At 40.9% G+C, this 144,179-nt stretch overlaps 3 protein-coding genes across 7 annotated transcripts in view; 2 read left to right on the top strand and 1 right to left on the bottom strand.

Annotated features, from left to right (window-relative positions):
* The first annotated feature begins 62,413 nt into the window (after nt 1-62,413).
* On the top strand, nt 62,414-76,303 carry LSM6 (LSM6 homolog, U6 small nuclear RNA and mRNA degradation associated). 2 transcript variants are annotated; one of them, XM_012454012.3, is made up of 5 exons: nt 62,421-62,518; nt 63,790-63,890; nt 69,504-69,607; nt 73,634-73,747; nt 75,989-76,303. In XM_012454012.3, exons 3-5 carry the CDS (start codon nt 69,514-69,516, stop codon nt 76,021-76,023), a joined length of 243 nt encoding a protein of 80 aa, XP_012309435.1. In that variant the 5' UTR covers nt 62,421-62,518; nt 63,790-63,890; nt 69,504-69,513; the 3' UTR covers nt 76,024-76,303. The 2 variants fall into 2 exon arrangements, with proteins under 2 accessions (XP_012309434.1, XP_012309435.1); XM_012454011.2 differs by lacking the exon at nt 63,790-63,890 and having other exon boundaries at nt 62,414-62,518.
* A 5,641-nt stretch (nt 76,304-81,944) lies between these two features.
* Nucleotides 81,945-116,661, top strand: REELD1 (reeler domain containing 1). Its single transcript, XM_012454024.3, has 10 exons — nt 81,945-82,080; nt 95,164-95,287; nt 95,995-96,126; nt 99,858-99,961; nt 102,639-102,857; nt 106,438-106,660; nt 108,508-108,671; nt 112,589-112,901; nt 113,404-113,467; nt 114,284-116,661. The coding sequence occupies exons 4-10, from the start codon at nt 99,952-99,954 to the stop codon at nt 114,890-114,892; spliced, it is 1,602 nt and encodes a 533-aa protein (XP_012309447.2). The 5' UTR covers nt 81,945-82,080; nt 95,164-95,287; nt 95,995-96,126; nt 99,858-99,951; the 3' UTR covers nt 114,893-116,661.
* Nucleotides 116,662-137,010: 20,349 nt separating this feature from the next.
* SLC10A7 (solute carrier family 10 member 7) overlaps nt 137,011-144,179 on the bottom strand; it is a 276,385-nt gene continuing 269,216 nt past the window's right edge. For 2 of the 4 annotated variants that reach the window (XM_012454016.3, XM_021666719.2), the window contains 2 exons: nt 141,709-141,854; nt 137,011-139,563 (listed from right to left, as the gene is read on the bottom strand). In XM_012454016.3, the coding sequence (XP_012309439.1) occupies nt 139,534-139,563; nt 141,709-141,854 (176 nt within the window). In that variant the 3' untranslated portion in view covers nt 137,011-139,533. Of the gene's footprint in view, nt 139,564-139,854; nt 139,966-141,708; nt 141,855-144,179 lie in introns of all 4 variants that reach the window. The other 2 variants (XM_012454014.3, XM_012454015.3) reach the window with 2 other exon arrangements.

The raw sequence follows: 144,179 nt of genomic DNA, 5'->3' as shown, positions 1-144,179 counted from the left end.
AAAGGGAAAGGTGAGAAGAAGGACCCGAGCCCAGGCTTCAGGAGGAATAGGAGCAGGAAGAGGGGCGTGGGCCCGACCCTGAGAGCAGACCAGGGCCATGGCCAGAGGAGGATGCCTGGGCAGCCGGCCTGCGCCTGAGCAGAGGTGGCTGAGGTCCAGGAGCCAGAGGAGGAGAAACAGAGCCTCACACTGCTGCTCCTGGCTTGCCCAGAGGAACAAGGGTGATGGGGCTGTTCCTGTGCACATGGGACCACAGTTCTTGAACTTTCTGTGTCCAGAAGGAGGCAAGGGCTGAACTGGAGAGCCGGGCCCTTCATTTAGTGCCAGCATCTCAGGAAATGCTCTCTTCCCTCTGCAGAAGCCTCCACCTGCGACTGTGATGATCTTGGACCAGAAGGGCAAACTCCAAACACTTAAAACCCCACCTGCAGCACGCCTGGCCACCTACGCTGTGAGGTATCTGCAAAATAAAATGCTGCACAGTCCTGCAACTGTCAGTCAGAGCCAGAAGTCCTGAGTGCCTAGGGGCCACTGGTGTCAGTCCTGGAGTTTGAAGGTCGTAGAGCCTGGAGTCCAAGGGCAGGAGGAGAAGAGTGTCACTGCTCCAGGAGACAGAGAGAGAAAAAAAATCGCTTTATGTGTGTGTTGTTGCCTTTTTTATTCTTATCTGTGCCCCCACACTGAGGACAGGTCTTCCCCACTCAGTTTACTGACACACACTCCAGTCTCCTCTGGAAATCATCTCATGGACACACCCAGAAAGAATGCTTTACCACTTCTCTAAGTATTCCTTAATCTAGTCAAGTTGGCACCTAAAATACACCATCTTAGGGACACTGCTATTTTTAAATCTACCTAGAATTTGCACCTCTTATTCTAGAGATCGAAACAGAATACATTTTCAGGGAGACTATCCTTTTGATTGGAAAAACACTGATATAAGCTCTTTAGTTAAACAAAGATAGGGCCATGCTTCTATTCTGGAAGAAACAGATTAAGACAGAGCAAAGCTAAGCTGCTCATCAGAGACTTTTTTTTCTCTAATAGATTTTATGGCTTTCTCAGGAAAGAAGCAGGCCAGGGAAGAGTGGAGATGGGCAGAGTGGTAATAAAACAGGGGGCTCACGGAGAAGAGGAGAAATGGATTTTAGCACCACAGTGGCAGGCAGGAGGTTAAGAGCAGAGTTTAATTGCAAGGGATTCCTTCGATTATGACCAATCTGCTCTAGGAACAATGATACAGAATTTTCTATTTCCCTTTTGGTGGTGGTTTGGTTTGGATATTTGTCCCCCCAAAAAACTGACGTTGAAATTTGATCCCGGTGTTGGAGGTGGGACTTTATGAGAGGTGTTTGGGTCATGGGGGAAGATCTCCTATGAATTGATTAGTACTCTCAGAGGTGAGTGAGTTCCCATCTCATTAGTTCCTGGTCAGCTGGTTGTTACAAAGAATCCTGCACCCTCACTGCTCTCTGGCTTCCTCTCTTTCCATGTGATCTCTGCACACACCAGCTTTCTTCCCCTCATGCCGTGAGTGGAAGCAGCCGGAGGCCCTGATGGCAGATGCCTAATCTTGAACCTTCCAGCCCATCAGAAGAGTAAGCCAAATCTTTTTTCTTTATAGGTTACCAGCCTCAGGTAATTTTTCATAGCAACACGAAATGAACTAAGGCATGTGATATGACTCCTCATGTTATCCTCAAACCCTCAGCAGTTTTGTCAGCCTCTATGGCTGGTGTCAGTCACGTTGTTGGAATAAAGGGAGGAGCTGGTGTCCACATGGGGCAAACGGGTAACAGGGAGATAAGTTCAGGAGATGACAAGAAGCAGCACGAAGCTGTGTAAGCATTCCCTGACAAATCCTCAGAAGTTTTTGCGAAAGAAGACTAGATGTCTCTTGGTCACATGGGATGGGGTTCACATTATTTGAGGGAGGGATATTGTCTAGACATTTGGGGTACCTGGCAGCACATGAACCCACTTTTTATGTTTAGGGATGTCCTGGCTGTGTGAGACTCCATGAGGGTTAGAGATCTCCGCTATGGAGGTCAAATAGGCAAAAGGCTTGTTTTTCCAGCCTCCTGACCGGGAGAGGGGGCGTGTGACCCAGGATTGGCCAATCAGGCACCTCCCCAGGACTTTGCGTTGGAAGCTAGTGAACCAATGGAGAGGAGTGGTGGAGAGTCTACTCCGAAGTGTGGGGTGGTGTGGTGGAAGGCAGCTAAAGCCTCCGGTTTCCTGGGGCAGGAGAGAGAGTAGGGTTGGTACCATTATTTAGTTTAGAATGTTCGGGAATTCAAGGTTTATTAGGGCAATAAATTCATTGGGGAAAATGGCTCTGAAGGATAAAGAGGAAGGGAGTAGGACTCAGTGGAGAGAGCCATCAGATTGGGAGACAGGTCTAACAACTGTAGAAGGAGAAAGAGAAGCAAAGAATGGTGGAAAGAGCTTCAGACTGCTGCAGAATTCTGAGAAAATCTTGGCTTGGCCAATGGAGAGTCTCCAGGCAAAAGCTGCTGTGTTCATTTTCTATTGCTGCTGTCACAGATTACCTGACACTTTGAAGCTGAAAACAACACGATGATCACGCTGTATTACTTATCTGTAATTTGCTAAGAGGGTAGATCCCGAGTGTCTTCACCACACCAAAAAATAAAAAGAAGAAAGAAGAAAGAATGGTAACTAGGTGAGGTGAGGGAAACGTTGATTAGCTTGATTGTGGTGAGTAACACCAATCTATTCTCCTACAATTCTGGAGGTCAGAAGTCTGAAATGAGTCTTAGTGCTAAAATCAAGGAACTGACAGGATTGGTTCCTCCTGAGAGCTTAGCAGAGCTGGGCCCTGCCCTTTTCAGCTTCTAGTGACTGCCGGCATTCCTTGGCCTGGGGTTGCATCACTTCAATCTCTGCTTCTGTCATCACCTCTCCTACTTCCCCCTCTGATCTCCTGCCTCCCTCTTATAAGGAATCTTGTGATTACACCAAGCCCTAAGTAAGTTGGGATACTCTTCCAAGATTGCATGTGCAAAGTTCCGTTTGCCCTATGAAGTGACATTCACTGGTTTCCTGTGCTGGTGGCAAATGTAGGCTCTGATGTCCAGTGTCTACTGCTATCAGCAGCAATGCCTATTGCTCATGTTCTTGTGGCATGATTTGTACTTGGTTCTGGATACCTAGATTCTCTCTTCTTCTATCTGTTTTCTGAGCCTTCTCAAATCTTCCTGGTATTTCTGTGAGTTCCTTGGTCATATTTTAATAAATTTCTTTTCTGCTTAACTCAATCAGAGTCAGTGTGGCTGATCGTTGTTAGGTTTCGTGAAAACAGGAGGCTCTGTTACTAAAAGGAAAAGGGGAAATAATAGTTTTAAATTTAGTGACTATATTTTCCAACCTTCCTTGTGGCCAGGCATGGCCATGAGACTAAATTCTCACCAGGGAAATGTGAGCAGGAGTGATGTGTCTAACCTCCACGTCAGTTCTTGCACACTCCTTCCTCCTTTTTTCCCATCTTCTGGGCTCAGTATATACATGGTATTGGGGAGTCAGCTTGCTTCAGTGAGTAAGAGCAACATTTAAGGAGATGACAGGGCACCAAGAAAGATGGAACCAGGCTCTCTGGATGATTTTATGGAGCAGAACCACCTTCCCATGTTTGTGGGCGTGTGTTCTTGTGGGTTGTTATGTGAGAGAGAAATAAGCCTATATATTGGTTGTGCCATTGTATTGGGGATCTCTTTTGAAAGCCACGAGCCTATTCTAGGTTTATTATAACCTAATGAAAACAGCCAATTTGTGCCTAATATTCCTGACTAGTTCGGAAATAAGAACCAGGAGTGATTCCAGCATCTCAGGGAAGGGGAAGAAGGACGGATTCTGGGAGTAATTGTTGGGAGTAATTGTTGGGCATCAGGGCAGTAAAATTTCAATAGTAGTATTCAAGAATGAGAATTTGTTAGTCTATGACATGCAGGGGTAAGGCAACGACATTTAAGGGGCCCGAGTAGCCACTGCCACTGAATAGCATAGGTAGAAAGAGTCACACAAGGAGACTATGGGGTGAAGTAATTAATACTAACAGTCAGGAGTAGCTTAAATAAAAAAAATAACAAACTCAAATCACTAAATTCTCAGCCCAAGGCACAGTTAGAAAAAAAGGGAATCATATATAACTATGCTAAAATAATCTCTTGCAGCAGGGCCAAAATAGCTGCAAACCAAATGCAATGGTTAATTCTGAATTTTGCTTTGATCTGTTGAATTCTCAGGCTTGTCAGTAGAACATTGAACATAAAAATGTGGAACCCTGATCATTGAAATGCGGATATATGGAAGGATTCAGAGGCCTTGGAAGGTTTTGATCCTCCAATGGCTGCTGCCCCTCTGGGGGTCACAGAGGAACATATGTCCATAGGTCACAGTTCATGAGTCCCTACAAAGAAGCCAGCCTTTGCAAATTCTAGTGAATTTTAACAGTGTAAAGTGGAAAAAGTCTGCCTATGTCCTGATGTGCATCAACTGTGAAGAGGCTGTTTCTTTCTTATTTGAAAACCCTGTAAGAACCTCTCTGAGGACTTACTCTACAAGGACATGTCAATTCTTTATTTCCACATTCCCAACATCCTTCAATTCCACAGCACCATAATTAAAATGCCAGCATGCCTGTGTGTGTGGTGGTGGGGGGGCAGTTACAAAGTCAAATATCAAAAGAAAAGGCTTCCTAAGAAAAAAGAATCATTTTTCCTACTTTATGTTGGCAAAAATATTTGTGGAATATGACTGGGTAATGGATTATGGGGTGCTAGGTCAAGGAAGGTGAGAACATACATTTAAATGGGGAGGAGAATTTATCTCAATCTTGGGGTGGGGAGGGTAACATTCCAGGGCTTTCAATGGGTTCTTCTCAACCTAGTGAGTTAATCAAACCAAAGAGTTAATCAAACCAATCTAAAATCCATGAGGAAACTGCAAAGATTAGTGATAAGTTAAGTATTGGAAGCATATAGTAGCTTTGTATCCCCCCATGTAGCTTTCTGATTTGACGAAGGATGATTTGAGGATGGGTGGGTCTTAGCAGAGTGGATTACTGTAAATTTAATCAGTTGATGAGTGTAACTTCAGCTTCTACCCCTGATGAAGTCTCCTTACTAAAGAAAATTATTAGGGCCTATATGTGCAGTCACTGTTTTTGTTTATTGTTTTTTCTCTATCCCAAGAATTCTAAAGCTTTTTTTAAAATTTTGTATGAGGCCAGATGTATAATGACAGCCTCCGCAGACCATAAGGCATCTGTCACATCTAACCAACTCTGTCATTGCAATATGAGAGCAGCCATAGACCGTGCATAAACAAACGGGTGTGGCTGTGTTCTAATTAAATTTTATTTACAAAATAGGCAGTAAGCGCCCTAGTAGTAATAAACACATCCAGTGCTCAGATCCTGGTTTTTAATATCATTCTCCAATAAAAGGCACTAGGGATTGCTGATTCTAGAACTGGGGTGAGAAATACACCACATGGGCCCGAAGCATCTGGTTATACCAAAAAGTAAGGATCTGCTCACAAATAACAAAAAGCAAAACAAAACAAAAAACTAAGAAAAAGCCACCAACAAAAAACCAAACACTCATTGATGGGGGTATATCAAAGGGGCACAGGAGCCGACCAAAAGAGCTCCTAATGGCCAAAGTTGAGACAATTTGAGCAAGAAAATAAAGTAGCTCAAAGTATACAGTAATTCCATACTGATACAAATAAATGATTTAATCAATTAACAAGTGGGAAGAAGAGACAATCTCTCATGCAGAAGAATTCCAAATATATCACACAGATACTCTGTCTTAAAGGAGGGAGAACATAACTCCCCACTCAAGTGTGGGCTGTGCATAGTGACTTCTCTCCCAAGAATACAGTAAGGAGTGGCATAAAGAAGTCACTTTACAGTGGAGAAACCTGACATGCACTATTTCAGCCAGGTGATTGAGGTCATTATCAATAGTCATACATGATGTTGGTAATATGTACCCTTGATATAATGTGATGAAAAGGGCACTTTACATTTGTGATCTTTTCCCAAAAATCCATAACACCATCCCAATTGTGAGAAAATTGTCAAAAAAACTTCAGTAGAGGAAGATTGTGCAATATATCCGACCACTACTCAAAACTGCCAAGGTGAACTTGGTGCAGTGGTGAGCTCATATATTCCCAGCTACTTGGGGGCCTGAGGCAGGGGGAGCACTTGAGCCCAGGAGTTCAAGACCACTCTAGGCAACACAGTGAAACCCTGTCTCCAAAACTAAAAGAAAAAGAAAACTGCCAAGTTCGTCAAAAACAAGGAAAATCTGAGAAAATGTCCAGTCAAGTAGCCTAAGGAAATGTGACAAACGAATGTAGTATAGTATCCTGGATGGCATCCTGGAACAGAAAAAGGACATTCGGTCAAAATTAAGGAAGTCTGAACAGAATGGATGCAAAGGGTCACACAAGGACTGTGGGGTGGTTTGGTTAATATGAACAATCAGGAGAGGCTTAAACAGAGAAAATAACAAACTCAAATCACTAAATTCTCAGCCCAAGGCACAGTTATGAAAAAAAAAAAAAGGAATCATATATAACTATTCTAAAATAATCTCTTGCAGCAGGGCCAAAATAGCTGCAAACCAAATGCAATGGTTAATTCTGAATTTTGCTTTGATCTGTTGAATTCTTAGCCTTGCCAGTAGAACATTGAATATAAAAAGGATTATTTAGTAATAGTATATCAGTATATGTTAATTGTAACAAATGTACCATACTAATATAAGATGTTAATAACAGGGGAAATTGTGGGCATACTGGGAACTCGCCGTGCTCTCTGCTCAATTTTTATGTAAATATAAAACTGCTTTAAAAAATACGTCTATTAATAAAAATTTTAAAAGGCAGCAAGGCAGATTTTACCTTCAAACTCTACTTTGCTGACCCCTGCTATATCCCACTAAGCAGAGAAAACAGTCAAGTTTGCTTTCACCTGGTAGGAACAGTAGAATACCTTTATTATTTTGTCTCAGAGTTATATCAAATCTCAGGCTTTATACCACAATACAGGGGATAAGTGATTGAACATCTCATCATCCCATAAAACATCACTGAATCATAGGTGCACTAAATTGATGACATCATGCTGACAGGAGTTGAAGAGAAGAAATTAAGCAGTACTCTCCATGCCATGGTAACATACATGTTATAAGAGGGAAGGAGATATATCCCATAAAATGCAAGAAGGAGCCTACCCCTTCAATAAAGTTTCCAGGAATCTGATAGTCCCAGGATATTGGATTATCTTCTTCAAAGGGAATGCCGGATTGGTACGTGTTGTAGCCCCTGCCTCTTAAAATGGTACACCCTGGGGATCTTTGAATTTTGTAGACAGTATTTTACATTCAAATGTGTTACTCTGACCCATTTACAAGGTGACCTGAGAAGTTGCTTAGACTCTTACAGGATGTGAAGAATAAAGAATAATCCATTATCTCAGTTAACAGAGCTCATTGTAAGATTACCCAGGACAGTAAGAAAACTAAGAAAAAATAACTCAAGCTAAACTACCAGAGAATTGAGTATTATGGCTATTTGGGATGCAGTGAAAGGTCTTGTAGTAACGTCTGCTGACTCTAGCAGCTGGCTGTGCTCCTGATTCCAGTCTTCCATTCTGCTTATCTCCACTAGTTTTTTCTTTGCTAGGACTGATTCTCTACCCTCTCTTGGCTTCTGTTTCTGCTCCTGTTACTACTACAATGGAATAACTATTTTTAATCTCTTCTATTTATCTCCAGATTTCTGTTTACTCATAGCTTCTCCTACCCCCCAGTTTTTGCTTGCTGTCTTCTTTGTGTGTGTCCTGGCCTTTCCAGCCTGCTGACTCTCTGAATGCTTTGCATTCAGTCTCTCAAAAAGAGTTTCTGATTGGACTCTTCACTCCTTTCCAACGTCCTTTTATGGCAGAGCTCTTGTGCTGGCCTCCCTCAGGCTCCCCCCACCACAACTTCTAGATAGCTAACAAACACCCATCACTGGTCTCATCAGCACTGACCGTGGTTGTGACATCACACAATGCCAACACACTGACCTATACAAAGGATCTTTTGGAAGAGGCAGTTGTTGTGGCAAACACCCTAAAGCTCTGCCACATGGAGACAGTACAGCCAGGAGACACGTTTGCTGGCCTGTCCAAACAATCGAATTGGTCATTTTTTTTTTTTTTTTTTTTTTTGAGATGGAGTTTCGCTCTTGATACCCAGGCTGGAGCGCAATGGCGCGATCTCGGCTCACCGCAATCTCCGCTTCCTGGGTTCAGGCAATTCTCCTGCCTCAGCCTCCTGAGTAGCTGGGATTACAGGCACGCGCCACTGTGCCCAGCTAATTTTTTGTATTAGTAGAGACGGGATTTCACCATGTTGACCAGGATGGTCTCGATCTCTTGACCTCGTGATCCACCCGCCTCGGCCTCCCAAAGTGCTGGGATTACAGGCTTGAGCCACCGCGCCCGGCCGAATTGGTCATTTTGACTAAGGAGGATGACAACCTTTAACACCTTAGAGTGTTAAGGGAAATAAATGAAACTCCTGATGATTTCAGCTTGGAAGATGAGTTATTAGGGTGGTGCAAAAGTAATTGCTTTTGCAGCAACCTAATAGAAAGCTTTGACCTAGAGGAAGGTACCTTAGGAGACTGCCAGTCATCAGCATACTTTATGTTTCATTTTCTCTCTTGTCTAGGTAAGGTTTTATTCACAGTGGGTACTCCTGGTTTATGGTGGGAATATGAGTAAGGCTGTGGAGAAAAGGATACAGAGGCTCCTAACCCCACGTGTAAGCCTGCCACCAGTGGTCGCCATTCAGTGAGAATACTATAGAATTAAAGTCCAGCAGGGAGCTTCGTTAGTCCCTGCCTTGGCTGGGTCATGTGTACAATGATCAACTTCTTGCTGCTTTTTTCTTTAGAAAAGCTAATCTGAACTTGGAAACTATGTTTTTGTTCATGGAAACCTGGTTATCCAGCCCCTTGGCACAGCTGGTTTGGGTTTGGATTCCCAGAACTGTCTGTAGGCCTTCCCAGCCTCCCTCTGTCACAGATTGCAGCGCTCTGCAAGGTTCGAGTCCTGAAAACACATCATATGGATGTCCTCTATCTGGTTACCTGTCACAGCCAGCTCCTCTCAATCCCTGCATTTATTTCCTCTTGAATTCTGTGAAATGTACTCCTTAATCATTCAATGTGAAAAGAAAAACAACTTTTTCCTGGTCTTTTTTTTTTTTTTTAAATGGGAGAGGCTTTACTGATTTTCTTTTCAATTTGACCAATAATTCCCTCATGCCCACAGATACTCCTTAACAGTTGTTTTCTTGCTGTTGTCATTTTATATTAATGTTCAGAGAATACTTAATGGAATCTTCCTTCAGTAACTACTTACATTGGCTCTTATTTTGTTTGCAATTTTGAAACCAAAGATCTATGGAATTTAAAGCATACACTCTTCAGTCAAGAGGTTATTAACAATCATTGGTGACTGTATTTAGTGATGAACTTATAATTCAGAAAGAGGTAGACCGGGCGAATTGAAAGAAACCTCAGAGACTCAGAAATTAGGTCTCCAAAAAGCAATCATCTGCATCTTTTTTCAAATGAAAATAGTATCATATCAAGATTAATTCAAGTTAATAGCTAAGAAAATATCAGTCTAGGTACTGTACATAGCTTCAATGCCCAGTTCATTTTGCTGCAGGAAACTATATATTTTATTGGACATGCACACAAAAAGCTTGTCACATTATTCATCACCCCTAGAAGCAGGTCATAGAGCAGCAAAGTAATGTGGCTAACAAGGAGCAGTTTTCTATAGTAGACAGCAATTCTTACCCTGGCGTGGATTTATCTTATTATTGACAGCAAATTTGGCTGGCCCCATATCAGAGCTGGAACATGAAGTAGGCTTATACCACACTTAATGTCACTCCCATATTTCCTCTGTTCAAAGTCACATCCCTTTTCTGATCTGAATGATGAAGGAGGACGTTTAAAACATAGACATTTCTATGCTTTATTATAGAGTGGTTTGTAACTACTGTTTTATAATGCCAACACTTATATGAGGAGGCAGCAGCAACTACTTTAATATGATTAAAGGTAGCAGTATTCGCTACAACAAATGAGTTCTGACACTGGCCACCAGAGTTGTGTGTGTGTCTGCTTTTTTTTTTTTTTTTCCTTGGTGTCTGGCTTACTTTCTACTTAATTTGTTCAGAAAAACACCAGGTCAATTTGTATTATAAGAATAGGCCGAACTCACAGATGATCCCATAAGGAGTGGGCATTCTATTTTGTTCTATTTCTGTTGTTTGTGTCATCATTTTAAGATATATTGTATCATAAAGCTTAATGTGTGTCTCATGTTTTTAAAGTTGCTTGAGGGATGAGCTATCAATGAGAATCTGGAGATGTATATAGAGGCAGTAACCAGTAAAGGTTGTGTGAGTAACTGGGTTCAGGGTATGCAAATAAGCAAGGAGTGGGATGTGCCCCTCAGTGAGCAAGTGCGTGGTCCTCTGAAGCTACTGTGACGGGGAGCCTCTTGGGGGTCAGTGGAGGAGCTGAGGAAGCAGAGACAATTCCAGAAAAGTTGATGCCTGCCACTGAGGCCATTGGGATGATGGTGGGAGGAGGCACAGAGTCCACCTTAGAACAGAGGAGGAAGAAGAAAAAGTCTTTCTAGCTGACCATTGACTACGACTTGGAAAAAGGCACAGGACCAAAAAAAGTGAGTCAATGCTCTTCTCTCTGGCTAGAATATATCACCATCCCTTTACCTAGTTAACTCCTACTCCCACTTCAGTTCCCACTTTAAACGTCACTTCCTGTATGGCTGTTAATGTTGTCCTTTTTTTTAGTACTTTTCCTTCACAGCACTTTTCACAGGTTACAGTGATATATTATTTGAGTGTTGATTTGATGAGTGGTGCTGATTTAAATGATTTATTAATCATTCAGTAAGTGGTTATTATACACTTACTTTGTGTTGAGTACATGAGGTGTTAGAGATATTTGCTGAATGAATGAAAGAATGAATGAGTGAATAACGCAAGAGTTTGATTTCCAGGGAGCCAGGGCTGTTGAAATCTCCAGAAGTAAAACGAAGTAACTAGTTTTGCAAGATGGCTTGATGTCCCTGGGGAGGAATTTTGTGTATCAAATAAAGAAGGGCTGGGTGTGGTGACCTCATGCCTGTAATACCAGTACTTTGGGAGGCCAAGGTGAGAGGATCACTTGAACCCAGCAGTTCAAGTCCAGACTGAGCAACATAGGGAGACTCAGTCTCTACAAAAAATTTTTAAAAATTAGCCAGGCTTGGTGGTGCATGCCTGTGGTCCCAGCTACTTGGGAGACTGAGGTAGGAGGAACACTTGAGCCTGGGAGGTTGAGGCTATAGTAAGCTGCACTCCGGCCCATGCGACAGAGCAAGATCTTGTCTCAAAAATTAAATTAAAATAAAAACAATCTAGGAAACCTAGGAAAATTGTAGAAATCTTATAAACTGTGGAATGGGAAAGGCTGGATTGGCACGTGTGCCTGGAGGTTGTATTGGGGAAGAGCTTCTGGGAAGGCTTTGACAATTCCACCAGGCCCAAGGCATACGAAGACAACTTAAGTTCTTATTAGACAAGAAACCAAAGCCTTTCTATTTTAAAAGTAGTTTTCTCTGTAAACTGGGCTAGACAATCCATTTTTGTCTTCTGTTATTATCCAGAAGTATGAAAAGCTTGAGATTTTACCCTACTTGTAAGATAACACATTGGCTTATCACAGCATAATTGCTGGCAGAAGACATGAGACTCCTAGATCAGAGACACAGGACTTTATTACTCATAGAAAGTAAGAAGCATGAACGTCAGCATATTTGTGTCAGTTATCCCTGTTTCCAGCTCCTATGAGAGAGATTCAGATAGGCCCAGATAGATGCCTGTACACACAGTAGGTTGCATTACAGGAAAGAAACCCTGAGCTTAGGGAACTTGAATCTTTTCTATTCGGCAATAAGCATGTGTGAGCTTTTCTCCAGAAGGCAACATTGCCCTTATCATCCAAGGCTATAAGCAAACCTATGTTTTTCTCTGGAGGGAGACATATCTTTAAGTTCCAAGACTGTTGTACAGATATCCTTGAAAAGATTCAAGGGCAGTCAATATTTGTTTTCAAGATAGTCAGAAATGCAACAAATCAATAGAGAGTTGTCCCCCAACAATATCCACCCCATCTATACCATATTGACTTCTGGAGAATTTTCCCCATCAGCATGTCACTTCATTGGTTAATCTGAGTAATGTGACTGACAGAGGCTGGGAGCAAATTCATTCTGTATAATCTCATACAGCATTTACGAAGTTACTGTGAGGCTATCACAGTTAACAGGATGAGGACAACCGGTACTGACCTCAGCGATGCTCCCCAGAGTTAACAGGCCAGATAGCTAAGCGCATCTTATAAACTGTCCACATCTACCTTAGAAGCCAGGTAGCTTTCTCTTTAAGTTTCCACATTGATGGCCAGAGTTATTCATTACTCAGGGTACAGCAGGACGCATTACTGATTGCACAGATTCCTCCTTGGCTCATAAGGAGGAAACCTCGGGCAATTTTGTCACCCATAACAACTCTGGCCAGTGAATTGAGGCTGATCTGACTGCCAGATGGTATCATTGATTACTTCAGCTTAAATCAAGAACACGTTTTTTACTAACTTTTCTAATTGGAAGACTCCTGATAATTGATTTCGAAGTGTGCATAAATAACAAGTTATTTATTTCTCCAAGAAGAATCCCCAAGTAACTAAGGGTGGCCTCATTTTGGAGAAACCTCTGCATCATATGGAGGCTACATAATCTACTGACGGTGTTTCCTTAAACACTTGAAGGTCTCTTGTGACCATCCCTCCAATCCCTACGTGCAAATTACCATATTTTGGGGAGGGATGAAAGTTAATGCCTGGCTTCCAACAAAAACTACAGTACTGGTGGTGCACCTGGTACCACGGAAAGAATTTTTTTACAATTGTCAGGGTCGCCCAAGTGGGACCCATATCAGTTGGGAGCCACAGGTTGATAATGCCTCAAGTGTGGTTCCTAGCCAATTGGTAAATCTCAGCATTCACAGTCCGGTTCAAATTGAGTCTAGTTCTTGTTTTGGGAGAAAAGATTATCTATCTATCTTTCTATCTATCTATCTATCTATCTATCTATCTATCTATCTTTACATAAATACAGCCATGTGCTGTATAATATTTCTGTCAACAACAGACTGCATGTTATAATAAACATGTATAATAAATAAATCTTATGGGGCACAATAGTGGCCTCATAAGATTATGATACTGTATTTGTACTATGTTTAGATATGTCCAGATACATAAATCCTTAGCATGTTACAACTGACTATAGTATTCAGTACAGTTACATGCTGTACAGGCTTATAGCCTAGGAGCAATAGGCTACATCCTATTATATAGGTGTGTAGAAGGCTATACCCTCTTGGTTTGTGTAAGTTTACTGTATGATGTTCACACAACGATGAAATTACTTAATGACGCACTTCTCAGAATGTTTCCCTGTTGTTAAGTGACGCACGACTATATATAGATTGAAAAATCATGTTGAAGAAATATCCTTCTAGCCTTGTTTTCTTAAGAATTTGGTCTAGAATATCTTTGAATTTTACCAAATGCTTTTGAGCATCTGTGAAGATAATCATATGGTTTTTATCCTTATATGTAGTAATATGGAAAATCACATGAATGATTTCTAAATATCGAAATTTTCTTACATTCTTAAAACGAACCTTAGTCATAGTATATTATTATTTCAAGATACTGTTGAACTCTGTTTACTAATATTCTATTTATGATATATTTATGGATAGTCATAAGTGAATTCAGTATGTAGTCTTCTTTTAGGTGCAATTTTTGTCAGCTTTTGCTGTGTTGTACTCATTTCAGTTAAAGAAAATGGATGCTTTTCTTCTTCTCCTCTACTTTGTGAACAGTCTCAAGAGCATTGGAATCATCTTTCTGTAGAAATTCACATAAATTGCTATGTGAAACTGTCTAGAAACATTTTTAGAGGATCTTGAGTTAGATTTTTCACAACTTCGTCTATTTTTTTTTTTTAACTTTAAATGCTATGTTTACCAGGTCCTGTATGGGAGTTAACTTCATCTATTTTTAAAATAATAAATTAAACTGGCAGATATCTTTTCTGAAATTGGTTTCAGAAAATATAGTTTTTTATGTAATTATCCATTAATATTATCTTTGTAATGAGTTACACCCTTTAGCATTATAAGATGCCTTTCTTTGTTTTGTTTAATCCTTTATGATCCAAGTTCTCCTTGTCTGATAGTAAAATCAGGACCCCTGACTTCTTTCTGTTTATATTTTTATGGTATAACTTTACTCATCTTTTTATTTTTAACCTTTACTAAATGTCTATCTTTTAAGCATTCTTCAAATATATAACACAGAGTTTAATTTTCTTTGCGATCCAATTTTACAAACTTTTTCTTTAATAAGTGGATTTAACTTATTTACATTTCTGTCATTTTTTAATAGTATGCTTTCTATTTTTATGGCTTTAAAAATGTTTCTTCACTATTTGGACTCTTTGTTGTTTTGTGTGTGGTTCTGCTAATAATTTGGAGGATTTGTATTTTCAATGTAGAGGTTACTTTTATAAACAATAGATTATAAAATGCCCTTCATCTTATTTTTTTTAGGTAGAAGAAAAATTCAAACAGTATAAAAAGAATGTGGTCTGTATATAGTATTTAGAATTTATTAACATTCTTCATGGCCTGGTATATGATAAACTTTAAAAATATCCAATAGGGATTTGGAAAGAATGTGTAGTTTGTACACTGAGTAGCTTGTTAATTGCATAAGATTTAAGTTCTCTATAGTGTTTCTCTCCCTACCTCTGACCCTTATCCTTTCTCTTAAGATAGCCAATGTCAACAGTTTTCTTGTGCATTCTTCCAGGAAAGTTATTTATGTATTTATGTGTTTAATTTTATATGTGAAAATTATTTTAAATATATAAAAATTAGATTATTTTATAAACTGTTTTATCACCTGCTGGTTTTAATTTAATATAATTTGGAGATACAGTCATAGCCACACATGTAGTTGTACTTCATTCTGAATAGTTCTTTTATAAAAAAAAGAATTATTAAAATAATCTTTCTCCCATGTAGTTAAATTTATTTTTGATATATTTTGTTCTTAACATCTAGTTTTTTTGCATAATGATCAGAGAATGTGGCTATATATAATATTTGGAGTTTATGGAAATTTTTTTCATGGTCTGATACATAATAAAATTTATAAATGTTCAATGGGGATTTGGAAAGCATATGCAGTTTCTGTGTCTTGGCTAGCTTGTTAATTATTTGTGATTCAAATTCATTATAATGTTATAGATTTTTGGTTACTTGACTTGCTGAGGTTTGAGCAGTATGAGTCTCCCGTTATGACTGTGGTTTTGACGATTCTCCTTGCATTTCCAACTTTTTGGTTTTTACATATGTTTTGATCACTGTTATTCAGTTATAAAATGGTTTTGGCTGTTTTATCTTCTTTATGTGTTGTATTTTGAAATCAACATGAAAGATCTCCTATTGCACTATCTAATGATTTCTCCATTAAAATATACATATAAGACTTTTTTACATGTTGTTTAGTTTACTTTTGGCTGATATATCTTTGCCTACTTTTTATGCTCAACCAGTGACAGTTTGCTTTCAGTGTTTCATGGAACCAGCACATCGCTGGATCTAACAGCATTAAGTCTTCAGGGTGTATAATGGGATTTTTTTGAGTCTCCTAGACTTAGAGCTAAATCTTGGCTCCACCACTTACTGGCCATGTGACCTCATGCAAATAAATGATTACTTCTCCAAGACTCAGTTTCCTTACTTGTGAAATGGGACAATAATAGTCTCATGTTAACTGGAATTCTGAATTGTGATAAAAATGAGGTTACAAAACAAAAGGAAATTTCTGTGCATAGGAAGCAATAAAAACCAAACCCTGAAAAAAGGAAGGACTAATCCTGCCTTTTATTTACCCCTCCCACAGCCCAGCTTTTCCTTGGCTCTTACCTCAAATTGTCCGTCAGGGCCTGCTTCATGCTCCCTCTTAAACTCTAAAATCTTAGGAAAGAATTCTTCATCTCCCTGGGGCTCATTTGAACCCCATCATTCAAGTTGGGGAAGAAGCATTTCCTAAGGAGAGGGGAGAGGCTGCTGGGAGACAAAGCAGTCCACCCTGCAAGATGAAGTGAGGGCCACAGGTGATAGATGGAAATGCCTCTCCACAAGGTCGGTGCTCAATAAATGCTAGACCTCACTGCTAGAGATCTCTGCTCTTCATAATCATCGTTTCATTTAAAAACGGAGTCTGCTTCAGTGAAGAGGACTGTTTTTCCCTAACCTAGTCATGAAGAGGGAAACACTTTATAGCATTTGCTTTCATGTTGGATGGCTACCATTTATCTGAGACGATTCTTTCAAGAAACAAATCTCTCAGCTTCACTGATCTTTAAAAACTGGACTCCCAAATTAGTACTGAACATCCAGTTGGACAAAACCCCACTCTCACTCCCTGGGCCAGCTTCTAAGATCTAGGTTATGCCAGAGATATCATATACAAAATCCTTCCATCCTTCTCAGCCTATCTTCCCATACACATAGGCCAGGCCTGATTCTAAGAGGCAGCAAGTCCATGTGGTGGAAGCCCCACATATACAGACAAACAGGCTGTTCGTGAGGCTCCCTCTCAGCTCTGCTTAGGTTTATAGCACAAGTCCTAATCAATTTCTTAAAAGGAGTGACACTTGATCTCTGCTGAGCATCACACAAATTTGTTCAATAGAAGTCAGACCTCACCTTCTCATTATCTTTTGCAATGAATATGGCTGTCAGCCTGGGTGGTGCTGTGACAAAGAACAATTCATCAGAGTTTTGGGGTCATAAACATGGTTGGAGGCTTTAGCTAAAAGGGTAAGCAGGAACGCAGAGAAATCTGAGGCTAAATGTAGTCAGGGCTGGGGGGAATTAAGCCTAAATATAAAAACTAATTCTCAAAGGTCCTGTGTCCCTTAAAGGTGGGAGACAGGCCCATGGTGCAGGCAAAGCCCAGACTTCACACTTGCAGATGGCAGCTGCTGGGACCTCGCCAACCAAGGCCCTCACGGTGTGGGTTCTGGCTGGCGACCATGGAATTCATGGTGGGGCCTGGTAAGTGACGAGCAGGGGGCAGAATGGCAGGCCAGCAGGTAGGCGCTCCACACAGGTCTGTCCAGCAGAAGCCTAGAGGGCTGAATGGGGAAACCAGGCAATTTCTAGCCACACAAAACGTCTCCCAGTCTCCCTATGATCATGCTCCCATCCCATTGGCAGGCCCTGTAAGTTATCTTCCAAAAAAACCCAGAGTCAGTTTTCTCTTATGCCTTCTGACTGCTGCCCCCAGCCTCATCTAAGCCACCTGGACTGGCCTTCACCTGGGCAATACTGAAACCACTCTGACAGTCTCCCTGGCTTCACTGCTGCCCTGTTCTGATTCATTCTCCATACCAGATGGAATGGTGTCATGAAAAACGTAAATCAGATTATGTCTGCCTAATCTCCTTGTACCAAAAATCACATCCTCAGAACTTCCCTCAGCCTGGAAGGCCCTGCCGGCTCCACCACTGGCTCTGTCTCCAGCCACATCTGTGCCGTGCCCCCATGGCTGCCTTTGCACAGCATCCAGGACACGTTCTTTCCCGCCTCCCAGGGCTCTCACTGTCCATTTCCTCTGCCTGGAACACTGTTCTGCCTCTTCTTCCCATGGCAGCTTCACCCTCCCTTTGCATCTTATCACCACATTGATGAGCCCTTCCTTAACCTCCCTTCTACAGCAGCCTCTGTGCATGCCTCCACCCTTCCCCATCAGAGCCCCTGTTTAGTTTCTTCATAGACTTTATCCCACATCACGCTGTATTGATTTGTTTATTGTCTGCCTTTGCCACGACAGGGTATGCTTTGTGAGAGCAAGGACCATATTTTTCTTCACTGCTCCACTTCTTGTGTCTCACCAGCGTGTGGCACATAGTCGGTGCTCAACTAAACATGTTTGTGGAATAAAGACAGATGAACTAGGTCAGCATAGTGGTGGGTCGACAGGGAGTACTTTGGGATGAATTGTGTGTCCACCCTTAAAAGATAATGTTGAAGTTCTAAACTCCAGTATCTCAGAATGCGACCTATTTGGTAATAGGGTATTTGCAGATGTAGCAAAGTTAAAATGAGGTTACTGGGGTGAGCCCTAACCCAGTATGACTGGTGTACCTATAAAAAGGGAAAATTTGAACCCAAACACAGATATGCTGGGAGGAAGAACCATGTGAGGAGACATAGGGAGCAGTCCACAGGAAGATCAGAGTGATGCGGCCACAAGCCAAGCAATGCCTGAGGCTACCAGAGCTGGAAGAGGCAAAGAAGGATTCTTCCCATGAAGGTTCCAGAGGGAGCAGAGTCTTACCATCACCTTACCTTGGCACTTCTGGCTCACAGGACTGTGCAGCAATAAATTTCTGTTGTTCTAAGCTACCCAGTTTGTGACTGTGGTCCTTTGCTACAGCAGCCCTGGGAAATGGATACAGGGAGGGGACCACTCAGGGGACCTCAGGTCCCAAGGCCTCACCTCAAGTATTCTAGATGGTACATGGTCACAAGGGTAACTACAAACTGCACCTGCTGCTGGCCTGGGCTGCTCTTCCACTGAGTCAAGTCAGGGTCAGGATGTGCCTGAGTGAAACTGTGAGTAACAAACACTGGGCAGTTCCATGGGGTGGGTCTGACAAACACTGGGCTGGCTACTGAGAACTCTGAGTGCAGCACAGTGTTGATTGGTGCCTTTGGAGAGAGATAAATCATTTCTTCTTCTTTTTTTTTTTTTTTTTTGAGACAGAGTCTCGCTCTGTCACCCAGGCTGGAGTGCAATGGTGCAATCTCAGCTCACGGCAGCCTCTGCTTCCGGGTTCAAGCGATTCTCCTGCCTCAGCCTCCTGAGTAGCTAGGACTACAGGCACGTGCCACCACGCCTGGCTAATTTTGTGTATTTTTAGTAGAGACAGAATTTCACCATGTTAGCCAGGATGCTCTCGAACTCCTGACCTCGTAATCTGCCCACCTTGGCCTCCCAAAGTGCTGGGATTACAGGCATGAGCCACTCCGCCCAGCTGAGAGAAATCATTTCTTACCCTGCAAAGAACCGGTTGTTGAGTGTGTAAGAAGTCAGAATCGTGGAGGAAAACACTCAAAATGGAAAGAGTCACCCATCATATAGCATCCAGGTTTCAGAAGCCGAAATCACAAAGGGAAACGCTGGGCAGTACACTATTTCTGAGCAGCTTGGGGGATGTCAGAAGGAATTGTGAATTCGAGGTTTAAAGATTATGCGGCAGGGCAAGTTAACCAATGACATGAGGAAAACTGAGGAGGAAAATGACCTGCTTCCATCCTCTGACCTCTAATCATCCATGAAGAGAAAGTGCTTGAAAAATTTTCACGTGACTCCCACCGACCTGGAACTCCTCAAAACTCCCCGTGAATAGGGCTGTTTGTGTAGAGAATGACAGTCAGTTTAGAAAGTGGATTTGATTCATCAACATGTATGTGATTCCAATCCAAGATAAGAAAATGTCCACAGGCCTGAGTCATTCTAATGAGCACAACTGGGAACTATGGACACACGTTTTTATGTAAGAAGCTTAGAATACATCCCAAATTCCAAGACATTAGAAGTAGAACCATTAAACCCAAATGATTTTGCTTACCTTTCACTGAATGAGATCCAACGAACGCACTTCCTCCTGTTTTCTCAGTATCATCTCCAGGTACAACACAGAAGCTTTCCTTGTGGCTTTTGTGCTTAAGTTCAATGCTTTCCATTGGTTTCAAGTGAATAATCGGGGTTTTACGGTAAAAGCAAAACAGACTTATTTCCAATTTTTTAAATTTAGCTGAAACGAAGAGGCTTTTTGTTTGACTCCCACTATCTCTCCTTGATTCTATTCCTTTTAAGTTGACTTTTTAAAAATTTCACACCAAAAAAAAAAAAATTTTTTTTAAATAGGGAGAAACTAAAAGTGAGTTAAACATGATCACATTTACTTTGGCCACTGTGTACATAGTTCTTCATCTTGACTTCATGACTTAAATACTAGAAAACTATGAAGCAGTTTTACAATCGGGAAGGGAGAAATTATGTAAAATTGGGGTCAGAGCAATGGCTTCTTCTAATTCTACTCTGTGCAGAATTCAATTGATAATAAAATGGATCTGGTTCAAAAGCTGAGGGAGGCTAAACAGATCAGTCCATATTCCCCATATTGTCAATCGATTCAAATAATGATGGGACAATTCAAAGAGTGAGTTTTTCAAGTCTTCAAATAGACACTTTCTTGAAGTCCAGCCAAAGGTTTTTGTATTTGAGCCCTGTGTGTTATGCTGTAACATGTGGCTATATTGAGGTACAGATTTCATCTCCACCAGCATCAGTGTAATTGTCATTTACCTCGTTCTGTATCTTGAAGACCCTGTTGTTGTCTCTGTTATTAAGTGCCACAGTCCTTCAATGTCATTTTCTCCTGGGCTGTTTATCATTTGATGGTTGGAAGAAGGTCACTGCCAGCTATAGAGGGAAATACAGGGTAGTCTGTGCTAACATACATTCAGAACTCTGATGTCTTCCTCATTTTAATATTGAAAAATTTCTCTCTTCTGCACCAAACTTGGATTGTTACCCAGCTATTCTTCCAATGGAGGGACAATTGTATTTCAAAAGATGGAACTGACAAAAGGACACGGGTTGATGGCTGTGCTTCTGGGGGAGGGGCTGGCCTGCTGGATGCACTTGATGAGTGGTTGATCTTATGGGGTAGCTGAGGCATCATGGACAAGGAGGGAGAGACGTTCCCCAGGTCGGGAGCAGCCGTCTGCATCCAACCTTGGCAGTCTCCACCGTGACTTACCTGGGAAGTCCCATCAGGAGGTGGCTCTGATTTCTGTATCTGCCCAAAACACTCAGCTCAAAAGTTACTGTAATCATGGTATAGCTTGGATGAAAAACCTTCTTGTATCCCAGTTGGCAGACACTAGTTATTTCTTTTGAAAGTTAATAACCTTGTCTCTTTCTTCTCCTTCTCAGATCCATACCTTCCCTGTTTTTTCAGCTATTTGGGGCTTTTAAAAATAAATCCAGCTCTGAGCTGCAGCAGAGCATCGATACCATCTTCTTCTAGGCCCTGGCACACAAACTCAGCACAATTGACTATTTTGATATTTCTGGGCTGAAACTCTTCTCCTCCCCAGATCTGATGTGCATCCTGGTTTTCTAGCATGTCTGCACTCATACCCATCAATTAGTATGGCAGGATGCCCACTTAAACAAGGTGTGGAGCCAATTTCAACAAGGCAATGTGCCAGTCCAATCCTGGCTTAGATAGGGACTGAAGCAAGTGACACAGCATGTCCACGAAGAGCCTTCCTGGTGGACGGTGCTGCCAAAGTAGGGCCTCGTGTTTCACTCCAGGGAGCTGTCGCCGTGGAAATCTTTAATCACCATGCATTGTTTTCATTCTATTCTTTTTCCTGCTAGAAAAGAAATTAGTATTACAGGATTTTGTGGATTCAGGATGCTTCTTTTAAAATGAAAATTTCTTTTGTCCAAGCAAAAGATACAAATGGGGCATTGCAAAGCGCAGAAAGGCTCAATAAGAAGTACAGGGCGTCTTTCTTCCCCAGAGCCATACACTGCCCCGGCAGCCAGAAAAGCGCGATTGCAGACAGACAGCACATTTCTCTTTGTGTAGTGGTGAGGACATGGAAAAAGTGGCTCTGATGGTTATGGAGAGGCAAGAAGCACTAATGCAAAATTACCAGAGAGCTGCCCTTTTCCAAGAAGCTTCCCCCTCTAGCTCATGGATAAAGGCCTCACATCAGTTAAGAGGCTAAAAAAGGAATAGGAAGGTTATAGGAGTGTGATAGGGAAAGCAAATCTCCTCTGAGTTTAAATAATTTATGAATGAAAAGGAGCTGTGAACCTTTGCCCTGAACAAAAAAAAAAAAAAAAAAAAAAAAAAAGTCATAAAAAAAGCCTACCCTTTTAAAAACTACCCTCAAGGTAGAATGAACTTTTTCAATTGTAAGACAAGTTCAGGTAAGCACCATGGAGCCAGGCATAGGCAGACAAGGACAATAATGTTATTAATCGTAGTGTTTTTTCTTTACATGGATAGGTTTGTTTTATATCATTTTAATTTAACTATGTTTTGCCACTTTTCCTCCTGAAACAAAGGTATGATTGCTTTTTTAATGAGAAAAAAATACGAAAATTTCATTTTAGAAAAATAAGATAGCATGCTCTAAAAATGAAGCCAACTACAGCCAAAGGAATTTGGGAGTCTTGAACATAGTTCTCTGGGCATGTTTTGGCAAGGAAAGGCATTAAAATAAAAAGAAAGATTGGCAAGGAGGAAGAATCACTGATGAAATGCAAGAAGACTTCCTAGAGCCTGCTCTGTTGTTGCATTCTGTCATGAACTAGAGATGATGAAGCTTTCATGCACAGAAATGAATGAACATTGCAGACTTGTTGCAGCTGTCCTTGCTAAGTTAAACTCAGTTGGTTTTCAGTTAAACTCAGTAAGCATTAGCCACAGCAAATTTGTGCATTGAGCCTTGTCACTGCCACGGCCGTAGGTGCTGTGGAAACACCAGGCCCCTGATGCCCCAAGTGTGCTATGCTCTGAAGCCCGGAATCAATGGTGTGCTGGAGCCTGTGCAGACAGGCTGACCACAGCCAATTGTTACATGTTTAGAAATTTTGCCTGTGATTGTTAAACATGGACATTATTAAAAACTAAATTATATAAACTAGCAGTGAAATAAATTTTATCAAAAACAAAAGCAATAAATCCTCAAAACTCATCACTTCTAAATTATTTTACTATAATCTATATTCTTAAAGTTATTTACATCTGTTGTATTTTTATAGTGAAAATATTACAGAAAGATGTGCTACTGTCCTCTCTGTAAAACTTGCTGATTTTCTTGGTGTGAGCTTTCCCACCATGGTTAATTTCAAGCTGCTGACGTGATGTGATTAAACTCAGAGCTCGGAAGAGAGGACAGCTTATGGCTTCTATCTATTTATTTTTTCCAGAGAGCTGGTTGTTAAACATTTCCCAGCACACCACTGTCTGAAATCCACAAAAGCCAAGCTTTTATGTACTGTAATAAAGTGGACAGAATCCTTCTCATCCCCTACTATATTACTCTGCTACATTTTCCCAAGGCTGAGAGCTGCCTTGAATTTCCAGAGTCTCAGAAAGATTGTGAAGACTGTGGGAAAGGCCCTTTCTGTCCTCCTGTCTCTCCCGAGGACTCAGACATAAGCTGAAGCTGGAGTGGGCTGCAGCATGGGCGAATGACACCAACGCTGCACTAGGAACTCCCTCCCTCTGAGTGGAGCTACACCACATGTCTTTTCTTCTCTTAGAACCAATTCTTCCCAGGAGGCTCCTCAATCCCTCTTGGTCATGTTCTGCCACTACCAATCCTGTAGTCTTGCTTAGCCTCAAAGCCCCTGAGAGTAGAGAGGAAGTGAAGGTCTGGGCTACAGTGATACTGACAGGAACAGAAAAGGAAAAAGCAAAACAGGACAGGATGGGTGCAGGGCTCATGCCTGTAATCCCCACACTTTGGGAGGCCAAGGTGGGAGGATTGCTGGAGCCCAGGAGTTGGAGACCAGCCTATGTAACATAGTGAGAACCCTGTCTCTATCTAAAAAATTAAAATCAGCCAGGCATGGTGGTGCACACCTGTACTCCCAGCTACTCAGGAAGCTGAGGCAGGAGGATTGCTTGAGCCTAGGGGATCAAGGGACCCTTGTCTCAACAACAACAACAAACAGGACAGATTTAAGCAAAAAAGAGGGAATGATTACACTATGTATCTCATTAATTACAGGTGATGAAAGAGAAGATAATTCAGGTTAACATTCTTTGATCCCACTGGATTCAGTACTAGGAACTGTCAGGATTACAAAAGGAGAATAAATTCTGGCAGGAACTCGTAACCCATTTCAGCTTACAACAAGGGGTGACCGTGATCAAAGTAGGAAGGTGGTTACCTTGGTTTGAAATGCTTCTCAAAAATTGAAGCCAAGCATGGTGGTACATGCCTGCAGTCCCAGCTACTCAGGAGTCTGAGGTGGGAGGATCAAGGCATGGAGGCTGCAGTGCACTACGATCGTGCCTGTGAATAGCCACTGTACTCCAGCCTAGGCAACATGCAAGAAACCGTCTCAAAAAAAAAAAATTTAAATAGTCAAAAAAGTTAGTAGTATAGGGAGACTTCAAAACTCCATTATATTTGATGGTGTTTCTTTTTTTCATCTTACTTGACCCTCTAAGGCATTGAACAGTGCTGATCGTCGTCTTCTCTTTGAAATACTCTCCTCATTCAGCTTCTGTATCCAGTCAGGCAGAGAGAGAGAGAGAGAGGGGGAGGGAGTTATTTTAAGGAATGGGCTCACGGGATTGTGGGGGCTGGCAAATCTGAAATCTGTAAGACAGGCCAGCAGGCTGGAAACGCAGGCAGGGTTTCTATGTGTTGTCTTGAGACAGAATTCCTTCTACTTGAGGAAATCTCAGTCTTTGCTCTGAGGGCCTTCAACTCGTCACATGAAACCCACACCCATTATCAAGGGTAATGTCTCTTACTTGCAGTCAACTAATTGTAACTTAATCACATCTACACAATATCTTTATGGCAACATCTAGACTAGCTGTTTTAGGCACCAGAACCTGGTCAAGTTGACACACAATTATCCACCACATCTTCTAAGCAGGGCCTCCTTCCTGGCTGTGCCAATCCTTCCCCCTTGTCTCTTTCCAGCCTCTTCTTCTATTGCATATCTCTTAAATGCTGGTATTCACCAGCATGTATGTGAGTTTGGGGATACAGTTTTTCAGAGTTAAAAGAAGTTTTATAAATATACGAATGGAGATGGAATTGTCAAAATCACCTAATACACCTAAGTAAATTGCAAAACTGAAGACATAATTTTATTTGTTCTGCGGCAGTATAACAATAGTAAAATTTTCATCAGGATAGGAAATTCAGATAAGGGGAAATCAAAGGCACTGTCTGGGCCTTAAACTCTTTAGGCATGACATATTTAGATTCCCCAAAGTTTCATCCTCAGCACTTTCTCTTCCCACTCAAAATTATTTCTTTAGGGATCTCATCAGTGTCAGGCATCTAATGACACCAACACTCCAATGCCTGCAAAATGATGTCCCAAAGAGCACTAGGTGCCATGTCCACATAAGTCCTCTTAGAGAAGTGCCAGTGATACACTCTCATTCTTAGGGATTTACAGTGTACGTTACCAAACCAAAGGCTTTGTGAAGTCTTGCCGTAACAGTAGTCTGCAGAACATCTTTGGGAAACATTGCCCTAAATCTATATTCTGAGCCCAAGCACCTCTCTTAAGTTGCAGAATGGTGTTTCCAGCTGTTTACTGTATATCACATTTAGATGTCCCATGGCCATTACAATTTAACGTGATCAAAACTGACATCATTTTGCCTGACTCAAAGCTTCTCCTCATACGTTCCTTTTCTCCTACAATCCTTATCTCTTTCCCTAGTTGGTACTTTAGTTGTCCAAGTAAAAGACCTGGGTGATTTTTGAAACATCCTTTAAAAATCTTGGCAACATAGTAGACATTGTCCAAGATGACCTCAATTTACATAGACTCTTTCTCTCCCCTCATGACTCCACATTTACCACTTTACTTGACTCGATTCAATTAATCTTCTTTTTCAGAATATGTCTAATCTGCCCCCTGTCCCTGGGCACGCTGCCTGCCTCAGTCCTGCCCTGCCATTTGTCCTTTATCTGCAACCATAACCTCCCCATGGCTTGCATTGCCTCCAGCTACCTCCTTGCCTCCAGATGGATGATCCTAAATCACTAAATGATATTACTCTCATGCTTAACACCAGTGAGTTCTTACAGACAAAATCACCACTCTCATTTTGGAGGGTATTCTATGTTTAATTTATGATTAGAAGCTAAAGTTTTCTTAGTTCCTCCTGAGTGATTTAAGGAAAAAGTCCTCTACCTTCCTTTGGAGATACAAATGGGTCCCTTTTGGATTTGAAAATGCACTGAAACAATTTAAGTGAGGTTTGGGGAACGTTAATGTAGGGGGGCATTTGTTGATGTTTAAATTTTTTGGGGGTCATTTATTTCTGACCACAAAAGATAATGAGAGCTGACTGTTTTCGGTCTCACCAGAACACATAGTTTGAACCAGGCTCTTTATTAAATTAAGAAAACGGAATATTTAACACAATAACTATAGTGAACTTCCCTACATATCAGGAAATTGGGAACAATTCTGGCAGCTCTTTAAAAAATAGATGTTTCTAAAATTTCTAGTAATATAGGAAGTTGTGATCTGGGAAAAAATACAGTTTTCAGAACCATATTTAAAATAGTTCAACAACTTAAAACTTTCACCTTTACACCCTCAAGTGGTGGAACTAATATATTTTTCTGAACAAGGAAACAAAAATCCTGGAAGAATATATCCCAAACTACTAGTGGGGTTTATCACTAGGGAGGGTGAATTACCATTTTCATATTCTTCTACCTCATTAATTGTGTTTGCTAACATGTCTAAAATGAGTATGAATTATTTCTGTAATAAGGAAAAAAAGGTGATTGTTTTAAAAATCCTTTAAAAATCTTAGCCTATTAGACTAACCAATCTTAGTCGACTTTGTCCAAGATGACCTCAATTTACCTCTTTTCCATCGCCCTCAGTTTTGTTTTACTGCCAGAAAAACAGCACGTCAATTTTAAAGTGTCAATAGTGTACTTTCAGTGCCCACCCATGTGGTCTGGCATTAAACATATTTTCCAGGAGAAGGTCGTATTGATGACAGCCCTTCTAAGAAAACCCTGGCTCCTCCGTTCAGAGTTTAAAAGTAAAAATTGCATACTGGTTTGATTTCAAAATATATAAAGGATGCATCCTGAGATACATACAAAAGTAATATCAAAACCTTGCATTTAAGCTCAGCTTATTATTTGTTTTTATACTGACTCATTAACATATCCTAGATATTTTATCAACTTGGTATACATTTTTTCTTTTTTTAAGATAAATGATTTTTTTATGGTTGGAATTCTTAATAACTAACTTTCCCATTGTTTTCAAATAGATTTCAAGTTGAAGTACCTAACCATTTTCTTTATCTTAATTGTTGCACTTGGGTGATATATGTTTACTTTTTGGCTTTCATGCTTTTATATAAAAGGCATTCCCTTTCAACATGCTAGAACAAAAGTAATTTTGAATATATTATATGGCTTTTCAAATTCTATCTTCAGTTCAAAAATTAATTTCAAAACCAATTAAGTGCCTCTAATACTGATTCTAATGTCTGAGAAAAAAGCACACATATTGAATTCAATTAGGTTGACTATCTCTTGTTTTATTATTTTGTTTAATAACTTTAACAAATTTTAAAATGAATACTTTAAAAGGTTTTGAAATCAGTCATAAAGTCTTTTCTAAAGAATCACAGAACTCTTTTACTTGTCCACTTAATATAATGCATTTCCACTTAATATAGCTCTCTGGTATCTGATAACTTAGCATCCTAAAATTTCAATAAACTTGCTAGTTAAAAAAAAATACAACCTAGAGAAATGGGGGTGAACTTTCTTTCACAGGAGCAGTGCTGTCTCACAGAATGTTCTGCGGTGATGAAAATGTTCTACATCTTTGATGCCCAGTACTGTGGCCACAAGCCACATATGGCTATGGGTCATTTATGATGTGGCTGGTGTGACTCAGGAGCTGAATTTTTAATTTTATTTGATTTTAATTAATTCAAATTTAAATAGCTACATTTCGTTGGTAGCTACCCTATTGGAAAGCCCAGCTCTAGAGTTAAGATCGTTGAATTACACTCATATAAAAGTGTTCATGGATCCTTGCCACTTAGTAATGTTCCTTTTGCCTTAATAAAATCAATGTTGGGACTTGCCTAATTTCCCAAAAAGAGTAAATTAGCTGTTTTCATTACCTCTTTACTTTCAATTCTTCCCTGGCATATGGTAGGAAATGAGAGCTCCATTTATTTCCCCTGAGAATATTGTTGGCATTTCACGATATCCCTGAAATTGTCTAGTTGAGCCCCAGGGGCTCTCCTTATGAGTCTCAAACTGATTAAAAAATGAAGTCCTTTTCTTTCTACTTTTAGGAGAACAATTAGCAACAATATAACTTTTACTTTTACATGACTAAAGAGAGTTTACTAGTAATCTACTAACAATTATTAGGGCTTACTTTGGGGGATCTAAGAGTGACAATTATATTCTTGTCCCCACTTGTATTAGGGTCCCAACAGGAAACAGAAGGCACCCTTAAACTTGTAATTAAGGAGAGGTTTCAAATGACTCTTCACAGACTGTAGGCTGTGTTAAGGAAACCTGCAAGGAGTGGTGCAGTATCCCAGGGCTTGCAACACAGGTGAGCTGTCTCACTACTAGAAATGACAGGACAAGCCAAGTAGGCAGTTTCTGGAACCATTAGAGAGTTGCTGTAGAAGACTGCTTGATAGGAGCCATGGTCTTTGTTAAAGGGACACAGCTGACTCTGACAACCATCCTCTGATCTCCTTTCAGTGCATCCCATTGGCTAACTCAACTGGAAGCCAGAAAACAGGGGAGCCTATAGATACAGTCTGTTAAGGCAGCCTTCTAGAGCACACGCAGGGTAGATAAACATGAGTGTAAAACCTCGTGAGGCAACTGAACTTATCTAATCACCCCCTCCCAAATTTGGAACCAATTGAGAAAGACACAGATCATTCTAAATCAACCAAGCAAGACCTCAGATGAATTTTAAAAATATCTGTTTTATTACTCATGATAGGTTGAATGACAAGATTCAGATGTGTGTATTGGATCCAACTTATGCATCTTTCCAGATTCACTTGTCCACACCTGCTCTCAGTAGAGAGCACCACTGTCTTCCCAAGGCTACTGTCACCTAAGTTAATCAACACCCATTATTAACATCATTACACATCTTAACCTCCCCCAGGGTAAGGGCTAGCTCTAGCATAATTCAACATGCCTACCACTGCAAGAGCTACAGGAGCTTTGCTACCAGGCGTGGAGGCTCTGGATCCTCCCACCTACTTCTGGACTCAGAGGAAGGGCCATGAAGTGGATCATGGAACGTGGCTTCCCTGGCAGCTTCCTGGGAGGAAAGGGAACTAAGTGACAGCCCAGAAATGTAGGGGAATTACCACCTTATATGGTGAACTTTGATCAGGGAAAGACAAAAGATAACATAGGGGTGAAAAAGTATCAGATAAATTCTTCTTTCCTCTTTCTCCAAATTGAATCTCCTGAGATGGTTTTTCCAAACATCCTATTTGGGGACTGTAATGTTTAAATCACTGGCTATGTTTTCTTGTGAAACTCTGGCCAGTTCAATAATTCACCACCTTGAATTTACTGTCACTTTCTCTGCCTGTGGACTGTATGTACTAGATTAAGGATGACTGCAGATTCTTTGCTATTTCTTCCACTGAGAAGTAGAGTCTAATCCCCTCTCTCCTTAAATCTACATTGGCCTTAGAGATTTGCTTGACTTATAGAATGCAGTGGAAGTAATGTTCTTGGATTTAAGAGGCTAAGTCATAAGAAGCTTTGCAACTTCTGCCTGTTGTCTCTGAAATATTTTTTTTTTTTTGAGACACTATCACTTGGTACTGAACCACCATGCTAAGAGAAACCCAAGCTACATGGAGCGTTCACATGTCAAATAGCCCAAGTTGAATTTCCAGCCATAAGCCAGCATCAACTACCAGCCTTCCTAGACCAGATGCCACAGGTGAGTGAAGAAGCCGTCTTGATAGTGATCCTGTAGCTTGCCCACCATAACTGATGGCAAATGGATCAGAGAGATGAACCACCCAGCCAAGCCCTTCCTGGATTCCTGACTCATAAAATCAAGGCCAAGAGAAAATGGTCATGTTAAACCACTACATTATCTGGTAGTTTATTACGTAGCAATAAAAATTTGGAACTCCTCAATGCACTATTAGTGTTTCATAACAGTCTATAGAAATTCTTCTCATATGATCAAGCAACTGGCTGTGTTTTCCTATGAAGCTATGGCTGGCTCACTAATGGACCACCCTGTATTTGCTATATCTCCTTCCCTGCCTCACTTCCCCTTTTCCTTGACTCAGGCTAGCCTGGGATTATACTACCAAAAAATAAAGCATTAGCAACCAAGCTTAGTAAACTTTCTTGTTTACTAAGAAAGTTAGTACGAGAAGTGTCCTAGAAAGGAGGACCTTGGAGTGTGACTTTGAGTTTGATGCCAATCTGTCTGAAAACAATCATATAATTGGGACAGCAATAGCCCTTAGAAGTGGCTGCACAGTTGCTAATTCTTTCACCTGAGGTTAACTGGGATTAAGTACAGTTGGAGAGCAAGCCTGGAAAATCATGGAGCTACCACCTTTGGTCAGTAGTGTAGGTGAGGCTGTTTTTGAGGTATTTTGAGGCCTTGCTAAAAGAAAATGATAGGTTCAGGGCATCTTATTATCAACTGAAGTTATGCTCTGAAGGCCAGAGGCTTTGTTTAAATGAGACACTCATCTCCTGAAGCTGCACTTAAAATTGGTTTAGGATGTGATTCTAAGGGTGGCAGAGCTATAAAAAAACTAAATGTGCAGTCTCAATAGGGTCTTGATATTAAAGTTAGGGTCTTGATAGGGAAGAGTGGAAAACTGAGACCTGGAATGGAGATATTTGTAGACAAGCCTGGATCTTTCTGACTGGTAAAAGAGACTGTTTCCCCTTGTCAGTGGTAAAGCATCACCCCTTGCCTGGAAAGCATGCAATGATCATGCTAATGAAGCAGGTGCCCCCAAAATCATGCTGACTCTCAAGTTTTCCTCAACACCCACTCTCACCTCCTCTCACTACCTCCAGGCAAATTTTCTTCCTGCTGGGGAATACATGGCCTCTGTGCCAAAGAAAATGTTGATCTTGATGAAATATGCTGGCAGAAATTGTGGGAACACTCGTGGGAGTGGATCTTGAGGGCATTAGACTGTAGGAGGCACATGGGCTGGATAGGTGGGAATGGATTGACATGAGCCACTCCAGTGTGACTGAGGATTTGGTGTTCTGATGACATCTGGAGCTGGTTCTTACATGCTGCTGCAATGGTGCCTTCATGCCCAATCACCACGATGGCCTAAAGTGAATGAAGTGGAAATACGAGAACTTCCTTGACATCATTTTGAGAAAAAGGTCAGAAGTCTAAAGGAGGTATGCATGTGAGAACAGATTCCCTTTGTAAGACCTACCACCTGACTATGTTTCCCGTAAGGCTGCCTTCACAAGGCGATAAGGAATGCCATGGAGAAATGGTGGTAGAGTAAGGGGTGGGACAGCAGCATCTTTGAGAAACTCAGTGGTGGCTGTCCTCTACAGGCCAGGTTCATGGTGGGAGATGCTGCTTTGGAATTGGGCCCCCTTTTATTCATGATGGTAAAAGGAATACAGATGATCAAAGACCAGGTGGCAGCCCTTAACCGTCAAGGAAAAGATAGATCTAATAAGCCTTACAAACAGCAAGGCCCTAGCTGAGTGAGGGTGCCTACTGTCAAGGATGCATTGGAATGGGAAACTGACTAGGGGGATGCTTGATTTGGAAAACTTAACATCAAGAGCTGTTGAGTAGAAGGCTATCATTGCCTTCCACAATAGAAAATTACACTCTATCATTGAGTTTCCAGGTCTAAGTCAGTTAAGACTCAGAGCCCGTTGATTGAAGGAGATTCTGGATCCCCTAGAGGAAGGACCCTATAATGCCACTGCAAGTGTATACAGTAAATAGTCCTCTGATCCTTCCCCAGAGAGAACCAAAGCAATTTGCCAGGGTAACTGGACACTAGGGAAAGAGCAAAACTAAGACTTTTCAAGGACTATTAGCTACAGTGTATGAGATGATACTGATATAAGGAGACGTGAAACACCATCATATTAGAACATAGGCTTGATTAGAAAAGAGGCTTTTGGAGATCAAGTCTGTCTGCTGAAGGGTTAAGTGGTTTTGGATACCCACCTTGCAATTATTTCTCTGGTTCCCAAAAGTATGATGGAGAAGATATACTTAGCTTCTGGCTGGACCCTCAAATCAATTGCCTGTCCTGTGGAATAAGGGTCATTGTGGTAGGAAGGGCTAAGTGTAGGGTCTCTCAACCTCAGCATTATTGACATTTTGAAGCAGACAATTATCTGCTGTGGGGTCTATTCTGGGCATTGTAGGATATTCAATAGCATCCCTGGCTACCCACTAGATGCCAATAACAACTTCTGTTATGATAACCAAAAATGTTTCTAGACATTGCCAAATGTCCCTAACAGGGCAAAATCACCCCTGATTGAAAACCACTGGCCATGTGTAAGCTCCTGAAACAGGCTCATCTCTTGTCAATTACAGGAATAATACCACAATCCTTGAAGAATTACGGAGATTAACACCATCACCAAAGATAAAGGGATTAATTCCCCTAATATTCTCTTGATTCAATTCTCTGGCTTCTGTAAAAATCAGATGGACCCTAGGAGATAAAGGTGATGTAACCAGAAAATATACCTAATCAAAGCTACAGTGCCAGATGAGATCTCTTTACTATGGCTACCAAGCCTCTAACACTGGAGGTATAGCTATTGATTTGGCAAGGATTTTTTTCTCAATAGCTATTAGCAAAAGAAGCAGCTTGCCTTTATGTCACTGTCAAGAACTACGTAAGATCTGAGGTTTCACCCTATTTACAAGCTAACAAGTAGCCCTCCTACAATTCCATGAATGTTTGCAGAAGACATAATAAGATCCTGGGTTAGTCACAAAGAGCTTTATCACTCACCGAAAAAGCAGTAGCCAGAGCTTCATGTTCATTTGTATTTGTTCCTTGTATCCCCTAAATCCCAAAGAGGGGAGAGAGGGTGATGACTAAGGGGAGCCAAGAAGATGCCTACTCACCTAGTGCATTGCCTTACGGCAGAGGAATGCTGAGCTCGGGAATTTATTGCTTTTGCTGTTAACCTTTTCTTTGCCTGGGAGATTATGCTACTCATTTTTCAAGGTTGCTCACCGCGAACACAATCCTGAGAAATGACCTGGGTAAAGAGTGGTCAGAGTCTTGCATTCTGGCACATCCAGCAACAATACACAGGGACACTCAGGGCTCATAGAACGTTCCCACTTTTAGCAGTGGTGCTATGGACTGAATCTTTGTGTTCCCCCCAAAATTCATGTGTTGAAGCTGAAATCCCCAATGTGATGGTATTTGGAAGTGGGGTCTTTAGGAGGTAATTAAGTCATGGGGGTGGAGCCCCCATGAATGTGATTAATGCTATTAAAAGAAGAGACACTAGAGCTAATCTCTCTGTCTACCATGTGAGGATAAAGCAAGGCATCCATCTGCAAACTGGAAAGAAGGCTCTCACCAAGAACTGAATATGTGGCACCTTGGTCTTGGACTTCCCAGCCTCACTTTCACCTTCTTGCCTCAGTGCTGTGTCAGCTCTTGTCTCTGTCATAATATACTTCACAGGAACCATGGCAACTTTGACATTCCATAGCACTTCATTGCTGGTCCACGGTAACCAGAAGATCATGCTAATTGGACGTGATCAGTAGGAGATTTCAAGAACCCTGTATCTGGCTAGTTACATGCATGCCAGAGGTAGGAGATTAATTTCACAGTTCAGGGTCTTTTACGTTGGTGAAGTTTTTAGGAGTCAAGTCACCTGTCAAGTTGCCTAAAGCACATCAGAACAACCCCTTATAAAATAAAGAAAAAAATGGCTGCCCTTTGCATCTCTCATCACCAAGAAAGAGGCACAGTGCATTTTGGCCCTCTTTGGATTTTAGAGGCAGCTGATATTTCACTTGAGAATATTTCTGTATGGTGAGCTCCATATGATCAGATTCATAAGTCATAAAGTTGGGTGAAAACATTATTTGATGGAAACAGTATATTCAGGACTTGGTTCAAGTTAATCCAGAAGATACCACGAATCATTTATACAGGTGACTCAAATCTCATGCCACCTACCTCTTTTGCATCAATGGCTCTCCCTTAATTCACATTTATGGCCTCATGGGGAGGGGACTACAACCAGTTGACGGAAGAAGAAAGGATTTGGGCTTTGTTCAGAGTTCGGCCCTCATGGTCTGGTTGTTCACTGTTTTCGAGTGTAACTTCATGGGGCCCTGCATGGAGTGTGGTGTCCTTCCCCAGGCCGTGAGTATAGCATATGTGACTAATGAACTGCTCACAGTTTTATCTGTCCAGTGTTGGATGTAGTTTTGGCCACTCCATATACTTGTAGGGGGAATTCCTCTCTCTCCAACAGGGTGAAGAAAAAGCGATCAAAATAGGAGGATCACTTCTCACACCTCACACTCTTCGAACCTAGGTTTTCCTGATTCCAGGAAAGGGAGGTCTTGATTCAGACAAAACAGTGAACGTTCCACTAACCTAGAAGCTTCAGCTACCTCCTGGACACTTTGAGCTTCTTATACTAGTAGAGCAGCAGGCAAAAATAATAAATAAATAAATACAAAGAAAAGAAAAAAAGAAAGGCAGAGGGAGGGAGGGTAACTGTATGGGTTGGTAAAACCCGCTCTGATTACTATGAGAAGTCACTCTTTCAGTTACACCCTGGAAGCATCCTTTGAGTTTGTCTGGAATGGGCCCATAGCTACCTGTCTTGGGGACAACCTTGGGCACCCTTTATTTAACATCCCCAGGAGTTGGGTTTTCCCAGGTCTAGGTTCAGGCACTACTGTCATCATGCATGCCATGGTGAAAGTCACAGCAGCTTTGGTGTCTAGGACCAAACTGATGCGACCCACTGAAGACCTAGCTCTTCCCACCCAGAAGATGTGGGATCTGACTTCCCCCGTCAGTCCCTGAAAAGGCAGGTCTTGCAACCCATAAGCGTAAGGGAGTAAATGTCCTATGGGGCAAGTTTTGATCCAGGAGAGACAGCATACAGAAATAAGGGGGAGGTGAACTAGTGACTAATTCTTCTCCCCTCCACACACCAAAGGACTTTTCTGAGATGGTGGTTCCACGTAGTTGTGTGGATATATCACATGTGACAAGGTAACCTGCTGTGGTTTTCTCTTCCTTTGTTTTATCTTTTGCAAAGCTGTGGCCAGCCTCGTAATATATGACTTTATATTTATTCTCCTTCATTTCCCACCTCATTTATGTTTTCCCTCTCTCCATTGTCCTAAGATTTCACTCCTTCCCAATAAAGTTTAGCATGTAAGCTTCATCTTCAGGTTCTGTTTACTGTCTTAACTTGTGCTAAATCAACGTGCAGCAACAATGGGTTTCTGCATATTTCTAACAGAATAAAATGTACCCACACAGTAAAAGGCAGAAGTGGAAAAATTTAGTATTTCCAACTGAGACAGGGCACTTTTTGCATAGTGGGTGAGAAGCGTAAAATAGAAAAACATGGTACTGTCGAGATACTTACATCCTTCTTCCAAACTCACCAATCAAATAAGTTATTTCTCTTCTGACTGGGAAAAGTGAGTGAGGGGCAAGGATAGCCCGTGGGCTATTCCATTACCTGTAGCCCCAAGAATACATGACCTCAGGAAATTAGTTCTCCTTCTTTCATGGTGACCAGTGTTTGGCATTTATTCCTTTTGCAACTGTCCCACAGTTTTTGGATATTCTGCTCCATCTTTTAAATTATTTTTTCTTTTTGTATTTCAGATTTGGAAACTTCTTTTGGCATATATTCAAGTGTATTGAGTCTTTCCTTGGCTGTGTCCAGTCTATTGCTAAGCCTTCCAAAGACATTCTTCACTACTGTTAGAGTGATTTCGATTTGCAGCATTTCCTTTTAATTCTTTCTCAGAATTTCTCTCTCTGCTTACATTTCTATCTCTCTGTTTGTTCTTGCATGTTGTCCACTTTTTCCATTATAGCCCTTAGCATGTTAATCATAATTGGTTTAAATGCCTGATCTGATAATTTTACAATCTCTGTCGCATTTACGTATGGCCTTAATTCTGCTTTATTGCTTCAAATTGTTTTTTGTCTTTTAGTATGCCTTGTAATTCTTTTTTTGTTGAAAGCAGGATATGATGGAGTGAGTAAAATAAAACGAAGAGAATAAATCTTTAGTGCAAGGTTTTACATTTATATGACCAGGGTTAGACTTTGTTTACTGTTTGCTGTAGCTGTAGGTATCAGAGGCTAACTTTTTTCTGGTGGCCTTGTTTTAATCTCTCCTGTTATCTTTGGGTTTCTTTAGAGATTTTTTTTTTTTTTTTTTTTTTCTGAGGCAAAATCTCGCTCTCTCGCCCAGGCTAGAGTGCAGTGGTGCGATCTTGGCTTACTGCAACCACTGCCTTCCAGGTTTAAGCAATTCTCCCATCTCAGCCTCCTGAGTAGCTGAGATTACAGGCAAGCACCACAGTGCCCAGCTAATTTCTGTATTTTTAGTAGATACGGGGTGTCACCATATTGGTCAGGCTGGTCTCGAACTCCTGACCTCAGGTGATCCACCCACCTCAGCCTCCCAAAGTGCTGGGATTATAGGCATGAGCCACCACAACTGGCCTAGAGACTTCTTAAATAAAGTCTGGGAAGTGCAGTTATTTCAGTTGTAATCTCCTGTTATTGTATAGGAGCCTTATCGATGCGTTGATATGATGTGGGGAAAGGAGAAGCATTCTTTGGTCCTATAATTAGGTCACAGTATTTCAGTGAGCCTGTGCCCCTGAACCATGGCCTTCACACATGCTTTTCCATTTTTGTCTCGCTCTTAGATGAGACAGGAAGTCTACAGAGGGCTAGAGTTGGGTATTTTTCTTCCCCCAGGTAAGTTAGGCTCTGGTAGACCCTACTTTGGTTAGGCTCTTGTAAACTGGTTTTCCTTGAAGGTAGGTCTTGCTAGGAGGAATAGAGCTCTGGTATATTTCAAAATGACTATAGACTTGTCAGACTGACAATGGTTTGACTTACAATTTTTCACCTTTAGAGTGGTATAAAAACTATACACATTCAGTAGAAACCATACTTCAAGTACCATACAAACATTCTATTTTTCACTTTCCGTACAGTATTCAGTAAGTTACATGAGATATTCAACATTTTTTTACAAAATAGGCTTTATGTTAGGTAATTTTTCTCAACTCTAGGCTAATGTAAGTGTTCTGAGCATGTTTACAGTAGGCTAGGCTAAGCTATGATGTTTGGTAGGTTAGGTGTATTAAATGCATTTATGAAATTTTCAACTTATGATGAGTTTATTATAAATCAAGGAGTATCTGTACACGTCCCCTCCTGCTGACGGACGCACAGGGGACTTTTTTGTAACCTTCACTGTGACAACTCAGTAAGGCTCCTGGAGGTAAAACCCTTGGAAGTGTGGAGGCCCCCTAAGACTGGGTTCCCCTGGCATTTTTAACTCTCAAGCTTTCCATACGGGGCCTCTAGCAATTCATCAGTTATAGTTTAGGTTGTCTGGCTCTGGTACTGGTTCCTGTGGAGGTTTCTGCTCCTTTCCAGGTTTCTCTGAATCCACCTGTATTTCTAACTTTTAGGGCAGCAGTTTGCCTTATGACCTCAATTCTTAGATGGATCTAAAAACAGCTGTTGATTTTCAGTTTGTTCAGCTTTTTTCTTGTACAGATGGGACAAATGACTTCCAAGCTCCTTACATGTCAGACTGGAAACAAGAGGGTGAGACTTTTCTTTTGCCTGCCATATATAAACTAAAATTTTAGGGAAGGTTTTGCTTTAGTATTATACTAATAAGGCTGCCTACCATGCCCTGCAATATTGTACAATTCTTACTCTACGTGTATAAATATATGCAACTGATAAAAAACAAAACCCTGTAAGATAAGAACTGGTATGAAATGCAGGCCATGAGGTCTTGTGCTTAGCCTAAGTGGGCCATGGCCAAAGTTTGAGAGCCACTACAGCATATTGTGACCTTGCCACCTAGCCACCTATGTCCCAAGTATACTATTTCATTCCCTTTCCTCCACTGAATCTGAAATCTCTCTGACTACCTATCGTCACTCTTACTGAACCCAAGAGGCAACTATAAAACATGCCCTAGCCACATAGCTGTGTGTGCAGTCCTGAATATTGTCCCAAGTTTCTAGTCAAGCCCTTGTGTCCTCTCCTACTCCAGCAAAATGTTAAGAAATCTTCCATCTCTTTCCTTTAGAACCCATGAAACAGATGACCTAAGAAATCTGCCTTGTTCTTTTCTCTTGGTCCTAACTTGGCCCACTTCAATATTCCAGATTTGAGAGTAGCTCTTAACCAGAAGGCAATCCAAGTCTTACCAAGAAAGAAGAAGGAAACTATATATCCTTCCAAAGTACATCCTGTCATCCTTGACAAATGGAAGGCAGGCATTGTTAGGGTTCTAGTGGGGTTAGGGTTCTAGGGTCTACATGTACCATGTGCATCAGAATCAACTGAGACATCTATTAAAATCACAACTGCCTGGGAGCCCGTCTAAATTCACCAAATCAGAAGTTTGAAGTTATGATAAGCTCCCCTGATTTTCTTGTGTGCATCAAAATTAGAGAGACACTGAGTGAAAGTAGCACGGAGGGTGGGAGGGCAGACATGAGGAGTAGTAGTCATCATTAAGATTTGAATACATTCTTAAGTCAAAATCATCAGGCAAGGCTTACTAGCTCATGGTGCTGGGGCCATGTGCTTGTTAGAGCTTGAAATATGATCCTTTGAGCAACCATGAAATGAAAATGTTTTCTATTACAAACAGTATACCTATTATGAATAAGGTAATTTTGTATATTTTGAAGTATTGCAAATGAAATTATAATGTAAGACACATGACTAATGTAGGTAATTATCTGTTTTTGATAATAACACTAGGAGTAATGTAACATTTATTGAGTGCTTCACCATGCTTAGACTGGGTAGTAAGTGGTTTTTATTTACTAGCTCAATTAATTCTTACAGAAATTGTGTCAGGTAGGTAAAGTGATTGTTCCCATTTTATATATAAAGAAACTGAGTCCTAAAAAATTAGGCAACTATTCTAAGTCATATAATTAGCAAGTGGCAGGGATAGACCATAGCCCAGAACTGCCTGCCCAAGCTCATAACCACTATCTCACTGCATTAAAATTAATTGGATAATAACGTATTAAAAATTATCGTCCTTTGTGATATTGGTCAATTCTGACCCTTGCCTTGGCTGTTTGGCTCCCTTACACAATAAATCTGAGACTTAATTTTGAATGTGTGGAAGACTGCATGTGCCGACATTTAATTAAAGAGAAGTGCATTTAATTGTGCTGGCAAATTTTAAGTGCTTGGCTATCCTGAGTTGGCAAAACGTTTTAAGTTCTTAAGTTAACCCTCATACTTCCAGAAGTTTTGCTTAACAAGTGAAAGTTTACTTGCATACTGAGAACCTACCCAGTTTTTGAGTATGAGGGTTTTCGCTGAGAACCATGCACTAGCTGCATTATCTGATGTAGTGGAAAGCACTCCTGAGACTTCATGGGAAATGGCCTTCAGAAGGCTCTTTCCAGCCTTTCCCAGGTACAAGGGATTTAGCTGCATAGCAGTTCTCAGATTACTTGATAAAAATCCTTTTCTGCTTGGTCAGAAGTGAGTAGCAGTTTTAATTAAGGGCTTAGGACAAGGACATTTGAATACCAGCCTCTGAGAATGTAAAGCTCTTTTCAAAACCAGAACCAATATTTTCTACACAAAATGCTAAACCTTCAAGTCCTCATTTGCAAATAAAAGACGGCAAGTTTCTGGCATTTGCTTACTGTCATTTCTCCTGGCACAATAATCAAGCACCCTGCTAATGATGGTGTGACTGTCAATATCACTTTCAAGTTATGAGACCTATTCAGGGTAGGATAAACGGGAGAAAGAAGATGGTCAACAGGCAGTCCGGCTTTCATTTTAACACTCCCTGGAGGATTTCCATTACCCTTTCAGTGTCATGCCTTACCTTTTTCCCTTCTCAAGGTCAGCTCTGTCTAGACAGTTTCTAGCTTCAACTTCCTGCAGCTAATGCATATCCACAATAGGCTTGTGACCATAACCTCACACTGTGCCCTTCCACCTGAATCAGGAGAGTCCCTTCTTTTCCATATTATTGGTAACCTTTCTCTAGGTTAAAAGGTCTCTTCTGCAGCAGGCAGGTCTGACTTGTTATGGTGATTGCACTGCAGAAAGCTGCTTCCACCTTGTTAGAAGTGACATCACTGTACATTAAAGACATCATATCTCCTTTCATATTAAAATGCCTGTCAGTTCTCCAGCTCAAAAGTTGTAAATCTGCCAGAGTAGCCTGAGCTTGGGGAGTTTTCATTATGAAAATATGAAGATAAGCACTCTGTTTTACTGTCAAAGGGAAAGAGGTAGACTTCTAGTAATGACATTACTTTAGAAAATAAATATACATTTTCTTAACTGAGTGTTATATAAGCAAATTTTGAAAAGATAGCTCTCTTCTCTTTTTTTAAAAAAAGTTTTTACAATTCAGGCTTAGAAAGCTGGCTGCCATAGCTCAGATAGGAAATATAGCTGGAGTATGATTTATTAATGCATGTATTTCACACTTGCTCTTACAGTAAATCATTAGACATTTTCAATGATTTTAGCCCTTCATTTTTAGTTGTCCAGTCTAAGAAGTGGCAAAGGAATACTTAACCCGCAATTCACCTTTAGTTCACAAATGAAGCAGTCTTTGTGTTTGGATTTAAGCTTTCTCTTAACATTTTTTTAAGACTATCACCAAATCATCAATTGCTGGAAGAACTTGTTTGACCTGCCGGTCTCATACATGTGTAAACCTAAGACGAGTATAATGAGTCTTATTCAATGGAAGATTCAGTGGAAGATGGGAGTCAATTCTACCTGACTACATAAAAACACAGAAAAAATATTAAGGAGCCTATAATTTTCCCCGTATCCAATTGCCTTTGTGCATTTTCAGGCTTTCAAATTAACCCTTTATAGGCATGGAGACATTTAGTTTCTGGCAGATCTTACAATGAAAGATCCAAATTAAATTCTGAAACACCACTGGATTCAGGGAGTATGAGTGAACATCCATCTGTGAAGCAAACTGGTGATTTTCAAGTCAGTCTTTAGGTTCATCCAGAAGCTTAATCTTACTTCATAGTTTGTGAAGGGGAACTAAGACTCATGTACTATTATTTCTCTTTGCAGAAGTGACTACCAAAATCAATGTGGGGTCACTCAGGGCATCTCATTAAGAGAAAAAAGTAGCAGAGCTGTATTTAGCAGTCAATGTACTCTATAGATTCTTAAAGATTCAGATAATTCAGCTTCTCAAAGCTGACAGATCAAGAACTTTCCATAGAATGGAATTAACTTTTTTCATTTTTTTAAAAAGGCTAAAATATGCATATTTCTCTGTGTATGTCACTAAATGAACACAAATGACACATTGCTTCCTCTCTTGCTTTAACACCATGCTGTGTAGACTGTACATGATAACATTCTAGGGTAAACTGTGCAATAATCTTATGTATGGTGTTTATCTGTAATTCAGCAAGTCCAGTTCCATATGACTTGTAGCTAGAAAGCCACAATGGATTAATGGATTAATTCAAATGAGAATAGCCATAATCACACAAGCTCTGAAAGGCTTAGATATTTGAGGAAATATCCAATTACCATGAGCAAAAAAAAAAAAAAAAAAAAAAGACAAACCTCTCAGGAGGAAACTGAAGCTCAGATATTTCTTTGTAATGCTAGGTGCTCTGTGCTATATAATGACTCCAGCCTTACTTTCTGGAACCTGTCCTCTGGCTGTCTCAGTAGAGGAGGAAGTCCAGCTGAGATTAGTCAACATTTGGAAATACAGTTGACCCTTGAACGACATGGGTTTGAAGTGTGCAGGTCCACTCATATACATACAAACTTTGTTTTCAATAAATATATTGGAAAATTTTTTGGAGATTTGCAACAATTTGAAAAAACTCACGGACAAATCATGTGGCCTAGAAATATTGAAAAAATTAACAAAAAGATACATCATGAGTGCATAAAATATATGTACATAGATACTAGTCTATCATTTACTGATGTATAAATTTATCAAAACTTACACACTTAACACCATACGTGGTGCCATTTGCAATCAAGAGAAATCTAAAAAATGTAAAGATGCAGTTTTAAATGATAAGTGCATAAAATTAACTGTAGTGCATACCGTACTACCGTAGTAATTTCCTAGCTACCTCCCGTTGCTATTTAAGTGAGCTCCAGTGTTGCCAGTATCTGCTAAAAATGCTGTGTGACACTAATCATCTCTACATAAGCAGTTCATCCCTCCAATAAATCTGGTGTCATAAAAAGTGATCTCTCACAGTTCCTTGTGTATTTTTTTTTTTTTTTTGAGACAGAGTCTTGCTCTGTTGCCCAGCCTGGAGTGCAATGGCACAATCTCAACTTACTGTAACCTCTGCCTCCTGGGTTCAAGCAATTCTCCTGCCTCAGCTTCCCGGGTAGCTGGGATTACAAGCACATGCCACCATGCCTGGCTAATTTTTGTGTTTTTGGTAGAGCTGGGGTTTCACCATGTTGGTCAGGCTGGTCTTGAACTCCTGATCTCATGGTTCACCCGCCTCAGCCTCCCAAAGTGCTGGGATTACAGGCATGATCCACCACGCCCGGACTCTGGGTACTTTTTATCATGTTTAGTGCAATACCATAAATCTTGAATAATATCATGGGACCCATACCAAGTACCACCAGTGATGCTGAGCATGCTTCCAAGAAGCAGAGAAAAGTCATGACATGAAAATCATGACATTAAAAGAGAAAGTTGAATTGCTTAAGATGTAATGCAGATTGAGGTCTGAAGCTATGGTAGTCCATTTCAAGATAAATGAATCCAGCATAAGGACCATTATTTAAAAAAAAAAAAGGATTTCAAGAGGCCATCAGTATAACCACACAAGCAGAAGCAAAAATCTTGCACTTTTTGTAAAATACCTTTTTATCTTGTATTGAAAATGTAGCTTTCATGTGGGTGCATGATTGCTATAGGAAAGGATAACTCACAGACTCTACTATTGTTTGAGAAAAAGAGAAATCATTAGATGATAACTTAAAGCAAAAAAAAGGTGAAGAATCTAAAGCTGAAGAATTTAACGTCAGCAAAAGATGGTTTGATAGTTTTAGAAAGTTTGACTTAAAAAACATCAACATTACAGGATAAGCAGCTTCTACCAATCAAGAGGCAGCAGATGAGTTCCTAGATGCCATTAAGAAAATTACTTGAGGAGAAAGGATATCTTCCTGAACAGGTTTTAAATGCAAACAAAAGTGTCCTGTCCTTGGGAAAAAATAAATGCCAAAAAGGACATTTATTAGTAAGGCACAGAAGCAAGCACTAGGATTTAATGAAAAAAGGGATAGTCCAACTCTATTGTTTTGTGCAAATGCATTCAGGTTTATGATCTAAATTGCCCTCATTTATAAAACTGCTAACCCCCCAGCTTGAAGGGAAAAGATAAATACCAGCTACCAGTCTTTCGGTTGTACAACAAGAAGGTTTGCCAACAAAAACCTCCTTCCTGGGTTGATTCCACTGATGCTTTGTCCTTGAAGTCAGGAAGTACCTTGCCAGTAAGAAACTGTTTCCTTAAAAAATTATTTTTATTTTATATATTTATTTATTTATAAGAGATGGGGGTCTTGTTATGTTGCCTAGGCTGGTCTTGAACTCCTGGCCTTAACCAATCTTCCTGCCTCAGCCTCCCAAGTTTCTAGGATTACAAGTGTGAGCCACCACCAGTGGAACTGCCTTTTAAAGTTGTCTTGATATTACACAATACCCTGGGCCACTCAGAACTTCATGAGCTCAACACTAAAGGTGTCAAAGTGGTCTACTTGTCCCCAAACACAATGTCTCTAATCCAACCTCTAGATAAGGAGATCATAAGGACCATTAAGACTCATTACAGGATACTCCATGGAAAGGATTGTCAACACTACAGAAGAGAATTCCAACAGAGAGAATGTCATGAAAGTCTGGAAGGATTACACCATTTAAGATGTCGTTGTTATAGAAAAAGCTGTGAAGGCTATCAACCCCAAAACAATAAATTCCTGCTGGAGAAAACTCTGTCCAGATGTTGTGTGTAAGTCACACGATTTACAACAGAACCAATTAAGAAAATGATGAAAGAGACTGTGGCTATGGCAAAAAAGATTTTTTTTTTAAGTAAAGGGTGCAGGATTTCAAGAAATAGATCTTGGAAAAATTCAAGAGCTAATAGACACCGCACCAGAGGAATTAACAGGACAACTTGATGGAGATGAGTGCTTTTAAATCAGTGCCAGACAGTATGAAAGAAGATACAGAAGAAGCTGTCCCAGGAAACAAATTGACATTAGACAATCTGGCAGAAGGGTTCTGATTATTCAAGACTGCTTTTGACTTCCTTTATGGCACGGACCGTTCTATGACACAGGCAGTGAAACTGAAGCAAACAGTGGAAGAAGAACTGGTACCATATAGAAACATTTTGTAGAGAAATAAAAAAGCAAAAAAAGATAGAAATTACAATGTAATTCCGTAAAGTTACACTAGCTTGCCTACCTCTCTTGCCTCCACTTCCCCCTCCTCCAACTCTTCCACCTCTACCACCCTGAGCAAGACCAACCCCTCCTCTTCCTTTTCCTCATCAGCATACTCGACCTGAAGACTATGAGGTTGAAGCTCTTTACCATGATCCATTTCCACTTGGTGAATATGTATATATATATATTTTTTCTTCTTCGTTTTTCTTTGTTGGTGAATATGTTTTTTTTAAAACATTTTCTTTTCTCTTTACTTCCGTTAATTCTTTTGGAGTGGTATAAATTAGCTTCTGAATTTTCCCAAGATCCTTATCTTGAAACCCTAAATTGGCCCTAAATATATTTTCCCTTCTTTATGATTTATTAAATAACATTTTCTTTTCTTTAGCTTGCTTTATTGTAAGAATGCAGCATATAATTCATATAATATAAAAAACATATGTTAATTGGCTATTTATGTTATTGGTAAAGCTTCTGGTCCACAGTAGGCTACTAGTAGTTAAGTTTTAGATGTCAAAGTTATATACAGATTTTCAATTGCTCAGGGTGTTGGTATCACTAACCCCTGCATTGTTGGAGGGTCAGCTCTACCTAGAAATAAAATTAAAACAGAGAACAAAGTTCTGTTGTCTTTTATGGCAAAGAATCCTCTTTGGCAATGTTTCACATCAGGACCTTGGGATAATCAGCTATCTACTGAGGCAATGCCATGTTACAGGTTATCAACAGAAAATTCTCAAGGGGTTGTTTAGTTCCCCTCTTCTCCCCTTAGAAATTTTAGACCATGTTACAAAAGTTAACAACTTAAAACTAATGACAATGTGTAGAAGCTGATGGCAAGTGCTCTCAAGAACAGAACGGTAGTTCAGACTCTATCACCCGGAAAATTACCTGAGTGGAGTCTAGACCTGGGGAAATCACAATTCAAAATGAAACCAAATCTTCATACTAAGCATCAAATCCAGTCAGCATTTAAGGAAATCCCTGACTTAATGATTCTTCTTTTGAGGAAGGGGAGAATAATCTTTGTATTTTTGGGGTTTCACAGAATTTGGCCTGGAGCTATCTAGCTTTTCTTTCTAGCCATGCTATGAGCATTCTGGTCTGACAGCAGGAGAGGTTATTGTTGGTTGATGTTTCCTTTTGAATGAACAGTCATGCTTTCACATAAAATGGGCCAGAGCTCGAGCCATTCCGTGACCCTGAACATAGTAAGTTAGATGCTAGGGTTGTTGCTGACTCCTCCAGGCTACATGGGACCATTTAGCACAGAGAAGCTGTGGTGACTTGTCAACCAGAGTTGCCAACCTATCTAGAAATGCAGTGTTTACAGACTCCACTAGTTTGAAATCAATGACAAGCTTTATGAAGCAAACAAACAGTAAGAAACCCAACATCCTCACAGCAATGAAGGAGTGACTTAATCACTCCAAGCTGGTTTCCTTTCTGGGGAGCTTTACCTCTTTTTATCTACAGCCAAGAAGTAAATAGGATTGAAACCTCCAGCACTCACTATTTGGCCCTGCAAATGCCTTCCTAAATTGGTCTTGTTTAGAACACGGAATCACAGCTGAAAGGGGACAGGCCACTGCAGTGGGCATGACTGCATGAAGAGGAGGTCAGTTTGCCTTTGCCCTTCTGCTCCCAGACCTTTATTGCTGGCCTGCTGCCAGAAGCAAACACTTGACTGGATATCAGTGACCCCACAGAGAATTCACAGTCAGCAATGTTGAGTCTAATTCATGCAACAAAAAAACAGTTTTGCAATAAGGATAATTTTTTAGAAGCAGAAAAAGTGTTGAAATGCTGCAGACAATTAGAAAATTTCTAACACTGGAGCCAGGGTCCTAGGCTCAATTTACATACAGGCTAGTCAGTTAATTTTATTCCAGAGCCATAAACTGTACCACCATCCTGTAAATATACACTGCCAATATGCCATTTTATAAGCATATTCTATCAATCAGAAGAGTGGTGTGATGGTTAATACTTAGTGTCAACTTGATTGGATTGAGGGATAAAAAGTATTAATCCTGGGTGTGTCTGTGTGGGTGTTGCCAAAATTGATTAACATTTGAGTCAGTGGGCTGGGGAAGGCAGATCCAGCCTTAATCTGGTGGGCACAAGCTAATCAGCTTCCAGTGAATATAAAACAGGCAGAAAAATGTGAAAAAAAGAGATGGGCCTAGCCTCCCAGCCTATATCTTTCTCCCATGCTGGATGCTTCCTGCCCTTGAATATCAGACTCCAAGTTCTTCAGTTTGGGACTTGGACTGACTCTTCTTGCTCCTCAGCTTGCCGGCAGCCTATTGTGGGACCTTGTGACTGTGTAAGTTAATACTTTACATATATATATACACACACACACACTTTATATACACATATATGTGATTGTGTAAATTAATACTTTATATATATAAAGTATATATATAAAGTATCATATATATCACAATCACATATATATGTATATACACATATATACGTGTATATATGTGTATATACACATATATATGCATATATATATACACACACACACATAGGGGACTTTAATATAGATAGATAGATAGATAAATAGATAGATAGATATATAGATAGATAGATAGAATGATAGATAGAATGACAGATATCCTATTAGTTTTGTTCCTCTAAGAGAACCCTGACTAATACAAGTGGGTTGCTGACAAATATGAATGAATCAGTGAACACATTATCAGCTCTGTGCAAAGTACAGCTTTTAAAGCATGTTTTATAGGCTGAAGAAATTTTAGTTATGTGGCAGATTTTATTTTTCAAAGAGGGCATCAACAAGATCTTCCAATCCACATGTTATACTACAATATGTTTTTGATGTTTCTCCTATCTAGAGGTGGGGGTCAATGGCTTCCTTGAAACTGGAGGTGTTTTGTGACTGCTTTGATTAATAGAATATGGCAGAAGTGACTTCTATATGACTTCTGAGGCTGGATTATAAAGATTTCTGCCTTGTTTGTTCACTCAAAATGTCTTCAACCACCATGTAAATGGTCTGACTGCTGAGGTGACCATGTTGTGAGGGAGCACAACTAGCCCATAAAGAAAGACCATATTGAGGGATCTCACATCCATACAAATAGAGATGCTCAGCTGGCCCCCATCTACATAAGTCTGCTGTAGTGCTAGCTCTAGCTACCATCTATCTGTTCCAAATTCTAACTTGCAGACACTGAAAGATAGTAAAATGATTGTTATTTTACCTAATTGTAAAATCACTAAGTTGTGTGATATTTTTTACATGTGCAAAGAAATTAGCTATTTGACCCATGACTGCTGCAATCCACAGATTGGCATCTGTGCAATTTAAAACAAATCAAAGTGGTTAAAGATCATGGATTCTGGAGATCAGCTACCTGGGTTCAAATGCCAGATCCACAACATGTTAGCCATGTGATCTTGAGCAAATTACTTTTCTAAGCCTCAGTCAACTTACATCCTCACTTACAGTTTGAGGATGATAACTGTAGTTATCAACTTTCTGAGCCTCAATCAACTCACATCTTCACTTACAGTTTAAGGATGATAATTGTAGTAACTTCATAAGGTTTGCGTGAGAATTAAATTAATTCATACTTATAAAATCACAGAACAGTACCTGCTTTCTAAGGTTTGAATGTTTTCTTCTAAACTTATGTTGAAATTTAATTGCCATTGTAATAGTATTGAGAAGTAGAACCTATAAGAGGTGATTCGGTCATGAGAGTTCTTAGGTCATGAATGGATTAATGCCATTATCATGAGAGTAGGTTAATTGTCACAGGAGTTGGCTGCTGATAAAAAGATAAAGTTCAGCCCCTATCCCTCTTTGTCTTGTGTACTCACTTATCCTTTTGCTTTCTGTCGTAAGACGATGCAGCATGAAGGCCCTTGCCAGATGTTAGTGCCATGCTTTTGGACTTTCCAGCCTCCAGAACTGTGAGAAATAAATTTCTTTTCTCTGAAAATTATCCAGTCTGTGATATTCTAGCATAGCAACACAAAACAAACTTAGACTTGCAAATAAAAAGTGCTTACTAGGTGTTAACAGAGAATTACAGGTTCTGTAGGGTCTGAAGCATATTCAGTTTGGTGCCTTTTAACACAAACATATAAAGTTACAAATAATAGGTATTCAAGAATAGGCATGTATTAGGTGCTAGGGACATAATAGTGACTTGGCATTCTTCCTGTCCTACAGGAGCTTGTACTCCATATGCAAAGAGTGGAGAATATACAGATATTTACAAACTAGACAGATTATTTTTGAAAACAGCTATCTTTTTGCACTATCATTTATTCTGAAAGGCATATAAACTGGCTTTCCTGGGGAATATGGCACTACCTACAGCAAAGTATCCTTTAAAATATGCAAATCATTAAAAATAGTTGAAAATAGTGATTCTGCATTGGGGAATTTATCTATAGAAATACTCAGGTAAGCATTATATATAAATTATATGATATATATACACATACACATATTTAAGTATACATTGTTATTGATGGCAAAGAATTCAAAATACATGGTTGTTTGACAATGAGATTAAATTGTTGAATGTTATGCTGCTATGAAAATGATTTTATATTCACAGAAATTTAAAGATCTTCACAAAGTGTAATTGAAAGAGAAAATTAGATGATACAACAGTGTGTATCATACTGAGCAAGAGCAAGAGATAGACATAGGAGTGGCTTTCAAAGCTCTGCATTCATACATTGTTTTCCTCTGAGTGGTGAAATAAGAAGCAAGTTTTGAGCTTTATCTGTAACTTCCAATTCATTTACAGAAAATATGCTATACTTGGTTGGGTAGAATCAATATTGTGAAAACGACCATATTGCCAAAAGCTAACTACAGATTTAATGCAATTCCTATCAAAATACCATTATCATTCTTCACAGAACTAGAAAAAAAAAATCATAAAATTCATATGGAACCAAAAAAGAGCCTGCATAGTCAAAGTCAAAGCAAGACTAAGCAAAAAGAACAAATCTGAAGGCATCACATTACCCAATATACTAATATACTTTTGATAACTATACTACAAGTCTATAGTTATCAAAAGAGCATGGCACTGGTATAAAAATAGGTATGTAGATCAATGGAATAGAATAGAGAACCCATAAATAAACTCAAATATTTATAGCCAACTGACCTTCAACAAAGCACACAAAAATATAAAGTGAGGAAAGGACACTATTCAATAAATGGTGTTGGGATAATTGGCAAGTATATAATAGTTGCAGAGAAATGAAACTGGATCCTCATCTCCCACCTTATACAAAAATCAACTCAAGATAGACCAGACTTAAATCTAAGATCAGAAACCATAAAAATTCTAGAAGATAACATCAGAAAAGGTCTTTTAGATGTTGGCTTAGGCAAAGATTTTATGATCAAGAACCCCAAAGCAAATGCAACAAAAACAAAAATAAATAAATGGGACCTAATTGAACTAAAAAACTTCTGTGCAGAAAAAGAAATAAGCAGCAGAGTAATCAGAGAACACACAGAGTGGGAGAAAATATTCAAAAACTCTGCATCCAACAAAGGACTAATATCCTACAAGGAACTCAAACAAATCAGCAAGAAAAAACAAATAATCCCATCAAAAAGTGGTAATAGGCTATGAATAGACAATTCCCAAAAGAGGATCTACAAATGGCTAAACAAACATTTGAAAAAATGCTCAACATTACTAATTATCAGTAAATGCAAATTAAAACCACAATGAAATACCACCTTACTCCTACAAGAATAGCAATAACTTAAAAATCAAAAAAATTATAGATGTTGGCTTGGATGTGATAAAAAGGGAACATTTTTATGCTGCTGGTGGGAATGTAAACTAGTACAACCACTATGGAAAACAGTGTGGAGATACCTTAAATAATTAAAAGTAGCTGGACGCAGTGGCTCGTGCCTGTAATCCCAGCACTTTGGGAGGCCAAGGTGGGCCAATCACTTGAGGTCAGGAGTTCAAGACCAGCCTGGCCAACATTGTGAAATCCTGTCTCTAATAAAAATACAAAAATTAGCTAGATGTGGTGGCTCACATCTGTAATCCCAGCTTCTCGGGAGGCTGAGGCATGAGAATCACTTGAACTCTGGAGGCGGAGGTTGCAGTGAGCCGAGATCATGACATTGCACTCCAGCTTGGTGACAGAGTGAGACTGCATCTCAAAAACATTAAAAAAAAAACTAAAAGTATAATTACCATTCAATCCAGCAATCTCACTACTAAGTATCTACCCAGAGCAAAAGAAGTCATTGTATGAAAAAGACACATGAACATGCATGTTTATAGCAGCATATTTTACAATTACAAAAATGGAATCAACATAAATGCCCATCAACCAAAGAAAATGTGGCATATATACACCATGGGATACTACTCAGCCATAAAACAATATGAAATAATGGCCTTTGCAGCAACTTGGATGGAGTTGGAGACCATTATTCTAAGTGAAGTAACTCAGGAGTGGAAAACCAAATACCGTATGTTCTTACTTATAAGTGGGAGCTATGCCATGAGGTCGCAAAGGCATAAGAATGATATAATGGACTTTGGGGACTTGGTGGGGAAGGGTGCAAAGGGGCCAAGGGATAAAAGACTACACATTAGGTATAGTGTACACTGCTCAGGTGACGGATGCACCCAAGTCTCAGAAATCACCACTAAAGAACTTATCCATGTAACCAAAAACCACCTGTTCCCCAAAAACTATTGAAATAAAATAAAATAAAAAATATGCCATACTTGTGTAATAAAAATAAATTAATCTTATAAAAAGAATGACCACATCTTATTCAGGGTTCATATTCGCCCTCAGTTCTTGATCCTTCTTCAATAAAAAGGCATATTTAATAAACCATCAGTTTTTCCAGACTTGGAATAAACTTCTGGCTCAGATTTAGATGTGTTACAATAGTAGTGAAATGGAAGTTTGTAGCCAGAATGGGACATGAGCTAAGAAGACACAGATCCCTTCTGGAAGGTCTTTTGCCCTTCCAAGTTCAAGTCCATGGATGGAGCATCACTACATTCTAAAGTGTGATATAAAATGCTGACAGTATTGGTATTAAATAATGTGTCATCTCTGTGGTTTAATTGGATTGATTTTCTTGGAAATAATCATTAGTGTGTAGGTCTCAAAAGTCTCGGATTCCCTTGACTTCATGACAGCTGCCACTATCCTGATTGTCTGGGGATGAGGGATAAAGGACTTTCATTTTTAAAAGATGGCAGTGAGTGACTTAAACATTTTGGCCTATAAATATGTTGAGCATTCAAGTTGAATAAAATATAACAACGCCATCCCCATGTCCTTCCTTTCTACTGTTTTTCTTTGAAAAGGGCTACTGTTTTTACAATAATTCATTGTTAGTTTTAAAAACATATAACATGAGATCTACCTGCTAAAAAATTTTTAGGTACACAGTATGGTATTGTTATCTATGCACAGTGCTGTACAATAGATCTCTAGAACCTTTCATCTTGCATAACTGAAACTTTACACTCACTGGACAGGAATTCCTCATTTCTCCCTTCCCTCAGCTCCCGGCAACCACCATTCTACTTTCTGCTTCTTTGGGTTTGACTACTTTAGATGCCTCATATAAGTAGAATCATGCAGTCTTTGTTCTTCAGCAACTGGCATGTTTCACTCAGCATAATGTCCTCAAAGTCCATCCAATTTGTTTGTAAATGCCAGAATTTCCCTCCACCTCCCAGGTTTAAGTGATTCTCCTGCCTCAGCCTCGAGAATAGCTAGGATTACAGGCACCTGCCATCATGCCTGGCTAATTGTGGCTGTGTGTGTGTGTGTGTGTGTGTGTGTGTATTTTTAGTAGAGATGGGGTTTCACTATGTTGGCCAGGCTGGTCTTGAACTCCTGACCTTGTGATCCACCCACCTCAGCCTCCTGAAATTCTGGGATTATGGGTGTGAGCCACTGCACCTGGCTGAATTTCCCTCTTTTTAAGGCTGAGTAATATCCATTGTCTTGATATGGTTTGGCTCTGTGTTCTCACCCAAATCTCACCCTGAATTGTAATAATCCTCATGTGTGAAGGGCAGGACCAGGTGGAGATAATTCAATCATGGAGACAGTTTCCCCCATACTATTCTCATGACAGGGAGTTTGTTCTCATGAGATCTGATGGTTTTATAAGGGGCATCCCCCTCCACTCGTCTCTCATTCTTCTCTCTCCTGAGTGTGAAGAAGGACGTGTTTGCTTCCCTTTTTACCATGATTGTAAGTTTCCTGAGGCCTCCCCAGCCATGCAGAACTGTGAGTCAATTAAGCCCCTTTCCTTTAGAAATTATCCAGTCTCAGGTATTTCTTCATGGCAGCGTGAGAACAGACTAACACATGTGTATATACCACACTTTCTTCCATTCATCCACCTCTTGGTTATTGTGAATAATGCAATGAACATGGCAATGGAGATATCTCTTTGAGACCCTCATTTCAATTCTTTTGAATAAATAGCCAGAAGTGAGATTTCTGGATTATATGGCGGGTCTATTCTTGATTTCTTGAGAAACATCTGAACTATTTTCCATGGCAGCTGTACCATTTTACATTCTGAGCATCGATGCACATGGATTCTGATTTCTTCACATCCTTCACCAACACTTGTTATCATGATTATTTTTTATAATGGCCATCTCAACAGGTGTGAGGTAATGTCTCATTGTGGTTTTGATTTTCACTTACTTGATGACTGGTGATGTTATCTCTTCATATATCTGCTGGCCATTTGTTTTTTTTTTTTTTTTTTTTGAGAAATGTCTATTCAAGTCCTTTGCCCATTTTTCATTAAAGTTATTTTGAAGACAGCTGCTGTTTTAAACCATTACTCTTTTTTAAAATTACAATTCACATTTTTTTAAACTGTTATTCTTTGATGTGACTGAGATAAACCAAGTCTGATGTAGCCTACTCTTAGATATATACAACAGGATGGCTAGTCAGCAAGGCTGCTCTGCACCTTTGGGCAAGTGGGCACATTTCCTGTTATTCCATATATTTAAGAAGATAGATGCACCTTCTTGTTGTATATATCTAAGAGTAGGCTACATTAGACTGGGTTTATCTTACCCAAATCAAAGACTAGTGGTTTAAAAAATAATGTGGTACTTTGTCTGAGTAGGCCATCATACCTATAAATACCTGCACATCTTCTCACACCTATCACTGAGGCTGATTTTGTAACAAGAGATTTATGACTTTATTCTGTTGAGAAATTCTACCTTATTAAAATGCAAAGGGGAAATGACCATATTGAATTTACTATTATTCCCTTATGAGAAATGAGTTTTTTAGGTTTTTGCCATGATGGCATTTAGCTGAAAAACTAGGGAAGAAATACAGAATACATAAACTATTTTGGAGGAACATTTAGGAGGTAGAAATCCAGAGCCAAGAGCCAAGGCTTGGTTAGATAGGGACATTCTTGTGAGTGATGCCCTGGTGAGAATTCCTGTATAGTCAGGGATGACCAAACAGACTCGGGAAGAAGACGCACCTTGGCAAGGAAACTTTGGGAAGACATCAAAAACAACTACTTTCTTCAAATGGCTCACCCCTGTTGGCCAGCACCCACCATCTGCATTGAAGGCGGAAGACACTATCATCGAGGCTTTCTTTCCTCACACCCCTTCTCTAAAGAAACTTTGCTTCTAGGGTGTCTTCTAGTGGATATTCTTCTTGCTCTATGCTGAATCTGATTTGTCATGTGCCTTTCAGATTGAGAGATGACTGAGCTATGGCAGCCTACCTAATGACTGCAGACTGCCCAATGCTTGCAGATCCCCATCGGATACAGATATGCTGAGTTAGTACTGGCAATGGTCTTGCAAATACTCAAAGGATGAAAATAATTCCTGCCCTAGTTTTGTTCAGCAGCTACGTCCAGGCAAAATTTTCACTCTTTCTAATGTGGCACTTTGTGTAGGTCTGTGTGAAAATTCTGGGCCTCACACTTTGTCAATAATACCATAGTTAGGCAAGCACTCTTGGGCCAGGGGAAAGTTGCCAGTGGTTTAGGAATGAAAGAACTTCAAAGATGGAAAGAAGCCATGCACAGAGCTTAGCCAAGGCTTCCTTTGCTCCAGCTAGTGGAGACTAGTAAAATATTATCCTTTAAAACACCTATGCACACCCCAAAAATACAGAAACCATCTTCCTTTCTATTTTGAAAGGGCAGTCGATTTGCTCTATGCTAGAGTTCTTCCATAATCTCTTTTTCTCTGGAGTTTTGAATGTTTTAGAAGCATACTATTGAATCTTACAACAAATTAGAGCAGAAAAGCCTCTGAGTTATTTCGAGGGTAGGGTGGTATTCTTAAGACTGTAATTTGCAAAATGTGTAATCAAGAGTTAACTTATAGCTGCAGGTGGAACTAGTGTGTCCTTTGTCTAATTAGAAAGGCAAAAATTAAGCTACAATAAATGGCTTGAGATTTTTCCTACTCCTAAACAAGAATGGATGCAAAAAGTTAGCTTTGGGCTATAATCATCAGTTTCAGACACTTAAGAGTGATGATGAAATATTTATGAATTAATTGTGTGATTTGGGTTGGGGGGATATGGCTCAAGAAGCGCTTACATTTTGATTCCTGTAGCATTCTCATCAAGGGACTTCATTTTCTTTCATATTTCATTTTATATTTATTAAATTTGTGCTACTCAAAGGATCTTATCCTGGGAAGGAATTCATTTGTTTAGTCATTTATTCATCCACTTATATTTAGAGTATCTTTTCTTTGCCAAGTATTGAGAAAATATATGAAAGTTAAAAAGAGAACATGCTGCTATTTGGAAATAATGTTAAGTTGGTCCTAATCTAGCAAGTTCCTACATCAATTATTTGGTGCTTCATCTACCCAGTGTGATTGAAGTAAATCCAGCAATTATAAAATTCATCATCGTTCATGCTAAATTAGAAGCTGTGTTTTTCTCTCCATGTTTTGTGTCCTCTGCAACTGGTCTTAGTTCTTTAGCATAAACTAGAAGGCCTAGTTTCTCCTTCTAACAGAAGACTGCTAGGATTCTTCTCAATTGAGTTTGTGTAGAAGACCCTCAATGTTAACAATCTTTCCTCTGGTTACAATTTATGAACGGGATTGGTAGTGTCCTAATTTTGGGGAAGACAGATACAAAAAGAGAATACTCTCGTATTTGTGAGACAGCTGATCACCCTCAATGTATAAGTGATCTTTTAGAAATATATGCATATATTGCTGCAAGTTTTGTTTTAACAGAAACAACTATACTCATTGCTCCCGACAATTCTGGGTGACAAAATATGTGTTTTTTTTTTTTTTTTTTAAAGGATCTCAGTCTGTCACTCAGGCTAGAGTGTAGTGGCATGACCCGGGCTTATTGCAATCTTCACCTACAAGGCTCAAGCTATCTTCCCACCTCAACTTCCCAAGTAGCTGGGACCACAGGCTTCTTCAGCTGGCTCTGAAGAAGAATTCAGGGCCAGCACATCACCATGCTGACTAATTTTTGTATCTTTTGTAGAGGCAGGGTTTTACCATGTTGCCCAGGTTGGTCTTGAACTCCTGGGCTCAAGTGATCTACCCGCCTCAGCCTCCCAGTGTTGGGATTGCAGGCATGTGCCACAGCGCCCAGCCTAACAGAGGAGCTTTCTACCGTAAGGAATTCAGCAACTGCAGAAGCATTCATTTTTCCTGATATTAGAGACAGAAGAAAGCCAACTACTTAGGAAAAACAGAATTGACATGAAAGAGCTTATACTGTGCTATGATCTGAATGCTGGCATCCCCCCGGACTTCATATGTTGGAACCTAACACCCAAAGTGCCCAAAGTGATAGTAGTAAGAGGTGGGGCCCTTTGGGAAGTGATTAAGTCTTAAGGGCTCCACCCTCATGAATGGGATTAGTGCCCTTATATAAGAAGCCTGAGCAAGCTCCCTTGCCCCTTTCTGCCATGTAAGGATGCAGTTAGAATGTGCCACCCATGAAGCAGAAAACATGCCCCTGCCAGGCACTGAATCTGCTGCAGCTTTCTTGGCCTTTCCAAGCCTCCAGAATTGTAAGCAGTAAATTTCTGTTATATAAATTACTCAGTCTAAGGTATTTTGTTATAGCAGCCTGAAAAGACTAAGACATGTTGGTAATTTTCAGCTACGTTACGTGCACTAATCTAGAATTGAGAAAAATAGATTCTAATGTTAAAAGTTACTGATAACTTAAATTTGCTCTTACATTGTTGCATTCTCCCTGGATGAAGGCCTGAGATTCTGAAATTGAACTTGAACTTGACCCTGCTAGTTTATATTATGCTACATTTTAACTGCACCACTGGTCTAGTAAAAAAAAGCACACAAAAAGCATATGGATTTGATAACTCACCCTGAATAATTAAGGACATCTGTTTTTTTGCTATAAACATAATTTAAAAGCCTAAACATGAAGCACTAGTCCAACTCATTAATATTTTGGAATAAATTTACTTATTATATATCATAATAAAATGAGCTGTGTGTTTCTTTCTAGTTAAAAAAAAATCAATATTTTCACATTATCAGTTAAAGCCACATTAGAAAGTATCTTTAAATAATTGAAAGCGAGTTTATTGAAAATAAACTTGGTACTGGGTATTCTAGGAGAGAAAATCCCTTGAATATCTACGATGCATTTTTAATAGTTAAAAGAATCACATACCTTGGCAACCATTTGCTAATTTTGAAGGTATTCCTAAATTTTTATATACTGTACTGTATTTATTTAAATTGGCCATACAATTTTAATTAGTTTCACTGTGGTAGAATTAGCTTCATTGAAGTAGATGTACTCTTCTACAAGCTGAATAGCAGCCCTATGTAGCACAGATTTCCAACATAAACTATAATTCATAAAGGCCAATACAACTCTTTTCTTTGTAGCTGGGTAACCATTTATGTTTGAGGTGAAGATGTTAATATGGAAATTTTGTGAGCTAGGAAAGAGGACAAACGCTATCACTCTAATTTATGACCTTTCATATAAGGCCAAATGTAAAGGCAACTTCAATTGTTTTATATCTCAGGGCCAGCACATAGCAGATGTATGAAATTTGGAGTGTTAGACATAAACTTTTATTACCAAATTATAAATAATTTCTCCCACTTATAATGTTCACCTTTCAAGTTCATCTTGATTAAAATACAAGGGCAGCTTCACACCGATTTCACTGAATTTTACAGCTGAGAGAGGTTTTCTGGAGTTCACCGTGGAGCATAAAGCATCACAGCACTTGGGAGACTCTCCTTCCAGGAGTTTAGACTCTGATCCTATCTCTTTTAAAATTCAAGTCATGCCAAAATGATGGCTGATGAAGTCTGAACATTATTTAAACATCTCACGTTACATCTGAAAGTGCCCATAATGTAGAATATATCCCTTCTTTGGGTAAACATAAAAGACATACTACTTTTTCTGAGAAATTTGCCCATCGGTCAGTAAGTTTATATTACTTCTCAGAAGATACTCAACAACCAGAGAGTGTCTGTCTCCTTTCTTTCCTTCCTTCCTTCCTTCTTTCCTTCCCTCCCTCCCTCCTTTTCTCCCTCTCTTCTTCCTTCCTTCCTCTTTCTTTCTTTTCTTTCTTTCCTTATTTTCTTTCTTTTTCTTTATCTTCTTCTCTCTTTTTCTTTCTTTTCTTTCTTTCTCTCGCTCTCTTTCTCTTTCTCTCTTTCCTTCTTTCCTTCTCTCAAGAGTCTCACTCTGTCATCCAGTCTCGAGTGCAGTGGCAAGATCTTGTCTCATTGCAACCTTAGCTTCCCGGGTTCAAGAGATTCTCATGCCTCAGCCTCCCAAGTAGCTGGAATTACAGGTGTGTGCCACTACACCCAGCTAGTTTTTGAATTTTTTTTTCTTTGCAACAGAGTTTCACTCTTGTTGCCCAGGCTGGAATGCAATGGTGCGATCTCAACTCATCACAACCTCCGCCCTCCGGGTTCAAGTGATTCTCCTGCCTTAGCCTCCCAAGTAGCTGGGATTACAGGCATGAACCACCACACCTGGCTAATTTTGTATTTTTAGTAGAGACGGGGTTTTTCCATGTTAGTAAGGCTGACATGTTGGTCAGGCTGATCTCAAACTCCTGACCTCAGGTGATCTGCCCCCCTCGGTCTCCCAAGGATTACAGGCATGAGTCACCGCACCTGGCTAATTTTTAAATTTGAAGTAGAGACGGGATTCAACATGTTGGCCAGGCTGGTCTTGAACTCCTGACATCAAGTAATCCTCCTACCTTGGCCTTTCAAAATGCTGAGACTACAGGTGTTAACCACTGCACCTGGACTCTCCTTATTTTATTTAACAAATAATTTTCATATCCCACGATTAAAGGAAAATAATAGTGACCCAAGTGTCTAAAACTAAATGACATCACAGCTTATGAGCTCCTATTGTACAGTCTGAAGGTCCAGGAAAGGTTCAAGTCCATGCCAGCACTTCATACCAATTAATGCATTGCTCCAACAATACCAGCCAGTATTCTTAGAAGCTTAACATCCATGTTAGGTATGAAAATCTGCTTTGGAGAGTGTTGGTCAATCCAATTACATGTTTGCATTTATCATTATCATCATCATCAACAACAACCACCACAACATAATACATTCACCTGCATGTTCACAGGGCTGTTGGGTGTTTAACAAGCTACACATGAGACCTTCTCTTATGAATACGAAACACTGAATGACATAGTTATTTAAAGGCATATGTACTATAGAACTGTAGAAGTATAAGACAAACAATGAAGTGGCAAGAGTTCCCTTTAGCATTTTTATATCCACATTTGTCTATTTTAAGCATAATAGTTTTAAGAGAATGAAAAGACAAGCCATAGACTGGGAGAAAATATTTGTAAAAGAAATATCTGATAAAGAACTATTATCTAAAATACACAAAGGACTCTTAAAACTCAACAATAAAAAAAGAAAAACTGATTCAAAATTGGGCCAAAGACCTGAAAAACCAATGAAGATATACATATGTCAAATAAGCATATAGAAAGATCCTCCATTTCATATGTCACTAGGGAATGACAACTTTAAACAACTATGAGATATCACTAAGCAGCTAGTAGACTAGTCAAAATCCAAAGGACTGGAAACACCAAATGCCTGTGAAGATGGGAAACAACGGAAACTCTCATTCACTGCTAGTGGGAATGCAAAATGGTACAGCCACATTGTAAGACAGTTTGGCACTTTCTTACAAAACTAAACATACTCTTGCCCTATGATCCAGCAATCATACTCCTTGATATTTGCCCAAATGAGCTGAAAACTTATCTTTACACAAAAACCTGCACACAAATATTTATAGCAGCTTTATTCATAATTGCCAAAACTTGGGAGCAACCAAGATATCCTTTAGTAGGTAAATGGATAAACTGTGGTACATCCAAATAATGGAATATTATTCAGAACTTAAATGAACTGTCACTCCATGAAAAGGCATAGAGTGGTCTTAAATGCATATTTCTAAGTGAAAGAAGCCAGTCTGAGAAGGCTACACAGTGTGGTGGTGCAGTGTTTGCACCATTAACTATGTATAGCATGATTCCAAATGCATGACATTCTGGAAAAGGCAAAACTATGGCGACAGAAAAAAGATCAGTAGTGGCCAGTGGTTAGTGGGGAAGAAGGAATAAATAAGTGGAGCACAGAGGATGTTTAGGGCAGTGAAACTATTCTGTATGATACTGTGATTGTGGGTACATTTCATTGTGCGTTTGTTGAAACCTATAGAATTCTCAACACTAAGAGTGAACCCTAATGTAGACCTTGGCCTTTGGGTAATAATGATGTGTCAGCATAGGTTCATCAGATCTAACAACTAAACAAAACTAAATTAAGTAAGTTAAACTAAACCACACGAGTTAAACTAAACCGCTGCATAACATTTTTATGACTTTAAGGCTCTTAATAAATTAATGTTTACATTCAGGGTTTGGAAGACTAGTATTTCACAAAAAGTCTTGCAATGTTTTCTTTGCATCAAAAAAGATGCTGAAAGCAAAAACCTGGGAAATATGGAAAATTGCCTTGTGAGTTAGTAAAAGTCAGTTATAAGCTGCTAAGGGGCTTTTGGAAACAGGCACACTTTTTATAAGCTTGTTAGCTAATGAATTAATTCAGGATGCCCACCCTGTATGTCAAGCTGGCCCCTTACCCAGCTACTCCCTTTGGAGAAGATTGCAGCTGCTCTGCAGATGAACGAGGCCTTTAAACTCCTCATGGCTCCCTACCCACCACACCAGTGTTAACCGCTCCATCAGGGCTCTGTAGGAAAGGGAAAGAAGTTTGAATCAAAAACTTACTGTTTTTTGAATAATTGAAAAAAACAGTAAGGAGTGTGCAATTTGATGTCTTTTGCAAAGAAAGTTTTTAGGGACAGGGCTTTTTATCCTATCATGTTTGTTCTTTGCAACTAATTATTTAATTTTAATGGCACTTTTCTTAAAATTTTTATTTACATTATATTTTATATTGCAAGAACTTCAAATACAGCCCTCTCAATAAGTCTGTAATGGTTTTGTCTTTACCCAAACTGAGCTTTTGAAGAAGGATATAGGGAAGTCTCTATTCTTTACCAAATCACATCCAGTTGCTTTCTGTCCCTGATATCAGGGGTTCATTTTCTTCTGCCTTTAGCCAAAAGAAGGATACAAGGGAGGAACTCTTTATCTTAGAAAAACATTCTGCATCTTAGATTTTATAACACTTACTGGAGTTAAGGATCTGTGTTGGAAGATCTTATCACTTTGTGTATAGTGTTACAAATCATAAATAAAATAAAGTATAAGTTTTCAGCTGATGAAAGTATGTGTGTAGGGAAAAAGGAATCAAGTCCTGGTGTAACTGTTCTCTTCTTTTTCCTCTCCAGTTCTATTAATAGCAAGAGTATTGAGAATTCATGCAAAATTCCAAATCAAGTTCCCATAGTACCACTTAGATAATGTCTGCACACTATTTTCAATTGGAACTAGTTTTTAATGTAACACAATTAATGTCATTATAATTCGGAGTTACTTGAGTGATTTTAATTATTTTTGTATCAATTAACATTGCCATGCAAACAGTCTCTTGCTAAAATGGCTTAAGTCTTCACACATTTAATCAATATCCAGAGGCAGATTTAAAGACTTGAGGTGTTTGTTTTATTTATTTGTTTGCTTTAAACTATTCAAGGACGTTTCTGGGTATACACGGCAGTTACTTAAACTGTAAATTCCAGTTTTCAATGACTTCAAGTTATTTTTTACACTCTGCAAATAAATCCTGCCCAAAATATCACTTCTAGTTTTCTGGATTTTTGTTTTTGTTTTGTATTGAATTGTATTTGTGTTGTATCCGGATTTCTGTTAGAGGAATTCCATTGCACCAATTTCGCCACTGGACAATCCAACCAGGATTCTCGGATTTGCGCGCTTTGGCGCGGACCGGCCTTTTCGGCCCCAGCGGGCTGCCGTAGCAGAGAAGAGCACTGATTGGCTGAGGCAGAAAAGTACCGCTGCCTTGGCGGTTGCGGTTTCGGTTTCGATTCGATGAAGTCCGCGGAGGCCGGGCTCTTGGGGTACCTGTAGTGAGGCTTCTGGATCCCGCCGGCGAGGTGAGCTACGTGGCTGCGCGAGCCGAGCAGCCTCGGAAAGGGCTGCGGGAAGCGGGCTGGGACTCCGGGGAGGGACTCCTGGGTGGCGGGTCCCGAAATGCCGCGTCCAAGCTCTGTGTGCACAGAATGGCCGGGAGTGATCTGTTGGTGGGCGCCTGGAACCGCCGTCAGCGAGGCGCCTACACTGCGCGGAGAGGAGCGGCACCGTCCCGGCTCCCATTGATTTGGCGTTTGAGACTGCACGAAGTTGTTCAGAGGTTGTCGAAATTCCCCAAGGGAACCCCAGCGCTAATCCCAGGATTCGGCGGGAAAGCGGATCCCGAACCTAGGCCTAGGCTTTGCCTGGATTCTTCCAGGCTTCAGGGAATTGCGAAGCCTCCCCTACATCGGAGTGGCTGCGCCTGACCACAGGAATTAAGGGCTGGACGAACCTGAATTACCGAGTTGTCTGGTCGGGGTACCCAATTGTATGGTCTTAAGTCCTATCGCCAGAGGTTTTCTGTGTGTCCGCGTGCCCCCGCGCGTCCCCGCGCGCGTGCCCCCGCGCGTGCATAGCAGGCATTTTTGTTTAAGGTGTGTAGGATTAGGATGATTGGAGTTACCCCACCCCACTGCTCTTAGTAATACGTGACTGTTGTAGAAAAATTGTAAACATAGAAGACTTTAGTGAAGAAAGTAATATTCACTGAACCCTTTCACCTACCATCTTTTTCTCTTGTATATGCCAGCTTCTACTTGGACTGAGACTGTTCATGTTTAATTACTTAACAGTTTAGTTTTCCACTTCCATTTAAAAACTCTTCCTAAATATTATTCTAATTTTATATCTTCTTTTGAGTGACTGGCCCATCATTGTGGACCCCAGTGTAGGTCCCATAAATTATTCAGTCATTTCCCGACTGTGGGACATTTGGTTGTTTTTGAATTTTTGCATCATCTTAGCATCCCGGATCATATTTTGATAAACTTTTCCCCCTATTTTTTAGATTATTTCCTTGGACTAGATCCTCAGAAGTGAAATTATCAGATTAGATGCTGTCATTCATAGGAGGGTCTTTAGGCCTTCATACACATTGCTGCAGTGTTTTCCAAAAATGTTTTAGAGGTGGCTGGCAGTTTTACTTGCTTGAATGTTGTGCAGAAATCTTGAGAGGCTTATGTTTGTGGTGTATGTGTGTGTGTATCACTGGAGGTAACTGCATTAGACTACCTGAATGTTAGAGCAGGAAGAGACCTAAGTGGTCATCTAGCATAACTCCCTTATTTTGCAGATGAGGAACCTGGGGCCATGAGAGGTGAAATGAGTTACCCAAGTCACACAGCTAATTAAGTAGCAGAGCTGGGATTAGAACTGAGGTTTCCTGCCTCCCAAGTGAGTACTTTGTGCTGCATCAGGCAACCTCTCACTGAACTGTGGCGTAGTAGATATTAGAATTTAAAAATATGTTTACATCACTTGGATTATTCTCTCCTTTTAAAAGTGTACTAACAGATTTTAATCATCAGAGGGATCTTTAGTACTGAAAAATTGTAAAGTGATCATTTTCATGGCCAAGGCTAGAAATCTATTATTTAGAATGGCAACCCCTTCAAGACTTTGACAGTTGTTTTCAGATTCTCTATATGTTAGAATAAAAAAATCCCTGATAAATTGTAATCTACACTCCATCATTTGGTTAGATGTAGGTGTTGGTTCTCATTTGCTGTATTTTGGAGATTTCTTTAAAACTCCTCACTTTAAGGCCAAAGAACAATGTTGTTGGTTTTTAATTTTTTTTATTTTAGGGCTTATAGCAGAGATTCTCAACTTCCATGGACATTTGGCCTGGACAAATTTGTTATGGAGGGCCGTCCTGTGCATTGTAAAGTGTTTAGCAACATCCCTGCTCTCTACTCACTAGTATACCAGTAGCACCACCTTCCTCAGTCATGAGAGTTCACAGTGTCCCCAGATATTTCCAGATATCCCTGAGCACGGTGGGGGAGGACAGAGGGGATTGCCCCTAGTTGAGAACCACTTGCTTATAAAAATTATCTGGAGAACTTTATAATGTAATATATAGTGCCTTTACCTCAGTAGACTTCAGGAATTTGCATTTTAACAAGCATCTCTAGATTCGGATACAGCTGGTTCTTGAATGACAGAAACAGTTGTTTTCTCCGTCTTTGGTGGTCATTATAGAGATTACTTGATTAGTATTTGTTAAAGTACACGCATGATACTACTAGTCACTGTACCCATAGTCACTGTACCCATAGTTTGGGCTGGTGGTGGCTGGACAGGAATTTTGCTTGACACTGGATTTGAATGTCACTTCCACAGACTTGGGCAGTGTGCTTAGATACCAGGGTTACCAAGTGAGTAAGATATTTTCCCTGTCCCCAAGAAGCTTAAAACTCACCATGGGAGATCAGTCAGCAAATGGAAACATTACAGAACAGCCTGATAAGGGCCACGACTGAGAGTGGAAAGAGGTGCTCTGAGTGGACTCACTTCACCTTTGGGAGAGCGGGAGAGAAGGAGCCCCAGCTGCTCAGGAAGGAGGGATTGGTATGAAGCCTTCAAAAGACAGCCAGGCTCTCCACTGTGTCAGAGGGAGGAATTTAGAGAGCTGTCCTTCTCAGTGTCCGATTGCTTCCTCAGACACTGCTATATTAGTTTAACGCTGCAATTACTTGTGTTCTAATGTTGTTTCCTTGCAATTTTTGCTTTTCAGTTTTTTCCACCCTAAACTGTAAATACTCTAGAGTAGGTAAAAACTTACAGGTAAACATTGCCAAGAAATAAGGGTTTTCATCTCTTCTGCTTGGTGGCATAACTCAGATCACATTAGATGCATTTCTTTGTGTTTGGCCATTACATTTCTTTGAGGCTAATTTACAGTACTTTGTCATGTTAGGTATTTTTTTCCCAGCGATACTACTCTCCAATTAGATTTTTCACCACCTGTATTGTGATTCCCCAAGATTTAACCAGGGAATCTTGACATATTCAGAAAAGCAGCTGTACCTTTGAAAGGGCTTGGGCTTTGAGGTCAACCTTGGCTTTGCTTTCCACCTCACGGGGTTTCTCTGTAAATTGCTTATGAATCTAACACTGGTAGCACATAGTTGGATTAATAAAAGTTCATTCTTTCTTCATTCTTTTACTAAAAAGAAAAAAATTATCTGCAGGGCACTTTGTAAAGGTTCTCATACTAGACCTCTCAGTAGCTTCTGACAGAAAATATACTGCCTTTGACTTAATAGCCATTTATGAAAATAGGTCATTTAAAAGAAGCCTGAGTAGGAGTCAGGGGAGGGAGAGGAGGTATAGAGAGTGATAATGACTTTAATTTTGAAAGAAGTTTTACCAAGGTGACCCTGAAGAAAGGTCTTTTTCCTCTTATGTGTTTATGGTTCAAGAGTCTTATCTTTTGCTTCAGAAATGGTCAGAACTGTTCCTTCTGCCTTATCCAATTTAAAAGATGAAAACTTAAAATTACTTGAGCCAAGTGATGGGAAAAATTGTGGTGTCAAGACCAATTTACTCATACAAAATGGATTTACGGGCAAGTCATTAAGTAACAGGGAGTACCAAGGAAGCCTAATGAAGACTAATGTAAAAGATATGGCTTTCCTAAAGTGATGGATAAAATGTGTTGAGGCAGCCCATATACTCTTTTCCAAATAACCTTAAAAGTATTTTTTTCCCCAGAGATTTAGTAGACTGTAGATATTCTAGAGAACATATGAGAAACTTGTCAGCCCCTCTTGTCATGTGGCTTACAGTATTTTGAGGAAGAAAAGACCCACGAAAAGAATGCAAAAGAGTGCATAGTGACAGGTTGTATAGCGAGTAATTTGATTTATAGCAAGTAAAATCTAATACCAAACTGTGTGATGCCAAAACTAGGTGAGATGGGCATCTCCACTCTGCTATGGAAAGTAGAAACTGGAACCCAAGCAAGTTTCTGCTTAAAACCCCTGTTTTCCTGTTTCCTATCATTGACAACAGTATTTCCCCTTGCCAGTTATTTCCTAGGCTTGTTCAAACAGATTCCTGGCTCCCACCCAAGAACTGAGTAGAATCTCCAGCTGATTCTAATGATTCAAGTTTGGGAAGCTGACCCAGAGCCTCAAGTCTGTGTTCCCTGTGAATGTGGTGCAGCTTCCTGCCGCAGAGGTGTTTCCTCTTTCCCTATGTAGATTTTGCCTTCTACCCAGACACACGTTCCATGCCTTTTCTAACTTCTTTCAGCTGGAGGATGACGCCTTTTCCTTCAAACTCAGCTCAGGTGTTACTTGCAGATATTCTTTGATCTGCCAAGCCTGGGATAAGAGAGTGTTCTCTGCCCTCTTTTGTGCAAAATTCTGTCAGAATACACATCACCTTTGTAAAATTCTCCATTCACATGTTTTTTTGCCCTCTCTAGAATGTGAACTCTGAGGGCTTAAGGCCTTGTCTTTGTGTTAACATTCTGCGGCCCCATGTGCCTGACACCTAACAGGTGCTGTGTGAAAGTTGGAAGTGTTGATTGCCTTCAGCAGAGATTGATGTTAATTGGAATACAGATAAGGCATTATTGGGCAAGGCGTTATCTTTGGTGAGCTTAGAAGAACATATCTCTGTTTTTAAAAAGGTGTGGAAAGTTAATATTAAAAATACCTTTAAAATAACCTATACTTTTAAGCAACTGATAGTCAAGATTTGCATTCTTTTTTTTTGACAGTTATTAACTCTCCTTCCAGCTTTTGCTTTATGTTTTTAATCTCAAACTGTAAATACTCTATGAGTAGGTGAAATTACTAATAATTAAAGTAGTTAATAATATTTCTGTGAACTAGAGTCACATTACAGTGCATCTTACTGGTCTTTAACACAAAATGGCTACTTCTATCTCAGTTTTATACGTGATGAAACTGTGGCATAATGGGATTTAGCGTCTGTTTTAGGAAATGAACCTGACTCATCAGTTGAGTATCAGGCCTTCAGAGTTAATATTCTCTCTAGATGTGTTCAGCCACGAAACAGCGCATGTTCAAAATGCAAATAAGGCAGTTTATAGATGAATGGGAAGATTTGTGGATTTTCACTAAACTCATTAAAGGTACTGAATGTTACAGTATGTACTTTGTAATTTTTCTCTTTGTACTCAGAACAGTATAAACAAAATTGCTGTGTGATCTGAGTCCTGAATGAAAAGTGGTTGTCCTGAATAGTAGTTGTAATTGTAGTTATCTCTTGAGATTGTGGAGCTAAAAAAATAAGCTGGAAATTCAATGGAAAAGTTAAATTAACATTTGTTGAGCAAAATAATTAGTTGATTGCATTTTGAAAACATCTTTCAAGCATTGGGGGCAGTGTACATTGTCCAAATGATAGCCTAAAATTCAACAATAATTTCTGAAATTTGTATTTTATTTGATTTAGGATGTTGACTTTTCTTGGCTAAAGACAATTAATTTACTTAAATTATGATTGCTTTTGTTTACTCACACTCTTTAAACAAGAGTTTAAATTCTTCTGGATTTTGAGTTTAAGGCCAGAGCCTTTGTGTGTGACATGTTTTTGAATTTCCTTGCTCAGTGTGTACATGTATGTATTTGTTGAACAAATGAAAAACCGATAACCTAGAGTTCCCGCTTACTCCAACTGCTGATCCTGTATGAATTCACTATGAGAATATCTCCAAACAATCCTTCTACACACAAATTCAGATTATTGAGTGGATGGACTTAAAGTGAAATAAGCAATGGAAGAATGTTTAATGAAAAAATTTCATTGAAAACAAAAGAACAGCTTGAGTTCTTGAAGGGAATTCTTAAAATTCAGTGCTATATAGCTGCTTAATAATAAGTGATGCTGAATTTGACTGAAACAGAAAAATTAATTTCTAAAATATTTTTACTCAGTTTTTGCTTAGCTACAATTTTATTAATTTGCCAAGAATTTTGAAAGAGATAGCTATTATATAAGAAAAGATACATTTTGAAAGGAGTGATGTGCAGCTTTCCATGTCTGATACTGTTGATTTGGGTGTATAATGCTATCTCTTTCTATTTTAGACTCCTTTTATACTTATATTTTAAGACTGTTTTTTCTTCATTATTTAGAGCACATATCTGCTGTAGTCATAATAGACTAATTAAAAATCTTTGGCTGCGATAGTGACTTTCAGAAGGCTATTTAAGGTTGTGATTAAGAATATGGGCTGGCTGTCCACTTTCTGGCTGTGTGACCTTCAGCAGAGTGTTTAATCTTTCGATGTCTTTCTTCATCTGTAAAATGAGGATAAAAACAATATCTGTCTTTTAGGGTAGAGCAGTTTAAATGGATTAATACATACAAAGTTCTTGGAAAAGTGCTGGCATATGGTACACTCAAAATTACCTTTATATTATTATCCTTTTCAGAGATAACATTTAGGCATCAGTTTATAAATGTGTCTGTCCTATATAATAAAGACTTAAAATAGGACTGATTTGAACTTGAATGTTCCATCACATTTTGGAACAAATTATTTAATCTTTTTGTGCCTTTCATCAGCAAAATGAGGGTATTAAGACCTTCTTCCCAGGGTTCTTGTAAAGATGAAATGTGATAGTGTTTATAAAAACCTTAGCAGAATGCTCTGCATAAAATAACCAACCATTCACTAATGGAGGTGTGGTAGTGGTTATAATGGGTATACTGACTGTGTCAGGCAGTAGTGATAAGTGATTAAGACCAGGTGCTTTGTAAACACAGGACTTTTCTTTAATGAGGCTATGCCATGGTGTTGTGGGAACTGAATAAGATAATGCATGTAGAATGTTTAGCTTAGTATCTGGCTCATAGTAAGTGCTGAAAACATGTTAGCTGTCATGTAGTAGTAGTGGAGTAATAATGAGTCTTCGTGCATGGTTATTTGATACTTAATTTTTTGTAAATACTAAGGGCTTTAAGGGTTTTGTTGACTAATCAGCTTTTGTCTTTATTACCCCTTTTCATATTTTGATTTAGGATTGTTAAAATGAGTCTTCGGAAGCAAACCCCTAGTGACTTCTTAAAGCAAATCATCGGACGACCAGTTGTGGTAAAATTAAATTCTGGAGTGGATTATCGAGGTAATATTTTCATGTTTCATCCTCACTGGTGTAACTGAATAAGTAAATGTGACGTGCTGATTTTTATTAACCTCTTAAATATACCTGATAGACCAAAAAAGTACTGGTCCTCAGCAGTTTTTATGCACATCTCTTTTTCTACCTCTGAGATCATTCCTTCTAGGGGGACAACTCTGGCAGTATAGCATGTGCTGTTTCTGCCTTTCAGTGTGATTTGTGTGACTTCTGTCTCCTGTCTCTGCTTTGAGATCGTGTGTGCCTAAGTTACCTGGTAATAACTGGGTATTCCTAGTCGACTCAGATATGAACAACTCAACTGAAGAACACCTTGGTACAGCAGCATTTGTTTTTGCAGGAGTATTCAAAATTGGCAAGCAGCTATTGAGTATCATTTTACAAGCTGAATGTCTCACTCATGTAACTTATATGTGGAGTATCCAAAGATGCCTTTCTGTTCTTGGAGAAAATACTGTTTTTAAGAGGCTATGATGATTTTGAAATTAACTTTATAGGAAGAATGGTGTCAAATTCCATTTTTTAAAGTTACTAAATTCCTTATCTTCCGCAACTAGGGTATGTTAAGGTGCCTGAAATATTTCACAGGTGTAGCTAACTAATTCATTAGCAGAGTGACTTGATCTCTTGGGTTGCTATAACAGAATACCACAGACTGGGTAATTCTTATTTTTATTTTTTGCATTTTTAAATTTATTTCAGTAGAGTACAGGTGTTTTTTGGTTACATGGATACATTCTTTAGTGGTGGTTTTGTGCATCCATCACCCAAGCACTGTACACTATACTGGGTAATTTTCAAAAACAGAAGTTTATTTTCTCACAGTTCTGGTGGCTAGGAAATCCAGGATCAGGATGCCAGCAGGTTCAGTTGTCTGGCAAGGGCTGCATCCTCTGGATAGGATGGAATGCTGAGTCCTTATGTGGCAGAAGGCAGAGGGCAAACCAGCGTACTGCATGAAGCCTTTTTTTATGTGGGCCTTCATCCCATGAATGGGAAAGTGTTCATGGTCCACTCACGTCTTAAAGGCCCCACTTCTTAATACCGACTTATTGCCAAACACCTGAATTTTGGAAGGAACACATTCAAACCATAGCACAGGGTTTTGTGGCCTTTTCTTGGTCTCTTTTCTGAATAATTAATAATGATAGTAATCTCTCAAGCTTTTTCTTTTGAAATCTCTATTGAGTATCCCCACCTAGTAAGGGAGGAGCTAGGACTCGAGTTCAGGCTTGGCTCATAAGCCTTGTTAAGAAACCACTTCTGGTGATTATGTACTCCTTTAGCTTCTTGACATTAATAACATATCTCCAGTTTAATTTTATTTTTATAGTAAAACTAATGGATTTATACTGAATACTGAGATACTATAATGTCTCCATGTACTGCCTCTACCTGTGAACTTTTGATGGGCCCATAGGAAGTAATAGATTTCTAGGGATTTTAGTCTGACAACTGATTAAAGTGAGGACATTGTGTTCAATATCTTCTCAGTATCCACTTTATTGAAGAGATGAGCCAGCCTGATCTTTTTTCTCTGTACTCTTTAAGGAAAATTTTTCTATTTATAAAGGCAATACATGTTTTAGTTTTAATTTTAGAAATTTAAAAGGAAATAATAGAAAAAAGTCTATAGAAGAAAGCAAAGTCTCCCCAGTGCTACCATCCAGAGACAGTTTACCAATTTTGACCTCTATATGCTTAGCATAATTTGACATAAATGAAATCAGCTGTACATGAAACCTGATTTTTTTTTTTTTAAACATGAAACAATACAGTTAGTTTTGTAACAATATAGAGTTTTGTGTGGCTGTACCATAGTTTTGTTTTTATTTTTAACAAATTTCCTATTAATGGACATTTAGGTGTTGACCAGTTTTTTGCTACTATAAACAGCTGTTTTACTTTGACATATATTGTGAACACTTGACCAAACATCTCTTTAGAATCAATTCCCTGGGCTAGGATTTACAAATCAGAGTATTCCATGGCCCTGCATCAGTGAACCTGGGTTTATCCTTCATAGTCTCACCAACTCTTATATTAGCTTTTTTCATCTTTTCTAACCTAATACTATGTAACAAGTAATATCTCATTTTACATATATTTTCTTTGTTTACTAGTGAGATTCAGGAGTCTTTCACATGGATAGTAACCCTAATTTTCTTTCCCCTTAGGAATGTCTCTTCATGGCCTTTGTACTAATAAAGCAAAATATTTTATACTATTAGATAGCCTTACTAAAGGAACATGCTTATTTTATGGTTTACAAAACACCGAAAGAAACCCAAAACAAAACAATAACAACATACCAAAAAAAAAAAAAACTTCAATCAACTCTCTGTAGCAGTTTCTCTTTAAGAAAATGCCTTGTTTTGGGTTATGTATAGTAGTTTATCATGGAGAAGGAAAGGGTTGTATTTCTAACCTTTTGGGCAGTTTGTGTGTGTGGTTTTTTTTTTCTTTTTAGCCTTTGCTATGAGAATAGAATAGATATTTTAATTAGACGTGAACTTTTTTTTTTTTTTGAGATGGTGTCTCATTCTGTTGCCCAGGCTGGAGTGCAGTGTTGCAGTCTTGGCTCACTACAACCTCTGCCTCCCAGGTTCAAACGATTCTCCTCCCATGTTCAAACTAATCTCCTGCCTCAGTCTCCTGAGTAGCTGGAATTACAGGCACCTGCCACCACTTCTGGCTAATTTTTGTATTTTTAATAGAGACGGGGTTTCACCATTTTAGCCAGGCTGTTCTTGAACTCCTGACCTCAAGTGATCCACCTGCCTCTGCCTTCCAAAGTACTGGGATTATAGGCATGAGCCACCGTGCCCAGCCTGGACATTTCATTTTGAAATCTTTTTCATTAGTTTTCAAACTTGCCTGTCTTGCCTCAGAAGTTTCTTATTTATAATTGTGGTTTATATGTAAAATAATACAGCAGGAAATGAGCTAAAGTTGTATCTTAAGCTTTCTTTTGCTAAGAAATAATTGTTATTATTCACAGTCCATTCTGGTTCTTTGAGAGTTTACAGCTTAAGCTGTCATTATAGACACAATTTTGAAAGGAAACTTTTTTTGTTTAGAGGATAATAGGGGCAGAGACAGAGTGAGGAGCATATTAATCAAGTTAAGACATCAGATGGGAAACTATAGACTCATCTAATTCAATTGAATCTAGTATTTGTTTTTAGTTAATTTTTTTTTCTCTGGAAAATACCACTTTACATTAGAGACAGAGTTAGAGGCTTACAGATTTTCATCTTTTGAAAAAGATCATCAGGTCAAATTTTACAAAATTTATACCATCTTAACACAATTAAAGATTCACTCAAATTGTTTCCTTGAAAGCTCCCTCGAATGTTTTTGGCCATTTTCTCTATTAGTTTTGATTGAAAAATATTATAGCTGTAACAAAACAGAACAAGATGTGTTATAATGCAATATGTTGCCCTATATTCTCAAGCTGCTCTTCACTCTGAGTCGCAGCTTTAAGATGTTCTTTCAGGAGCACCTGCTGTCTCCTCTTCTATTACTTTAACAGATTGTGGAGACTTCCTCTTAACCCTGGAGTACATTCATCTGCTGCAGTAGATGTTGTGAAAGAATGAAATAAATCTTCCAGACCCATATTTCACTTAATGGCTGAAGTAGGAAATGCCACTGGAACCTGGGATCATTTGTTCATGCATAATTGCCCACCTTGTGCTTAGTTTTCAATGAATGGTATTTTTGTTGGAATATTCTTTTGCTGTGTGGTCATACATACCATGAGGGAAGTGACGGTCTGTTGTTTTACCGGGCAGTAGTGGGTGCATGATTGCCTTCCTAGCCTTCATTCAGATTGGCATAAAGTTGTTTTGTGCTTAAGCTACTGAGTTTAATTTATTGTGTGAATTTTTATGTTAAGCATCTGAGAGCTAATGAATAAAGAGATTGTCTGCTCTAAGGTATACCCTGTAATTTTCAACTCTTACTTTTCTTGCGTATCTTCTTTTTGACTAAATCTGTCTGCAGGGGTCCTGGCTTGCCTGGATGGCTACATGAATATAGCCCTGGAGCAGACAGAGGAATATGTAAATGGACAACTGAAGAATAAGTATGGGGACGCATTTATCCGAGGAAACAATGGTAACATTTCTTCACCCTGCAGTACAGGGTCCAAAATAAGCCTTTCTGTTTATAATCCAGATCACCAAAGAGTTTTCTAGATAATTTAAAAGTACAGTTTTAGGCTTATTTTAAAATGCTTGTATGTCAGATCTTCAGTTTGACCATTTATTTTTTAGATGCTTCATAGAATTTTGAAACTAAAATTTTCCCCTTCCCTTCCTTTAGTGATGAGGAAATGGGGGACATTGGTCTCTTGACCCAGAGCCCTGCTCTCTCAAATATAGTTTACTGTGTCTCCCCAGCACATATTTCTGCTTCTCGTAGCCTGGAAATTGGAGCTGTGAGAATGGGCACCATTTCCTTGATGTCTTTGATTTGCATAATTTGGCATTTCATCCTATTTGTCCCTTCTCTATTAAACATTCAGATGCTTTCTATGGAGATTTGTACCTTTTGGTTTGGCAAAAATGGCAAAGTAGAAAAACTAGTTTAAAGTTTCTCAGTTTTTTTAACAACTAATTGCTGTGATTTTTGTAGTTATTTTTAAGTACCTAGTTTCAACATGAAAATTATAATTAAGTCATATTTGTATTTTTGGTGGGGAAGAAAAGACATCAGAAGTATGAGAATTACCCCACTTTTTGGTTCAGTCTACCAAATGAAACTCTGGGATTCTTGAGTTCAGATTTTTTATTGATTTAATTCTGGATGTCTTCAACTCCCTGAATAGTTGAATCTCCTTGCTATAAATTAAACTTCCTGACTTTTATAATATATTCTGTCCCCTGTGCTTACAGTACCATATTTCTTCATATTATATTTATATATATATGATCTCCTGGCTTTCTAGTCCTTCCTATTTATAGAATTATTTATCCTATTTTTCATATCCTTATTTGACTTCCTCTTTTTCCTAAGAAATGATACAATCTTTTCTCACCTCAAGACAGCTAATGGCAGCAGTCACCAACAGGTGACAGGTTGGCTTCTGTGCATGTTGATAGGGGTTGGATCCTTTAACATGCACACTACACCTAGGACTTGAGGGGCAGAGAGGAAGGTGGTTGTACGGGCATTCTGATGCTTCCCCTCCTGTCACATTTCCTGTGATGTAATCAGCAACATTCATCTTTAGACTCCCAAGTTCACATCATTGGCTTTTAAAGAGGATCTTGACTTACTTGATTGAGCTGTGCTGTTCTTTGATGAAGACATCCTACTGTTCACTTTGAGCAGACCTCTCAGAAGCTGAGTAGGCATGGAGGGTGGAAGGGAGAGCCAACGCTAGTGAAACTTGGCCAAAGTGACCCAGGCATTCCATTTTCTTTCATTCCTACAGACCATACATCCTAAGAGTTCAGGTTGGTAGTCGTGAGAGGACCGGCTAAGCAGAATATTAGGTAACACCAACATATGAGACTTTAACAGGAACTCAGAAAAGGACTTTGATATCATTAAAAAGAAAAAGAATCAAAAAATCCTGCTCTTGTTTATCCTGTTGCAATTAAGAAGGTAAACAGCAAGTTTACAGTTTGTGTTGGAGAGAGAGATGAAAATACGCTGTTTATTCTTAATTTGAGATCTAGCCTGGTAGGTAGATTGACTGATTTACTTTCTGAAAACATCTTGTTTTTTGTTTGTTTGTTTGTTTTTTGAGATGAAGTCTTGCTCTGTCGCCCAGGCTGGAGGGTAGTGATGCAATCTTGGCTCACTGCAGCCTCTGTCTCTCAGACTTAAGTGATCCTCTCACCTCAGCCTCCCATGTAGCTGGGACTACAGGTGCATACCACCATGCCTGACTAATTTTTTGTATTTTTGGTAGAGACGGGATTTCACCATGTTGCCCATGCTGGTCTTGAGCTTCTGAGCTCAAGTGATCCACCTGCTTTGGCCTCCCAAACTACTGAGATTACAGGCATGACCCACTGTGTTCAGCCCGGAAAAGCATAATTCTTACACTTCTAACTAAAGTATTCTTAGATGCCAGAGACTTTTACATATATTTTAGTATATCTTCATGGTCACACTTTGCAGAGTCAGTCAGACACATGGATAAGATTAGGGCACAGTTTTATAAGACATCAAACCTGGATATAGATTCATAAAACTAGTACTTCCAGAGTTAATTAAATGATATGAAAATTCCTTTTAAATGTTAGATGTAGCCGACCAAAATCTGTTTGCTTTTAAACTTGCTACTATGTATACTTACAAGCAGGGCTTTTCTTTTTTTCAATTTATGTATTTTTTTCTTTTCAGTGTTATACATCAGTACACAGAAGAGAAGGATGTGAAGACACCAAGAGAGCAACACTTTTCATAGTTGGATATATTTTTTTATGAATTTTTTTCTAATTTTTGCTTCTTTTGTGATGTAATTTGTCCTGTTTTTATAATAATTGGTGATTTTTCACTGACATGTGAGTAAGATAAATGTTTACAATTGTGGATTTAATTGTGCAGTGTTCTTTCACATTTAAGTTTCAGTCATTTTCTTTTACCTCTTGTCAGTGTACAGAAGGCTAGAAGAATTAAAAATAAATTGTATCTCTTCTACAAGATTATTTAATTTAAGTTTTGATGAGTGTCATTTCATTTGACTTGCTTTACTTTTCCAGCTAAAATGATGCATACATTTTACATATTGTGTGGGTGTGTAATTAAAACATTTTAGAGGTATCCTCCTTTATTGCATCTTTTTCTGTTCATACAAAATCCTTGGGTGAATATGTTCTACAGAGGCATCCAGTTTCAGTCTGAAGCTACAAAAAGGGGCCACAAGGTCAGATGTTCAGCTACGGATTTAGTCACCTTAAATAGAAACAGAATTGGAGAGCTAAGAGTGGCACTTTCACGTAAGGAGTGGGAATTCGAATCGAGGTGCTGGAGAAATCCTAAAGATTAGCAAGATTTCAGTTAGACTCCTGTCAGCAGTCCCCCTGCGACTCCTATGCAATTAGACTTTTTAGGTTTACCTGCTCCCTTTCAGGAGCATTGGCATCAATGTTACTCTCTCAGTTTATGAACACAGTTTGGGAGAGACCATTCCTGTACATCTCTTGCAGTCAGATTAAACCAAAGCCTGGAGTTTATAAACTAATTCAGGTTCTAATTGTGGAGCTAAGATTGGGAAATAATTTTTCCTAACTTGCTTAGCAAGTGGCTTTAGAGAGCCCTGTCTCAAAAATCAGCTGTGTTTGCGTGTGACATTGTCCAGGAGCAGAACACCAGGCTTTATGTTGCTTGGCACAAGTCAGCTCCTCCGATTACGTGATTCCTGCTGAGAGGGTTTTCACAATTTATTAATGAGCTTTCCACAACCCTGCTTTATTCTCCAAACAGTTTTATGCTGTCTCTAAGAACAACAAATATATCTGGGCACTGTGGTTGAATGAACACCAGACAGTTGTGTGAATGTTGTATTGGTCTTCCTCTTCTCTCCCTCCCCAGTCTAAATAGCATTCCTGTTTCTGGAGCTGGTGGTGTGATTTGAAACAACTGCCGGGTTGAAGGATGTAGGGGCAGGATCAAGGAGGGAGGGAAGGGGTAGTGCTGATTTTGGAGAGGTGTATGTAGCGTTTTGTCTTGGTGTATTTTAAAGATCAGAGAGTAATTGGAAACAATTATTTTTTAATTAATAACTTGGGAAAGGTGAACAGAAACATTTCACAGGGTTTTACCGTGTGCACATCAAAAATAAAACACTTTATGCTATGCTTCAATAATTTATCACTTCTTGACAGGGGCTTGGAAAGTGTCCAGTCTGTGAGTACAAATCACCAATTTGCTCTTTTATAAATGAGTTCCTTTAAGGAGAAAATGAATAGCCCTCCAAGTGGAGGATACATGTTCTCATTTGTTTTGTAGAATATGTGGGGCTGCAGGTTATCGTGTCCCTTCGTTCACTTACATCAGCCACTTCTAAACGCAATTCCACTGTAGTCTCCCAACAATCTGTAGCATCCTATTTTTTCTTACTTCTTCCATGACCTCCCTTTTGATATTTAAGTCTTTATTTTACCCTTGCCATCTCTCTAGTTTAATAGGTCTACAGTGGAGTACTGTTTTCAACCATGGAACTACTTTTACTCAAGATCGACTTTGGGAAAATACTGCCATTTTTATGGTAATAACGGACTGTTATGCACTTGGACCCGTGCAAGTTGTCCCCTGTGTATACCTTCACATAGAACCGTGCAACAGTGTAAATGCTAAAACTACCTTCTTTTCTGTAGTCTCCTAGGGGTCAGTGAATGATTTCTAGCTGCATTGTAGCAAAGACATTTGTTCTAGGTTGAAGAATTTTTGACTTGAGTACATACGTTTTCCCTGTCTCTGTGCCCCCAAACCCTGGCTGCCATGCTCTTTTCTCTTGGGCTGTGACAAAACAGAATGTTTAGTGAGAAACAAAATTGTGCTTGATTTTCAGACTATCTGACTTCACATTCTGTTTTGGTCTTTGAGCTATTCCTTGGCTAATCTTCCAACAAGTTGGATTGATTCTTATTTCAAAACTGTTTATCCCAAAACAGAGCTGTTGACAAGTACAAATACAGATGGCAGACATGTGGTATGATTTTCATGTTCTCATCTCAGCATTCAGGAAGGGAATGTTACTGAAAGATGGTTTACATCTGAAGCTTTCTGCTCAAGGCAATATGGAATGCATGCCAGGAGTGCTTAATTATGCTTAATTAATAATAGTAACAAATGCTTACAGGGTTTCCTTAAGGTCTAAAAGTGCAGCAGCATTAGACTTGGTGTGTAAGGCTTATCACCCTGGAGGCTATAATAATCTGTAACAATAGAAGCAACCTCTGGGGGGAAAATTGTCTTTGATAATCACTGACTCACAGGTGACCTCGGTATAGCCAAAGATCCCTTACTGTGGGCAGACACACCCATGATTGTACTGACCTTTGTCTTCTGAGCAGATGATCCTGCGGAGTATTGACTAGCTCTTGTATTTGGAGGCAAATCCCAGCCCAGGCTGTGGCCTTGCTGTTCCCCACGGCCCAACTGCATTAACTGTTATTTTTTTTCTCCACATAAATTGTTGGTGAAATGAAGACAAACTGCAGGTTTTTCTCCCCACTGACCTGCTTTCAGGAGGATGTGTGCTCAGTGGCGTGCCTCTGCCTGTCTTTGCTAAGGTTGCCTCCAACCATTGCGGAGGTAGACACCATCTAAGAGTGGCAGGGTTAGTCCTGACCTCTCTGGGGTCTGAATATCCAGCAACTACCTTAATTCCAGTCGCTGCTGTCTGTTGTACCACCAGTACACAGCAGTACAGCCATCTGTTGTTGACCGACTTAGACTCACTGTTAAAGTCCAGTTAGCCAGAGTGGGGGTAAGAATGCAAGAGTGGACGGTGAGAGTGGTACATGCCGTGTGTGACAGGACCGTGGAGACAGCCCTCTCTGATACCTGTTATGTCTCTCTCTTAAAAGATGCAGGAGGTGGCCAGGGAGTGGGGATTTGAGAATGTGGCGGCAGAAATCTATTTAGCATTTATTGAATGACAGCTGTAGACAGGCACTGTGCTATACCTTATGGGGCGAGGGGTAGGTAAAAAAGGAAATACAACATTGTTCACACCTTCCATACTGAGTTTGTGGGTTTGGGTATTTATGGGGAAAAGTGGTGCTCTCCATCCTTTTTTTTTAAAAAAAATTGGGCCAAATTTGTTAGAATTCTTTTAAAAATCTGGACGTTTTAGATAGATTTGAGCATCTCAACTGTATTTTTGTATCTTGAAATTCCAAATAAACTCAGGACTGGATAATTTTGAAATCTGAACATAATTATGCCCTATTTACCCACAGGCCCTTGTAGTTCAGCCTCCCATCTTTATGCTTTGTCTTTTTCCTCTCCCTGGCAAAAGCCAGCTTTTGTGTGGTTTAACTGAACTATCATGTTGGATGTTTTTTATCTGAAGATCTGTTTTGATTCATCTGCAGCAGTGAAGGATTTTCTTCGATAGTAATTTGGGAGTTACAGCAGATAGAAAGGCAGAGGGATATTCTAGGAACTTCATGAAATATAAAACTCGGAAACAGTTGGGATAGACTAGTTTTCAATGCCTAGGTTATGAAAATGTTCAAATTCACATGGGCCTCATTTATTCCAAGTTTTAGAATGGAATGGATGCTGGTGGGTTTAGCAATATATTATACCAATAATTTGGATTAAAGGAGAGGTCAGTTTATGAAATGTTCACATTTTAGAGAGGCATTTTTATTACTATCATGTGCATGTGGTATTTCAAGTCACTAGTGTTTATATCAACTAGATGTTTTCTTGAACTTGGAAAAATGAAAAAATTAAAAATTTGTAAAATGTACAGTTGAGTGGATGTTGCTAGGATACAGGGCTCCCTGTACCCCACCCACAGTAGTGTGCTGGTCACAACCCCGAAATCTCAGTAGTTTGAAACAACTAATGATCTTGCTCATGCTCCACGTGCACAGGGCAAATAGGTGGGACTCTGCTGATTGCAGTCACCTGGGGGCCCAGGCTGAGGGAGGCAGCACCTTGTGTTTCCATCTCAACCTGAGGACTCAGCACCTGCTGCCGCAGGGGAGGAGCATAAAGAATCACTCCCTGGCTCCTAAAACCTGTTGTTTAAAGTTAGTGTCACTTCTGCCCTATTATTAGGCAAAGCAAGTTACACAGTCAGGGCTTGCTTTAAATTTTCAGGAAAGTATAATCCTTTCATGGACCAGGGAGAGACAGCCAGAAATACTGGTGAGCAGTAGTAATAACCTACCACATTATGTGTACTAGTCACGGTTCCTCCAGAGAAATAACCAATAGAATGTATAGAGAGATTTTAAGGACTTGGCTCCCACAATTGTGGAAGCAAGTTCAAAATCTACAGGGTAGGCTGGCAGGCTGGAGACCCAGGGAAGAGTTGTCGTTCAAGTCTGAAGGCTGGCTGCTGGAAGAATTCTCTCTTCCTCCAAGGAAGTCAGTGTTTTCCTATTAATGCCTTCAACTGATTGGATGAGGCCCACCCACATTATGGAGGGTAAATAGGTCTACTTGTTGAAATATTAATCTCATTTTTAAAAAATATCTTCATAGCAACATCTAGAGTAATGTTTGACCAAATATCTGGGTACCACGGCCTAGCCAAGTTGATATATGAAGTTAACTATCATGATTTGTTAACCATATCCTTTGCATTATACATTTTCTTAATAGTCATTAGTAAAGCATGCATAAGTATAAAGCCTTGGTGTGATTTTTACTGCATTGAAAAAAGAATTCTTTCTTTGTTAAGACTTGGGTTGAGGGACCTGTGCTCCTGGTGTCTTAATCTATTTTTCATTAGATTCCAAAGAGAATAGTAACTGATTTCTTCATGGTTTCAGAAGCTGAGTTTGAATACATTTTTTTGGTTTGGTTTTGTTGCTACAGGTTAACTTAAAATTTCCCAATTACTGTATTTCTATATTTAAAAGAAAATGCAGAAGGTAAGAACACTCTTTCCCTAGACCAGGTAATTTTATCTCAAGCCAACCAAATGTGTCCCATCCACATACTGTGAGGAGATGATCAGGTAGTCTTTAGTATACCTCAGAACTTGCCTCATGTAAAATGTGCCTCAAAGGCACAGGCATGTTACAGCTAAAACTCCCTTATCACTTTCGATACAGTGAGTTTTTGTGGCTCTCCCTTTCAGCATATTCAAAACCCTTTACAAGTATCTTTCTCCTGAGAAAGTGAATGTGCTCCTGTCTTGTTTAAAGATGTCCCATCAACAGGGCCCGATCTCCAGTTTGCTTTTGTCCTTTTCCTAATTGTGATATTCTTGGCAGAGCCTGCTTCACACCCTGTTCCTCATCCTCCTGACACTGGCATAGACAGATTTCTGAGATGATTTCCCCACCCTGGGAATTCAGTAGAGGAGCCTCATGAAGATCAGACCTCCTCCTTGGTTTTATTAACAAACTGAGCTAATCCTCACATACTCCCCTTCTTGGTCACTGAACAAGGTAGTCCCCTTTTCCACATGAGGAAACCTGAAGTGAAGAGGTTAAATGACTTGCCCAGGGTCACTTGGGGAGTCACTGCAGTGACAGTAACAGTTCCCTCTGCTAGTTGATCCAGTGCACAGGCGTGGGCTCTGTCAATTTCTTCTTCTAGCATGCATTTTATCAATAAATCAATATTCTCTTCTCTGATTCATCCTCTAGTAGTTGAATGAAGAAGATCCCAAGATGTGCAGAGACTGCTGTCCTCTACATTCGAAGATGATGTTGCTGACAGTGATTTGTTATCACCCGGCTTGAGTGTGACAGGAAAGATCAATAGTTGGCCAACAGCCCTTTACACACAGGGCCAAGGTAGAAAACTGCTCCTTAGTTTGCGTCTGTAGGCACTGTTTGCAGAGACTAGCAGTTTTTGAGATGATTGTCTGTTAGAATTTGTTTTTTCTTCCCTGGAGTCTCTCTAATCCTAATTACTACTCAACAGGCTGTTTCCCAGCAGCCCTTTGCTGGGCCTTCGTGTTAGAAGTTGTGCATCATCAGACCCAGTAGGTGTGTAGGAGAGAAGTGGAGACAGGCTGTGTGTGCATCTGAATCGACTGTCCCTCCCTGGCCAACACTGACTAAATCTAGGGTTCTTTTGTCAGCGACTCATTAGCTCAGATGTTGAAGACTGAAGTAATTTATGTTTATTTTTAATTTTTGAGACAGAATCTCACCCTGTTGCCTAGGTTCAGGTCCAGAGGCACGATCTTAGCTCACTGCAACCTTTACCTCCTGGGTTCAAACAATTCTCCTGCCTCAGCCTCCCCAGTAGCTGGAGTTACTTTTTGTATTTTTAATAGAGATAGAGTTTCACCATGTTGGTCAGGCTGTTCTCGAACCCTTGACCTCAGATGATCTGCCCGCCCTCAGCCCCCGAAAGTGCTAAGATTACAGGCATGAGCCACCGTGCCCGGCCCCAAGACTGAAGTAATGTAATGTCTTCTCGCGTGAGATTTGCTGTGTCACTTGGCCGCCTTCTCTTTATCCCTTATTCTCATTATGTGTACTTCTTTCTTTGTTAAGACTTGGGTTGAGCACAACCCATACCCCAAAACCACTCTGCCCCCAACCTTGAGCACACATTGCTTAAAATCGCCATACAATCATTTAAAATTCAACCAGGTCACGTTGTGCATTTTGTGTTAAATTCATTTTTCTGTGACAAGTTTACTTGCAATTTCTCTTTTCCTATTCTCCTTATTTTCAGTGTATTATAAAATGTTAAAACTTTTTGAAACTTTTCATTGAAACTGATCACTTTAAGTACTGTGAGGGAAAAATGCAGGATGTCAAAGAGATATAGCAAACGTTGATCAAAATGTCGTATTGTGTTTGCATTTCCAGAAAAAAAGGGAAAGCTCTATTGTAAAAAAAATTAAAATAGATTGGTGAGAGGTTGAGAGAAAATAGATAATACTGCTTCCCATTATTAGAACTATTTTCCTGAGTGAACCTATTAGCCTGTTTCAGAGAAATGAATTTATTTTAACTGAAAGGAAAACCAGGTTGAATGATCATCAGGTAGAGATTTTTTTGGGGGGGGTGGGGGTGGGGACAGGATTTTGCTCTGTCACCAGGCTGGAGTGCAGTGGTTTGGTCTCACTGCAGCCTCAATCTTCTGGCCTCAAGTGATCCTCCCACCTCGGCCTCCTGAGTAGCTGAGACTACAGGAGCTCATTATTATTATTCAAAAGTTTGAAAACACTGGCAAAGAGGCAAGTTGCAGTGCAGTAATAAGGTCCTTAATTTTCTACCATCTGCTGCAAGTTCATTCTGCTGCAAACTGACCATCTGATGCACTTTTGGTTTCCTGGGCTGACAGTTTCATTGCTAAGAAATCAGAAGGAACAACAAGAACAGCTGATACTGGACTCATAAGGAGGGAATGCTCACTGAAGGGGAAATTTATGGGAATTTGGGAGAAAAGGTGGCTATCATTTTGGCATGTAGACCAGGGAGTGAAATAAATCTTAAGGGTAGCCAGACACATATCTCAGCGTTTGTGAAAGCAGTTATCAAAAAGTTCAGTTCAGAAAAAAAAGTCATCTTGTGGGAAGACACTCTAAAATTTAAGAAAATGTGTAAAAAGTCTCTTTTTGGATACAAACTCGAGAAAGCAAAAGAGAGCCTTCAGAGAGCTAACACATATTCAAGTCTTACTTTGTGCTGGCCATTGTGCTGTGTGCTTTACAACTAAATTAATCTTCAGAACAACCCTATGAAATTGATATTATTATTCCATTTATAAATGAGGAAATTGAAGCACAGAGAGAGGAAGAAACTTGCTCAGTATCACCCAGTTAGTGACTGGTAGAGGTGAGATTTAAACCCAGCAGTCTGGCTCCAGAGACTTTAAACCACTCGCAGCTGAATATGTCAAGAAGCCCAAACCCATTTTGAGTTAATGTTGTATATGTTGCAAGATAAGGGTCCATTTTCATTCTTCTGCATGTGGATATCCAGTTTTCCCAGCACCATTTATTGAAGAGACCATCCTTTCTCCATGTGTGTTCTTGGTAGCTTTTCTAAAAATCAATTGAACTTAGATGTATGGGCTTATTTCTGGGGTCTCTGTCTTGTTCCATTGGTCAGTGTATCTATTTTCATGCTAATGCCATGCTGCTTTTATTATTATGAGTTTGTAATAGATTTTGAAGTCAGGCAGTGTGATGCCTCCAATTTGTTGTTTTTGTTCCGTATTGCTTAGCTATTTGGGGTCTTTTGTGGTTCCATACACATTTTGGGATTTTTTTTTCTATTTCCTTAAAAGTGATATCAATTGTGATAAGAACTGCATTGAATCTGTAGATCGTTTTGCATAGTATGGACATTTTAACAATATTCTTCCAATTCATGAACATGGGATACCCTGTCCATTCATTTGCATCATCTAGTATTTCTATCATCAGTTTTTTATAGTTTTCAGTGTACAAATCTTTTACCTCCCTGGTGAAATGTACTCACAAGCGGTTTTTTTTTTTAATGCTATTGCGAATGGAATTGGTTTCTTAATTTCTTTTTGAGGTAATTCATTGTTAGTGTAAAGAAATGCTGCTGATTTTTTTTTTTTTTTTTTAGACAGGGTCTCATTCCCATCACCCAAGCTTGAGTGCAGGGATGTGATCACTGCTCACTGCAGTCTCAACTCCCCAGAATCAGGTGATTCTCCTACCTCAGGCTTTTTTTTTTTTTTTTTTTTTTTTGAGACAGAATCTTGCTCTGTTGCCAGGTGCCAGGCTGGAGTACAGTGGCATGATCTTGGCTCACTGCAACCTCCACTTCCTGGGTTCCAGCAGTTCTCCTGCCTCAGCCTCCCGAGTAGCTGGGACCACAGGCGCGCACACCACGCCCAGCTAATTTTTGTATTTTTTAGTAGAGACAGGGTTTCACCATGGTCTCGATCTCTTGACCTCGTGATCCACCCACCTCGGCCTCTCAAAGTGCTGGGATTACAGGCTCAGCTTCTTGAGTAGCTGTGACTATAGGTGCGCACCACCACACCCAGCTAATTTTTTGTATTTTTAGTAGAGACGGGTTTTTGTCATGTTGTCAGGTGACACAGGAAACACTGTTAGAAGCCTGTGAGACATTGAGGAAAACGAGATGTGAGCAAATAAATGCCCTGGTTTTAAAAAGGAAGAAAAGGTGGGGAAACAACAGACGAGTAACCTTGATGCAAAAACCTTGAATACTCAAGGGAAGTGGAAAAAGATGTAGTAAAAAAGTTGTGGCTTTTAAGAGCCTACGGGCTCACTTGAAGGAGACATGTGAAGACTACAGAATATTTTAATAGGTCTAGAAACTATACCTATTAAGATATGTAGAACCTATACCTTCTACATTACTAAACTAGAAGAATATTGTAACATCATCGTCATCATCGATGCCACTGTCATCATCATCCTGGGTAACAACTACTGAGCAGCTTCTTTGTTCCAGGTGCCATATGTCTGCAACACTCAGTATATATTGGCGCATTTAATCCTCAGAACCAACCACCCTATGTCATAGTATGGCTTCACTTAATCTTAGCAACACACTGAACAAAATCTCTCAACTATGTGGACAAAAATAAAATAGAGTAGTTGTTAGTACGACTGGAGGTTTTATAACTGCTTGGGAAAGGAAAGGCAGTGCACATAAACACAGCCATGTGGGCAACAAAACTTAAAATGGGTCACAACCTCCTGTACTTGGTTGTATGAGTTTAATATTTTCATCAATTCCTCAGGTAAAGGAATCAAAGATTTTTCACATTATGTAGTATAGGGAAGGATGGATAATACTAGGAATAATAGAATCAAGAGTAAAAAATTCAATAAGCTAGAATAAGAGAATGAAAGCAATAAGCTGAAGACAAGGCATTTCAATTTAGGATTTGTTTTAAAAAAGCTGTATAACAGTTTGTAGAGACCCAGAATTATTGAATCTCATTGTTGGAAGAAATTTTTGGTCTTCTAGCCCACCCAAGAAGTCCCACTAAGTAGTTTTCTAGTTCAGTGTTTTTCAGTCTGCATAATATGGCATAGGAAATGAAATCAATTTAGTGGTTAAAGGTCATCATTAAAAAAATGAAAAAAATCAGTGTACACCATTTATAGCATTTAGCATTATTGTATTAAATGTGTTTCCATTTTATTCTTGGTGTGGGTGCACTTGGGGCTGATAAAAAACATATTTTCTACTATAGGTTGAAAAGTTTGAAATCCACTGCTATGGGCAATGCTCAAATACCTTTCTTTCATTGCCTCATTTACAGATACTGTCTACAGGGAGATCTGGGGGCATCTTTTTTTGTCTTTGTATACATCTGGCTCATAGGAAGATATTTTTCTTTTAATAGTGAATTTAAATTTGTCTCAGTGTAGCTTGAACACCTTGGTTTGTGTCTCAGCCCTGCCACATACTGGTCATAAGATCTTGCTCGAATCATTTTACCTCTTTAATCCAAAATGTTTCTTATCTGTAAAAATGGCAATATTTTTTAATAACAGATCAATAATATTTTCCATACCTTTTATGAGGATACAATTTATTTTTAAAAGAGAAAGTATATTAAAAACCTCTGAATAGATTTTACAAATGCTCTTCTTTATAACCCTTAAGTTTACCTTAAACAAAGCTAATCTTTTGTTGTCAACCCTTCAGATATTTTAGGAAGCTATTAGGAATCTTCTCTCAAGATGAAACTCCCTGTTGGCTCAGCTGCTCTTCAAAAATGCATAATTTTGGAGCCCATATACCACCCTGGTCACTCTCTTCTAAATACAGTCTAATTTTGTACATTTATTCTATTTTCAGCTATATATTAATGTTAAAGTACAGCATGCAACATGAAAAATGACATGCACACAATGAGAAGAGCTGTGTTAGGTGAAGAGGCTTATTGATGATTACTTTGCTTTTTCAAAAATTATGTTTAATGTTGGCATATACCCTATCTTCCATAGAAATAAAGTAGGGTATTCAGGATCTAATTTCAAATGTAGACTAGCAATCTCAAAGTATAATAGAACAATTATATCCCTTGTTCAGGAGACAAAATTACCCCCAAAACCTTTTTTCGTTCTGTTTTTAGTGGCATATTTTCAGCTTAAAACCCTAAAGTTTTTTTTAAAGTGCCTGCTTGTGAGCCCTATCTCTCCTCCATCCTGGGTTTAAGCCATTGGTTTTTTCTGACCTAAGAAAAGCACTTAACATTTGTCCTTGTTTAATTTCATCTTGTTAGATCCAGCTCATTGCTCTGGGCTGTCAAGATCATTTTTCATCATGATTCTGTCATGCAGTCATCTGCCTGCTCCTCCCAGCGGCTGGTCACCCACAGGCCAGAGTTGCATGCCCGCCACACCTTTCTCACACAGTGCTGGAGGGAAGCCACAGGGAACCCCTGTCCTGGCGATGCAGCTGACAGCCTCCTGTAAGGGATGTTCTGCAGCCAGTTTAGAATGCATCTAGTTGTTCGTATGTCATTTTAGCCAATTTTTCTTTATATGGTTACTAAAGGTAAGAAATAGGCAGCTGATTATTTTTACTGTTTACTTATCTGCCAGGAAGCTCAGAGTATGGGCCAGTGGTCCATTTTTAATAGGTCTAAGCTGCTTCTAAAATCTAGTAAAAATAAAATAACAACACATGATAATTAGGGTTCTCCAGGAAACAAAACCAACAAGAGATAGATATAGATATAGATATGGCTATATCAAGAAATACAGTACTCCCTTCTTATCTGTGGTTTCGTTGTGGTTTTAGCTATCTGTATCTGCCATGGTCTGAAAATAATACATGGGAAATTCCAGAGATAAACACTTCATAGGCTTTAAGTTGTGCCCTGTTCTGAGCACGGTGAAATCTCATGCTGTCCCACTCCATCCCACCTGGTGAGTCATCCGTTTGTCCAGCGTGTTCACACCGTAGACACTATCTGCCCACGAGTCACTTGGTAGCCATCTCAATTATCAGCTCCAGTGTCGCAGTACTGCAGTGCTTGTGTTCAAGAAACTCCTATTTGATCTCATAATGGCCCCAAAGCCCAAGAATAGTGATGCTGGCAATTCAAACATGCCAAAGAGAAGCTGTAAAGTGCTTCCTTTAAGTGAAAAGATGAAAATTTTCAACTTAGTAAGGAAACTAAAAAAAAAAAAAAAAAAAAAATATACTGAGGTTCCTAAGATCTAAGATAAGAATAAATCTATCCGTAAAATTCCGCAGAAGGAAAAAGAAATTCATGCCAGTTTTACTTTCATATGTCAGACTGTAAAAGTTATGGCCACAGTACATGATAAGTGCTTAGTTAAGATGAAAAAGATTTTCAATTTGTGGATAGAAGATGTGAACAGAAACATGTTCTGATTGATGACAATCAGAGAGAGAGAGAGAGAGGTGTACCTCCTTTTATTGTGCTTTGCAAATGTGTATTTTACAAATTGATGGTTTGTAGCAACTGTGTGTTGAGCAAGTCTATGAGTGACAGTTTTCCAACAGCATGTGTTCACTTTGTATCTTTGTGTCACATTTTGGTAATTCTCACAATATTTCAAACTTTTTCCTTATTATCTTTTCTGTTATGATGATCTCTAATCAGTGATCTTTGTTGTGACTATTGTAATTCTCTTGGTGCGCCATGAACTGCACTCATGTCGAGTGGCAACCTTAATAAATGTATCTGTTCTGACTGCTCTGTCAGCCAGCCATGCCCCCATCTCTCTCCCTGTCCTTGGGCCTCCCTATTCCCTGAGACACAAGAATATTGAGATTAGGCCAACTAATAACACTACAGTGGTATTTAAGTGATCAACTGAAAGGAGGAATCGAAGGACTCTTACTTTAAATCTAGAAATGATTGAGCTTAGTGAGGCAGGCATGTTGAAAATTGATATAGACTAAAAGCTAGGCCACATGCACCAGATAGTTAACCAAGATTTGAATGCAAAGGAAAAGTTCTTAAAGAAAATTAAAAGTGCTACTCCAGTGGACACATGAATGATAAGAAATCAAAACAGCCTTATTGCTTATATAGAGAAAGTTTTAGTGGTCTGGATAGAAGATCAAACCACAGCCTTCTCCTAAGCCAAAGCCTAATCCAGAGAAATGCCCTAACACTCTTCAATTCCATAAAAGCTGAAAGAGGTGAGGAAGCTACGGAAGAAAAATTTGAAGCTGGCAGAGGTTGGTTCATGAAGGCTAAGGAAGGAAGAGCCATCTCCATAACTAAAAGCACAAGGTGAAGCAGAAAGTGCTGATACAGAAGCTGCAACAAGTTACCTAGGAGATCTAAAAGATAATTGATGAAGGTGGCTCCACTGAACAACAGATTTTCACTGTAGACAAAACAGCCTTCTATTGGAGGAAGATGCCACCTAGGACTTTCATAGCTAGAGAGGAGAAGTCAATACCTGGCTTCAAAGCTTCAAAAGGCAGGCTAACTCTCTTGTTAGGGCTAATGTAGCTTATGACTTTAAGTTAAAGTCAGTGCTCATTTATCATTTGAAAATCCTAGGGCCCTTAAGAATCATACTAAATCTACCCTGCCTGTGCTCTATAATGGAACAATAAAGCCTTGATGCCAGCACTTCTGTTTACAGTATGGTTTACTGAATTTTTAGCTCACTGTTGAGACCAACTGCTCAAAAAAAATTTCTATCAAAATATTACTGCTCATTGACAATGCACTCAGTCATCCAAGAGCTCTGATGAAGATATACAAGGAGATTAATGTTTTCATGCCTGCTAATAGAGCATCCATTCTGTGGCCCGTGGATCAAGGAATAATTTCTACTTTCAAATCTTATTATTTAAGAAATAGATTTTATAACACTATTGCTCCCATAGATAGTGATTTTTTTAATGAATCTGGGCAAAGTAAATTGAAAACCTTCTAGAAAAAATTCACTATTTTAGATACCATTAAGAACATTAATGATTCGTGGGAGGAGGTCAAAATATCAACAATTACAGGAGTTTGGAAGAATTTGATTCTAACTGTCATGGATGATTTTGAGGGGTTCAAGACTTTACTGGAGGAAGTCATTGCAGATGTGGTAGAAATAGCAAAAGAACTAGAATTAGAAGTGGAGTCTGAACATGTAGCTGAATTGCTGCAATCTCATGATAAAACTCTAATGGATGAGGAGTTGCTTCTTAGGGATGAGTAAAGAAAATGGTTTTATGAGATGGAATCTGCTGTGAGCATTGTTGAAATGACAGCCACGGCTTTAGAATATTACAAAAAGTTAATTGATAAAGCAGAGGCAGAGTTTGAGAGGACTGACTCCAATTTTGAAAAGTTCTGCTGTGGGTAAAATGCTATCAAATAGCATTGCATGCTATAGAGAAATCTTTTGGGAAAGGAAGAGTCAATCAATGTGGCACATTTTATTGTTGACTTATTTTAAGAAATTGCCACAACCACCTCAGCTTTCAGCAACCACTACTCAGACCAGTCAGCAGCCATCAGCATCGAGGCAAGACCCTCCACCAGCAAAAATATCAGAACTCACTGAAGGCTTAGATGATCATTAGTATTATTTGGCAATGAACTATTTTTATATTAAGGTATGTACATTGTTTTCTTAGACATCATGTTATTACATACTTTAAAGGTTGAGTATAGTGTAAATATAATTTTTTTTTCTTTTTTTTTTTTTGGAGACAGAGTTTCCCTCTTGTTACCCAGGCTGGAGTGCAATGGCACGATCTCGGCTCACCGCAACCTCCACCTCCTGGGTTCAGGCAATTCTCCTGCCTCAGCCTCTTGAGTAGCTGGGATTACAGGCACGTGCCACCATGCCCAGCTAATTTTTTTTTGTATTTTTAGTAGAGACGGGGTTTCACCATGTTGACCAGGATGGTCTCGATCTTTTGACCTCGTGATCCACCCGCCTCAGCCAAATATAACTTTTATACGTACTGGAAAGCCAAAAATATTGTGTTACTCGCTTTATTGTGATGTTTGCTTTATAGTGGTGATCAGGACCCAACCAAACTTGCTGTATCTCTGAGGTATGCCTGTATAGATATAGGGAAAGAGATCAATTATAAGGTATTGGCTTACATGATCATGGAAGATGAGAAATCCCATGATCTGCTCTCTGTAAGCCAGGGACCCAGGAAAGCCAGTGGTGTCGTTTGAAGGCTTGAGAGTCCAAGAGTCAGCGGTGTAGATTCCAGTTTGAGTGCTAAGGCCTGAGAATCAGAACCTCTGAGGGCAGGAGAAGCTCAATGCTTCAGCTTGATGGTCGGAGAGTGAATTCAACTGTTCTCAGCCTTTTTGTTCTTAGCAGGTCCTCAGTGGACTGAATGAGGCCCACTCACACAGGGGAGGGCTATCTACTCAGCCCATTAACTCAAATGCTGATCTCCTCCAAAAACACCCTCACAGACACACGTAGAGATAATGTTTAGCCAGCTATCTGGTTTCTGCTGACACATAAAATTAACTATCACAGGTGGTAAACGCTTTTTAAAAATGATATATTTATATACTACATATAAGTTTAAAGAATTTGGCCGTATAAAGTAAATCCTACTTGGGACTATTCTGTATCTTGTTTATATTTCAAATGTGTGCTATTTCTATACATATGACATAGAAAAGCAAAATATATGCTTGTTGGCTGCATGTCTGTCTTCTTTTGAAGTGTCTGTTCATGTCCTTTGCCCACTTTTTAATGGGGTTGTTTGTTTTTCTCTTATAAATTTGCTTAGATTCCAGCAAATCTCCTTATAGATGCTGGATATTAGGAGCTGGAGGCTATTATCCTCAGCAAAGGAACACAGGAACAGAAAACAAAATACTGCATGTTCTCATGTATTAGTGTGAGCTAGACATCCGGTCTTCGTGGACATAAAGACAGCAACGGCAGAGGCTGGGGCCTATTTGAGGGTAGAGTGTAGGGGAAGGGAGCAGAGCAGAAAAAAATAACTATTGGGTACTAAATACCTGGGTGATGAAATAATCTATAGCAAACCCCCATAACACAAGTTTACCTATGTAACAAACCTGTACATGTACCCCCAAACCTAAAGTAAAAATTAAAAACAATAAAAGCAAAATATACTAAGGACTATCATATCTGAATTTTGCATAAACTTAACCTATTTCAAGTAGTATTTTCTGCTTACCTATAGATTCTTCCATCAGAGATGTGTGAATTGGGCTTTGTGGGGGAAAGTGCAGGTGCTTTGGTGGGAAGAGTAAAACTGATGCTAATCGTTGCTGCTTTCCCATCTTGTGAGATAAGGAAACCAGTCAGCATGGGGTTTAGTGAAAAGTTGGTGTTAAAGAAGTCTTGTTGGCTTGGCCTATGATAGACCTTCTGTTAAATTCTTAAGGGATCTATTGCCATGTGGATTTTGCCCACATTGCTGGAGGGTTTATATGGGAAGAAATTGTTAAGCACTGAAGGAGAACTGGGAAATCTGATATTTCTACTTCCAGCTTTTCTAGACTGTTTGCTGGATGGTTGGAAATGAATGATTAAATTTCCTGAGATGCTTCAAACTCATGAAACTGAGGCTGGCCACCCTCATATAGTGACGGTGTGCTAAGAGGGCTTCTGGGATTTGGGATCAGCAGACAGTTTGCTCCCAGGGGAGCTGGCTCGGATCCTAGCATTAAGTGCCCTGTGTAACGTTTTGTGGCTTTAGAATGCTGCCCGAGAGGTTGACTCTATCGCTGTTTCTCAGGAGGTGGTGAAGGAGACCTGTCAGTTTTAGATGGCTGTTTAGTAGAAGAAAGAACTGTGATGGCAGACCTGCAGCTGGTTTGAGGGAAATGTGGATCCATCTCTGGAGCTGAGTCTTAAAGCAAAAGAAGGAATTGGTCTGCAGAAATGGTCCATAAATGTGAACCAGAGAAACACTTTTGGAGTTTGATATTTACAGGTGCCTTGAAAAAATGTTTTAAAATAAAAAATTAAAAATTTTGATGAAGGACTTTCTCATTTAAAGATTTTGGTATTTCCCCATTGTCAAGGGAGAGTGGGGGCTAACCAGACAATTACCTGCTTCTTACTGCAGAGTGGATGAGAGGTTTGGATTGCCTCTTTAGAGGAGAGTAAACCCTGTTTGTTGTGACTGCTTCTGTGATGGGTGATCAAAGGGCAGTGTGGTTGGTGAGAAAATAAAGGATGACATTTAGATACTCAACCATGATGCTGCATTCTTTACTTTTAAAAAGAGAGAGAAGGAAGAAAAGAAAATATATTCTCACAATTTTAAAGTTTTCTTTAATTTGGGAAAACCTGCCATGGCTATAAGGAAGGACAAACATTTGACATTGTTCAGTATTGAGGACTCCTGAAATCCAGTTACCCTGCAATGACTTTTACCTTCTTGCTTTGAAGTAAGTGGGTCCCAAAATCAGTTTTCCTGCTTCTGGTACGTTTGCAGGGTTAGGATGTGAAGTCTGCAGAGAAAGAAAGTTCCGGCTAGATTTCTTACTTACTCAGAGTGGCCCTCCAAATTCTGTCCCCGTCAGAGAAGCAGGGAACCAAAGTCTTGTCTCCCATCCTTAAGTAGCTTTTCAGAACCATCCCACATCACTCTTTCTCTGTGTTTCCAAGTTCATGACTATACAATGGCCATTGTAACAGCTTAGAGGTTAGGGGCACAGGCTTCAGAGCTACTCTGCAGGGGTTTGAAACTTAGCTCCTCCGTTCATGGGCAATGACTTCAAACAAGTTTCTTTAATCTTTCTGTGCCTTAGTTTTCTCATCTGTAAAGTGGGAATGGAATTAGAACATATTTTATAGGATCATTGTGAGGATTAAGTGAGTTCATACATGTTCAACATTAGCTGTGTGCCTGACACATGGTAAGAGTTCAATACATGGGATCTGTTATCCTTGAAAAGGTTGGAAGAAGGATGCATTAAAATAAGTGGAACACAAAGAGTTCTGAACAGAGAGATCCATCCATGTACCTTTGTCTTCTTTATGGTAGGTCTATGCTAAATTATTTCACAAATAACTTATGATGTGCATAGTGCTGTGCTATGCATCTGAGCTTGGCAATTTTAAGACAACTCTTACCCTCCAGGGATTTAGAACTAGGTCAGTAGGTAAGATGGCATACTTACAGCTGATCAGTTGCAATTGAGGGTGGCGTATAGGATCAAGTGCCTACATGAGGATAAAGGGTATGCATGGTGTAGGATCCTAAAAAGATACTATAAAACATTTGTATATCCATAATAGACGTCTCCAGGGTTATTCAATACCAATCTTTGAAGCTCATTTTTTGCATGCAGTCGCAAGATATGAATGTTTACGCTTTGAAAAGGGAAAAAGAGGTAATGCTTTTTCTGTCCTGCTATAATAATACATGATCATATCTCTCTAATCATTTATCTCATTGTTTTGTAATTATCTGCTGATGCACTAGTCTCCATTACCAGCCTTGGAGGAGTGCAGACTCCTCCCTGTCCAGAGCACATGGCCTGCACTTAGTAGGCATTTAATAAAGTTTGGCTGAAGGAATGAATGAATGCTCAGAGTACATTTCCAGAATATCTAAAATTGAATGCCACCAACTTCCCTCTTCTGGACATAGATTATAGTGTTTGTCCAGAATCCCTAAATGCCCATTTTTTTGACCCCTCCTTTGCCTCTATACAGGCAGTCTACAAGTCTTACTTCCATTTATTCTCTCAACATCTCAGTCCCCACTATCCCATGTCAAATGGGCCTCATTTTATGTTTAGATCATTACAACAAACACAGCTAGTGTTCACACCTCTGTTCAAGCTCTCTCTCCTGCTTTGAATGCTCTGTTACCCATCTCCATCTATCTAAACTCCACCTAACCTTTAAAATCTACCATATTTTCCTGATTCTACTTGAAATATTCTGGTCCCAGACTCCGGTAACCTGACTTTTCTCTCTCTTCTCATCATAGGTTTTGTTTACTGCTGCGCATCACTGCTAGAGCATCTAGTTCTTACAGCATCTTGTGAGAAATCTAATAATCTCCCCATTTTGCAGATGGCAAAACTGAGGCTCATCAGCATTAACTTTCCAAGGTCATGTAACTAATTTGCTGTCTGACTTCAAAGCTCCTTCTTCTATATCTTGCTACCTCACCCCAAGTAAAATGTCAGCTCCTAGGGAGAAGATCCTGCCAATACTTTATCAGCAGACTCTCTTGCAAGTTGCTTTACAAATAGTAAGCATTCAAATATTAATTAGCTTAAAAATCCTGTTTGACTGTATTGTTCTTTAAAAGGGAGAATGAAGGAGAGGATTATTGGGTAGAATGAAAGCACTAGACTGGAGGCAGTGGCTCACACCTGTAATCCCAGGACTTTGGGAGGCAGAAGCAGGCGGATTGGTTGAGCCCAGCCAGGAGTTTGACACCAGCCTAGGCAACATGGTGAAACTTCATCTCTACAAAACATAAAAAAAATAGCCAGGAGTGGTGGCACATGCCTGTAGTCCCAGTTATTCAGGAGGCTGAGGCTGGAGGATCACCTGAGCCTGAGAGTTGAGGCTGCAGTGAGCCGTGATTGCACCACTGCACTCCAGCCTGGATGACAGAGTGAGACCTTGTCTCAAAAGAGAGAGAGAAAAAAAGCACTCAACTTTTTTTTTTTTAATGGCAGAAAGTGCACAGTAGCATGGAGGATGAAACGAAAGTCAGCAGACCTGCTAAACGTACATGAATGACCATTGGTTCCTTACTTTCATGTAGAGTTTAAAGAGAATTGTATTTTTCTCTTTTCTTCCACAGATTATCCCAGCACTCCAGAAATCTGTAGGTGTTCTTTTTAAATCTATCTAAACATTAAAATGCTCATCACAATGATGATACTGGAATAGCAGTAAAAACACCAGTCAATCTCAGCAGGAAATCATTACCAAGGTAGAGAAAAAATGTTTGGATCGGAAAGGTTGTTCATGAGTTACCAAAAGCATGATCTTCATCTCCAAGATCTTTGAAAATGAAGAAAACGTCCACTTGTCTGCTGTAGTGAAGGAGCAGGAAACAGGACTAGAAAAGCGAGCTCAACAGGTTCCTCCTTCATTTGCAAACTTTTCCAAGGCAGGCTCTTAAACCAGGAGTGAGTGTGGGATGGTGTCGATGCAGGTTATAATTATGTGCCAGACTTTAATGCATGCCATCTCAAGATGTTTTAAGAGCAGCTCATGCATATGCCTTTATGACTAAAATAAAACCTTAAAAATGTGTATCATTTTCTTGCTGGAAGAAATCTAAGAGATTATTTAATTCAAACTTTTTATTTTATACCGGAGGCAATCCAAATAAGTTAAGTGACTTACCAAAGGACACAGAGTATCTGATTTATAACCATAAAACCCACCCCAAGACTTTCCCTGGGTATGACATTAAAACAACTGTTCTAGTCGGGGCCAGGGGATGTTAATGTAACAGATTCGGTCACGTTAATATATCAAGTCCAGCCAAATTGCTAGTGAGAAATGACCTCAAGCAGATTCATGAAAAAAAAAAAAAAAAAAAAAGCAAAAAATGAAACCCAAAAAAACCCAATATTTTCTTGCTTTCTGGGTGCACACAACTGGATCTCCTTCATGTAGGCATGGGATTGGAGGCCAGCTCACTGCTGTCTCTCAGGCTTTGGGCTTAGCTCACAGCCACACTCTCACTGCCGCCTCTCCGTGGCGGGCACCAACCCTCTCTGTGGCTCAGCCAGCTTTCTCTTTCCGCAGATAAAACAAGCATTGAGGCCTTCCTTTGTCTCAAACCCCATACTAAGTGCTAACTGCTTATTATTTATTAATTATTGAAACTTCACCAGCACTTCAGGATACAGATACAGGAAGTGTGGTTATCCTCATTTTGTAGATTATGTTACGAAGCTATTCCATGGCAAAACTGTAGGGAGAAACCTTACTATCACTGCCCGAATGCTGTGGGAACATTTGACAAGTTACAGAAACACTGTGACTCGGTTTCCTTATCCACAAAATGAGATAATAATAGTGCGGACCTCATCATGTTGCTGTATCGATGAGGTAATTTGCCAACTAGTTGACTAGAATAGTATGTAGTACTATGCAAGCACTGTGTCATATGCTCCTTTGTTTAATTACCATTCTATCCCCTCAATGGCTCTTACACATCCTGCACATGGTAAAATATGGCCCTAAGGTCTGACCCCACACCCTGACCTGTGGCTCAACCACCTTCCTTCGTATAGACCTACGCTGATAAGTATGCTGGCAGCTTACCACATGTGGCTCCTAAGCACTTGAGGTGTGGCTAGTCTGAATTGAGACATGCTGTAAGTGTAAAATACCACTGGATATCAAAGACTTACTGTGAAAAAAAAAGAATGCAAAATACCTCACTAATAATTTTTATATGCTGTTTGCATGTGAAATAATGTTTTCAATATATTGAGTTGACTAAATTTATTATTAAAACAAATATCATTTGTTCCTTTTCATGTTCTTTAAAAATAAGGCAGTAGAATTTTTTTTTTTTTTTTTTTTTGAGACAAGGTCTCACTCTGTCACCCAGGCTAGAATGCAGCAGCATAATCTCGGCTCACTGCAACCTCCACCTCCCAGGTTCAAGCAATTCTTCTGCCTTAGCCTCCCAAGTAGCTGGAACTACAGGCACATGCCATGATGCCTGGATAAGTTTTGTATTTTTTGGTAGAGATGGGTTTTCACCATGTTGGCCAAGCTGGTCTTGAACTTGTGACCTCAGGTGATCTGCCCATCTTGAGGTCCCAAAGTGCTGGGATTACAGGAATGAGCCATGCCCCTCGCATAGAAATTTTTAAATTACATGTGTGGCTTGCAGTCTATTTCTATTGGCCAGCACTGGTATAGAGTAGCCTTCTATGTGTTCTTGGTCAGATTCCCAGGGAGAGTTTCTGGCTCAGCCCTGCATCAGCAGGGCCCTCCCCAGTGATAAGTGCCTGCCCTGGTACAATCAGCTTTGTGGGGAGTGTGGCATAAGATATGTTGCTGGCTCAGCAGAGGCTATGGGTGTGGCAGGCAGGATAAGGCCATGTCTAGGATAAGGTGTCCTCTTGGTTTCCTACAAGAAATATATTACATGAGCAAATGGCAGGATCATTTATTGAGCCATGTAGGTATGCTCTCTCTACCTGTGCACTTCCCTTCTCATTCTAATTGGTAGTTGGCCTTTTGAGAATCCCTGTGTCCGGGGATTTTGTGTTTCAGGGCCAAAGCAGGGGGGTTGGGGATTACCCCTCTACCTGTAGGTAGGTGGATTATGTCAGGTGGCCCAGGTTAACAAGGTGAGGGTAAAAAAAAAAAAGAAGAGGAGGGACACTTTTGTCTCTAAGACTGGGACAGGAGTGGAAGGGAGTGGAGAAGAGATTACCCACTCTCCTGCTAGCAGCAGAGGTCTGTGTCAGGACCCAGTGGAGGGGGCGGGGAGAACCTCAGCAGAGAAAAGCCACAGGGTGAGCTCAGCTGGAAGCCTGAGCTCTCAGCACCCAGGCCAGAGCCTTGCTGAAGACCTGAGCCCCTTTTTTGCCTAGAAACCTTCCAAGTAACAGCCTTCAAGTGAGTACATGAGCTCAGAAAACTATCATAACAGCAGCCATGGAAGGCCCATACCCTGATTTCTAGACCTCCCAGAATTTCTCATGACTCAGTGGAAGGTTGAGATTGCCTCTATCCTAGTGGGATAGAGGCTTGGCAAAACCAGATTGAATTGTTTGATTTTGTTCTGCGTGTGGGGAATACTGGAGTCCCAGGTCAAGGAAGTCCAATTTCCCTTGGTGTTTATAGGATAGATAGTCTCATCTACACTTGCAAGGGAAGGGTTAGCAACCTGGTCTCTAAGCCAGTGACTTGCCTATTCACTCATTCATATCTTTAGGTTTTTCTGGAGTGCAGACAAGGCCTAATAGTCAGAACATTGCTCTCTCTGGAGCCACCTACTCCACATCCCCCTGCATATCAATCTTAGGTTTCTCTCTTGGATACCCTGCATTCAGTCAGCCACCAAATCCTACTAAGTCTACCTCCACCTGATCTCCTGAGTCCATTCCTCTTTCTTTATCTTCATTGTCACTGTTGCAAGCTTCTGGGTGATGTTGGTGCTGCACGCTGGGGATCACACTTTGAGGACCGCTGATCTATAGGCTCTGTGGTGTTATCAGGTGTCTCAGTGGAGTTTTAGATGCATGCAAATGTGAACTCCAGCTTTAGTGCAGTTGATATGGGAGGTGCATATGCCATGTATTATTTTTTGGTATCAAACGTTGCTCTTGGGCTAACGTGTCAATTCTGCTTCACCAAGAGTAACTTCAGTCCACACTGACTCAAGAAGCCAAGAAAGCTGAGATGCATTTCATTCAAACATTCTCCCCTTGGCAGAGAGATCAAGATGGAGGCATCCAGCTTCTGCCAAGGATGTCAATGCTAGTCCTGTGCAAAACCAATTCCACTTCTTTCTAGTTCTTCACACAGGCTTGAACAATGATGCGACTGTAAAGCATGTGTGAGTGTGTGTGTGTGTGTGTGGTTTTGGAGAAACTAATACGATTTAGGCTGGATTTAGACACTGAGGGACAGTTCCTGGAGATGCTGAGGATTAGTGGTAACAGCTGTTATTCTCCCCATTAGAGGAAAAACTGAAAAGAGAAGAAAATACTTTTGTTTAAGGGATGTGTTTGCAATTCTGAGGGGGGAAGCCATTCTATCAAGCCTGAAGGAAAGCATGTTCCTAGGTAAGTGAGTGTCTTCTTTCTATTTATTTATTTTTAATTTTTGTAGAGATCAGGTCTCCCTATGATGTGCAGGCTGTTTTTGAACTTCTGGCTTCAAGTGATCCTGCTGCCTCGGCCTCCCAAAGTGCTGGGATTACAGGTGTGAGCCACCGTGCTCAGCTCTAAGTGGATATTTTTCAGGATTCAGGTGGACAAGATGCTGGTGGGAAAGAAGACACAGTGGAACCTAAGGCAGGAGCTTGTGAGGTGGAGCTGTGGCCAGTCTGTGAGATGAGGCGCTCACTCCCCTTCCCTTGTAGGCACCTGTGTCTGATCTGCCTTTGGAAAGAAGACCACTTGCCATCAGCAAGGGCTTGAGGAGCATTTTCATTTCTTCTTCCTCCTTTTTTTTTTTTTGCAGAGTCTTGCTCTGTCGCCTGGGCTGGAGTGCAGTGGTGCGATCTTGGCTCACTGCAACGTCCACCTCCCAGGTTCAAGGCATTCCCCCGCCTGAGCCTCCCGAGTAGCTGGGACTACAGGCATACATCACCATGCCTGGCTAATTTTCTTTATTTTTGGTAGAGACAGGGTTTCATGATGTTGGCCAGGCTGGTCTTGAACCTCTGACCTCAGGTGATCCACCCACCCTGGCCTCCCAAAGTTCTGGGATTACAGGCGTGAGCCACCATGCCCAGCCTCTTTCTTTTCTTTTAAGATACAGGATCTTGCTCTGCTGTCCAGGTTGGAGTGTAGTGATGCAATCATAGCTCACTGCAGCCTCGACCTCCTGGATTCAAGTGATCCTCCTGCCTCAGCCTCCTGAGTAGCTGGAACTATAGGTGCACACCACTGTGCCTGGCATTAGAGGGGCATTTTCTTTCTTTCTTTTATTATACTTTAAGTTCTGGGGTACATGTGCAGATCTTGCAGGTTTGTTACATAGGTATACACATGCCGTGGTGGTTTGCTACCTCCATCCCCCCGTCACTTACATTAGGTATTTCTCCTAAAGTCATCCCTCCCCAGTCTCCCCACCCCTCGAGGGACATTTCTATGTGGTCCTTGTGAAAAAAAAATGAGAAAAACCCTGAGCCCCCTTGACTGAGAATTTGCTTTTACAGTTCATCTTCGTATCTCTTAATGTGTCTGAGAAGCTGTAGCAATGGTTCCTTGTAGTATGGAGATGTGTGACTTTGATGCCCTATAGAAAACAAACTTAGGAAAGAAAGGCACTGTCTGAAGAACTCTTAAGTCTAAGAAATTGGAAGTGTAGATCATATTCCTGTCTTCTTTCAGTTTGTGAATGTAGAAGGGTGTGGTGTGTGAAGAGACAATGGCAGGGGGAACCCTTGACTATTTGGTTTATGGACTATTTCCTTAGTATATAGCCTTTATAGCTAGTTTCACTACATTTTCAGGATTTTATTTTTACCTTTTAAAACCAGTTTACTAGAGGGGAGGGCTAGTAATATTTCCTTAGGTGAAAATATTAGCCAAACTTCTAAAATGCCTGTGTGCAGGACTATAAAAAAATAAAAACAAAACTGTTAAAAAAATTCCTGTGATAACCCTAAATACTTATATAGGCAGATTTTCATCTGCCTTTTTTGCTATCTCTCATTTTATTTTTGTCAACTTCTTTTACATTGCCAAATTTTAATTCTTCCTGTTGTTGGGAATTAGAGGTAATAAACAATTTTTTTTTTTTTTGAGATGAAGCCTCGCCCTGTCACCAAGCTGGAATGCAATGGCATGATCTTGGCTCACTGCAACCTCTGTCTCCTGGGTTCAAGCGATTCTCCTTCCTCAGCTTCCTGAGTAGCTGGATTACAGGCATGAGCCACCGCACCCAGCTAATTTTTGCATTTTTAGCAGAGATGGGGTTTCACCATGTTGGCCAGGATGGTCTCGATCTCTTGACCTTGTGATCTGCCTGCCTCAGCCTCCCAAAGTGCTGGGATTACAGGCGTGAGCCACTTCACCCAGCCAAACAAAAATATTTTATTCAGTCATTGTATTCTATTCCTCAGCCAAAATTTTCATCAGTATGTTTAAGAAGGTACAGAATAAATTATTTCTTTCTCTGCTCATCTTCTTTACTAAAAGTAGTGAAATAGCTAAAAACAGCCAAGGAAAGGGCAAAGAGATATCAAAGCATTGCCAACTTAATAGTCACCTCTAAATAATTGATAGTTGGCAGATGTTTGGTAGCACTTAACTCAGTAATTTTCAGTCGTAACAGGGATAAGACATTCAGCCCAGTGCCCCCATGCCATGCCGCCTGACCATAGTGGTGTATTTAGTGTCTACTGCAGCAAAGATGTACCAGAACTCACACTGCCCTTGGGTACCAGTCAGCTCATAAGGAGTTCACACTAGGATACAAACATTTTCTGATTTTATTGCTTTAATTAAAACCTCTCTTTAAAAAAAAAACAAAAAACAAAAAAACAGTCTGGCCTTATGAGAAAATTACAAGAATAGAAGTTTTTTAAATGTGTTTGGAAATGAAACACTTCCCATAGCCTGGCGTTTCTTGTTGATCTTGGCCTTGAGCATTAGCAGTCCTGGGAGGCTGCACTAAAAGCATCTCAGGTGCAGAGGCAGTGTGGGGTTCAGGTTAGTCACATCCCAAGAAGACTTCATGCCATTTTCCTAAATAGCATCTGGACTGAAGCTACTGTTTGTCATGATACAGGAGAGGGCAGGATGAGGATGCGGGCTGGTCTTGTGGGCTGGGCTTGTACCATCCTCTGCCTGGCTTCCTGCTCGTCTGCCTTTTCCCATGGTGCCAGCATGAAGGCCTGTGAGGACATGCAGCCCAAGCACATCCGAGCCCAGCCTCAGCCCCCGGACACTCACCACGTCACCATCCACACTGGCAGGTCTTCCTATGCACCAGGTGACAAGATTCCAGGTATGTACCAGAAAGGCTTTGAGAGACTCAGAGGAGCCCCAGAGCCCCATGGATCATCCAGTTTGTGTTTGTCCCAGTCAGAAGCTTCCTGGACTAAGTCTGGCTTAATCCTTGTTTTTTTTTTTTTGTAAAGATGGAGTCTCACAATGTTGCCCAGGCTGGTCTCGAACTCCTGGGCTCAGGTGAACCCCCTGACTCGGCCTCCCAAAATGCTGGGATTATAGGTACCAGCCACTTTGCCTGTCCTGGTTTAATGTTAAGAAGCAATTATCTGGTTAAAAATAAGCATAAAATATTTGTGCCATAAAAGCCACATGATAACAAATCTCTGTATCGATTGTGATCTGTGTAAGAAGGTACAAATATCATTATTATAGAAAAGTATTTTGTCCTTATCATAAGATATAAATGTCTCTTGTTACAGACACAAATATAGTTCCTATGAACAATTTTCATGTATCATGTATGTGTGTGAAATATGCTTTTTTCTCATTATTTAAAACTAAAATTCATCCATCAACAGACACTTCGATGAGATGATGGATATTTTAATTTGCTTGACTATAGTAACTATTTCACTATATGTAATAAGTGACTTGACGGAGTGCTTCAAGGATTCAATAAGAGTCAGTTATGACTTACTTATGTTGTAAGTATACTGTTTTCTTGCTGGGATCTGTGAATTCCTTGAACGTAAGGACCATGTTATCCTGTTCATAGATATAGTCAATACCTAGCATAGGGCCTGATGTTCAATAGTTGTAAATATTTGTTCAAATGTTTATTAATAAAAGTTCAAATTCATGGAAAATAAAATAATCCTGGACACCAAGCTGCATTTAGCAAACTTATAAAGCTCTGATCCTGATTTTAGCCACTCATTCCATTGAATGTGAGTGGGGAATTTAAAAACATTTTTTAAATAGCTTAAATATATTACGTGCTTTAAAACTGTTAGAATAGTATCAAAAGGTAGAAAATTAAAAGTGCTTTTCCTTCTCTTGCTCTGAACGCTCAGTCTGATTCTCCAAAGGTAACCTTGTTAAGTTTCTTGCTCCTCTTTTCAGAAACTTCCCAAACATATAAACATGTGAGCAAGATCTCAAATTAATATAACCTTAAGCAGACATAAATTAAATGCCTGTTTAATGCTTATATTTTTTACCTAACAATCAGATTGACATCTTTTATTGGATACAGAGCTTCTTTTAAATGATTTTATGACAGTCCCTTATCTAGCAGTCACATGATTGATTTAACCAGTTTCTTATTTATGGGTATTTACTTAAAAAATTTTTTTCATAAACAGTTTTTATAGATACCTTTTTTTTTTTTTTTTTTTGAGATGGATTTCATTCTTGTTGCCCAGTCTGGAGTGCAATGGCACCATCTAGGCTTACTGCAACCACCTCTTGGGTTCAAGCAATTCTCTTGCCTCAGCCTCCCAAGTAGCTGGGATTACACGCATGTGTCTCTGTGTCCAGCTAATTTTTTGTATTTTAGTAGAGACGGGGTTTCTCTATGTTGGTCAGGCTGGTCTCAAACTCCCAACCTCAGGTGATCCGCCTGCCTCGGCCTCCCAATGTGCTGGGATTACAGGCGTGAGCCACCGCGCCCAGCCTTGATGGACATTTTTATTCATATGTCTTTGCTCACTGTATGCATCAGGATTGTTTCAGCTCCAAGTATCAGAAAAGCTGATTAACAGAAGTGTAATGAATAAAGGCATTTAATTTTCTCCCTTAAGTCTGGAGGCACAGTTTCTGTATTGGGGGAAACCATTCAATGACATCATCTAGATCCTAAGATATTCCCATTTTCCTGCTCTGCCATCATCAGCGAGTTGGGTTTTCATTCCTTTGACATTGCACAGTTTCAGGATGAGTGCCATGGTTTTAGGCCTCACACTGGGACGACAGCTGGAATAAAGGCTTTACATGAAAAGATTGATCCTTAGACATTAGCTGCCCTCTCAGCAGATTTGGCCTCATTGCAGAGAATTCTGTCTGGTGAAGGGGAACAGAATCACCAACACTGGTTTTAATCTAATCACAGTTCATCCCCTGGGGAAAGGGAGAGGCCTAGCTAGCTTCCCTGAAGACAGGTGGTCTCCACTTGCCATGTGAATGTAACATCTGGGTTCTGTTAGCAGAACCATCTGTTCCACTAGCAGGGCATAAGCGGACAATTGCTGTTGGGTATTGGACATCAGTGTTTGCCATATTTATTTGTGCAAGTTTGTCAGTGGGGAAAATTCCTAGATGCAAAATTTCTAGATCAAAGAGTAATAATTTTTGGAGGGTGTTTCTTTTATTGCGCAAATATATATATATATATATCATAAAATTTACCATGATAACCATATATAGCTCAGTGGCATCAAGTACATTAACAATATTGTACAACCATCATCACTGTCTATCTCCAGAACTTTTCCAACATCCCAGGAGGACACTCTGTACTGGCCATCCTTCCCTACCCCCAGCCCCAGCTAACTTTAAATCTTTCTGTCTCTGTCAATTTGACTCCTCTAGTTAACCTCACATAAGTGGAATCATGCAATATTTGTCATCTTGGGTCTGACTTATTTTACTTACTATGTTTTCAGGGTTAATCAATAATGTAGCATGTATCAGAGGGGGAAGTGCATTATAAATGTGGAAGATGTTGTCAGGTTACACCACAAAAAGTTGGATGGTTAATAGTTTCAGCACTAGTGAATGAATGCCCTAGTTTTTCCTTAGTCTTATCAAGACTGTGTTTATAACCACACATAACATTTGCTAATATAAAAGGTATAAAATAGTGTCTCATTTATAATTGTTTTAAAAGTTATTACTGAGCTACTGGGTAGGGTGGCTGATGACTGTAATCTCAGCTCTTTAGGAAGCTGAAGTGGGTGGATCACAAGGTCAAGAGATCCAAACTATCCTGACCAATGTGATGAAACCCTGTTTCAGGAGGCTGAGGCAGGAGAATCACTTGAACCCGGGAGGCGGAGGTTGCAGTGAGCCAAGATCGCGCCACTACACTCTAGCCTGGCGACAGAGCTAGATTCTGTCTCAAAAAAAAAAAAAAAAAAAAATTATTATTACTGAGCTTGTTTTATTTTCTGTTCATATCCTTTCATTATTTTGAGGGGGGTCATGTTTTTATGGATTCACCATGACTATGAGTATTTGTCTGTTTTATGTCTTATAAATACTTTTTCTTCGGAAAGAATTTTTTTTAATCGTCTGTCCTTCTGAGTTAACCTAAACTCATATTTGAAAAAATACAGCATACTTTACTCAACTTTTCCTTTATGGCAGCTGGGTTTTGCTCAGAGAGGTACTTCTAAATCCAATATTTGTAAAAATAAAAAAAGTTTCTAGTTATTTTTTATCTCATTTTTGCATACCTTTGATCCAAATGGAATTTATTTTGTTGTGAAATAGGACTTCAACTTTTTTCCGCCCTAATGAATTGTTCACTTTCTGGGGGCTGATCTTAGGCTTTCAGTTTTGAAAAAACCTGTATAAAATCAACAAATGGAACTAAGTCACACATGTTCATCATGAATGGGTGTTTTTTGTTGCAGTGACAGTGAGAAGCAGTCGTGATTTCATGGGATTTCTACTTCAGGCTCGAAGAGTGTCTGATCACCAAATCGCTGGCACTTTTGTTTTCATTCCTCCTCGTTCCAAACTGATGACTTGTTTTCAAGCGGCTGATGCAGTCACCCACGCTGACAAGTCCCTGAAGAGAAACCTGTCGTTCATGTGGAAGGCCCCTGCCCAGCCTGTGGGGGACATTAAATTCCTGTAAGAGAGTGAAGTGCTGTTTCTTAGAAACTGAGTCTTCTACTTTGAAGAGAGGGGAGCTTCTCTTTGCCCTGCCTTCGTACTTCCTTTCCCCCTCCTTATATGGCCACCTTATAGCAAGGACAGGGTCACGGGGGCTGCCTAACCTGGAGACCCTATGCAGAGGGAAACGAAAAACAATGTTGCCCCCAAACTTGTCCCTTCGTCACCATCCATGGGCCTAGGGTGTATTATTTCCCTGCCTCCCCAGGCACAGGTAACTCTTGGCCAACCTCTCCAGGAATTTCCAACCAGAGGACAGAAGGACTGGTGATGAGAAGGCAGGAGAGAGCCAAGACTAGAGAGACAGGCAGATGGACAAATGGAAACATCCCTGGGCCCAGAGAAAGCCTCTTAAGACTGTGTGCCCTGGCTTATTGTCTATAAATGGGCATAACCACAGCACCTACCTCCCGGGTGTGCGGTGGATGAGAGCCAACGTTCGCAGAGCACTCAGAACAATTCCCGGCAACAGTGAGCACTTTAAAAGCATCATTGCTACTCAAAATGAGGTGCTTGTTTTGTCATTCTTTTCAGACACTTGCATTTACCAAGAAGGAGAATTGTTTTCTTTCAGGAAAGGGTGTATGTTTCTGTTTCTTTCCTTCATACCCTCCTAAATATGAAGGAGACTGCGCCTGCAGGCAGAGGCGGCCCAGGGCACGTGCTCCCCTCCAGGACTCCCCTCTGCTCTGGGGAGCAGTGGGAAAGGAGGTTGGTGGCCCTAGCCTGTGGTGTCCCTTCTCCCCTGGTTCCTGGTGGTCCAGGGCAGCAGACAGGACAGCAAGAAGGGAAACACTGTGCCTTACAATCTTGCCTCTTTGGAAGGTCCAGGGCAGGGTTACCTGTGGGTATGCCCAGCGTCTGCCCTTGACTTTGGTTCTTATCCAGTGCAGAGGGTGTCTGCTGCTTGAAGTCCTTAAACCTGCACACAAAGCACCTCCGTTCCTATTTTTGGATTTACCATCATAACTGCTGCGTGCCACATAGCAAGTAGTGTAGAAGCTATGATCTCCATTTGGCAGAAAAGAGGAGCTGTCACTTGATGAGATGCTTCTCCCAAGTCACCCTGTGATCTCCCACCTCCGGGAACCCTTGCCCACGATAACGTCTGCCGAGGCTGGAAACCGCATGTTGGAGGCCTGAACTATGACTCTCACTGCGTCTCCAGCCTCTGGGTGACCTCGGCCAAATTCATCACACTGTTGTGACTACCTCCTGATTATTTAAAGTGGGAAAAATGATACTTGCCAATAATCCCTCCCTCTCTGAAATATTTGGAAGAATAAATGGCATAATGTTTGTGAAAATAATTTTTACTGAAGAATTATTTTTCAAAAAATTATTTACAATAGTAAGGATTTATCTCCAATTTCCAATAGTATCTATAATTACAATAACGTATACAGTCATACAACAGAATTGTGAGATCTTCAAATCATGATGTCATAACAGTATATCAGGAATGGCTAATAATAACATTGAAGATAAAACCTCTTAGTGGAGTCTAAACAGTTTCAGGAGATACTTTTTTAGTGAAAACGAGATTTTGAGTGTATTTATTCAAGAGGGTCATTGATTTGTTCATATCCTCTCCTATTCTAATTATTTGCAGCTACAGAGTTTTTGTTTTTAAAAAGAATGAAGTCGCTCAAAGAATAATAACATAATCTCTCTTGTTCTTCTATTTATTTAGACTTTTGTTCCTTTTTATCTCTTAGTGTATTCTCTTTTCTATGCGGTTGGCCTGAGGTATTGTTTAAAGGAAACTAACTCCGTGGCCCTCTCTGCTCTTTCTCTTTCTGCAGTTTATCAGTAGTCCAGTCATATTTCGTTTACTGGGCGAGGATTGAATCATCTGTTGTGTCTCAACAGACACCTGGCAGCGCCCGTTCTGACGACCGCGTGGAGCCCAGATTATCGATGCCAACCCTTCACCAGAGGCTGGGTAATGTTGAAGGAGCTGCCCCAGGTATAGCTTGTCATTGTACTCGCCAGCCTGGTTGTCATCATTATTTTTACAGTTATCTATTTTCACTTAAAAGTTACTGCTGCCAGTTTCCTGTCCCTGCAAAACAAGCAATAAACACGCGCCGTGGCCAACTGCAGCAGTTCTCGGGGACGTGACAGCGCAGCAGTGAAGGGAGGGATGCTTGCAGCTGCTTTGTTTGTTGCAGCAAACACACTTTGTCTGGCTCAACCTAACAAATTAAGTCAGGCCCCGGGGTGGACAGTGAGAGCTGCGCTGCAATACCTAAAAACAGCACGCACCTCTTCCCCGCATTTACTAGTCATCACAGTATTTCAGCCATTTTCCTTGGTTCCCCTGAAGCTACACAGGGAGCACAAAAAAGAAATGAGCTTTTCTTTGTCTTTTCTCATAAAAACACATCAGAGTTTTTATTGTTACTTTTCATGGTAGGTAGATGGCCCTTTGCAGCCTGGGTTGGAGAACAGAATCAGGAATCACTATTTCCATGGGAAGGGATTTTTTCCTTGCTCACTACATGGCTTTATACTCCATTAGTCCATAAACTCCCGAAAAAAGAAAAGAAAAGGAAACAAAGGAAAACCTCTAGCCAGCTAGAGGCTATTTGACCTACCTGAAAATCCCTGGTGGTATGCAACTTCTCTTTATTGTTATTTCCAGTTAAGTGCTATGAACGCAAGCACTCATAAAGGCATCCAGGCACATGCACACGAGACCCTACCCTTCATCCATTCGTTCTCTTTTATTCTTTGCTAATATGTTAAGGCCAGAATCTAATCAGAATCCCTGTCTCTTCTCAGTGCAGCAAACCCAGGTACAGAGACAGTGGGGACCACTCTCCATTCTCTGCCTTTGCCCCAAAACCTTTGACTCTCCCACTGCCCAGCACAACTCCTCCAGCCTGCCCACCAAGACACTCCTAAAAGCAGAGTAAAGACCTCAGAGCCTGAGAGCGTGGCCTAGGCAGACTCTGCACCCCTGACATATGTTTGAAATCTCATATTTTATTTTATGAATGATGCAAATGTCATGTTTTAATCCCAAGCATAGCCATGTTTGTTTGAACATGAATGTGAATAAAAGTGGAGCTTCAGGAAGAAGTGTCATGTGGAGCCTTGGGCCTGTCTCTGCCTGACCCTGCTGGAAACCTTGCTTGCTGGGGCTCACAGCCTTCAGCCTGAGTGGTTTACAGGGTACCCTCCTCATTACACTGCCCACATTCCTCACCTTCTGGCCCCAGCTTGTCTGTCCCATCCATTCCACTACCCAAACCCTAGTGATTCCCAAAGGAAAAAGAAACATGTATGCATGCATGTGCGTGTGTGTGTGTGTGTGTGTGTGTGTGTGTGTGTTCTGGGAAGTTTATCTTAGTACAGTTAAGAAATCTATTTCACGGCTGGGCGCGGTGACTCATGCCTATAATCCCAGCACTTTGGGAGGCCGAGGCAGGTGAATCATGAGGTCAAGAGATTGAGACCATCCTGGTCAACATGGTGAAACCCCGTCTCTACCAAAAATACAAAAATTAGCTGGGCATGGTGGCACGCACCTGTAGTCCCAGCTACTTGGGAGGCTGAGGCAGGAGACTCGCTTGAACCCAGGAGGCGGAGGTTGTGGTGAGCTGAGATTGCATCATTGCACTCCAGCCTGGGTAACAAGAAAAACTCCTGGGTAACAAGAAAAACATCTCAAAAAAAAAAAAAAAAAAAAAAAAAAAGAAAAAGAAAAAAATCTATTTCACCTTATTTCATTTAATAAAGTGAAATAGATTTCTTAACTATACAAAGAATTCAGTAGACAAGTATAAACTATAAATTTTTTAAATTGGGAAATTAGTATATTGATATCTGAAACTTATCTCCCAGTAGACCGAGACACTTTGAGTCCTCATCCACCCCATTAGATATGGTCTACTTTTTTATTTCAGTGCCTTCCTTTCTGACATTTCCTCAAATTGGACTGTTCCATGTGACAATTTTAAGGCACAGTTCAAATATCTCCTTTGTGAAACTTTTCCTCATACTTGGTAGGCAAGTGTCTTAGTCTATTCCAGCTGCTATAACAAGATACCCTAGACTGAATAATTTATAAACAATAGAAATTTATTGCCTACAGTCTGGAGGTTGGGAAGTCCGAGATGAAGGTGCCAACAGTTTCAGTGTCTGGTGAGGGAGGGTGATCTGTGCTTCAGCGATGGCACCTTCTTGCTGTGTCTTCACATGGTGGAAGGGGTGAACAAGCTCCCTCAGTCCCCTTTTATAAGGCTACTAATCCCATTCATGAGGGCTCCACCCTCACGATTTAAGCAGCTGCTAAATCCCCACCTCTTTACACTATTGCACCGGGGGGTTGATTTCAATATACGAATTTTAAGGGGAATATATTAAGACCATAGTGGCAAGTATAATTGCTTCCTTAGCTCTGGTATTAATTAACTAATTTACTTATTTATTTATTTTGAGACAGAGTCTCACTCTGTCATCCAGGCTGGAGTGCAGTGGCTCCATCCCGGCTCACTACACTCTCCGCCTCGTGGGTTCAAGCGATTCTCCTGCCTCAGCCTCCTGTGTATCTGGAATTACAAGCATGCTCCACTGCACCCTGCTAACTTTGGTATTTTTAGTAGAGAAACAGGGTTTCCCCATGTTGGCCAGGCTGGTCTCAATCTCCTGACCTTAGGTGATCTACTTGCCTCGGCCTCCCAAAGTGCTGGGATTACAGGGGTAAGCGCCCGGCCTCTGGTATTAATTTAGGTAGTTTGACATGTACGGGTCTGTCTTCCTAGGTTTGGGTTCAGGGACACCAATTACAAGTCTGCATTATGTTTGATCCTCCAGCAACTATAACAATGCCCAGCATGCAGTGGGTCTGCAGGAAATATTCAAATGCTCTTAGACTTCAGGCAGGAATTCGAAACTGTCAGTTCGCCATGGTCTGTATGTCTGAGCTAGGCTGCTTTGTTCTTCACCTCAACGTTTTTGAGGGTTAAAAACATCAGAGCAAAGGGGTCCCTTCTCCACCTCTGTAAAAGAACGTTCAATCCAATCTGGAGCCCTGGCCAGAGAAACTTCTGCCAACACCGTTTTTGTCAATGCCATCATGTCATACTCCTTCATTGCGCTAAACTCTCTGTGAATGTTGCCTGTGTGCCTGTATCCCAGGGACCTGCTTCATGCTTCCACATCAATGAGTTTGTGTCACCCCCTCAGCAATTCTATGCTGGCCTCATTTTGCAAAAGCAGAGGTTAATGCTCTGGGAGGACTTCTCCAAAGCCAGGAATTAGCAGAGTGGAGAACTGAACCCAGACAAGAATCTGATTCTAAAACCTGCACTTGCTTGCTTGCTGCTCTGTGTGAAGCTCTTTTCTCATGCTCTGGGCTGTCATGTTAGCCAGTCGCAAATGGGAAATGAGATGGTGAAGGGCAGGGGAAGGCAGTGATCGTCTCTGCCCATAGCAGATGTTCAAGTCGTTATCACCAGGGAAAGAAACCTTGGGTGTTAATAATAGGGCAAGAAAGATATAGGGCTTTGAAAAATCTGATTTGTGGGATTCCACTTTTTTTTTCCCCCAGCCTGAAGCAGTTTTTGGCAGCAGTAAAATAAATACAGTGGTCACTGTGCTTTCTGTGTTCCCTGAATGGTGGCTGTTGAGAAGGTACAAGCCCAGAAAGGCCAGGGACTCACTCTCTAAAAAGATATAAGCCCTTGCGTGGTCAGGGGCTTATATGATCAGGCAGGTCATCTTTATGCTGACACTTTTAAGTGCCTCACACTTAATGGCCTCTCCTTGGGGCACATTAGAGTCACTGCTGTTTACCCCCTATCATAGCTGTTTGTACTAATCGATACGGGAAAAATGCTCTCACTGACTCTGTGCTGTCTTTGGACCTCTGCTTAGCTCCCAGGGCCCCCATCACTCTTCCACAGCAGCACACACATGTCTTTGCTGTTGCCCTTCCTGGAGCTGCAGAGGAGGATAACCTATATCCTGTTCCTGCCAGTATTTGGGTGACAAAGTTTCCTGGGGATACAGAGACTCTGTACCAACCATCTTCACACACAGCCACTGAAGGCAGCATCGGCCAGCAACTCAGCGGGGACAGCAATCCGACCCTAGAGCCGTCCCTGGAGGTCCACAGGCTGGAGAGGCTTATGGCCCTCAGGAGAGTCTCCTCAGAGGGCTTTGCTTCCAGCCTTAGCGCCCATCACAGGTAAGGGTGATGGGTGGGCCATTTGGGCAGGTGGTGGGATGAGGCTGAAAGCTGGAATGCTACATTTGGAGTCTGACACAAAAGATCTCATATTTATTCTTAAGTATGTGAAAAACCCAGAATGTAGAAGGGTTAGTGGTCAGAAGGACTGGGTATGATAATTACCCAGGGAAATTATTCTCTTGGATGGGGTGAGATCTCTGAGATGTTATAAATAAAATAAAACCTAAACTGTGACTTTTTATATTTTAAATGTATTTATAATCACATAATATAGAAATGTATATTTTATATGAAATAATAAGTGATAGCGTTTGGTGAGCTCTTTGCCGCCATTCTCACTCATTTCTCCCCTTCCTCTTCCCTATGGTTCCCGACTCGAAACTCAGAAGTTTTTCAAGTGAATTGGATGCCATCTGTATACATGACAGTGGTAGAAAACATGGCTTTTTGGTCCAAAACTTGATAACTTTTTTTTCAGCCCTTCCATTCTTTCCTTTAGAACTCAGGATGATCCCAGCTTTGATTCACTGGAAACTTGCCTGTCCTCAGATGGGAGTGAACAGGTAAGAGCCTGAACTGTGAAGAGGGCTTGCAATTGGTGTTTTGATCCCAGACTGGCCTGTTTCAGGCTGAGAAAGCAGAGCTATTAGACTAGTAGCCAAAGTCAGAGAGAAGAAGGCAAAGTATAATATACACAGTGTCTTTCTACTAATCAATACCTTTCCATTATATGCACTGTCCCTGAAGTTATCAGCAATTGTAGAAATTGATGTTTTGGTGATTTGTCTTTTCACTTAGCCATAGTTAATAATTACTCTTGTCTCTCCTCCTCCATCCCTCCTTCATAACATTGACCTCAAAAGGCCATGTATGGTCCCTTTTGAGTTAGATCAATGGGCAATATAAAATATAAATGCCCACTCATTTGCTATTCCTGTGAAGTCTTAGAAGGAACACAAAATAAAACATGGTGTCATATTCTTACTTACCTTTATCAGAACCTATGGTAGGGTTAAATTGTCCCTCTTGCATGGATCCTATCATAAAAAGACACATTCAAAACTTTCAGCCATAGAAGATGATGCAATCACACATTGATATTTTGGTTTGGAAGCCTCTTAAAGGACCCTAAGCTTGTTCTTGTAACTGGCTTCCTTGTTCTCTGTGGAGTTTCCATTAGCCACCCAATCCCCATTAATAACAAGTGCATATGCATCTAGTCAGGTATTTTACCCTAAGCTCCTTTGGTAGCAAGCAAGAGATCGAGTTTTCAGCCGCTGCCTGGGAGTCTTTAAGGAATCCCAGTTAGTTACGAAGTTCAATGGCAGCTTAGGAGGAAGACCAGTCCCTTTGACTCTTTTGTCCCTTTGTTTTTCTAGGACAAGACGAAGGCTTCTAACAGGACCATGACACGGCCTCCTCTGTACACCGTCCAGCTTACCCATCCCCAGCGCCTTTGGTCCTCTGAAACTTTCACAGGGAATGGGGCTGGGGCAGGCAACCCAACCCCTGTCCTCCAGACCTCTGGCACTTCTGGGCTACCTGCTTCTGGTGACCAGTCAGAGGCATCCAGGCCGTCTGCCAGCTTCTTACCTCAGTCAAAGCACAAGGAGCCCAGAGCAGGGAAGGGAGATGGAGAGGGTGGAGTGGGATACCCTTGGCAGACCAACTCATGGCCTGATGCTGGGCTAGAGAGAGCCCAGAACCCTCTGGGATTCCAACTCAGAACTCCCCAGCTGGGAATTCTGCTTTGCCTGTCAGCCACCCTGGGCATGGCCCTGGCCGCTGGCCTTCGCTACCTGCATACCCAGTATTGCCACCAGCGGATGGAAGTGTCCTTCAGTGAGCCGCCCTCAGATGCTGTTGCCAGGAGTGACAGTGGTGAGACTGCGCATGTCAGGAAGATTGGGGAGAACAGTTTTGTTTTGGTTCAAGCAGAGTACAATTGGATCACTCCTTCTGTGGGTAGCAAGAAAACAGTCCTCTGAGAAGACTGTCATCGCAGACCTGTCAGTGGCCCTCCTTGGGTCCTGGAGAGTGTCCCAGACAGAGCAGAGCTAATGAGAATACCTGATGAGGACAGGGACTCATTGTGCCTCTGTCAATGTGTAGTTAGTGGAGGAAGCCGAGAGAGGACAGTTTTATCTACAGAGGGAGTTATTCCCAAGCTTTGTTGTCTTCACATCTGTAATTGAGCTTCTTTTTTTCTTTTTACAATTAGAGCTTCTGTTTGAAGAGCTAAACTCAACACAATGAATATTGTATAACCTCCTCATTAACTAGACCCCTGTGGCTGCTAAGCTTCCTCTGTTGCCTTAAGGAAGCCATAGAAATAGAAATTCTGTCCCTCCTTAGTGTCTCAGCCTCATCTCTTCTAACTCTTTGGGAAAAAAAGTAATGTTGAGTTATGTCTCCTGCAAGAAAAAGAACTGCAGTTCTCACTTTGTCTCCCTAAACCACTCCCAAAGAAGTTTTCTTTTCAAAACTAGAATTCAGAAACTTGCCAGAGTTCTGATTTGGATGACTAGCAGAATGCAAGGGTATTTGGTCTTCTTGGCAGCTCAGCAGCCTGGCAAATCTGCCATGGAAATTGATCCAAAGTCAGGAAAGTTTTGAGAGCTTGATTGAACACATCTTTAGGAAAACATATACATGTTACACAAGGCCATAAACACCAGAGTGGGAGCCTCTTCATCAGGTGTAAATGGATCTGAGACCTCCCATCCATTTACACTTGATGGAAAGATTTGTGTATCCCAACAGCTAGCAGACATACTGCCTTTTGCCAAAGGCCAGGCTGAAAAACATTATTATACCAGCACAGTTTGAAGAACAGTCTTTACTTGTCTTTTCAGGGAATGTCAGGAAGAAAGCTTCATGGACGAAGGTCATCTATCTGATCTCATAACCTTATGAAGATTGCTTTGATTTAACAGTGGTTCCACAGATACTATCTGGGGTAAAAACAACAGATCTGAATATAACTCTTAATTATATTCACCTAATATAACACATTAGAATTAGCTGCCTTTTCAGAATGAAACCTATTATAGGGTCACCATTCATTTTAATACACCATTCATTTTAATGCAGAAACAAAAGACACTACAAATTCGGAAAGGATTATTTGTTTATTAAACACTCAATTCATATAGGAACTGTGCTAAGAAGTCTGCACATATCTTCACATTTAATCCTCACAAAAATTCAGTGAGGAATAAGTTCAGTAACTTTCCAAGGAGAATGAGGCCTTCCTTACACTTCAATTCAACAATTTTTAAAAATTGGGCATTCAGGAAAGAGACAGCTTCTGCTTTTTCCACACCCCTCTTTAGCCCATTGGTCATCAATTCCAAGACTCTCTCCTCTAAATTCTGGGCTAGATAGCTCTGTTCCCTGGCTTCAATCATTAGATGCATGGACACCTAGGCAATTTGTATGTTCATAAATAAAAGTGATCTAGGAATGCTGCAGAAAGAAACAAATGTACTGTACTCTAATAAGGCCACAGATATCCCTTCTGCATGCCTAGCCCTCTAAAAGATGTCCTCCTCAAGAAGCAAACAAGGGACCCCATTAGTGGAGAGCTCTCATCTGGCCACATCACATCAGAGCCAGATGCACCATGTATGCGACATTTTTGAAATCTTTTCTGTCTAAATATTTTCCTATGTAAACAGATTGTTTTGTTTATCTATTGGTGTGAACAAATTACCTCCAAACTTAGTGGTTGAAAATAAAATCACCACCACCACCACCACCTTTTATCATCTTTCATGATTCTGGGGTTGCCTGGGCTCAGCTGGGCAGTTCTTCTGTTCTGGGTGTTATTGAATGGGCTGGGACAGCCTAGTTGACTCCCTCACATGGCCTGCAGTTGGTGTTGGCTGCCATCTAAGGGCTCAAATGGGGCTGCTGAAAAATGTGGGAAGCAATTTGGTTCTGTTCTTTGTGCCTTCTTATGCCATGGTGTCTGAGTTCCAAGAAGTATGCCAAGCACACAAAACCAGAAGCTGCATATCTCTTAAGACCTAACCTTGGAAGTGGTCACAGTGAGTCACAGGACCAACCTGCATTATTCAAAAGGAAGGGCAATAGATTTCACTTTTGATGGGGGAAGTGACAGAGGATTTGCAGGCATCTTTAATTCACTTTCCCTTCTGCTTAGACTGCTGACCTGCCCTGGGGGGATTGTGTGAGACCTGAAGAGATGCCATTCATCCCTGGGAGATTAGGCAGGTGAGAGGAGTCTCCAGATTTCAGGGTCAGGTGTTTTCTCTTCTCCAGTTGGACTTCCAGTTTATACAAAATAGTAAAGTGATGCAGAAAGTTTAGCCAAATCTCCGAGCCTCATCTTTCTCATCAGAGAAAAGTACATCATAAGCTCATTCAGGTCTTTTTGTTGATATAAAGATTGAATGCATACACAATATTTAGCTTTCCATAAGTAACTAAACTGACATGGCATTGTCATTAATGTCATCCTGAAGCTGCAACACTGTCTTTATATCTAGCCCATTTAGAGAAATTCTGTGATCATGAAAAACATCACTTTCTTTCTATGACAATGTCTCCTCTTGAAGCAACCTTCCCACCTCACTTCCCTGACCCAGCCACTCGAAGGCCACACAAGCCATTGGCTACAGTTCCTACCATGTATCGGATATTTTTTTGCTGCAATGTTCTGACTAGACTCTTGTTTGGCCAGGGCAGCTGGAGTCCATAGCCCTATACTCAAACTACATAAGCATCCTCCACTACTGTGATCTTGAAGGTCCTCTAAGCTTCACAGAAGCCCCAGAGGGGAATGAGTAGGAAGTGTTAACTTAACCTGAAGTCTCTTACTAAAGCACAGAGCTATTAAAAGTTTTTTTTAAAGAAAGGTTGGGGAGCAGGGAAGGACTCAAATATATCATGTTAAAATAGCTTTTTTGTTTTGAAGGAATAGCTACTAAATTGCTCAGCCAACCTCTTCTTGGAGGAAAGAAAGTATGGGGCTAAACACACGTTTGAGGGAAAACAATGGATAAGTAATTGCTGAAAACTCTTTATATTTTAAACAAATGCTTTTATATCTATTGTGCTAATTTAATAACTACATACCATGGGTAGGGGTAGCCTTAATCTGATATTTCCAGTTAATTTTCTCCCATAGATACAATTTTAGTAAAGTACAACTTAATGTTTGACTGTAGCTTGACTGGCTGTCCCAGTTTGAGGCTATCTGCATTAATTTGCTGTTACACTGTTTTCCTTTTAAAAAAATCTAATTAGCAAAAAAGAAGAAAAGAAAAGAAAAAGAAAAAAAGGTCAGTAAGCTAGTAAATATTTAGAAGTGTGTCACATTTTATTGAAAGTTATCTGGGAAGCACTGGCAATTTATAAGTAAATTTCAGATGATGACCATCCCCTCTCCCTGTCTCGGATTTCCGGTATTAATAGTGATCATAGCTTTTCTGGGACACAGATTGTGTGTTCTGACTTCATTTCACTCCAGCCTATCCCTCTTCTAAAAGTGGTAAGAAACTTCTTTTATTCAAGTGAAATTAATTTGCATTAATTTGGTTTATTAAACTTGAGAACTTCTCCAGACTTCTCACAGTATTCTGAGCACCCTGCTCTATCTGCCCTGGCATGGTGCAGAACAGGGGGTGGTCATCTCTGGCTCCTAGTTTAGGATATAAGAAGCGCCTTTGTGATAAAAGAAAGACTAGCGTTTTGTTTGTTTATTCTGTCCTTTAAATGCGAAAAGAAAATGGGAGCATTTTGAGATGCCTATTCTACCCATGATGGTTGGGGCCACCATGATAACTATAGTCTGTCAGATGTGTTCCGGAGTTTTTTTGCTTTTAAAACACAAATCAGTTCATGTCACTGTCTCTGAATTCTCTAATGGTTTTCCATCTTTCTCAGAATAAAATATGGACACCTGATTGGGCTATGTCTTGGCCCTCTGACGTTGCCCTCTACCAGCGTGTTCAGTGTGCTGCCCTGAGCACTCTGGGCAGCTCTGTGCAGCTCGCTTGCTCTTCTGTTGTCTAGAACCCTGTTTCCTCAGGCACCCACAAGCCTTCAGAACTTCTTCCAATGCTGTCTCAGCAGAAAGCCTTCTCCTGATCATTGCAACCTCTAATCAACCTATGCTCCTACTCTGTTTGATAATATCGATAACACTTATAACCACTTGAGTCATATATTTATCTGTGTTTATTTTCTGCCTTCCCCAGACACAGATGCGTTATAAAGGCAAGGACTTTGTTTTGTTCACTGCTATATTCCTAGTACATAGCTTCAAGTCCACTATTCCTAGTATGCAGTAAGTAATCAGTAGTTATGTGTTACAATTGTAAGTGAAAAGTTCAATACCTGTGTTACTATTACCAGCTCTTAGTGCAGATTAAAGTTGAATATATGGCACCTGGATCAGCTCCAGAGCACTTTGGAATCAGGCAATGTAAGTTTCCCTCCTATAAGTGAATTAAAAAGAGTTCTGTGGGGTACTGTCCTCAGTGCAGGAAATGTTCTTGTGTCTCAGATCCAAGGCTCCAGGGAGGAACCGAGAATAGACTTCCCTCTAGATCTGTGCTGGGGCAGAAGGAAAGCTGAGTGGAGTCTTTCCAACTCAGAAGCTCCTCTGTGAGCAGCTTTTCTTCAGATTACATCACCTGGGGCAGGGTTTCCCAACCTCCATGCTATCACCATCTGGGGATGGATATTGCTTATTTTGGGGGGCTGTCCTGTGCACTGTAGGATGTTTAGCAGCATCCCTGGCCTCTACTCAATGCCCATAGCTCCCTCCTCCCCAGTTGTCAAACCAAAAATGTCTCTAGACATTGCCAAATGTCCCCTGGTGGGCAAAATCACCCCTGTTGGGGAACCACTGGTCTAGGAAATAAGACATGTGACTATAGGCCCCAAGCTGAAGTGGCATTTCCCACATGATGTCCACACCCAGGGATGGAGTGGGCAGTGCTGAGCTAGAGAACTTCAGGGTTTACAAACTGGAGTGCATTTCAAGGTCTTCTGACTCAGTGGCTTTTAAAAATCGAATCAGTAAATCAATAAAAGCTGAATGCTCCAGGGGAAGTTTGGGGACATCTTTCCCTCCTCTTTCCTTCTCCCAGCCTTTCTCTTGCCTCACAGTATTGCATTGCCTCAGAAACTCAGGATTCCAACAAACAGGGATTGAAAACCATGAACAGCACCTGCTTTTTCAGACAAGAAGAACAAGGCCACGGAGAGGTCAGCCCAACAACAAGTCAATCTAAGGGAGTCCTCAGATTCCTTTAACCCACCCTGACTTCCAAGTCTGCTTTTCCTTCCACCATACTTGGCAGCTCATTTATTTTCTTGAGCATGTTAGGTATTGTAAATATTTCAACGGATCCAGAGAGAGCCAGGAATCAAGCAGAAAAATGGCCTGGAATGATTACTTTATAGCCGCCATGGGAATGGGGAGGATGATAGGACATGGGGGACTGGTCAGTCATAGTGAGTGAGGCCTGGGCGTGACCTGCCAGTCTGTGACAGGGCCCCAGCAGCAGGCAGAAGGGAGGAGAGACAGCAAAGGAGGGCGGGGCTGTCTCTATCCCAGGCAGGAGCCCGCCATGGCAAGAAGATGTTTCTCATTGGTTTACAGTCACCATCGGGAACTCACTGCCTCCCTTTCTGTGGGCTCTTCATTTTCCTTCCTTCAAATGGCAGCTTGGGAGCATCTTCCCTCTCAGCTGATGATAGATGGTTTCTGCAAAGTGTTTTGTTGCTTTATATAGGAAAGAGGGTGCCTGGAAATACATTCCATTGGATATTAAAGACTGTATTTCCCTGATTTATTGTCAAGCTATGCAGGGTTTTCTGAGAGGCAAGGAACCAATGGGGATATCCATCCATTTTGACTAATGATTAATTATTATATCGAAAGTGATATTTTTCTATCAACTGATAGGCAGGAAAAATAGACTAGAGCTTGCTAGGTTAGCACCATGGGTCACAGATATTGCCTCTGCATTTTCAGATTATATTATCCATTACAGACTGCACCTTCTCATTTAAAAACGTAATTTGTTGTTCTCCCAGACAAAAAAAAAAAAGCTGACATTTCACATGCAAGCCAAAGATTAGAATCACTGCACAGGGCCGCATATGGAAGTACATTAGGATGTGGTGTCCCTGAATCAAGGACACCAGGCGGCCAGCGCTGGGAGAGATGTAGAAGGCAGTGACTTCTGATCTTTATTATGCAAATGCGCAGTCCCTGAGCCAGGCTGTTTAACCTCATCAGGGGAAATGTCGCTGATCATTTCAAGCTCCAAATGTAGCACAAGCATTAGCACTATTATGTTATTATTGTTATTATTATGATTTGGCGGACATATGGAAGCCCAAGCCCTCTGATTAAGCTCAGTCCCTAACTGGCTCAGACCCTCTGGGATTGGACATGAACTCCTCTTGATATTAAACAAACATTTTTTTCTTTCTCTCTTTAATGCTTATTGGTGAAACATTTTGCAGGCCTGGTTGTCTGCCAAACATGGGCAAGGATGGTGAGATTTCATGAAATGCAATCTCTACTCCAGAGGCTTAGCGACGGGGTGCCTTCTCTCTCCTCCAGGGCTCTGTGTCCCAGTGGCAGACACATCTAGAGGAAGCATAAAGAATGGAGCAGGGCAGGAGAAAGGATGGACCGGGGAGTGGAAATGGTAAGGAGGATTTAAAAGAGAGATGATGCGTGGGCTTAGCAGAGGAAAGGTCCCTTATTCACACGCATGGGTCATTGCTCTCTATCAGAGCCATAAAGGAAACCGAGGAGCTGCTGAGCAGGCAACAGAGAAGAAAGTAAACGAGAAGGGGAAAAGTCAAAGACAGCTGGTTAGCGGCCCAGGGTGGACGAAAGCAAAGACTGAGCATCTGTGACATTTAGATCGCTCAACCTCAGTTGGCAAGGTCCGTCGGACTGTTAGAAGAAATTAAGTAAATGAGAGTGAAACATTAAGCTGTGGTGAAATTCTAGAGGAACAAAAAGCAGGTAGTGCACATGGTACAATCCCCTTTTCCTCTGTCGGCCTGGAACTAGGGGTCAGGTCCAGCTTCAATGAGTTACCCAGGAGGGAGACTGGCCATTTGCCCAACTGGAAAGACTAGAAGCTTCTCCAGAGACCCGCAGAGTCCCTCTCATCTAGCCCCAAGTCCTCTTCATATAAACACTGATAACGGGATCCCAGTCCAAGTAAATCAGTTTTTGTGAGCGGAATCCACATCCTTAGTTTTTAAGGCTTTCCAGGAGATTCTAAAGTACTGCTGGGGCTGAGTTGCGGCTCTGGATGCTGATGAACAGAAACTCTACAAGGGCCGGAATTCTTGAATGTTTACTGTCTGCTGTATCCTCCAGCATCTAGCACAGAGTCTGGCTCATAGTAGAAATGGAATACAGATTTACTAAATGAAAGGACAATGGGGAAACAAGGCATTTCTGTAACAGATAAAAGTCTGTACATAATTAGGCCATTCGTGGCATCTGTGGAAGAGGTCACCTCCCAGAGCCCTGCTGCCTGTCATTTTTGTCCCTCATTGTTCTGGCAGGAGTAGACACACAGCACATTCCCAGTTCTTCCTGGGTGTAAAGGGGAAGTTGTATCTGCAGAACTAGCAATTCTCTACAGAGAGTGGCCTTAGAGAGGCAGAATGATTCCCTTTCCATGGGCAGGGCTTCCTGAAGGCCTCTTTTGTGTCCTGGAGGAAAATCCTTTGCCCTGTCTCCATCCTTCTCTGGCAGTGGTCAACACTGACTTGGAGAGGGTGAACATCAAGAAACGAAGTCACCAAAAGGGTGGGCTTAGGGTGAAAGGACCAAACAAAACACATGCTAAGCTGGAGACTCAATCGGAGCCTGAATGACTTGGGATCACTCAGGTGAATGTTGACTGAGCACCCACCATGAGACCAGATTTGCTCTGGAAGTTGAGGAGACAAAGGGAAGTGAGATTGGGACCCTGCCTCTAAGGAGTGGGCCAGTGGCAGGCCAAAATCATCCAATGTCACGGCTGGCCCTAGAGCTAACACCAAGCTAAATGCTAGTCCAGCCCCCACCTCCACCCATCTCTTTCCTCTCTTCCAAGCATCAGAAGTCCTTTATCCAAAAAGAATCTGCTCTTAATGGAAGCCCAAATGTAATTCGACCAAAGCTCAGCTACTCTGTATCGGAGGAAAGTCCTGTTCTCTCACCTGTCCTTTACCTGTCCCTCCATTATCCCCCCTCAAAAATGTTTCCCTTGAGTCTTTGGAGGCTGAGAACCCAGGCTGCCTGCCTTTGCTCTGAATGGCCTATTCTTTCTAGATTTGGGTGGTTTAGTTGACACTAAATCAACAACGCTATCACCCAAAGAGTTGATCTAATTTTCCTCCTGTTGCTTCCTGGGATAGATGGTGTGACAACATGGCTTTCAAAGGAAAGGAGGCTCAAGCCATCAGTTTTTACTATCTGCATGAAGCCAGCTGTGGGTTGTTGTCTTTCTCCACCAGTGGCTGAGGAACAGTCAAGGGTCCCTTCTGGTGGCCTTCTCTTCCTCCTTGCTCCTTGTGAAAAACGAAGGATGTCCTTCTTTCAGAGTCAGAAGCCCTGCCCCTTGAGATGCTGGATGACAGATGTCTCATGAAGGAAAGCTGAAGAGGAACCCTGGGTGTGGACTGGGGTCTGAGTTATTTTGATGGAGACCTCAGTATCTCATCAGGACATAGGCCGAGGGGTCTGAAATCAGCTGCCTTTCTTCTGTACCACTCACTGTTGAGAGCTGGTAAAACAAGGTATTTGGTTGGAGCTGTAGCCAGTCTGCCACCTCAGTCCCTACTCTGTACTCTAGCAAGAGCCCTTCGGCCAGACGCCGAGAGACTGGTGGAGCAGTGTACCGTTAACCCACGTAAGACAGTGCTGTGTGTCTGTATAAAACCTCGAGCTAAGAGAGAGGTTGGGATTTCATTGAGCGTGTCCCCATTTCTAGCAAGCAACATGGCATAGGAAAAGAAAATATGTGGGAGTAAGACAGGCCTTAATTCAAATCTTGACAGTGTTCCTGATGAACTCAGCAACTTTTTTCTTTTTCCTTTTGTTGTTTTTGTTTTTGAGACAGAGTCTTGCTCTGTCACCCAGGCTGCAGTGCAGTGATGTGATCTCGGTTCACTGCAACTTCCACCTCCCAGGCTCAAGCAGTTCTCCAGTCTCAGCCTTCTGAGTGGCTAAACTACAGGCACAAGCCATCAACACCTAGCTAATTTGTGTATATTTTGTAGAGATGGGGTTTCACCATGTTGCCCACGGTGGTCTCGAACTCCTGAGCTCAAAGCTGCCCTTCAGCCTCAGCCTCCCAAAGTGCTGGGATTACAGGCGTGAGCCACCGCACCCAGCAAACTCAACAACTTTTAGCAAGTACTTTCATATCCCCTACACTCATTTTTCACATCTATAAAATGTGGATGACATTATTTACGTGGCAGATTTGTTGCGAGCAGTAGATCTTAGAAGCTTAGCTGTTTGAAATCCTGTGAAATTATTATTTCTGTATTAGGCTGCGAAGTCTTTGAAAGGACAGATGGTATTTTCTTTATCTTTGTATACTTAACCTCTAATATAGTAAATATCTGGCACATAATAGTCTGCCCCAATACTTCATCTAAATAGATATCCCCTTGTTATTCATTATATTATTTTTCTTTATAGTCCCTGAAATGATATATTACTTGTATATTGTCTACTTTTTCACTAGACTGTAATTTACATGAGATTAGAGACCTTGTCTATCTGGGTGGCCAGAGTCTAGAGCACTGCCTGCTATAGAGCAGGTGCTCGAAATGCTTTTGTTGAATGGACACATAAATGAATGCTAGTTACTTAATTACTGCTAGTAGTGGCAGTGGTTTACAAGGTATCAGAATATACACGGACACAACTTAGTCATCTTTGCAAAGCTCATCAGAAAGGATGACAACGATCAGAAGCCTTTCAAGTTTCCTGCTCACAGAATTCTGCCTGGGAACCTTTATTAAGGACGGTCGATTTCACCAGGCCTCCACCAGGAGGCCCTTCATGCCAAACTGAGCAGAATGAATGAGTTTTATGACGTGGACAAGGGCTGCCTCAGAGCCTGAACTGGGGCCATCTGGGGAAAGTGGGATGGGGCCACACCCTCTCCCTGGGCTCTGCACCACTGAAAGGCTCCAGACGGCTCGGGCCCTGGGCCAAGCTGCTTGGTTCCAGTGGGAAAGCTGACCTTGGCCAGGAAGAACCAGGAAGAGGCACAAATGACTCATTGTCCCACATCCTCCAAGGTAAAAACCCAGCAGTGTGTGTGGCCTTTAGGGCTGGATGTTATTGCAGCCTTGGCTCCTTCCTCAGCCAAAATAAAAGCACTCGGCCAGTAACATATGCACAGCCTAGGATACAATCAACAGCTCTCTTGCATTGTTCTATTCGACACACTTCCCTGCACTTAAAGTTTTAAAATATCGTACACATAACATTATGATTTGAGTTCTAAATGGAAAGCATGATTTCTTTTTAAAGACTTACGGCAGCCTTCATTTCCAGTCAAGGCATGTGATATTTTAGGGTCCTGTGGAAGAAATGTGATATGCTTTCAGATCACGTGTGAAGCAGATCTCACTGGAAAGTGCTTAGATTATTCAGAAGTTTGGAATCTAAGGCACTGGTTTGTAAGATGTGCTGCTGCCTCCAGATTTCCACTAGAGGGCAGTCTTGGAAAATGTTTATAGATCTATATTTTATTGCTATGTCTAGGAAATGTGGCTGTTTGTTTTTAAAAGAAACAAACAAAAAAACCCATGTAAAATTTAGGGCAAGCTCTCTGGCTCCACTTGGAACGATTCCTCATCCTTCCAGAAGGAAGCCAGGGAGCATGAAGGCAGCTGCTTCCCTCGTCTCCATCCCTTTGTCCACATGGGATGCAGCTGGCTGCACAAGCTGTGAAGCTGGCCTCGGCGCCCAGATCCCCTCCTCCCCACACCCGCCGCGGGCCAGCCCTAGTGGGCAAGGAGAGGCCGCACCTTGGAAGGGGCTGCAGGGTCCTGATTTGGGGGCCCCTGTTTTAAATTCGGCCTTGGCTGAGATCCATTCCGTGGAGTCCCATCTTCTGCCCTTCCCTTTACAAGCTACCAGTGGCCGGAAATCCTCAGAAAAGAGCCAGGAAGGGTCAGAGGGGTGGCTGGGGAGTACACAATTAAAAATAGGCCTTCCAGCCAGGCAGCCATGGAGATCTCACTCGATATGTAAATAAGTGTAAATAAGACGGGCCAAGTCTTGGCGCTGGAAGGACACTGCACATTTTGTGCAGCCAGGGTTGTCTGGGGCAGTGGTAAACACTCTCCCACCCTCTTTCTTTTCACACAGCCAATATATAATTTTTTTTCCACCCAAGAAGAAAATCGCTTTACTGAGCTTCCATTGGTGGTGGTGGGAAGGAGAGATCATTCCTACAACTTGAATTTCTTACTTGATTAATAGAAGAATGTCAACAGAGAAATTAGAACTGCTTTGTAGCCACGGCAACCTTATTTCTGGAGCATATTTGATACACAGCTCTCTACTTTCCCATCTCTGACATTTGTGTCACCCTTTAGAGTTGATATCACTGAGTCATGCAAGTGACCTCATTTCATCCTGGAAACAGCCCTGTGGAGGTGTCATCATCATCAGCCCCATTGGAGAGAAGGACATCGCGCCCAGGGAGGAGGAGGGATTTCAACAGGGTCCCACAGCGGTGGCGGTGGGACTGAGGCTAGAGTCTGTTCACCTCTCCCACGTCATGATTTACTGAGCATCTGCTGTGCACGGGGCTCGGGGCTCGGTGTGAACAGGATGCTGCTTCTTGCCTTTCCCCGGAAACAGGCTCTGGAAATGTCAAGGCAAGCCCTTTGACTTCCCTTGGAACTACTTGTTCTTCTACAAGCTCAGCTAGAGGAGGAAGCTACAGAGCATGAAGGCAGCTGCCACCTCTTGGCCGCGTGGGGGTCTCGGAGTGGTGGGGAGAGGGTGGGGCTCCTCTGTGTTGTGCTGGGCCAGCAGGGGGCGCCCTACCCGGGAGTAGCAGGGCCTTCCGGAAGGCCAGGGCGGTCTCTGGCGCCCAGACCTCACCCGCCTCTCTGCCCTGCCACTCTTCGGGGGCATCCCCTCTGTGCACGCCCACGTGTGAGCAGAGAACAACTCTCAGAGGGCTTCTGTGCGTTCAGGAAATGTGCGCAGGCGGCTTGTTCCCTTTTGCTCTGTCTCGGGAGAGCCTGGAGGCTGCATCTGAAAGTAGACTGAGGGCTCTTTGGGGGAAGCCAGGTGAGCCCGGGGGAGCCCTGAAGAGCTCCGCTGTGGCCTCAAGACTAAGGTAGCAGAGGAAGTGGGACAGGCAAACAGCAGGGGTGGGGGGTGTGGGGCACAAGATATGCCCTGCAGGCCTTCTCACTTGACTCAGTTCTGGGTTTTTCTCAATAAACGTGGCGCGGCTCCTGCCGGACCTGCAGGCGGAAGTAGCGCCATATGCTGGACCAGTGCCTGCGCATGCGCATGCGGAGCCTCGCCCGGGATGCTCAGTGCGCTGGGAATCTGTACTCAAAACGTCTGGTGGATGCGAACGGCAGCAGATAACAATAGGGGATGTCTCTCTTTAATAACACCAGTGTGTCGGCCAGAGGATGGGAACAGAAAAGATGCATCCAGGGAGTTTGGGAGCTTCTTTTGCCAGATTGCCTTAGAAAATTCCGAGGGCAGTAAGAAAGTTGGGGAGAGGAGACAGGTGGGAGCAGAGGCCCTGGCCCTGCTGCCAGGGCTCCTTGGAGCGCTTCTGTGTGGCCCCTGTGCTCTGGTTTCTTCTCCTCAGTGCATCCAAACAGGGTGTGAGATGGAGCTCAGGTCAGGGGACCACTCGTTCCCATCCTCACCAGTGCAGCATAGCGGGTAGAGAGAGGAGAAAATGGGTGTCCCTGAGACAGAAACATGACAGTGAACTCTCTGGCTTTTCACTCTTAGGGATTGTTTACAAGTTTCCGCCACACACCTTGGCCAGGTTCCCACAAACCAGATTCCCGCAAGAGCTGTGGGAACCACCACTATACCCTCGGGTCCTGTCCACTATTCTGCCCACTGCACTCAGCAGAGGGGAAGATGCAGGCAGTCCCGTGCTGATCAAGAAAATCCCTGGACTGCGAACTCCCTGGGGCTGGACCCAAACTGATGAGTGGGCTTGCCTGTCTAGACCCAGAGATCCTCGGGAGGACTGAGTTCCTGGAATGATCCAGGATGTGGCACTCTGCAGCAATTCCCCTGAGGAATTACACAGGACACCTCTGATGATGAAATCCTCCAAGGGCCAAGAATGAAATTGCAGAGTGCTGTCAGGTTTCATGGCCCCAGGGAAGAGGAGGGAGTTCGGGGAAGTGTGGAGCTGAATAAAACCATGCTCTCGATTTGCTAGAACAACCCAGAGGTGGCTGAGTTCCTCCCACTAGGGGGGTATGGTAAGAAAAAATGCACTCTGTGTTTCGAAGATACTTTTCTGAGGATGTGGGAAGGCCTGTCTGTGCATAGGAAGGGAAGAAGGGTCTTTTTAAAAACTTGCAATGCTTTCAGATTGGTGGCTTAGATGGTTCTAAGAGGGAAGAAGAGAGAGGTCCCTAATGTATCTCATTCAGAGTTTTTTGGTGAGAGTCACTCTGCCCTGCCCTGCCTACCCTGTTCAGTATCCTGAGCCTTCTGAGTGGACATAGCCAGCAACACAGCCCAGGCCAGCCCAGCCTTGCCCAGCTGAGGTTTCTCTGGACTTTAAAGGAGTGAGCTCAGTCAAGGCATCACCGTGGAGTCTGAGATGAGCTGCATGGCAGGACACTCCAGGATCAGGCAGGCGACTGTTGGCATGAACAGGCTGGCCCTCCCCACATGAGTGCTCTCAGGCAGAGCACTAGGGGATCAGCTGTCCAGAGCCAAGTGGTCCTTACTTTGCCGTGCACTGTGACCCTTCTGGGAGGGAGGTTGTTGATTGAGGAATCAGATCCATGTATGAGTCCTCATTCCCTGGTGTCTGGAAGTCCAACTCTGTACCTCTGAGCATCTCTAGGAAGGACCGAGTTACTGTGGGGTACTGGGTGGAAGGACTGGAGAGGTGAGCTGGACTCTGTCCCGAAGGTTCCTCTGGGAATTAGTTTCCTTTATTATTACAGTGTTGAAACTTTTGAGGCACTTAAGTGATTGAACCCAATTTAGGGCCAAGGATAAACATGTTCTCTGTCAATATTTTTGTTGTGATTTTGGCTGACCTGATTTCAGTGCTGCAGAATGAGATTTTCTCAGTTGTTCCATTACCTCAAACTGCTTGTTAAACAATGCCTTCGGGGGGGAAACCCCAACACTGACTGATAAATAAAGTGCTCATGAAAGGGGTGAGACAAGGGAGCTGTCAGACCCATACACAGAGATGCCAAAATGTGGGCTCGGCCCGACCTCAGAGAGCTGCCTGACACCACGTGACTTTTGCACAACTTCTCTGTCTCCACAGAGTCGAGATCTGCTTAGTGCCAAGTGTGATGTGGACACTTGCCTGCTGGATGGAGACAGAAACTCATTTCCCATCTGTCAAGCAGTCTGACACAGAGTTGGTAATGATTTTCTGTCAGGCATGGCCTGGCTGGATTTGAACCTGTGACCCAGAGGTAAAAGGGCCTGATGTAGGGCTCCCTTTACAATAACTGGCTGCCTGTGCCTCGTTATGCCTGGGCCAGGACTCTCCCTTACATCTGCCCATGCTTTCTCCTCATGCAGCTGAAGTTTGGTTAGATCGTGACACAGCAGTGGGACTAAGTGATCGATGTCCCTGGGCAAGCAGGGATGCATTAGTCTCCTAGGGAATGGGAAATGAAAGGTGGAAGAAGAACCGGACGGTGGGGCTGCGGTGTGATTAGCGTGAGGCCAAAAGTCATGTGCTCCTGCGAAGCCAGGGCCTGACCCTCTCAGAACCTGCGCAGCCTGTTGGCCAGCCAGACGGCTCCCATGCAAAGGCCACCAGGAGTGTGGGTCTGTAGTAATACTGAGTCTAGATTCTCTGGGTCTCAACTATTCTGGTGTGGAAACTGTCATCATTATTCGTACTGTTTTCTTGAAGAAAGAGTTCCTTTCAGGAGCATCCACAGATTGAGTGACATGATGACCCCTGTTCACTGAATGATAATTAAGAGTCACACGCCCCTCTCCAAAAATAGTGCTTCACAGGTGAAAAATATCTGTCCTCCAGAATCAGAAAAGCAAACTGGAGGGCTGTAAGGGTTAACTCATTATTAAACATTTATTGAAGTTCCTTCTAGCGATGAGTGTTCTATCGAGGTTATAGACATAAACAAAATAAGGTTCCCATTGAAGAAATTAATCATTTAGAGGGGAAGAGACATGTTGACAAAGAAAACCTGGTACAACCTGATAAGTGATATCAACAGCAAGTGAAGAAATTCAGTAGCCAATTGAAAATGAAAGCCTGTGTCTCATGATGGTGGGAAGCGTAGAAGGAGACTGGGAACTAGCGCAGAGGTAAAGTGAAGGGAAGCACAGGTGCTGGCCACGTCAGAGACCAAGCTGGAATCTAGGCTTTCGCACCAGCTGGAATCTAGGCTTTCCCACTAAGCAGCTGTGGGACTTGCAACCTAGTCTCATTGGCCCTCCACATTCTAATCTGTAAAATGGGAATAATTATACCAATGTCAAAAACTGTTGTAAGAATTAAATGGGTAAAGCATTTAGCAGAGTGCCTAGCACCTAGTAGGTGATTGATAACTGTCGGCAAAGGGCTTCATGAATTGGAAGGGGCAACACTGCAGAAAAAAAGAATAACTGAGAGAGGTATTTTTGAGACAGTGGTAGTGGGAAGCAGAAGAGGGTAGAGGTAAAAAGGGGTTTTGCAGATGGAATCAATAGAATTTGGTGACTAACTGGATATAAAAAGTGGGATGTGAAGGCTGAGCGGGAGGAGAGCCATGTGGTTGCTATGCCTACAGAGGAAGCTGGTGGAGAGGATGGAACACAGGGAAAAAAGGAGGTTACTGAATTTTCATTCAGGGCATGCGGGGTTACAGGTGCTTGAAGACACCCAAGTGGGAACGTCCAGAAAGCAATTAAAAATATGAGCTCAGGGCAACAGATTTGGGAGATCTTGCTGGTTTACGGAAAGTGGCTCATGTATGCAAATGGCCCAGACGTTCCCACTGGGAGAACACAGGGTATGGGACGAAAGATCTGAGACCTGATTTTTTGGAAATGGTAACACTAAAGCGGTTTAGAAGAAAAGGGGGCCTTCAAGGGTACAGCCAGCCACTCCTGGGTTATGGTGGCAACTGATGGAGTGGAAAGGTGACATTTCATCCTGGACACAATTAGAGCAGAAGGTGCGGCCCTCTGGGAGGGCCGTGACTACCAAGCAACCGCCCTAGCAGCAGCCCCAGAGTTGGAGCGCCTCTCTGACAGGTGTTAGGCAATTGAAGTCAATGAGGGTAGCTCTGTCTGTTAGCGGCATTACCAGACAGTTCTCAGCTGAATTCAGGGCATTTGGAGGAGTTGGGTAAAATCTCTACTTGGGGTTCTTTGGAGCAGTTAGAAAAAGGCAAGACTCAAGCAGCAACAGTGGGCTTGGAGGACCTTTCAATATGCACTTGCCCCCTCCGTGCTCTTGAGGAGGCCTGCTGGAAATCAGGGAGACCTGTTGCTGCAGCCATCTTAAAATTCAGAATGCAATGTCTTTATTAACTAACGAAGTAGACACTCACACCCTGGTCACTTTCTGACTTGATGAGTAATATTTAATGGACACCATAATAGATCTTTTGCATAGATTAGAAGTCATGCAGAATAGAGCCTGCCATCTGCCAACACATTCTGACTCCACACACCCAATATGGTTTGCCCATCCATTGTTGAGTAGCAATCATAGCTGCCACTTACTGAGTTCTGGTCAGGCATAATAACAAGCTGTGTGCTGGGATTATCTCATTTGGCCCTAATAACAATCCTGTGATGTCACATACTTCTCATATTGGCTTCATGAGCAGAGAAGTGAACTCTACAAGTGGCAGTTTGCTCCTTCTTCAGCATGCACAAGAATTCTTAGGTGTAGAGACAGATGATCAGCTGCTAAGAGGGAGGGGGACTGTCAGAATACACCACAAATGAGACAGTAATAGCAACGGGGCCCAGAGTCGGAAGTCTTGGCAAACATTTATTCGTGGAAAAGAAACTATGTTCTAGCCACGTTGGCAAAACCAGCCCAGGAGACCACACTGACAGCCGTGCTCTCTGTGAGCACACAGAATCAGAGTCCAGAACTTCCAGCAATGAGCACAAGTCAACATGGTTGCAAAAATTTCAAGTTTGGAATAGCGGATAACAAGGAAATGATCCATTTCTAGGGTGGAGGGCAAGCTCCATTTCCTTATCACGTTGTCTTTTACTACCCGTGAACTCTGAGACCTGGTGTATATGTCAGAAACTCTAGGCCTTTTCCTTCCAACTGTTTGGAGTTTCTGAGTTGTAGGGCTTTTGACTCACTCCACGTGAAGAGAGAACATCCTGTATTAAAACTTTCATTGCAGGGCTCGAGGAGTTCAGAATCATCTTGACTTTCCAGAAGTTTAGCACATGAGAAAAGAAGATCTCCCAAGAACTGAGGTTTTGGTCTGTCGTGGAGCCTACTTCGTGGTGAGACATGTGGGCTCTTGGAGTTAGGAAAATTTGAGTTTGAATCCCAACTCCACTGAGACTTGTGAGGCTCGCATTCACTGCTTACTTTCTGGCCTCAGTTTCCTTACCTGTTCAATGCAGATAATAATGGTACATATTCTACTAGGGTTGTTGAAAGAATTAAACGAGAAATTTGAGTAAAACGTTTAGTACTGGCCTGTCATGTAGAGGTGCGCTGGGGTCGGCTGTACCAGCTTGTGAAAGCCGATGGTGTACATCTCTTCCTAACTCTGCCTTCAGCAGCAATGTACTGGTAGCTTGAAACCAGCCCAGGCAGGAGCGTTTATATTCCAGCAATTGGCAAGTGCTGCAAATTGGAGCAACTAGTATGAATAGTCACAATCCCCCATTCCATCTAAATACATGTTAACTTATATTTGGATGTAATGGTTTGAGAATGAATTCCATGTTCTGTGGGAAGTATTCTCTCTCCAAGATTTCCAGGAGCTTCCATTCTTCTGACCGTCTCATGCACCAAGTTCCTGCCTATGACTTGACGTCTTTATTACCGGAATGCTTGCTTCCTTCCACCACATCCCTTCTTGGTGGATGCTGAACATTTTACTTCATTTTCTCCCAAATAAACAAAAAGCTCTAACGTAAAGCAGATTTTTACTAAACGTTTTTTTTTTTTTTTTTTTTTTTTTTTGAGTGGGGAGGGAGGGAATACAGGTGTTTTAACACTTCAAAAGGTGCAAATAACTTAAACTAAGGGTGCTGGTGCTGAGAGCAACCACCACCACCACCACCACTCACACAGGTCACTAAGTATGTGCCAGGCCCGCCCCTAAACGCTCTGGTGTATGGACGTATGCAGTCACTGTCTGCAGTAGGCCCTTGCCATTCCTGTCATCAGACATTTCTGTGTCTTTCTGCCTCGGTCTTTAGCTATACTGCTGAACCTTCTACTTCTCTTCTCTCCATTTCTGGACATCTCAGCCCCTCGTCCCATGCTATCTAATCCCGTCAAATTCCCCTCACCTCACTTTGTAGAACAACTTGATTCTTGTCTTGCTTTCACCCACCTGGGTTGTGCTTAAGGCTTCCTCTTTCCTTCTCATGATGAAAAAGATGTTTTTCTTGACAAACGTCCCATGGCCTAGACATGACTTATGCTGTTCCCTCAAGAAGAAGGAGAGGTCACACCGGTTTGTGTTACACCCTTATTATAACCCCTCCAAAATGAGATGAAAGTAAAATGTAAAATTATACACCTCCTCTGCATTCCTACTTCCTTGAAGTAACCACTGTGAAGTATAGTCTAATGATGGTTAAAATGTTCCTACTTAATAATTTTGTGGCTTTGGGCAAGCCACTTAGTCTCTGATTCAGTCTTCTTATCTGTAAAACAGGGAAAATACTCCCCACATCATAGAGGTGGTGGGGGTCACATGAGATACTCTTCAGTGCTTGGAAAATGCCAGGGATAAAGGAAGAGCGTAATACATGTTCGTTATAATTATCCTTCGAAATGTTTTGTAAGCATGTAGTGTCCTTACACATTTGTAATGTTTTATTTAATGAAAATATCGGATCTGTAAAAATAGGATTCAAAAATGCATATTTTTTTCTTGAAATTTACTTTTTCCTCCCCCTCAACACTATACTGCTATTCCAAGGTAGTTTACCCTCATTCCTTTAAACAAGTCCAAATGTTCTATAGAATGCACCATTGATGATTATTGCAACACTTCCCTGATTTGGGGAATTTGGGTGGTCTTTTGGTCTTACCAATACTCTGAACACATTCTTGTCAGTGGACTCTTCTGCACTTATTTCTGTTGGGTAGACTCCCAGGAATGCAAGAGTTGGGTTGAAGGGCACATATATTTAAGCTTTTTATGGTAGCGTTAAATAGCCCACCACAAATTCCACCTCATTTACACTCCCACTACAGGGCAGAAGTGCCCTCTCCCACACTCTGTCAGTATTTGATTATGAAACTTTAAACGTTTTGTCAATCTTTTTCCTAGGTGAAAAATAGTATCTCATTTAAATGTATATCTCTCTGATCCATGGTAAGTTTGAATATTCTAAAATGTCTGTTATCCATTTTTATTTTGTCTTCTATGAATTACCCATTTATATCATTTGCTTGTTTTTCTACTGTACCTAAAAGTTAAATATTCCCTTCTATCTCCACAACATTTAGGGTACAGCTTGTCTAGGACATACCTGAATCCTCATATTGCCTCACTCAAAGTTCGGAAATGTGAGCTCGCCTAAATGAAAAGAAAGTAGAAGTGATGATGCTTCTGTCAGGTTATATAACCATCTCGAGGAAGATGGTGTTCTAAAGCTTCCCATGGCCATTGCAAGTAGGTCTTAGGGCGCATTTGGGGAGTTAGAGAATGAACAGAGCTAGCTACATTTCTGTGAATTTGGGAGTTGGGGAGAGAAGAGAAAAGAAGGGAGGTGGGTGGGGAGAGCAGGTAACAGGACAGATGGAGCCTCTGGGGAGGGAGGGGGATCAGTGAGAAATTCCAGGTGGCAAGTGGCTGGGAGATGGGCAGAAACAGGATGTCAAGTAGTCATTTAACTTTGTACATCCCCAGGCCAGGCACAGTGGCTCATGCCTGTAATCCTAGCATTTTGGGAGCCCAAGACAGGCAGATTGCCTGAGCTCAGGAGTTCAAGAACAGCCTGTACAACATGACAAAACCCCATCTCTACTAAAAATACCAAAAATCAGCCGGGCGTGGTGGCAAGTGCCTATAGTCCCAGCTACTCAGGAGGCTGAGGCAGGAGATGGCTTGAACCCAGGAGGCAGAAGTTGCAGTGAGCCGAGATCGTGCCACTGCACTCCAGCTTGGGCAACACGAGTCACACTCTGTCTCAAAAAAACAAACAAACAAAAAGTTTGTGCATCCCCAGACATTCAGTGTGTTGAGACTTCTGTAGCGATCAAGTAACTGGAGCTGAATTCCATGTCAGGGTTGATGGCGTGCACAGCAGAGAAAAACCATGGAGTGTGAGATGCCGGAGAGTTCAGAAGTGGGTGGAGATCGGGGAGAGCCCACTTCGGGTCATTTGGATGAGGACCCTATGATTCAGCATGCCCCTGTGATTACAATGTGTTTGTTTGCACTTGTGTCGACAACCACACTGCACCCTAATAGAGTGACAGCATTCAGTGTTTAATACAGAGTTTCTCATAATCAGGTTTGAAGAGAAGTTCTCCAGAGCCTACAAAAGTTTTTCTCCCTTTAAATGGGGTTTGCATTTTATTCACATTTGAGAAAAACTGTCCTAAAGTGCAACTAAGATTTGTTAAAGAAAATCTTGTAAGACCTTTCATATATTGTCTGTGTACAAATCGATGATGATGATAATTTTTATCTAGTTTTTAAAGTACATCAGAATTTCTATAAGGAAATCTTTTATTTTTATATATATATAAAGCTTTCACCAAATCAGATAGGTCTAACTTGATTTAGCCCAAGCTACTGAGGGTCTATTGTTCTGTCAAGGCATGCAAGATAAAAGTTGCTTGCATATCACACCTGCAGTCTTGCCTTGGAGAGTTAATATTTACGCAGCTAGCTTCATAGTTTTATTCACAATAGGAATTGTAGTAAAAGAGTCAGTTTTCCTTATAAATTAATAATGATCCAATATAGAGAAGAGTGCTTCTGATTGTGAAGGTTCATGTCCTACCTATTAAGATCACAATTGGAAAAGTCAATACACATTTTTGGCTGCTACTTTGAGCCAGGCATTGTGCGAGGCACAGTAGGAAAACAGAAATGTTCATTGCACTGGAGGAGACAGCAATATAAACTAATGATTAGACTATGCAGAGGTTTCAGAAGACTTGAGGGACAGGTTGTAAGGACACGTCAAAGGAAACAAGTCTGGCACTGGCTTGGGAGGGCTTCATGGAGGAGGTAACATTTTCGTCAGGCTTCCAGGGGAAGAGGATTTCTAAGCCAGAAGACAGCAAAGACAAGAACATAAAGCTGTGAAATTCTATACAAGGCAACTTGCTCATCAAGGAAACACTGAGGTTGGGAATGGCCTCCTAAGGTTTATCATTCCTGTCCTCAAAGCTAAAATTCAGATCGCCTACATTTTGTCCCTTCTGCTGCAGATGTTTTCCTTTTGGTCCTAAACCCTGATGCAGAGAAAATATCTTTCTCATAGAAAAGCAAGGGCTACCTCTAGATTTGAACACCATGGTGTGGCACAGGTACTCACAGAACTACCTGGGAGACTACGGAGTTTACGTCGGTGTAACCACAAAGGATATAACAGTGCTGAAATGAATCGAGAAATCTAAAGACACCTGGAAGACATTACAAGGCCATCTGAAATCAGGTTAAAAATAAGCCACAGCTTCTCTTGTGATTTCTGAAACATTTCTTTGTTTAATCATATATTTATTTTCATCTTCCAGTCATCATAAATAATCCACTTTATTACTTAACCAATCCATTTGAAAAAATTTGGTATTTAGCATAAACAAACACTGAACATTAGCTAGAGGTGTGTTAATTTTTAACAGAATAGAGAAGAATTTTTAAAAACCCACAAAAATTTTAAAACTAAGAAAAAACACATGAAAATATCAACATTATTAAAAAATCAGATTTCATAACAACCATTAAAAAAAATCCAGGTGGAAAAATGAGTAAACATAATCTAATGTATTTCTTTCATAAATACATTTAGACAAAACAAACACATAAAACATCGCTTGACAGTGTATAAACATAAAATATTTTAAGCTCTGAATAATTAATCCCAATAAGCATGAATTAAAAATAAATTCTGATTTTATTTTTTGTTCCTTATGAAAAAATATGCCAAAGAATTTGTGTAAAAAAGGAAATAGGCAGAAACATATCACTAAAGCCACCTAAGTTCACTATGTAAAGATGATTTACAACAAAACACATTTTTTAAAGCAAAAGATAAAATGTTATCATAGCATTTTCCGTTGAATTTTTATCCCATAATCACACCTACTATAGGTGTTAGACAATAGAGGTAGATAAGTTGGGGGGGATCAGTATTCTAATGTTAGCGAGAAAGATTTTTATGATAGGGCAGATAGATGAAAGACAGACAGACAGACAGACAGACAGACAGATAGACATTTCCGTTTACTCCAAAATTCAAAGAAGCTTGTAGGAGCAAAACATAAAAGCCTTTCTGTGCTCCATAGGTAAGCAAAGACGATATCAAGCAAGATTACTGTAGTTTAAGACACAAGTAAAATTCTTTAGAACAGTGTATACTACAGCCTAGTTAGCATAGACTTTTGCAGGGTCTGGCATTAGCCTTACAATTCACACTGAGAATAACTCTCGTGAAATCTATTCAATGACGTTGACAAAAGAAGAGACCTGGTAGTAACAACAATATAAATTTACACTGCAGATAAACTTAATAAGTTTCTAAGGAATGACTTTTTGTTGTGGGCACGACAACAAAACAACAAAAGCAGATGCTGAGGACATAGCACGGCCTCAGTGAGAGCCAGGATGCCAATACTGTCTGTCAAATCAAGAGAGGACGTGTAAGAGGATGTGACAGGACGGCACGCAGGAAACACACAGAAGTGTTCCCGTAGTTCATACGCGGCTTCATTCTCTATTTGGGCCCAGTTACAGTTCTTGCAGCTGTAGCAGAAGCAAATATTGGATACTCATTTGAAAGCTGATGCCCAACTGGGAACTAATTTTACTTGCTATTTTGGTTATTAAATGGTTTTGCATGTTCTTTTCATCTGGCGAGACAGAACGTGTATATGTAACATTTGTTTGCATCCATGACCATTATATTTTCAGTTATTCATAAGAGCAATATGATTTAACTTTCAAAAAACATTGCCAACATTTGTCAAATCTGCCCAGGAAATTTTCATTAATAAATTGTCTCAAATGCCATAAGCGTGCTTAATTCCAGGATATAACAGGCTGCTTCTGGCTAACGGGCAATCTGGAAGGTGCTCAGCACATCTGTGTAACAGGAAAAAGATTTGGTCTGGGTTGTGGAATGTGAATAGAATCCACCATTAATTGTTGCTGCTTTCAAACTGATTGTAACATTTTTGTGCCTCATATTTGGCTGTTATGAGTGTGTGAGTGTAAGAAAGAAATTATCAAATAAAGAGGAAGAACATATTAAGATATATTTTAAAAACCTGAAAATCAAATCACAGAGTTTAACTCAAAATTTTACATAATTTCACTCATAACTCAAACATTCAGGCCCTTTCTTTGAAGCAGCTTATAATAAATTTAAGACATATAACACCACAATCTCTCATAATGGGAGTGAGGAAGTTCTGTGTGGAAACTATTTGAAGGAATGTCTTTAAAAGTGATGCCAAGGAATGCATATATCTTACTCTTTTCAGCATCTATTCGATCTATGACCCCCGCTGAGTTGATAAGGAAGAGGCATGTCACAGTTGTAGAAAAAAAAGAGTCACACAGTAAATCAAAGTATGCGTGAATAAGACTTTGGAAATTTTCACTGTCATCAGAAGGGCATTTTCCTGATGGTGTGACCTCATTTCAAACAGTACAGTAACTGTTACAGGGTTGTATTGCACAAAAGGTGCTGCAGGGAGAGCATGTTTGCCTTTTGTCACTTACCATGACTGATTCCTGCATTAGGAAAAAAAAAAATTAACCCCCAAATATTGTACCACCCCTGGTAGTAATCAACAAAGCATATTTTGGAAATAATGTTCTTGTCAAATACATTTTAAGGCACTTAAACAGGTATATCATATATTTCTGTAAAAAAATAAAATATGCATTGAGGCAACATTCACAAGTACACGTCTTCAGAAATGCTAGTATGTATAATCCTGTACATATATACATGGCTACAGAAAGTCCACCTCCTTTGTTATACTGTCGGCCTCGTCAGCTTCACTCCCTACAAGGAAGGAGAACATGTTCAGAGTTGGACAGTATCCATGAGCAAAGTGAAAGCATCAATTAACACCAGATAATTTATGCTACTAGAAGGAAGAAGAGGCCCGCCCAGATGGCATTATATAACCAATAATCCAAACCTCTGGATACCACATTTCCCTGCCCACCTCTCTGGCCAGCAGACTTTGTCATTTCTCCCTCCTGCACCTGGCCTGGTTCCCCTATGCACTAGATGGTGGCCTGGGGTCTCAATCAGTACTGTGTGCAAAGCAGAGAAGCCACTCATGGATACCTGGAGGATGGACTCTTGGTATTTATTCTAATGGCCAAATTTGATGGATAGAGATTCCAAGCCTTCTGGATTATTCAAGTTAGCCAGTGGCCCCCTGGTTTGGAGCAGTTTCTATATAAAGGAAAAATGAACAACATTGTACAATTTAGTCTCTCTTTTGGGAATGCTTCCGTTATTCTACAGAAGAAATTCTAGAGCTTTTAAATGTTCAGAAGAAAAATTCACTCTGATTAATTTGCTGCTCACTATGCTGTGTAATATTGATGAGTATTAGGATTTTTCAAATAATATTCTTCATTCTTTGTCAAAATTTATATGTACAATTCTGACTGACAATGTGCCTACACATTGATAAACATAAGCATAAATATAAATAGAAAATTTCAAAGAGATAATAGTAAAATCAAGAAAATGGTACTAAACTTGTTCACAACCAACACTGAGTAGGAGGCTCAGAACCTGGAGTGGTACCCAGCATAGAAGAGGAATCTTTTTTATGTTAACAAAATGTTAATTTTTGTTAAAATAACTGAATTAGCGAATATTCTGGATAGGTTGAACTTCTCAGGTAGGATTTTGGGCGCCTAGGGCAAACCTTCTAAAAGTGATGTTACATTTCTGTCTGGAGTGTCATCATGGTGTTGGGAAAAGATTTTGGGGGTCAAATAGCCCAGTGTTCAAGTCCTAACTCCAGCACTGGCTGAACTACCCCATGGTCTCAGACCAGCTGCTCGACTCCCTAAGCCCATTTCCTAACCCGTAAAATAGAGAGAGCAAAGCCTGCCGTGAACACCATTGTAGATAATGATGAACAATGATGATAATAGTTATGGCAGGAAGCTTTATCAAACACTCACCATGGAATCCTCTGCAACCCTAGGGCGTAGATATTATCATTAGTCAGCAGAAACTGAGCTACAGAGAAGTAAAGTATGCCCGAGGTTACAGGATGGGAAGGCCCCAGCCTGAGCTCTGAGCCCAGGCAGGCTGGTCCAAGATCCATCCTCTGAACCAGGTAGATGATAGGACGTGCTTAGCACACACAGTGCTCAATAGGTGGTACTGTGGCCATCTCCTTTTCAGGATATTAAGAACATGACACAGGGAACTTGTCAATGGATGTCTCTTCTTCCCACAAATCTCCTGGTAACACTCACTACTTCGTGTATAGGCAAAAATAAGTCCTGGTAGGTCCAAGTCACTGGGAAGGAGCCAGTTCTACCAGTGCTACCACGTTTTATGCATCGTCTAAACCTGGTTTGCTTATTTTGGTTTATAATTTAGGAAACCAAATCCACAAATATCTAATACATACAAGATTCTAAGTGTGGTGAATTTAACATTGCATGGATGGACTTCTTGGCTACTTAAAGTTTATTTTGTAATGCCCAAATGCAGTTTTGCTGTACAAATATGCTATTATATGTCTGGAAAATTAAAAATAAAGTAGGCAATCTTGATAATACCGGGTTCTATCTTACTGGAAAGCCATGCGAAGTGAGACACAGATGAAGGATGGCGTGAGGCAAAGATGGTATGCACCAGCGTGGAGCAGGTGTCTACTTGGAGTAGATTTACTGAACCTTTACCCCATATAATATGCCCTTCAATATGAATCAATTAAAAAGAGCTTGTAAAAACTGCACGTTAAGTATAATTGTCTTTTATCCCAATTTAACACATTTAACCTCAACCTTCCTGTTCAAATTGGAATGGATCAGTACACCATTGTAAGAAAATATGTACTTGAAAACAAAGATATGCAAGCAAAATCTAAAGCATATGAACAGTTCAGATTCAGGAACTGCACTTCAACCTAACTTGGATCCAAATAAGATATTTCTGGAGACTCACCTTCTGCCTTGATACCATCCAAGACTTGATGGTTGGCACCAACACACTTCCCAGAAGGATCTGAGCTGGGTGGTAGATGAGCAAGGGTACGGATATTAAAGAGAGATGCTCATGGCCTGCAAACACTATCTTCAGCATTGGAATTCCTGTTGAACAAAGAAGACAGAAAACCTAGAAGCAAATTCTGTCTGTCATCAAATTAAAGACATACTCCATTAAAGTCAGAACTTTAGAATAGGTTATTACCATATTTCCCCATGTGTAGTCACAGAACTGAAATGGGAAAGTCTGAAATGAGTCACCAAAACTTTCCATCTTCCTTTCCATAAAGTTCTAACTAGAATAAGGTGGAAAGGTGGTCAGTATTTGAGGGTACCAATAATTCTAACTGCAGATTAGAAGCTTGTCTAACCAGGAGAGGAGAGAAGATTGTGTGTAATGGGGTTGCTTTAAGAAGGCTGAAAAATATTGGTGGGGAGATGTTTAAAATGGATCTCTTCTTCCTTCGTAGTGAGACAGCCTCTTGGTCTTCAGGAAGGCCTGCCTGGCACCAGTTCAAAATCCTAAAGCTTACTTTTGAGAGCAAAAAATACGTGACAAGATAAAGTATGGTATACACTGCTATAGTAGGAGGGTATTTTGGTCAACTGAACCTTAATAAAGGATCTGTATGTTCCCTTTCAGCCAAGGATCTTAAAATGCTTTACAATCATTAGGTAAGCCTCATACAGATTTGTGTATGGAAGATGAATTGCAAAATTAGGGCTGAATGTTTAAACTCCACAGCAAATGTCATAATGGAACTCAAATGAATACTACTTCGTGAGTCTACTATTCTATTATACCAAGGGCAGGGTGTGTATATTTTGTAAGCTGCTGCCTATAGAGCATAACTTTCGAGCTTCTATAACTAACACAGTTCAGACACTGGCTGTCTAACTATGATTACTAATTGTTTTAATGCAGCCACAGTCTTCAGAAGTGCTATGTATGTATACCAGCTTTTTCAATTGAATAGCTTTAATAGCCTAGCTTTCTTGTTCCTCTGATAACAGCCTCTGAAAAGGACCCAAGCTCCTAAACATGTACAATGATGGCACATAAATAATTTTTTATTAGAACACAACAAGGAAGGCTTGGCTTTTTCAATTATTTGTACCTTCTAATAAATTCAAACCTTTATGCAAAAATGTATTTCATGGTTGCTTTCTTTTTCACAGCCTCACATATCATTGCCATAAACCGGAAACACTTAACTCTTTCCAAACATAGTCTCTGAGAGGTTTTAAAGTACAAGCTTAGATTTTTTGCAGTTTCTGTCTGTCTTCATACCAATATAAAAAATGAAGAGCTTTTAATTTTTTTTAAATAAGCTTTAAAAATCGATTGCTGAAAAGCAGCATCTGATACTCTAGTTTTGAAAAGCTGTTACAATGAGAAAATAAAATCTGAACACAACTCCTCCTATTTCCAAGAAACATTCATTCCTTGGCCCAAAGGGGTGATGATAAGAAACTGGGGGATGGGAGTGGAGTAAATATGGGTTAAAGGGAGCAAGTGAGAGAAGTATATGATATTTTGTGCCTAAAAATGACCAGAGCAGGACTTTCTGGCCCCAGATTCGAGGACTGAGGCTGCTGGGCTAAACCACCTCATTCTTGGCTAAGAATCTGGGCTCTGTGTCATTCATTCTTCAGCAAGCTTAAGTGGGCTCAGAAGGGAAGCCACAGAGATAGTCCCAGATGCTGCTGCTACAGTAAGTAAACAAAAAGTTTTACTGATGAGGAAACTGAAGCACCTAGTGGTCAGGAAAATTTATCAGTGGTAGACTCCAAACTGTGACTCAGGCAACCTGAATTTCCAGTTCCCCATATCAGGCAAGGTCAGTTCCAGACGCCACGGGCACTGCAGCTGCTTTGAAAAGGAAGAGGGCCTGGCACGCAAAACACTTTCAAGTCCAGCCATCCTTTCGAAACCCATTATCCCTGAAGACCCCCCCAGAAGCACCTCCTGGGGCAGCATGCTGTCAAACTCCCTTGCTCCCCACACCAAGATGTCCCTGTGATTTTAAATGGGCCAAAAGCAACTGCTAGGGCTACCCCAATAATGGGGTAACAAGGAAGTCATGGATTCAAAGACATAGCTTTGACCTTCAAGAAGCTTATGGTGGACAAGTGCTCTCTCCCTTCTTTGGACCCTAACGTCAAGTTGTAGGAAGCTCTCTTCTGGCCACTGCTGGTTCTTCAGCTCTTATCTCTCTCCTTCAAACACACCCTTCTGTCTGCTGCTCTTGTGAGGAGGCTGGGACTCTGCAAACATCTGTCCTTCTGGTCAGCTGCTCCCTGCAAGGTTCATCCAACAGGGACCCCACAGGAAGGCCAGAGAAGGAGAATTTCTTCCCAGTCTGGGCTTCCTGCCAGGCCCCTTCACCGGTGCAGGGGTACTTGGCCCCAGCTGTAACTCATCCTGCC

This window comes from Aotus nancymaae, unplaced genomic scaffold, assembly GCF_030222135.1.
Source record: "Aotus nancymaae isolate 86718 unplaced genomic scaffold, 86718_ANA_hifiasm-v0.15.2.pri h1tg000033l, whole genome shotgun sequence".
NCBI classification, from domain to species: domain Eukaryota; kingdom Metazoa; phylum Chordata; class Mammalia; order Primates; family Aotidae; genus Aotus; species Aotus nancymaae.
Note: the sequence above shows the minus strand (reverse complement) of the source record. Positions and strands in the feature narration are given on the sequence as shown.

Coding starts and splice junctions, on each gene's coding strand:
- LSM6 (XM_012454011.2), top strand. CDS start 69,514: ATGAGTCTTCGGAAGCAAACCCCTAGTGACTTCTTAAAGCAAATCATC. Junction 69,608..73,633: donor TTCTGGAGTGGATTATCGAG/GTAATATTTTCA, acceptor ATCTGTCTGCAG/GGGTCCTGGCTTGCCTGGAT. Junction 73,748..75,988: donor ATTTATCCGAGGAAACAATG/GTAACATTTCTT, acceptor TTTTCTTTTCAG/TGTTATACATCAGTACACAG.
- REELD1 (XM_012454024.3), top strand. Junction 108,672..112,588: donor TGTTGAAGGAGCTGCCCCAG/GTATAGCTTGTC, acceptor ACCTCTGCTTAG/CTCCCAGGGCCCCCATCACT. Junction 112,902..113,403: donor AGCCTTAGCGCCCATCACAG/GTAAGGGTGATG, acceptor TCTTTCCTTTAG/AACTCAGGATGATCCCAGCT.